The sequence below is a fragment of the Melopsittacus undulatus genome, chromosome 4 (genome assembly GCF_012275295.1).
Source record: "Melopsittacus undulatus isolate bMelUnd1 chromosome 4, bMelUnd1.mat.Z, whole genome shotgun sequence".
Classification (NCBI taxonomy): Eukaryota; Metazoa; Chordata; class Aves; order Psittaciformes; family Psittaculidae; genus Melopsittacus; species Melopsittacus undulatus.
This window is the reverse complement of record NC_047530.1, coordinates 14,054,154-14,198,332: the sequence shown is the minus strand read 5'-3', so window position 1 is coordinate 14,198,332 and position 144,179 is coordinate 14,054,154. Positions and strand designations below refer to the sequence as shown.

Sequence of the window (144,179 nt, the reverse complement as noted above, 5' to 3'; positions counted from 1 at the left end):
GCTCAGGAAAGGTTACAAAACTCAAGATGTGGTTATTGAAGTCTTTGAATGACCAAAGACTGTAATATAAAAATGTTCTTCCACTCAAAACTGCGGTAGCTGGGAAAGGCTGCACGGCATAGAAAATTGGTTGCAGAGGGCTTGGAATAGTTTTGCAAATTGGATAGGAAGGCGGATAAATGTGGAGTCTGTTTAATGATGGTGATGCTGCTGCTTTCACTGACCATAATACGTAGGTTGAAAACTGGTGACATGTAGGAAAATCATCTCCTGTGTGGACAGGCAAGATGCTTGATAAAGTGAATGCAGATTTAGCCTGCTTAAGGATGGAAGGAGCTGGAAAGCCCATAGGCATGTCTGGGCATCTCAGTCTGCTATAGCTCACTTCAGGGTATGTCCTACTCCTAGCTTGGGGTCAGTAACCAGTGTTGCATCCTTCTGCTCCCTGGGCCAAATCCTGGCTTTATTGAGGCCAAGGAGAATTTGTTTCTATTGGATGTAATAAACATGAGCCATATTGTGACCAGCAATAGGTATTAATGTCTGCAGTGAACACAAAAGGGTGTCCACCATTGCAAATATTTGGGCTCGGCACCTTGGAAATGTACCCCAGCTGTGGGTCTGCTCCCGGGAGTGCTTCCTCACCAGTGCTGATGTGAGGAAAGGGAAGAATTTGAGCTGGCCACTTAGGGAGGAAGACCCAATGTAAAATTTGCAGTACTGCCAATACCTGTGGTCATTTTTCACCTCTGAGTTCTACTGTAAAGTGTTAACTTAATTTCTGTGATATCCTAGGGACAGCGTAAAGCATCAGCAACCCGATGGACAAACTGATGAACAAGGCTGTTGAAGAATAGGTTAGTGTTGGAGGAAGAAAAGCAAGCTGAAAGTTTTAACTTGCATCCTACTTGGTACCATTGAGGATCAGATGTTGCAGTTCAAGAAAACCAAGTTGTGAGGTGCTGCTTGGCTCTTCTCCAGCCCACAGGAGTCTTCCTACCCCACCAGATGTGTATAATGCAGAAAGAGATACTGTGATGGGGACAAGTGCTCTCTTCTACTAGAGGTACCCATCTGAGGGTGAATCAAATCATGAGTGTTTTTCCTCAATATCCACCATTTCAGCCTCATGGAGGACATGACTCCAGCTTGTACTGGAGGGTGACTGGGGCAAGTATGGGTTATCTTCCACAGTGTCCGTACAACATGGATCATAGAATCACAGAATGGCTTGGACTGGAAGGGACTTTTAAGGTCATCTAGTCCAGACCCCCCACAATAAGCAGGAACATCTTCAACTAGATCAGGCTGCTCAAAGCCCCACACAACCCGACCTTGGATGTGTGCAGGGATGAGACACCTACCACCTCTCTGGGCAACCTGTGCTAGTGTTTCACCACTTTCATCGTAAACAAATTCTTCCTCATGTTTAGTCTGAAACTTAGCTCTTGGATTTTGAAACCATTACCCCTGTCTTACCGCTACAAGACCCTACAAAGGGGTCAGGGACCACAATTAGCACTCCAAGCTGCTTCTACAATATTAATATTATGAAATGATGATGACAATAGCAATAAAACCAGAGTGATGATAGCAGCACAAGATGCAGGACACATCTCCTGAGGGTATGTAGAAAGGTAGCAGACAGCTGGAGAAAACAGGAATGTACAAATGCTGACCTGGGAGCTCTGTCTTCAAAAGCACTGTTTCTCAGCTGATGGGCACAGAAGGCTTTAACAACATTAATTCATTAAGGCTGACTATGTCCTGGGGGTGTAAAAGCAATGGGACATCTTTCCATTTACATCTCTGGCTGTTTTTCTGAGCATTTCATGTGATGAAGACAGGGAGAGGTGTTTTGGAGCAGTGGCTTTGCTTCCTCCACGGTTTTCTCTTTTGCCAGACAGACTGCAGCCACTGCAGTTTTCTGTTGGTGCTGCATATTGTATGGCTGTAGCTTTTGTGCATGGGAGATAAAATGCCCAGTGTCTAGCAACTCATTAACTCTCCTTCAGCAGCATTAATGGTTAACAGCATAATTAGTTTCAGTGATAAAAGGAGATTTTGCAGACCCAGGAGAGAGATTGTTAATCTGGCATTTCAGATAACAGCAAAAACTAGTGAATTACTTGTTGGAAACAACAGCATAGATATTGCTTGCTGTTAAGCAACTTGTAAATAAAACACTGACATGAGGTGGCTTTGTTTTGTTTATGAGTTATGTTAAATAATTGTGCTTTTAATGTTGTGAGAGGTCTTGTAATGTCAATGAGCAGGCAGCAAAATGCCCACCTGGATCCCAGTGTTCATTACCACTTCTGGGTAGTTTGTTGCTCTGAAAATAAATGAAATACATGAAAAATACTGTGTTCAGGCTCAGCATCTGAGTCATCTTCCTGCTGTGGGAATGAGGCAGATTTTATAATGAGGATAAGGACTGGCCACTGTCCTTTGCACAGCATTTCACAGGCTGGGCCTTAAATCAGGGCAGGACACTGTAGGAATTGCAGAATAACAGTGTTACAGGTAATGGTGTGCATCTGTCATTTTCAAGCCTTCCTCCAACATCTGGGTGATGGGCATCCCTAACTTAAGGCTGGCACATCAGACCTCAGAGGAGGCAGCTTTTGCTTGGTGAGGAAACCTCTTTGATCAGTTTCAGGGTCCTGGGTCTCAAGGGTTATCTGAAGGCCACATTCACATCATTGAAGACCACCTGAAAGCTGTCCAGAGCATAGTCTGGCATTTGACCATGACCCAAAGCCCAACCCTCCTGGCCCCGGTCAGCAGCTGAAACCAAGGACCGAATACTCCAGGAAAAGCATTTCCTGCTGCTGATGCTACAGATTTTGCTAGATTCATGAGGTGTTGGTAATCTCGTGAGGAACACTGGCTGCCTCACATTTCCAGACTGAAGAAGGTCACCTGAAGTTCAGACAAGCTTTGGGAAAACATTTGAACTTCAGGATGTTTGTATGAACCCAACCTCTGACCCCTCAAGCGTCACATTCTACTAATTCATAAGTACTGAGGGACCAGCCCATCTATATATGTATGTGTGTGTTGTGGAAAGAAGACCGGATTGTTACAAGAACATGAGCTAGCAGGGATATGAGTGCATTGCTCTGGATTGTTGTGTCCCAACACTTGGCATCTAGACAATGCCTCCAGAAACACATCCATCCCTGAACAAAACGAGGTCTGTTACCACTAGGACACAAATACTTTAACCCCTTTGAGAAAATGGTCCTTACACCCTATTTATCATCTTGTGTCTGACTACCCCTTAGCTCCCCCAGAGCAATTTAGGCACTGTGCTTAACAATGTGCACTTATTCCTATAAGCACACAGAAGACTGGCTCCTTGTTTGAAGAAGGAAGGTGGATTTTGTTATTGTAGCAGTGAGCCATAGATCCAAGTGCCAGAATGAAGAGGTGGCCTCTGGGTCCTGCGTGGGCTCAGAGGATTGCTTCTGGCTTTTGAGAGGTTGTGACTCTCCTCTGGCTCTTTTTCCCAGGGCTCAATTCCTCAGAATCAGAAAGCAGAATTACTAATTATTTAAAAGGTATATCTATCTGTTGCATGCTGTGTGTATTTATAAGTGTGCGTGCGAATGTCAAAAGATTGATGGAAACAGGGAAAGGGAGGTACAATGGAGTGGGGTTTACATATGTGCTGGATCTTGGCAGGGCAGAGAGTGACACTGGTGCCCAGGACCTGGACACCCAAGGGCTGGGGACCAACCCCTCTGGCTGCAGCTCCTGCTCATTCTGGTATGCTGTTTCCCATTTGATTGCAGGGTCCTTGGCCACCATTGCTCACAGCTCTGCAGGAAAACTGTGCTGCATCTGGCCTTGCAATCTGGTGAACCATTGCTAGCACACAGCCAAATGTGCTTATCCCACCCAGAAAGTGGACTTGGGGATGAGGGAAGAAGAGATATTTAAGTATGAGAAATTAAATACACTTTTTGATAGGCCCTGTTTCCTGCTTTTCCACTCAAAAGCAGTGTGCGGGGAAGGGTGCAGCAGTCCTTCCCGACAGCTCCATTCTGGTAACTATAGAAACTTCAAACACAGCCAGAGTAACAAAAATACATCTCTTTTCTGGAGCTTCTTTTCCTTGCAGGCTGAGGCTTTTCCCTGACATGAGCCACCCCAATCCCGCAGGACCCCAGGGAGCCTCAGCCTCGGGTCTGAAATATCCTTATAAGCTAGAAGTGAGCAGTGTCATTTTATTAGCTGGAAATGGAGAGATGCAAATGCAAAGCACGAACCATCTGGGACCAAGAGAGATCTGATCCTAAACATTGCATTTGTGGTAACACCTACATCAGTATAGCTAGGAGTTTGCTACTGAGTAGATTTGTATATTGAAGCAGAAAGCAGAAAGGCTGTAGGAGGCCAGGGATGCTGGAGAGTGGTGGATGCCAGGAGTAGCTTGTTGGCAGAGTCCTGGTGGCACCCTCCTGCCTGCAGGTTTGAGAGTCTGGTCTCTGGCTCGGATCTGTGTGGCTTTATGCCACACTGTGAGCATCCAAATGGCTATCAGGCTTTGCTGCAAACCACAGGACTCAGTGACCTGCTGGGATAAGGAGGGGTTCCCTCCATCACACTTGATGGGCTGAGATATCTGTCAGGATGATTGGGAAGGACACAGGTGGAGGAGAAGGGATTCTGTCTTCGCTGTTCACTGGTCTTTTAGGGAAGGTGTGCAGGCAGGATGGTGAGTGGCAGAACCATCCAAGAGATCCATCCCAATTTCCTTGTTCAGATGTGCCCAGATGTATTCATTATCCCAGTTTTGTCCCAGGCTGAGAGGAACATGGGGCACAGACATGCCTGAAATGTGCAAGAGAACAACATATTTAATTGACACACCCCATGATAAATACATAAATAAGCAAAGCCTACTGGGCACTGGATCTGTGAGCCAGCTGTGTGCCAGAAGATTATTCTACTCTTGGTCTTGCCACTGCTATGTGCCAAACCACGGTGGCTCTTTTGCAATCCCCTTGTTGGGAATTACCTTTGGCTGCTTGGGGTGGGTCTGCAGCAACAGGCCCAATGGCAGGGCAGTGGGACCATCACAGCACGCTGTTTTCTTCCCTTGAATATTCAGTCAAAGGGAGCTTACAGCTCTTTGTGTTGGTTATTGCTTGCTTTGCTAGGGCTAGCAGAAGAGAAATGGAATTGGTTTTGCCCTTGTAAGGGCATAACAGGTGGCTTTTCCATTAGCATGGACCCCCTGCACGCAGGTGAGGCTAGAGTGGGCTCCAGAGCAGACCTTGCAAGCACGTTCTTCTGCTGCTGCCAGTAAAGAGGCAGTGCCAAAGGTGGAGGGGTTGAGAGGGTATCACCATATGGCTTCCCAAGCCACAGGGAAGGTGGAATACCCACCCTCACCCACATCCATCCTGCTGCCTTGTTCTGCCTTTCTCCCAGCCCTTTGGAAAGGTGCACAATCTTCTTAAGCTGTAGAGGGATGCTAAGTGTAGTGAGTCCCCAGGATCAGGGTGAGACCCTGGAGCATGGTGCTGTCAGAGGAGGAGGGATGTAGAGACCCCAGAACAGGTAATGTTATGGGAGGGGAAGAGAGGATAACCTTGTAAATCAGTCTGGGAGAGGATCAGGCATGGAGCACAGAGGATGAGGTGAAAATATTGCAGGAGCTGGTATATGGGAGAGTATCTCCCATAAGGCCATTTCTTAAAATTACAGCTGCTTCCGCAGGTGCCTGTGGTGTCTGTTCCCATGCATTGCTACACTATTGCCAGGAAGTTTTTCCTAATACTTTTCTTAATTGGTGTCTTTCTTTGCTTCAGATAAAGCTGATTTCCTCCTCTTGTAGCTGCACCGGATGCTGAGAACAATAGGTACCATGCCTGCTCTGCCCACCCTGTGTGGTGGGGACTGATATCCTGCTTCCTTAGCATCGATGCCCAGAACTCTACGGGGAATGGAGCAAATTCGGATAACCCACCCAAGGGAAAAGTGCTACTCCAAAGAAGTGATTTGGAAGATAACTTTGCAGAAAAAATGTAAATGGTGGAAAGCAGCAACTGAATGAAGAATAATGTCTATAACTGTTCCAAGATGGGTACAGCAAAATACACACAGGTATCCATAGCACAGCTTTCATAAAATTAATAGAAGAGAAATAAAAAAATATATATAAATAAAAAAATAAAATAAAAATTATATAGAAATAAAAAAATAGAAATAAAAGAATCTCAGCACTGGCATGTCTGCAAGCATAAGGAGTTTAAGAAGCAGCCAAGGGTGACCAGCATGACAGAGGAAGACTGTGACCAAGCTTCATGTGCTGTGTTCCATTGTTGCAAAGAGAAAGTGCTGCTCAGGGAAACCTCATCAAAATAGCCCTTCACAGGGCAGAGACCTGCTCTGGGGATCCAGCCACTGATGTGAAGCTGCTTATTGCAAAATACATAGATGAATGTACCCAGTTATCACTGTCTCTGGGTAAAACCTGAGCTTGTTGTTTTAAAAAATAACAGATGGTGAAAAAGTATGCAGCCCCCAATTGTTTAATCCTTTCTGCATTGGCCCTTGTTTCCAGATCTTGTCTGGTTGCTCTTTTCTGGACTGGCTCCAGCTCATCTGTTATCCCTAAGCTGTGTTTTATCACAGTGAATCAAAACACTGCACACAAACAAAGGTGTCACCTCCCGTGACTGTGCCCAAGGGTGGCTCTTGTGCCTGCCACTTCCCTCCTGAGCATCACCCCAAGCTGGTTCCCATCACAACCTCCTGAGCTGTTTTTTGCGGGTTATAGACCTCTCCAAAAGTTATCTCTCCATTGTGTTTCAAAACACAGCTCTTTACTTCTCTGTTCTTCCTGATTTGTGTCTAGATCACTCAGAATAAATGCTATGAATTTATTAAGATTGTCTCTGATTATTTGCCTCCCAAAAACCTTGTAGTCCTTGTAGCTCAGAGTTATCTACACACTTTGTATCACACTCTTCAGTCTATCAGCTGGGCTGCTAATGCAAATTTGGCATATATAGGAACTGGGTGCTCCTTCAGATCCTCTCTCATTCTGACAGGGAAAGCCTGATAACAGCTTGCTGAGCACAGGTTTTCTTCTCTCTGTTGTGCCCCCCTTTATAACCTCAACCTGGATCAGGTTTCCCTTATTTGTTTGCAAAGTTGTCAGCCAAGATGGTGCCAGGAGCCTTCCTGGAGTGAGGATCTGTCACAACTACAGCTTCCCTTCATCAGCCAGGCTGGCTTTCTTGTCAAAGAGTAGAAGGATTGACAGGAATTTGCTCTTGAAAAATCCCTGTTGGCAATTTCTTTTTCCCTGATTTCCTTCTGATCTAATACTTCTAAATTGTTTCACAATTTTTACTGGTAGCTTTCTGGATGCTGAGATCCAGGTCATGGTAGGGATGCCCTGAGCACTGCCTAAATACACTATCTACTTTGGATCTTGTGTTGCTGATCACAACCTGGGATCAGTTAGGCACATTTTATTCACCAGTTCTTTGGTGGAGAGGACAAGAGATCTGCTCCCCATGCAGGCTGCTGCAACACCAATGGATTTGTTCTGGCTGTGGAGGGCAACCTCCCCACCATGGAGGCAGTGCACTCTGAGGATATCTGGGAGAAGCTCCCAGCTCTTTGAGGATGTTGCAGAGCCTTTCAATGCAATGTCAGAGGTCACTTGTATTTAGGTTTTTGGTACTTGGCAATATTTATGAAGGGCAGAGAAAGCATAAGGGACAGGCGTATGTTCTCAAATGCTCCATGATGATGTCAGCTGAGGAAGGTTTATATAGGAGCTGGAGCATATGGCATGCTTTATCACTGCAATCTTCTTTCAGGACATGTGCCGTCATCTAACCACATACCCACATTTCGTCTTCTCTGCTTTGCATCTTGCCTTATTTCCTGCAGAGGCATCAGCCATGGGTTTTTTAGATGGAGCACTGAGTGATGCTGCATCAGAGAGGTGAGACATCCCAGACAAGGACAGCAGGAAGAGGTTCCCCTGCAGGCATCTTCTGGATTTGGTCTCATGCTGATTTGTGTCTGAGAGCTTGCTGAGGAGTTAATGCACCTCTTAGCTCCCATGTGGCTAAAATCCAGCTGGACTGACTCCTGGGGAGATAAAAAGAGGATAAGGGCAATCAGAGAAAGTAGATGTCTATTTAACACATCGCCTGTTCCAAGGTGACACTCTGCTCTGCATTGTTCCTATATGCTCACATAAGTTGTTCTTAAAGATTTCCAGTGATGCAGACTCCTTTGCTTCCCCGGCTAATCTATACCCCTGCTTAATTAACCTTGTCATTTGGAAGATTTCCTCAAGCCTCACCCGAATGTGCTAATTCACCCCTTGTTGTCCTTCCTGCAGTGGACATGGAGAACTCTCTGAAGGACTATTATACTTCTGAGGATTGTTGGGAGGTCTTCTCTCATTTGTCTTTCTCCCTTTCCTTCAGACCTTAAGTTAAGTTTTCTTGATGTATGGTTGTCTTCACTTCACCCCTTTGGGCTCTGCCCAGTTTGTTTGCATCCTCCAGCATTGGTACTCTCCAGCTAAGATGTTGCCAGCATTGGGCCATACCAAAGGAAGACCCCGTGTGCCTTAAATCCAACAGCTGTATTACCTCATCCCACTTTTAATGGCTTTTCAGGAAAGAAAATATCAAAGGCTCTCATGGTCCCATCCTATTGGTGAAGAGGGGGACAGACGCTGCGGAGTAGAAGACAAGAGGATCTGCCCATCATAGTGGGATTTCTGACTGCTGGCAATCAGGACCTTCCAGTTTGGGAGAAAGATTTTCCAAACTGGAAAGAAAAAACCCCAAATCTATCATGATCCAAATGTTTTGCATCTGAAGTTCAATTTCAGTGATATTTTCAGACCTGCTTTGGTTTTAGTGTGTCTCATTTTGAAAAGATTACAACATTTTGTGCCAATGAAGTTGTTTGGCTTAATTGCATGCTAGAAGCATGTTGATGTTTATATTATGTGAGTATTAATTTTAATCTCCAATATTAATCAGCAGCAATGTAAACAATGTATTGACTTTTATCTTTGCTAGGTTGTATTTGTATATTATTTAGTATTTACAACAGCTACTTAATATTTTATATTGTGTGAGAATGTTTCTCTGTTACTGTTCATCAAGGGTAGGAGAAGAAGTAAGGCTTTAAATCGTACCAAAGAAGTTTAGATTAAGCATCAGGAGCATTCATTCTTAGGGAAAGGGCAGTGAAGCCCTGAAGCACTTTGCCAAGATGGTGAAGAAACTGCTGTGACCACAGTGGTGCTGCACCAGGCCATCAGCCCTGTTCCCTTTCATCCTTATTATTCCCATGGGGAAAGGAACATTCAGAAGTGGCAGCCTGTGAAAGGAATTTCTCATATAATAGCCCTGAAAACTCACAGATTTGATTGCCCTAAGGGAACAATTTATTTATTTAACTATGTGATGAGCAGGTCAAAGGCAGAAGTTCTTCCGTGTGAGGGTGCTGAGGTCCTAGCACAGGGTGCCCAGAAAAGCTGTGGCTGCCCCATCCCTGGCAGTGTTCAAGGCCAGGTTGGACAGGGCTTGGAGCAACCTGCTCTAGTGGAAGATGTCCCTGCCCATGGCAGGAGGGTTGGAACTGGATGAGCTTTAAGCTTCCTTCCAACAAAAACTATTCCATGATTCTATGATTCTGCAAAAAAATGAAGAAGATTAAAGGCAAGGTCTGGACTGGTTAAATTCTGCTTTGATTGGGATGTTGGGGTCATTGACGTAGCTTAAAATGAACTGCCCAGAAAACCATGGTCTAATTTTCTTCAACTCCCAGAGACAGCTAAACTTGAGCCAGCACTTCCTGGCAGGACTGAAGACCATGTATCCGAAGCTGGATGATGACATGTGCCTGAAGATCAAGGCTCTCCATGAGAAATTATACTTTCTGCTTGTAAAGCTACACTCTGTCTGTGAGGTCTGCTGTGTGTCTGGAGTACCCAACTCCAGCACAACATGGGAGCTAAGGCCATTTTCACCCCAAATTTTAATAGCAGAAGAACTGGCTGCCATTCATGTTTTACATAATAACCAGGAGCTAGAAAGCTTAGTGGAGAAATCTGGTCTTCAACATACAAGATGCTTTGGATCCTGTATGAACTTTATTTTTATTTTCCAAAGGGTAATGGCCATTAGGTGGAGGTGGCAAGGGCAGGATGGGATAGTGACAGTGTCTGTGTTGTGTCACAAGCTATATGTTGTGAAAGCTATGGAAAGTGGAAAAGATGCACTTCTCAGTCCCTTTGTCTCAGGGAAGGTATCTAACATCTGTAGTGAGCACACAGAACATTTCAGAACATTAGGAAAGAGCACAACTTCAATTTAAGACACCTAAATTGCCAAGACAATTGAAGAAACAATGCCCTTTTTCAGTGTTTGAGCATGTCTAGAAGTTTTTCTCACTGTTTGCTTACCTGCTGTGTCTCTCCTTGCAAGGTGCCAGAGCTGAGGAAACCTCAGCTGTATTTCTGCCATGTCCTCAAACACTTGGATCTACAGCAGGACCATTTCCTTGGATCTGACTCTTGATTGCCAGCACTGAAAGAAGGGCAATCCACTCTATCTTCTTCAAAAATTACCTTGAGATCTCATGGAGTTTTGTAAGAGCTAAACATTATTTTTCAGAGCTCAACTGCACTTTTGACATTTTTTGACTTTGAAACTAGAAAGTTGGGGGTTTTTTATTATTATTTTTTTTCCAGGAAGCCATTTGGTTAAATTACATTTTAATGATGTTTCAAAAGACTTTAGTACAGGAAATAAAGTAGTCACAAGTTATGCACCTAAGCAGTGATTTGCATTATATTTCCTCACAAAAAATATATATTAGTTGTTGCTATGAAACCCGAAGTTTTGCTTAGATCAGATAATTTTGTTCTCATGTAATAGATGAAGGAACTGAATGAACAATGCATTGCTAATGGTTTTCACTTTAAATCTACTTAAAGAAACCTCTCTCCTCCCACACTTTCCAAACAAATAAGGTCTTTTAAAAATGCTTTTTGGTAAGTTTAGTGTTCCTGAAAGTGCCTTCTGCAGCAAGGTGGGAGAGGCAGCAAGGGTGGCCCTGAGGCTGTCTGTTGTCCTGGCAATTTGAGTTTTGCAATGGTTTATGCCTTTTTTTAAGTTGAGGGGTGTTTTTTTTGCTTATGCACCAGTTCCCCCCTTCACTAGAGGGGGGCCTCTGAGCGCCCACCTGCTCCTGTGTTCTGAGCCCAAGTGGAAGCCCAGTGTGGCATCAGGATGTTGATAGTGAGACACTGGTGAAATGATGAGAATCTTATTTTTGGCTGAATAGCTTTTTCTGGTTGCCTTTTTGAAGAAACCTGTGTGTATATATATATGTATATATATATACACACACTTCTGTTTTTTTATATCTATATATATGCACATACAAGCATATTCCTGAAAAAGGACTCAAAGAGAGAAAGTTTCTCTTGCTCCTATCACTATTTATTTCTAATAGTGGATGATGGATTGTATTTATATGGTTTCCTGTAATTGCTTTATTTAATACAAACATACCTCTGTAAGAATTCCTTGGAAGAACTGTAGGCAGAAAGCTAATTTAGCCTCAGTACTGATTCATATTCCTTCTGTGCTGCAGACATAACAGTAATGGGTTTGTAAAAGCTGGTGTTTGCAGAAAACCCCACCTGTTTCAGGGAGCAGCTCTGGGCGTCTCGTGAACCCCCATCTTTCCCCTGTTATCAGCAGGAGGGTGGCTGTGAGAACAGTGCCTGTGTAACAGCTCGTGAATGGGAAACGAGATGCAGCAGCCAAAACTGGAATGAAAGTCTCTTTTAGCTGCTGAACAGAAGATAGGAGTTAAAATATGCAAGTCCATGACAGAGCCAGAAAAATGTGCGCTTTGTTAAAATTAACCAGTGAGGGCTGTTCTCCATCCTTCCTCCTCAGCCGCCACAGTAAACACCACGGCTCCTCTCCAAACAGGAGCTTATTTTGGGGTTTACCTTGTGCAAGCTTTGACCCTGCCATCCTGATTCATGTGTTGGAGGCACTGGGTACTTCTGCTTGCAAAAATCTCCTCAGATATCTGGCCCGGTGCATACATACATGTGTGTATATACATACATACATACATACATATATATATATATATATTTACAAGTCTCTAGCTGCTTTGTTTGCAAAATAAACTTTCAGTCTGTGAATTAAAAAGAATGCAGAAAAATTGAGAGTGAGTGAACTTTGAGACATTTGGAGCAAAGGGATGCAGTCTGTAAAATCAAAATGTTTCTAGGGCTCCTTTTGCAGGTACAGATAAAAGTCCCATCTTGAACTCCCTGCTTTGTTAGTGCAGCACTTCTGGCAAGTTTATTCTCTCGAATTAAACCGAGTTTGCGGGGAGATCGAGAGAACAGTCCCTAATAGTAACCTAGTTCCTGCCACTGTTGCTTTAATTTAGCACTGAGCATCACTAATTTAACTACAACTTAGCTCATTAAATCAGGGATGAAAGGAGAGGGCATCTCAGAGTGAGAGGAATTAACCCAGCAGGGAGCAGGGTGATCAGACACTGGAACAGGCTTCCCAGGGAAGTAGTGGAATCATCTTCCCTGGAAGTATTCAAAACATGTGTAGATGAGGCCCTCAGTGACATGGTTTAGTGGTGAACTTGGCAGTCCTGGGGTAAAGGTTGGACCTGATGATCTTAAAAGTCTTTTCCAAACTGGCTGATTCTATGAATCTATGAAATGAAGATGTAATGTGCAACACATGAGGCTCCAGGAGCTGACTAGTATGGCAACCCTTTAAGATTTTCTACCCAGGCAGCAGGATCTTCCAAGGGGGAAGATTCGTGCGAGTAATCCAGGATATATCCCATGCCACACATAAGCCAAAAATCCCAGTGGACTTCTTTCAGTCCCTTAGCAGATTCTGGCATTAAACTTGCAGGAGTTGTACTGGTTGAAATGGTTGTCTTGTATAGATACAGAGAACACAGCTAAGGGAAAGCTGTCATGTTTTCTTTTTGCATTCTCAAAGACAAACCCCTGTAAGAACATGTCCTCAGCTGTTGGGGTAAGAAGGGAGGAAGACCCACGTCTCTCCCCTTGAAACCAGTGATAATTCCTGGATGGTTTGAATGGGAACAGGGGAGGAATTAGAGGATGCACAGAATGTAACTGTTGTGATCAAAGTGAAATTTTGGGCTTGTCGCACTGGGGTGTGATACATAGCATGGCTGTTTATACCTCCACTAAGTTAAATTAGCATCATTATCTATTTACGAATGAGTAAGTATTACCATGCTGCCTCTTAAAAAAAGTAATTACTGTATCTATTGGGCAGTACATTAGATGATACCATTTAATTATAACCTGATTTATCTCTGAATGAAATATAGATAAAACTGCTGTACAGTATATTATTCCGTTTAATTACTGCAATTCTCTGTCAGTTTGCTGCCACAGATGAGCTCAGTTGCCAAGCTGGCCACACAGACCAGCAAGTGCTTGGCTTTTTCTCTCCTGTGCCTGATGAGTCATCTCCACATTCAGCCCCAGCAGCCTGATTTCTGTCTTTGATGGCTTTTCCAAGCTTTAGTGGAGGCAAGATATTTTCCAGCCATCCCCAAATGACCAGGGCTGAATCCAGCACTGCTGCTGCTGAGCCCTCCTGAGAAGCTGTGTTTCTGCAGGTGCCACAGGCCTTTGGAAGGCTCATGCCAAATGGAATGCCATCCTTGGAAAAGCTCCCAAAATATTTCCCTAGTATGCACTACAGGAGGTCAGCTTTGGGGCTATCAGGGGAATCCCACATCAAACTGATTCAAGATTCAAGAAGAGGTTGGAATATCTTTAAGGGATGTGGGATGATACCCTAGCCCTACTGAGGTGAAAGGAGTTGATGACCATGTCCATGGGTTAGGGTTTCTACTGTGGCCTCTGGTGAGGTCTCCAAGGTTAAACTGCAGGGAAGCCAAGCTGAAATCCAGCAGTGGCTCATTCTTTTGGTCCTTTAGCAGAATTACATCACGCCCCAGAAGTTTACATTTCACAAAATTCCTTGTGTTTTCAGCCACAGAAGCTCAACAGATGAAATAATCATGGCAAGATTTGCCAGTCTGGCTTAAACTTGGGCAGAAAGCTGTTGCTGCTAGCCAAGGACAGATAATTTGCTGCCTGTTCTGCTAACCAGTCAAAAGAAGTGTGCTTGTTCTACGTGTGTGTGACTAACAGACCAGTAAAATAAGGCTTTAAAATAAATAAATAAAATAGCTATGCCTCTGGCCATATGCTCTGGTTTGCCATTATGTCATGTCCCATTTAGCCATGCCACATTTGAAGTCAGGGCAGGAGGGTGCACGAGGCACCGTGACAGTATACACGGTGCAGCATATTTATTGGGGAGTTTAAGAAAGCCCTTCTTCATTTGAAAAATAAGAGGAGAGAAGATTAAATTATTTAATTGAATTTATAATGTCGTTTCTGGCAAGGTTTACTGTCTGAAAGGGCAGATGTGGATGTAATTGTGTGCCACTGTCAATGATGCTGCCTATCTGAAGGCAGATATTCCCTGCTGCCACCTGGGCTGATGGCATACCCTCAGCTCTTGCCCTGCCTTATTCAGTCCTGTACAAGAGGAAAGTGCCTGTGAAGCACTTTTCCATCAGCTTTAGGAGCTGGCAGCAGTGCTAAGTACCCTAACGACATGATGTTTGTGACTGCCGTCCTGTTTGCACAGGGTTGTGAGAGAGGATTTCATGGCTTTAGGAATACAAAGGGCAAACACTGTTGAAAGAATAACACTTTTGTGCAGCAAACCAGAAGATACACAGCTGCCCACTAGAAGCCTTTTGTATATAACACACAGTCACAGCCTTGCAAAGTGCAGTGTAAGAGGGAGGTCATTTCTATTATCATTAGCTTGTGTGATATTACTATCTTCTGAGCAGACTGAAATTGGGCAAGAGGTTTAGGGACGGCTGGGAAACAGATGCAGACAGTGTTCCCACTGCTTTTGCCCTGAGCTGCAAATCTCCCTGTGCTAAAGGTGTTTTCCTCAAGCATAGGAGCCACCACTGCTTCTTCCCAGGACTACAGAATATTCAGGCATCACATTGTGAAGGGAAGGAAAAAAAAATCTTTTTCGAGGGACTCCTCCAGCCCCATGGCAGTGCAAGCCCTGGCTCTAGAGCATGGATGTGGGCATTTTCCTGCCTGAGATTGAGAGCTAACAGCACCTGGCAAAGGGCTTTTCTCACAGAGCTTTGCAGAAGGAGAATGGGCTTTTAGCAAAGGGTGAAGAAAAAAATAAAAAGGGGAAGGGAAATAAAAATTTTAAAAAGTAAAAGAAAAAAGAGAAAGAGAAAGATGAAAGAGAAAGAGAGAGAAAGAGAAAGAGAACAAGAAAGAGAAAGAAGAAGAGGAAGAGAAAGAGAAGGAGAAAGAGAAATGAAATAAAAAAGAAATGAAAATGAAAAAGAAAAAAGAAAAAAGAAAAAGAAAAAAGAAAAAAAAAGAAGAAAGAACAAGAAAGAGAGAAAGAGAAAAAGAAAGTAGAGAAAAGGAAGGCTGGTGGGAGATGATACCCTTTTGCATGATTCTGCTTTCATGGTTGCTTGGCAAATATGAATGATGTTGGTGATGGAAAGATCAGAGCTAAAGCTTTAGGGCTCATTTGCCCTTACAAATCAACTGGAAGCGTGGTCAGATGTGAATTAGTAGCCCAAAAGCTACTCACATCCCACTCAGAACTATCAAGAAACAGCCTGGAAATATTCTGGACCTAAACCCGTCCTCCAGCTGTGGAGATGTTGTACAGACCCATGTGGACTGAGCTTTAGTACCAGCAGCTCCAGGCTTGCAACCATCTCTGAACTACTCTCCCTGCAAACAAAAATCAGTTTTTTTTTCTCTAGATTAAGCAAAATTGCTCTTTTTTATTCAGCCTTGCAGTTTATTCTTCATTATGGCTGGGAAAAGGGAACAGAGATACAGACACAGGAGAAATTTGACAGTATTCAGCTTAGTAGGAAATTTGGGGTAGTATTTTGCTCTTAGATCTGCATCATAGCTCTCATTTTTATTAGAGAGGTTGACAACTGTATTTCTGCATGTGATAAATCTGTTGTAGTAAAAGGCTGTTCCCAGATGATAATAGCTGGAATATGGGAGTATACACATATATAAGGAAAACATCAGTACCCACAACAGAAACTGTCAGCAGGTCAAAAATTCTTCAGTTTTAATGGTGTGTGGAGCATCATATGAAGTGCACCCACTCAATAAAAATCACAGGGAATATTATTTTCAAGTGAACTCTTTAATTAAATTTTTTCTTCAGTTTTAAAGTTTTCCTTTGTTCTGAAATAGCAAAAAAACCCCAACACAGCTGATTTTAGCAAGATGAAGCAAGAGTATTGGAAAACTGGGGAGGGGGTGGTGTGGAAGAGATAATTTAGGTTGTAAAATGCTAATTTGTTTCTGGGATTGCAAAACCATTTGTGATTTTTATTTGGCTGCAAATACGTTTACCATGAAGAAGATGCACAACTGCATTCAACCTGGGGAAAAGCAGGCGGGAGGTGGGGTGGGGTAAGCTCTTTGCCCCCTGAGGCACAGACATGAATCTGTCACAGCTGTAACATATCTTTCAAAACAGGTTCAGTCTCCTGCTCTTCAGTACTGTGTGATCCACAGGAAAGCACCAGTTCTCTGACCATTTACTTCGTATTTAGATGGTGTTGCTCACATTTACACCCTTGAAGGGAGGTGAGTGGGGTTGGGAAGTTGGCCCTTCTTCCCTTCTGCCATGCCTTTCTTCTGCTTCTGGCTGCAAATCTAATAAAACACAAACCCCATGCATTTATCAAAGCCTTTGATTTGAAATACTCTCCACAAATCTGGTCAGCTTCATTTTGTCACAGGCAGTTTTTTAGCTATATTCACTGCTTTTGCATTTTCTTGGGGGTCTCAGTTCTGAATCTCCATAGATCCGTGGTCAGGATTTCTCTAGGGATCACATTTGCACTGTTATTCCCACCTTCATACTCTTTCCCTACACAAGTCCTTCCATGTGGCCACAGAAACGTGCTTATATATTTCCTGTGTGCTACATATTATTTGTCTGCTATATATGGTCTGTCTTCTATAAATGGTCTATATACTATATAGTATTCCAAATACATTTACATACAGTAATTGTGATATGAAATGATAGTTTTTTCCTAGAACCACCCAGATTTCATTTATTTCATGAAGGCAGCTCCCAAAGCATGTATTTAGGGACACACCAACTTCCAATCTGCAGAAGGGTGTGTTGCTTTTCAAGATAAACAATCTAATACCCACACTGATTCTGGCTCAGAACGTATTAGCGTATGGATTACATGTAATGCAAACCATTATGCAATGCAGCCTGGATTACAGCCTGATAAACTCCATGTGCGTGTGAAGCTTTGCAAAGCTGAAGCTGTCTTCAGCAGCCCTTGAATGGTAGTTACCGATGTGAGGCTTCTCACACATGGTGTTTCAAGGCTCAGACACCACAGTTTTTAGCTTTTCATTTCAGATACTCATGGGAGTTGAGCCTCCAGCCCTTCCCTCCCTGGGGACACAGGTCAGTATGGGATGCCCAAACTGCAGGGAGGCATTTGCGGTGTTATGGCTCCCAGGGGACATCCTGGTGGGGACGAAGGGGGGATGCATCCCTGTTGCAGAGCATGATGCCTTTTTGTAGCATCCTTGGGTCCTCAGCAACTCCTTCTGCTCAAATACTGTTTGAGTGATGGAGAATCACACAGCTGGGGCAAGGTCTGCCTTAAATTTATGATATCCGTGTGACCTTTTTTCTCTTTTTTCCCTCTAATCCAAATACACTATCTGCTTTTTATCCTGATCTATAACAACTCCATCCTTTGCCTTTTGGATCATGCTAATTGGGTTGGAACAGAGGCTTTCATTACCAACAGCAATAGCTCACAAAGATCGGCACCAATTATTTTCCTACCAAATGCTGGATTATTTAATCTGAGGCTGGATTTTGAAGTCAGAGGTACAGGGGATGGGGATGCCACACTGGCCTGGCTATAAGGGCATTAGGGATGAGAATGATTACTGCGAAACATACATAGGCAGGGCATCATCTGCTTTCCAGGCAGGATTTTGGGGGATGTGGAGGTGTCAGACATGATAAAAGGTGAGCAGCTGCAGGTACCATCCAATGTCAGGATTTCCTAAGGCCAAGGTCTAGCCTATTCTGTCATGGAATATGAGAGAGCCTGGAATCAGAATTGCAACTGATAACAAGAGAGATGGTGGGTTTATTAATCTTCCTGGTTTCAAGGTTAAGATTAATTAACCTCTTACTATGAGATGCCAGGATAAAGCCTCACAGGAGGGACAAAGCACCTCAGGGCTGTTGGTTTCCATCCCTTAGAAAAACCTGCCTGGTTAGCCCACAGCACTAGGAATCTCTGTCTCCCCTTCCTGACCTGGGACCAAAGGAAGCAAATGGAAAAAAAAAACAAAACAAAAAAAACAGAAAATAAGAAAAGCAAAATTTCCTGTTCAGGGGGAGGATTTAGCATGGCCACTGCACCTGCAGTGTCGGCACAGAGGAGTGGGAGCTGCAGAACAGATGCAGTAAAATATTCTTGGTCCAGGGAAAACACTGCTCTAAACTGTTGTAAGGCATTAGGACCGTACAAAAAGTGGCCTGTGCAATAGGGATAGAAACCTTCAGGCTGTGTGGCACCTGCAGAGCAAGACCTTTTCTAATCCCTGACCTCTGTGCAGCTAATGCAGGAGATTAAGGGAGTAAGGACAGCTGCTCCGCTCCTGTGGGAACACCCAGCCGGGCTGCTGCATCACACATTGGGTTTTGTTCTCTCAGGGAGCGGCTATTGAAGACAGGGGGAGAGGGAAAGCAGCAAGGAATCATCTCTGATTAATCATATAAGAGTACACACATCCATGGGGATCAGCTCAGCCCTGCACTGGAACGTGAACTCTGCTGTGCCTGATTAAACCCCTTCCGTCTCCTTCTTGCTCTGATGCTGGCCATCACCAGATGTTTCTGTGGAAGGTGTAAGAACCCCCACTCGATGTTTTCTCTCCTCTGCCTCTCTGCCCTATTTCTTCGCCATGCAAAGGGGACTGCAGTGGCTGCTTTGCTCTGGGCTGCAGAACTGGCTCTGCATGGTGGGGGGTTCCTTATCTATCTATCTATCATCTATCTCTGTCTAGCTATCTATCCATCTCTATCTATCTATCTATCTATCTAATCTCTATTTATCTACCTACCTACCTACTTACCTGCCTATGTATTTACCTATCTATCTGTCTATCTTTTTGGAGTTCTACTCATCACTGTGCCCAGGGCTGTGCTGCTCGCTCCTGGGGACCCCACAGAATCCCAGCCTCTTGCCCAGTAGAATGGACACAGATTTAGAAAGCCCAGCCAGCTCAGGGAGGGGAATGGGGCAGTGGCTGGATTTGCAGCATATCTCTTGTATTTGAGAAGCTCATACTGGGCAGATTAAATCACTTTGCCTCCTTCTCCCAGCACTAAGCCTGCTAAAAGCAGAGCTGCACCCCCTGCTCTGACCCCAGCCATGGTCCCAGAGGTCATGGAACATGGATTTTTCCAAGCTGTTCCCTCTAGCAAAGGCAAGTGGTGGGTGAAGCCCTGGAGTGGTCAGCTGGGGACAGGCACGGTGTCTGCAGTATGTGCCCCTGCCTTGGTGAACAACTTCAATACTTTCCCAGTCTTAGGGCAGGACCTTGTCTTCATCTGCCCCTCTGTCACTTTATTGCCCTCCTCAGCACCAGGATGCTGTTGCACTTTGCAGGGTGAAGAGCTGGTGCCTATCACACTGCTGCAAACATATCTTGTGCTGAGCCTCCACAAGTGCAGCTGTGCTGTGGAGATGCTGGTTTTTTTTTTTTTCCTCTAGAAATAAGACCCATCTTTTCTTAGACCTGCAAGGCTAATTGAGTGGAGGAATTGATTACCATGGGCATGAAACATTTCTTATCTCTTTAAATCCATAAATGACTCACACTGGCATCGTTATGAAATCTCTGTAAAGTCCCTGAGGTGTGTTCTGCCAGAGCAGAGATGCTTGTGGGGTCCCTTCCCTTGAGGAACACGAAACCCAGGCAGTGATGCCCCATTGCTTGGTGCCTCTTCAGAGGATAGCTGTGATTTTCTGTCTCTAGTGGCTCATGTTGCTCCAATCAGCAGGACTTTTCCCCAGCCACAGTGGTGGAAACCACAGAGGTAGCTTATATTTTTTCTGGGGATGAGGCTGATGCAGGCACATTTCAGCTCACCAGTGCCATTTGTCCTTGGCTTACCATTACTCACCGCCCTGAAATGCATGGGGCTTGTCAATCCCGAACATGCTGAAAGCAATGAGATAGACTTGGTAGTAGCAAACTTGTCACAGTGAAAGACTGTGTCGCTGGGTATCTAATAGAATGTATTTTAAATGACTATATGCACTTTAATGCATGTATTTAATATATTTTAAATGTATTTTAGACTGTGAAAGTTTTCTGAGCTCCGTGAGGAAATACAATGATTGGCACTGTCCCCTGATGTATTCCAACAGCTCTGATGTTTAAACCCTGCCTTTTGCTGCGAACCTCAGCATCCCTCACTGACATGTGTCTGTGCAGTCACATGGAGTATTACAGGCACCAAGTGTTACAGTTTCAAGCGAAGCTTTGGGAGACTTTATGTGTTTGTGATAAATCCCAGGCCATTAGTGATTGCTTCATAGTTTTTTCGACCAGGGTATTATCAACAGCCTAAGTGGATGCTTGTTACTTTATTTTTTTTCATGTATCCTTTGTGGGCAGAACCACATAGTGAGCAATCTGTGTGCTCCAAACAAGATAATGTGATGATACAGTGGACCTCCTGCTCAGCTGGAGATTGCTAAATAATATATGGTGTTCTGGTGAGATAATAACCCAAAATGGAGTGAATATTCCTCCCTGCAGCGTTTACATCGAATACTTTGTGGACAAAGAAGTCAGATATAGTATCATCAGAAAATACTTGAAAAGGGGGGAGAAAAGAGCTAGTAATTGAGATGATTTTACATTCTTGAGTTGCAAGGCTGGGAGGGTATGGGATGAAAGTGTACAGAGGGAATAATTTGAGTTATAAAGTGTGGGCAGCAAGCTTGCTGCTGGATGAGTTAATGAGCTATATGAAAATTAAATCCCCAGCCTAAGAGCCCCTATTGAAGATGCTCTTCCTTGCGTTTTTCTTGCTGGCTATCAGCAGGTACTAGAAAATGGGATGCATGGCAGCATGGGTTTTGCCATAGATGATGCCAGGCCAACCCGCTTACACCTAATTTCTTTCTTCTAAAGGGAGGAGACTTTCTAGGCGAGGAAAATAGAGTGGCTGTGGTACTCCTGCCTTCCCTAAAGCATCGTCTGTATGCCAAGAGGGTATTACAGTGTGAGTTTAAGGGTCGGTGTTGCTATTGTGGCCTGAGAAAGTGTTAGAGGTGATATAAAATAGGGCAGAATGCCATATTGCACAGGGTGAGTTCATGAATTTGGGAGATGAAGCAGATTTTCTGCTGAACTGAGGGCTCATGACCACAAATTACAAGGAGAAAGACCCTAGTGCATTCTATATGTGCAACTTACATGCAGTGTTGCTGGGGAAAAGCAAAACGTGATGCTAAAGTGTAGTAAGCAAAACAGAGATGAAGAAATATTGAAGTACCCTGTGGAACACTGGGAAGATCTCTTTAGGAATATGCCATGATGTACTGGTCTTTGCTCCAAAGAGGCTGAGTTTAAATGACAGCAGGTGCAGCAAAGGGTCACTGGGAAGGGCAGGGGAAAAGGGACCTATTTTAGGCAAGGAGATGAAAAATATAATCTGTGTTTGGCCAAGGAGGCTGAGGGAGGACGTGATGCCTGCCTATAAATATAGCAGGAATGTAAACACCAGGGAGGGAAGCCAACCGATTTAGCTCGAAGGGCGATGTCAGCAGAAAAACAAATCACTCTGAACTGGGCTGGAATAAATCTAAAAGGAGATCAGAGCGTGGTTATAGGATCCTGGGATGACTGGGGCTAATAGGATTGCTGAGGGTGAAAGACCTCAAAACTAGTTTTGAGGCAGAGCTTGTTAAATTGATGAAAGATCTGACAGGGCCATTCCTGCTGGCAGCAAACTGGGGGCTGAGCTGGGAAATCCCTCTGGGTGTGTATTACTGTGAGGTCCCTGGCTTGCACCCACAGCGCTTCAGTGACCCTAAGCTTATTGTAATATTAGTAGTGACTATTACAAGTTTTAAAACTTAAATATTCCCACATGTCTATCCAATGCCATTTGAAAAAGAAAAAATAACTGGAATATCTGAAAATGCCTCCTTATCTCTGGATGGATATACTGGAAAAAAATTCTTCTGTGTGAGAGTGCTGAGGCTCTGGCACAGGTTGCTCAGGGAAGCTGTGGCTGCCCCATCCCTGGCAGTGTTTGAGGCCAGCCTGGACAGGGCCTGGAGCAACCTGGTCTAGCAGAAGGTGTCCCTGCCCATGGCAGGGGGTTGGAACTGGATGGGTTTTAGGATTCCTTCCAACCCAAACCTGACTGTGATTTTATGCAGCAATGCAAAGCCACCCATAAAAGAGCTCACAAGGTCCTGTGCTGGTGGGCAGAGCAATAGCAGAAAGGTTATTAGTCCCTGAGTGCTCAGGGGAGTTAACGAGCCTGTGCATGGGTCAGGTGTGTGCCATGCCTGAGCCAGCTCCTTTCAACTGAGCCTTGTCCCAGTGATGCTCTTTTTAGGAGTACACAGAGAGTGATAGAACCAGCACAGCTTCAGCTGGTGAGGAAGACAGAGATGAGAGCATCTGGTAGGGTCTGGCTATTGCAGAACTGGGGCAAGCAGTGCTGCAGGCTGCATGGTTCTGTGGGACAAGGCAGGCAATGGGGGACTGGAGGGACTGGGATAAAGGATGCTCAGCTCTGTGTGAGGGAAAGATGCATGGGGGAGTGTGGGCACAGCAAAACCACTCTGAGCTGCTGCGTACTGCTCCTGTTATGGGAACCACAGTATTGCATCAGCGCTTTGTAAACAACAGCCCAGAAATTGTCAAAATTGACATTTTTCCCCAGTTAACCTGAATATTTCCTGCAAACTGAGAGCTTCCAGACAGATGAATTGTAAACTCCTCTTTGTGTTTTTTGCAACAGGCCTTTGCAAGGAGATTTGCAGGCTGCCAGCCACACATGGGATTTTGGAAAGGGTCATGCAAGGGAAGCGGGAGAGGCTACCCTGGGGCAAAAGGGTGTTTGTTCCACAGCAGGAACAAACCTAGGAATGATTTTCCTACCTTTTTCCCTAGGCGTTTTTTTTTTTGCTAATCAGATGAAGCTTGCAGATCTGCTAATTCGTTGGACTGGAATATGCTTAACCTCGTGATGAAGGTCTTGGGATAAAGCATTTGGGAAATTGTGCTGTTTGGACACAAACAGGTTTGCTAAAGCTTGCGTGGGGTTGCAGTGACCTAATTGCAACTTAAGCGAAACTCTGGCTTTTTAAGTGGGCTGGGTTTCAGATAAACGAAGAAGGTACCTGGTCTGTGCTGTCACTTGTAGGATACAACATTAAATGGGCTTGTAAATTAGATGGCTCTCATTATAAAATGGCAAGTCTGATGAACAGTTCCTGAGAGCTTTCCCCAGAATGATGCCTTTGACTTCTGCTGCTCATCTTATTACAGCAGGACAGGGAAGCTGGGTGGATAGGAGGGATAATGAACTGCTGATAATGCTGAGCCTTGGAAGAGCACGGCTTTGATGCTGGCAATAAAGAGCAATCATTTTGCTTCTGAGCCCAGCACCAGCAAATCTATGCATGATCACAAAGTTTAGCATGGCTGCTCAGGAGCACAGCAAAACCATTATTAGGCCCTGGGGGACTGAGATTCCTTTGAAAGTCACTGTCAGTGTTGGTAGAGGTTTTGGGCAGGGGTCCCCTAGTGTCCTATTGAGGCTGGCATGGGCATGTGAGTCACTCTTGCATGTATTTACAGTCAAACCCAAGGAAGTTTCTCACAGCATCTCCCCAAAGTCTGCCCAGAAGCAGGGAACCCCAGCACCCAGGGCTGGCACAAGCCATGATGGAGAGCAAGTCAAGAACACTAGGCTAAGTCCTCAGGATGAAGGAGTGCTGGTTTTTCCTGCCTCAAATGATCTTAACTATTAAACCTCAAGTCCTAGGTCTTATCACTCTGATGGTACCACTTCAGAGGCATAAGATGATTCCCCTTGAACTTTCTACTCTCTGGAACAACCTGTGTTTCAGCTCAGCCTATTCGTGATGGCTCTATGTTCCAGTCCAGTCAAGCGCAAAGGCTCTGGGGACGTAGGCAATATATTTTCTGAACACCAGCGGTTGGAGGATCAGAGATGTCCATCACATTGGTCATCAGGTTAGAGCAATTTTCACATGTAAGGGATAGATTTTGCTGAATAAGAAAGTTTTTGTTACCAATCCTGCAACTGGAGATGAAACACCTTGCTTCACATCAGCTGCATTCCTGACTCTGGTGGTCACTTTCTTTGGTTTATTGAAAATACACTAGCAGATATGGAGAGAGCCTTGGGGTTATAATGGAGAGGACCTGTCTTTGTGGGATCTGTACTGGATTCCCCAGGGGATGCTGCAAAAGGTTTCCTGAACTCCTCTGCTCTCCTGGAAGTGGTATTAGGCTCTGACACACATCTCCAGCCAAACAACCCCAGGCAATTTGAATGTTCATGGTTCACATGGTAGATGTTCACGGTTTTCTCTGGGACAAAGAGACTGATGCCCTGAGTGTCTGTGAGTGTATCAGACCCAAAGCACTTTCCTTTTGGACTAATATTCTTCTGTGACAGAGATTAAAAGCTGCCCCATGCACTCTCCATTTCTTTTCCTCATCTCTCCTGCACCCTTGATCTTTGCCCAGGGTTTTGTCAGGGCCAGGACTACCTTTCCCAATGTGCCTGTGCAGATTTAGGCAATGAGGTCCCAGCGCTAGTTACACCCCTCAGCAGGAACCGATATTCCCTTAAGCTGGAAACTGCATGAATAAACCCTTAATTTTTAGCACCCTGTGCTGCTTTCCTGACTCTGACTACAGCAGTTAGCAACCCTGTAATTGTCACTGTAATTACAGGGGACTTGGAAACCCTGAGCCCTGCCAGAAGCATAACTTAATCTTTCCTGAGATGTTCCTTTTGAGGGCTGAGCATGGGGATTTACTCTTCTCGTGGTGGCAGGGACCAACCCTGAGCCCAGCACCAGCAGGGAGGGTCTGGGTGGTAGCTGTAGCCTCCAGGCATGTAACAAAGTGCCCAGGTAAGGGCAGCACATAAGCTTGTTACAGGGGCTTATTCACCAGATGGATGAGCTGTTCCCAGGTAGATCTCATTTTTCATTAATATGCCATTAGCCTTATTTGTGTGCCTTGCTCACCTCTGGCTGTAGCATTGTCTGGCAGAGAGATTGTGTTTCCAGCTCAGCCTGTCCTTGGCATTGCATTACTATTGCTCCTCACCTCCCTAGATAAAAACAAGCCGTAAGGGATCTTGGACTACCTGGCTACAGCCATGCCAGCCATGCCAGCCTGCCTGGGGCTTGAGACTGGTCCCAGATGCGGCACTGGGTCATGGTCCCAGAGCAATGGGAAAGGCACTGCTCCCAGAAGCATGGTTCTGTTGTTCCTTCCCTGGGTGATGTGCCATGAGGTGAGAGGAACCCTGTACCAACCGGGATACAGTCTCCAGGGACAAACACCTCCTCCTCACTTCACCTGCAGCCAAAATCAGGCTTGTCAAAAATGGAATAACTGTGTTGCCCAGAGAGGTTGTAGATGCCTCATCCCTGGAAACATTCAAGGCCAGGTTTGATGGGGCTCTGAGCAATCTAGTCTACTTGAAGATGTCCCTGCCCATTGCAAGGGGTTTGGACTAGATGACCCTTAAAGGTCCCTCCCAACCCTAACCATTCTGTGATTCTATGATTTGACTTCAAGAGATGCCACAGGTTTCTGTATCTTCTTCAGGTGAATCCTCCCAGCACTGAAAAAAAACTCTGGGAGCTCAGAGCCCCTGGAGGGGTATCTGTGAGCTCTGCAGCATGTTGATGTGAGGACAGGTAGGTGACACAGAACCTACGGCACAGAGGAGAGTGATTTAGGACCAGGAACCTGCTGGGTTAATCTGTAGTATCTATCAAACTCCCCTGAAAAAGTAAAGCCTGTCAAAATCCCTCTTCCTGTGTCATTCTTTCTTAAATGTTTTCTGTCAGTACATTTGGTTCTCCACTTTCCTCAGTACGTACTGAAATGAGAGATTTTATAATGATTCACACTGTGTTCTGCTGAGCAGCTTCAAGCAGCAACCAGGGAGTCTGTTAAGTAGGCATCCAGCCCAGAATATTTTGTACACTATCTAAATGCAGTGCTGTAATTAAAATACATGCTTGAAATAAATGACAGAGGGCTTGGGGTTTGTTTTTTTTTCACTCCTTTAATTTCCAAGGGAGGATAAGGAAAGGCAGGTTGAAGTTTCACTGAAGTATTAACAGGCACAAGAAGCATATTTGAACAAACAGCATCTAACAATGCGGGCCGACGGAATTACTTTTGTTGCTAGATGTTCAGTTATCTCCCAGGGAACTTTCTGTCTGATTAAAAATAATTATTGCTGGCATTAAATCTGTTTAGAATTACTTGGCGCAATTCATTTCTTATTGCACGCTGCTACCATATGCCTGGTTTGTTGCGTGGAAAAATGTCTCTTTCTTTCAGATAAATAATGCTTTGTAAATATTTAGAGATGAATGTTCTGGATCAGCGAGCAGCTTTTTTTTTCTGACAATAAATATGTGCAAATGAGCTTGTTTTTGGTGGTGGCTTTGCTTGAGGCAGGCGCTATATGGGGCCAGATTAATCCCCGTGTAACTGTGCAGAGGCTGTGTCAAGATGACTTACCACAGGGACAGAAAAAGGGTAGTTTTTGCTGTTGAGCCAGTGGGGCAAAAGCAAATTTTTATGGATTTTAAATCTATTAAGAGCAGTATTTGCAATGCCTTTGCAGGTACCTTTGCAAATGCCATGGGTTTCCTTTTCTCCTGCCACAAAATTCCCAGGAGGACCTGTGGGACATGGAGAAGGGCACGTGAGCTGGATTGCACATTGTGTCTGGATCTGACCCTGCTCCCCAACACCTGGAAGGAAGGTTTGCTTGAGGAGAGGGACACAAAACCTCTTGGCATGCCTCAGAGTCCTGCCTGCCTGCCTGCTGCTGTCACAGGCTTGTGGGGCTGGACCAGACCATGGGTTAGTGCTCCTGAAGCTGTGTGACAGCAAGGGAGCTGATGCTTTGCTTCTTTCCCCTTTTGCACATCAAAAGCGCTGCAAGGAAACCGCTCATCTCAGTGCCAAGAAACATATTTGCTGAACACATGTAACCACCAGCACAGCTGCTCTGGCTGGGTCTTGGTGATTCACAGGAAGGGACCACAGAGAGGGCTGTCAGAGGGTGCACAGAATATTTAGGGAAACACAGTTTTCATATGCAGTGCTTTGTCCAGGGGCTTCAAACAAAATGAGGATTCTATGATTCTATGAAATCACCCCTACTAGTGAGATAAGGGGCTTTGCGAGGGGTGGGAGTTCAGCCAGACACATCCTTCCACTCCTGAGACACTTCCCAAGGAGCAGGACTGTCAGATAGCATGTCTCAGATGTTGAATTTCTTTCCCTTAGGATATGTACAGGAGGGGAGGTGCAAGTCCCAAGCCTCCAGCTGTCTTCACCAACATGCTGCCACCTCTTCGTCTCCGTCTTCTTTTTCTTCCAGGCAAATTAAAACTGGCAGGAGATCTCAGTCCTGCCTGGCTTGGGCTGACTGTCTCAGTGAAGACTCTTCGGATGTATTTGCTTTGCATTCGATTAGAGCACAAAGGCAAACAACGAGCATTAATGAATTCATTCGTTTATGATGACAATACGTTTTTGAGTCCTGCAATTGATTTGCCAAGCAAGCTGATAAAAAGAGCAAACCTTGCATTATTTACCGCCCCGAGTCTAAATGTAATGTCTGAATCAACAGACAGAGTTTGTTTGCTTTTTAAAATTCAAATAAGATAATAATAATCTCCTTTCCAGGAGGCTGGCAGTACAATGCATGAGGGGTTTTACCCACCTCTCTCAAAAAGATGTCATGGCTTAAGGCCAACCTGAATGACCTGGTAAAACTAACTTGTATTTGCCTGAGTTTCAAGGTCTGCACTAATGCATAGGGAGACAGAAGCAGGGTCATGTTATGAAAACTGGAAACCAGGGCAAAAAGGCTTTTGACAGTTGGCTGAGTCATCAAGCCCTCATGGTTAATTAGGCATAATTCCTAATTAATGTCACTATTTACCTTGGAAAGCAAACGACTGGGCTGCTCCTGCTCTTGCTGGGTGCAGGGCTTGTCTTTGATGTGTTTTCTGAGGACTCTGAGAGGAGGATGGGTAACTGGAGACAGACAAGAAACCAGAAACTAAGAAATAGGAGCCACTGAGAGGGTCAGAGCTGCTTCTGGCACTCTGGGTTTTCCTTTGCACTGTCCCATGTACAATGGCAGGATGTGATAGGATGGAGAGGGATGAGCATTGGGAGCCCAGCTGAACACAGGCTGGATCAAAACCACCTCTGTGCAGATTAATAAAACAAATAAACAAACAAAAAGCAGAGGAGTAAAGAAGTTCCTTTATCCCTCTGGAATATCAGGTACTGCAGGACACACCTCTGCCTCCATGTTCACCCCTAGAGCAGACTGAGCAAACCCATCCTCTGTTTGCCGCTCCAAACAGCATGTTCAAGCCTTGACCAAAGAGGCCATTACAAAAGCAAGCTAAAGCCTTGGTTTAAACCAGGTTTAAACCAGCTTGTTTAAATATTTTCACGCTCCATGTGGTTTGACTCCAGACTTTTACTCCCTGATTACTTTAGTCTGGAAAAAAAGGGACGTTGGAGGGCAAAAAGAAAGGCCTGATTCACTGATGAGGGCAAGGCACTGCTGAACATAGGGTGCTACAGTTTCCCCAGGAATGCTTTTGGGTCTAAGAATTCCCTGTATTAAATAAAAATGACCAAAGTTTGCCAAGGCACATAGGAGATAATTTTACTCGACCTAACAAGTTACAGGGTGCTGTTTGGGTGAGCAGCATGCAGGGGATGCTCCTGGCCACAATTAGCAACCACTTGTGGTCAGTAATGAACAGCCCATGCTTTCAGCACCATCAGATTATTTTTGTTCAGGATCCTGAAGTGACTTTGGGTTTACTGGTCATTCCCTTCCCTGCATGCCCATGATGAGAGGTTGGAAGGACCCTTCCCATCTTGCTTCTTCCTCTGAAGTGATGGCTGCAGAAGAGCACCAGTGCCTCTGGGGCTATGCTGAGTCCAGGATCAGCTCCAGCTTCACCCACAAATTACTTGTCGTTACTGGTTTTCTGCTGCCCTGGTGTCTTGGGGGCGTCTGGTGTCATGGAGATGCTCTGCAAGGAAAAACCTCCCGGCATGCTTGCCTTGATACCCAGAACCCTATTTTCTTGGTTTTCCTGCAGCCAGGAATGTGCTTGCAGGAACCCCTTCACAAGCCACAGACTTTGATGTCCATGGAAGAGACTGTGTAGATCTCCCCCATACCCTACATCTGAGGCGCTTCTTATGTCCTTCTCCCCTTTTACTGGCCTGGCTGAAAGCCTACCATGGTCACAGCCACCTCTCCATCGCCATGGACCAGGCACAGGATCAATGTATTTTTGCAGAAGATGATTTTTAGGAGAAAAGAGGCAGATGACAGTGGCATGCACTCTTTCCAAACAAAGATAAACAAGGGTGCCCTAGATAACTCTGTTGTTGCTGGCAAGGGGTATTTTTAACTAGCAACACAACACAAAAATAACACAGATGGCTGGATAAAAAAGGAACGTTTGCTTTTCTGGGAGATGGGTTTGCTGTGTTTCATGGGGAAAGCAAGAAGTTTCTTTTCTGCAGCCCTCTCCTGGCTCTCCATCAGCCACACCATTCCTAGGAGGTACTACCCATACTGTTTGCATGAACATGGTAGATGTTTTTAAATGGCTGCTATAAAGTAATCAATGTTGAAAGGTCAGGCTTGGTTAAAAGCAGCTCCCAGGAGCCTGCATTTACAGCCTGGCCATGCCTTAAACCAAGAAAGAAAGAATTGGTTAACTTTATGGGTTCACTCATCCAGAGATACCTTGGACATCTGGATGCTCTGGCTAATGCTGTCAGAAGGCACAAAATACATCTCCTCCTCAGTGCCACTCCAGGAAGTGACCTTTTTGCAACACTCCTGCCTGCAGCCTGCCTTCCCCATCGTGCAGCAGAGCCAAGGCTGCCCTAGACCATGTCAGGAGCAGGGCTGAGCCTGCCCATGGCAGGAAGAGAGCTCTGGTATGTCCTTTAGGGTGACTGGGGTTTTCTAGCTGTCAAAAGAGCCTTCATGGCTTTGGGGTAATTTATGTACATGCCTGTCAGCTGTCTTTTCCTTTCGAAAAAAGCAGGAAACAAGCTGGGGTAAAGATGGGATGTACAGCATGTGGGGAAGTTTTGGAGAGAGCCTTAGACCCCTAGGCTATGTGAGGCAGGCAGAAACTGCCAGGGATGTTATATATTCAGGTGGAAAAGCAGGCGTATCCCCGTGGCAGGTACATGCACACACATGCATAAGGGAAATTAAGCCTCACTGATGCTTGTCAGGGCTTCATTTGAGGAGAGCAGTCAGGAAAAAGAGTGGCTATGGAGGAAAAGCAAGGCTCATGCTCATAAAGCAACCTTGTGCTGGAGGAAAACCGGCTCCAGTCTCGCCAGCACCTCTCCTTGTTCTTGTGATGTGAGTCAGCTGCTTCCCTCCGCCTTTCCCTCCAGGATGAGTAATTCAGCTGTGATAACCTTTAACGAGTCCTGGGGACTGTCACAGTTTCGTATTTAAATGCAGCCTTCTGTTTTCTTATCAGAGCCCAGGACGGAGACAAAGTGCTGGTCTAGGAAATGTGGAGGGGTCTGCTGGAAGTTCAAAGGAGACGTCTTCAAGAAATGCATTCAGTTCCTATAGCAGCATCTGCATTCGGTGGCGAGGGATGCCCATAACTCAGCCCTGTTGAAATTGCAGCAACCTCTAGTAAATCTTATTTGTATTTTAATGCTTAAAAGCTCTAGCAGCTCCAAGAGCCCTTGCCGCAGTGTTGCAGCACCTGGAGCAAGCCTTTGCTGAGGTGATCCTTGCAGTGCTGAGGCTGTGCCTGAAAGGGGAGGTCTGGTTGCAGCTTTTCCCCTGATGCAGCCTGGCAGTGGCAGCAACTCAGTCAGACCGTGTGGACCAAAATGTACATTTCTGTACCAAACCTGGCCACTAGATTTTCTTAGGCTGTGGGCTTTTTGCAGGACAGGTTGCTTTTATAGAATTATGGAATCATTTAGGTTGGAAAAGAGCCTTAAGATCACCAAGTCCAACAATAAACTTAATACTTCCAGGACCACCACTAAACCATGTTCCTAAGTGTCATGTTTGTGGCTCCTTTTATTTGTACAACAGTTGGGGAGGTGAGCTGTGGCCCATGATTTGGACATTATTTGTATCTCATGAAAATAATGACCTAAAGCACCTTGGGCTGAGTCCAGTGGGTGCTGAGATTTCCCAGAACAGGTCCTGCACTGTGGGAGAGGGTAGCAAAACTCACATCAGTCTCTCTCTCTTTCAAACTCACAGAGAAAGTATATATACTGCATAACTGATGTGCCATAATTACACTTGGGTTGGTGAATCAGAGAGGCAAGTAATTTATGTCAAGATTTTCCCTTCACCCCTTGCAAATTATAATGTACTATATTATCATTATAGGATAATGATTATGTCTAATAAGTAGTTTTGGGTGCTGGCATCTCTTTAAACTTTACTGCAGTGATTTCTTTGCCTGTCCAGAGGTAAAGGCAGGCAGCAAGGTCATATGGACAGGGAGGGCTATGTGGCTGGGCAAAAGGAGATAGCTTTTGAAGGTCAGAATGAAAGGAGCCATTGTGTGTGCATGTCTGCTGCCTGGCATGGGAAGGGCTTGGTGGTCAGCTGGGGTCATCATGTGTCAGATTTGAGCACAGTTGCTGCCCTTTGATTTTGGGATTGACGGGGTTGTTTGATCCCCTGGCATAATGCTTAGCCGTTGCATGAACAAGGGATGCTTCCAGCTTTGAAGTCACGGGGTTTTGCAGAAGCACACGGTCACTCAAGGCAATGCAAGGCCTCAGTTGTGGTCTTCCCTCTGCACAAAGGGCCTAGAAAGATGCTGGAGGTGATACAGATGGTGAAAAAGATGATACAAACAGAGCAGGATAAAACAATAGCCATAGGTGAGCCATTTTAAAACCAGTCCTGTTCCTAGCGACTTGCAAGTGCTGGTTGTGTTGTGCCTCTCTCATATCATAGAATGCCAGATTGGAGGGAACCTCAAGGATCATCTCATCCAACCTTTCTAGGCAAGGCATGACCAAGGCTACATGGCCCGGCACTCTGTTCAGCTGAATCTTGAAAGCTTCCAGTGCTGGAGAATCCATCACTTCCCTGGGGAGATTATTCCAATGGCTGATTGTTTTTATTGTGAAAAATTTTCCTCTTGTGTCCAGTTGGAATCTCTTCAGGAGTAACTTGTGCCCATCACCCCTTGTCTTTTCCATGGGGCATCTTGTAAAAAGGGAGTCTCCATCTTCTTTGCAGACACCCTTTAAATACTGGAACATGGTGATCAGGTCTCCCTGAGCCTTCTTTTCTCTAGGCTGAACAAGCCCGGTTCTGTCAGCCTTTCCTCACATGGCTTCCCAGTCCTTGAATCATCTTTGTGGCCCTTCTCTGGGCCCTCTCCAGCCTGTCCACATCTTTTTTGCAGAGGAGGGACCAAAACTGAACACAGGATTCCAGCTGTGGCCTGACAAGTGCTGAGTAGATGGGACAATGACAATTGTCACCTGCATTCTCTGCTGATGATGTCCTTGTTGATTTAACCCAGCATCCTGTTGGTCTTTGCTGTTGCCGCAGCTGCACACTGTTCACTCCTATTGAGCTGCTTGTTCACCAGGACCCCCAGGTCCCTTTCCATAGAGCTGCTCCCCAGCCAGGTAGATCCCAGCCTGTGCTGCAGTCTTGGACTCTGTTTACCCAGGTACAAGACCTTACACTTGTACTTCTAAATATTACAGGTCCTACACTGCAAGGAACTGTCCCCAGAGATGAAGGGCACACATAAGCCGTGTTACCTGGCCAGTGGCTGGGTGACTTCTTGTCAGCTCTGAGTGCCCGTGAGCAGTCCTAATTAGGGTGAATAATACAGTTGCCATCTAATACATTAAAATACAAAAATCCTTTTTGTTGCCCGGATCTTCTTACCAAACTCAGTTCCTCCACTACTTGCAAAGCAGACCTGCATGGGTTATTTAAGTATAAAGTTAATTTTCCAGGGCTACTGAGCAGTTTCAAAATACAACAACTCAAAAATCCCAATGTCAAACTAAAAGCTTAAAAAAGGAGTGCTTTCTGTAACCTGCTGATTTTTTCAAGTGTCACCCTCAAGATCTTAGGAGGCTTGGTCTATACTTGAACAATTGCAGTTGGTGAGACTAGATTTGAAGGACTATTATCTGTATATTAAGTCTCTGGTATTCAGTTATGTGTCACTTGTATGAAAATTGAAGCCACCTTCTCCCTCAGATCTCCTGCTAATAGTGTTGCTTTAATTTGGGCTTGCTAATGGGCTGTGTAATTTAAGGACAATCCCCTGTGCCTGAAGCATTCCCAATCACATCAAGTCACTCATCAGTGCTAAGTACTGTCCTGCCTTTGCACATGGTTGTAGCTGGAAAAAGCACGCTTCTCCAGAGCCAAACTACAGGTGGATGTCTCCATCTCAAAAAGGAGTTTACACATACGTATATTTGAGTGGCCAAAAAATCAGGGTCTATGCATGCTTATGAAGATGCAACATGCCTTTGGGAAAGTCTGTGTCCTTGCTGGAACAGCCCTCAAAACCCATGGTATCAGAGTAAAGAACTGGGACAAGGGATCAAATTAGTGATGCCCAGTTTGGCAGCTGATACTCCAGCTAAGATTTCTTCTCTAGAGATGCTGTCTCTGGGGTTTCTCTCCTGCTTCCTCCCTGATGGTCTGCTGGGTCCTTGGGCAGCAGAAGGAGGAGGAGGAAGAGGAGGGCTGTCAGACAGTGCTTGCTCTTCTGAGCATATTACAGCACGTGTGCCTGCTCCCTGAGCTTCTTACCACATCCTTCTCTCCAGAAGGATCCCACTCTCCGTGTTATCTGGTCTCATTCTTCCCCCGTAGCTTCTACCTCACTCCCAGAAGAGCAGTCCTACATGTCCTTACAGCTTTAAATTCATCCACCTCTCACTGTGCAAGACACAAGAGCAATGTTAAGCATATGCACACATCTCTGCTAATTTACAATCCAGCTTGGGAATTCCACAGCTCCTGGATGTTGCTGAGTCGTTTTGCCAAGCAAAATAAACATCATCCTTTCAGGATTCCAGCTGATAGTTTTATTTTAGTCATTTTTCCCAAGTGGGAAATATAGAATCTACCCTTTAATTCTTTGCTAATACCTGTTTCTTTATGAAATACGTTGCTTAACTGAGTCATGGGAGAGAAGAAGTACATCCAGCTGCAGAGTCAGTTCCCACTGCTTGGGATTTAAGTCATGGACAACGTCATTTCATCAGGACATGGTTGCTGTGGACATCTCACCAGCAAGACAGGAAGTTGCACTTACCTTGTAGTGTGCATGCAGAACAGGTATCTTCATGATAAATCCAGTGCCAGTGCCTCACTGGAGGATTTAGTTTCTGTGGTAGGAGGAATCTCATTAACACAAACTTCAGAGGAATCCTGCACTGCCAGCCAGAAGACAAATGCAGCAATGCTGTCATCATTTGTCAAATGGAGAATGACCTTTGCTATCCATTAGGATGAAATGAAAAGCTTTGGGCTTTAACTTTGTCAAAGACATGGCTGTCTTTATAGATCTTGGAGACAGTGTGTTGCTGAGATTAATCAAATTGTGCATTTTGCTAGTGCTTTAACAGTATTGTTATTTAATTCAATCTCTGTGTGATTTAAAGACAGCAGGCAGAAGAATTGCACTAAGCCTGGATGCAAAATCATCCTGCTGTGGTCAATGGCTGAGGAGGCAGAAGGGGTTTGGAACCAAGTGCCAACCTGATGTTTTTAAATCACACCCCTTGGATTCAAGTTACTTTTGGTCAGAATTAACTTTGAGTGTCTGTAGAACTGTGTATGAATGCTTGGAAGAGAGCATCTTCAGGAAATGGGTGCACCTCACTCTGGTCTGCTATAAATCTCCCCATGGGAAGAGGGCGTAGAGATGATTGGATTTGTATTGCATTTCACTTCGAAAAATGTTGATGTCCCAAGGAAAGATGGCCATGCTGAAAAGAGGAGAAGAAGGCACTGATCTGCTGGCATTGGCCATCAGAGAGGGGCCCCACAGAGGGAAGTGGGGCAGGGGATGCGTGTCCTTTGCCTCTCAGTGGTGGCTGGGACAGGGACTAGCAACCTGACCTAGGGAAAGACATCTCTGGCCATGGCAGGGACATTGGAATTAGATGATTTTTAAAAGTCTTTCCCAACCCAAACCTTTCTATGATTCTGAAACCCCAGAAATCCTCCTGAGCTCCTTGGCCAACATCACACATGACCTGAACCCAATGACTCCTAGCGTGTCTGTCAGCACTTCCCTCTGTTCCCACAAGCTCTTTCCTGCTTTTTTCTTGGTCACAGTGAAGCCTGCCTCCACTGTGGTGGTTGTGTGGGTTGATAATTTGGGATCATCTGTGTCCTGGACAGCTCTTGGTGTTCTCACATCAAAAAGGAATCTATTTTTCTGCATAACCCTCCCCCAGTATTTCTGTTTTTCTGGCAATTCATAAGGTGAGGACACTTCTGCTGAGCCATGCAGGCAAGGCAATAAGATGGAGGCTGAAACCTTCTTGTCTTCACCCAGGAACTACACCTAACTCTGCATTCCTAAGTTTCCAGCCATTGCTGCTCTCTGGGAAGCTGGTTGCTGCCATACAGGCAAGTCCCATTCATAACTGACTTGAGCAAAGGCAGAATAGGCCTGGAGCAAAGAAAACAAACCCCCCAAATCCATGCAGCTGTGTGAATCAGTTTGAGGTCTCACCTTACAGGCTTCTCCATGTGGTAGAACTGAAAAACTATGATTGGGCCTCTGGTGAGAAAAATTACTGTGTTTATAGATTGTAACCCAACCTGTATTTATTTCAGTGTAGGTCTGTGCAGATGCTTAATGTAAACCTAAAAAGATCTTTTTCTTCTGCTTAATGTATCTGCTTATTTACAACAATAAATAAAATCTAGCTTAGCCTGTATCATGTAGCAGGGTCTTGTTTTGAAATAACAGCAAGCATTGTGTTCCATCTTGCAGATTAGACCATAATACTTTTGCATCTAAACAACCATAATACTTTTGAATCTAAACAAGCCATACATATATATACTTGTAGTTTTAATGCAAAAAAGAAAAAGCAATGATCATGAGTGCTGGAGCCTTGTAAATCAACTGAGCACCATCAGCTGGTCTGACAAAGAGTAGCTGACACTTCAGTGGAAATCAATCCATTAATGGACAGATTTCCTTGTCTATTCCTAGAGTTAATGCAAGTCTCTGTAGAGGATCTAAAACGATTATCTGGAACTACATCCTTGTTTGAGAAGGGTCTTTGGGAAGCGTCTATCTAAAGTTATGTGAACTTTCAGTCAGCCAATGACATTGATGCAAATCACCTCTGGCATGGACTTGATCCTGGACTTTTGCTATGCCAAATACCATGGATATATGCCATTTATTTCTGCTTACTTGTAATAAGAAAGCTTACATTACTCAATTACGAATGCATATGTAAAAGCCATTCCCAGTGTGGACTGTGAATCTGCGTGGAGCTGCGAGTCACCGGATCCACATCTTGTTCTGGCCTGGCTCTCCCCTGGGAATGTCTCTGCTCTGAGAAACTGAGCTAGGAAGCTTGAACTAGGAAGGAGTGACTAAACATTGACTCAGAAAACACAAAGATCCTATTTAGATGTAAATGTAAAGGAGTGGGGGGAGGGTGGGGGGCAGGGGAGGGAAGGGAATGTTGAGAAGAAGGAAGGAAACAGAAATACATAAAATAAGAGTCTACAAGGAGAATTATGTTGTCGCAGAATCCACTTTCCAGGTTTTCCTTGGTGAGTTATCGGCAACACTCCACATATTCGTGCAGCCGGATAGCTGCGAGGCACAAGTACATTCTCTAGTAGCAAATAATTCCCTTTCCTGATAACATCTTCAGCAGGGCTTGGCTGCAACTGTGCAAGCCGCACAGATTTTGCTCTGAAGGTACTGGGGACAGTGTGTCAGGCTGCTCAAATTCAAAGCAAAAGCAATATATGCACCCAGGAGAGGAGGCTTTCAAAGGCACTGTGGTTGTCCTGTGGGAGACAGGCACATCAGTGGCTGGGGAACCTTTAAGAAGCTGCCTTCACCCTTTCTACGCTGTCTACGTTCAGACAGCAAAGATGATAACCAAGAGCTGATGGGAGCATTTCAGTTCTTAACAGGATGGTGCCTGGGCACCAGCCCCAGACACAGTCAAGTTTTGGGTGTGGAGAGGACTGTGGAAGAGACACAGGGCAGGAAAATGTATTTTTTTCATCTTGCTTCCTGGCTGTGCTGTGTATCTGGGCTGCTCATAGGGTCCTCTAACAGTATCAGCATTTGAATTGCAGACATGTCAGGTGTTGGTGCTGCCAGAGCCAGGTCCAGACACTGGCCTTTCCCATGTCCCACCAAGTCCAGCCTCACTCAGCTCAACTCAGCCAGCCCTGTCCACCCTTTCCATTGATTATTTGCAAGCACACTGTAGTCATATTGACAATTAAATGAATGTGCTCTATCACAGATAGTGAGTATGGACATCAGCGCTGGGCTGCTTCTGAGATAGAGCCATGTGAAGGTCTACCCAGGAAACCCTGTAGATTTAAGAGAGTAGTTTTTTTCTTTGCCAAAAATACAAGATGCACTTCAATGTGAAGTATCAACACTTCAGCATTTGCAAAACAGTGTCTGTCAGACCCCTCTGCATGAACACTAATTGCTTATAGGTGGGGAGGCTGCACAGCCTAACAGACAACTCTGGCCTTGGCCCAGCTGCTCTGTGACCATCCCATCTTTCAAATTGTCCATCTATGCCACCTATTCAACTTACTTTGACTGAGGATTTATTATTCCTGGGTCTTAGAGCATGTGGCTCCAGGAAGTTGGAGTAGATCAGGTTTGGGAAGGTAGACTTCACCCATCTCCCTGGTGAGCAGAATGAGTGTTAAGGATGTGTGAAATTAGGTTAAAACAATGTAATATTTATTGGTTCAACTTTTTATTTCTCTTTTGTTGTTGTCACTAACAATAACTGATCAAGACAAAGTGGAGTATTTGGAGAGAAGGGAAACTGTGCTTTCAAGGTCAATAGTTTTTCTGAGTTCCAGCAGGATAATAAAACATGAAAGAGCAAAAGTCAAATCTCTGCTACAAAGCTCTGAGCATATGTCACAAAATCATGCCACTAGCATGGGTTCCTCCACTGATGCTCACACCAGTCCAAGTATTCACATCAAGGAGTCAAACCTTGCAGGGTCCTGATTGCCCACACTGGCTTGGCTGCAGCTCTCATCAAGCAGAAACACCTTTTTCTTTCTCTTTTTTTTTTTTTTTTGCCACTTGCTGGGAAAAGTGGGGCAAATGCATAGTTCTGTCATCCAGGTATATGTGATTCAGCTGCTGCTCTGCACTGGAAGCACCAACACAAGGAAAATGGGTGCAAGAGCTCAGCCAAGGGGTCCTGCTGTGTCAGGACTCTCAGCAAGCACTGTTTATTCCTGACTTGGATTTTCCTGTGGATGAAGAGCAAGTTATCCTCGGAGACACAACCCAGAGCTGTGCTCACAGACTGAAATCTTGGGCCCTGTACGCTTGCTGGGGAATGGTGCATTGGCAGTAACCCCTCGCAGCACACTGTGCTTAGCAGCACACATCTGCAGGGGCCTCGCTGCTTGCAAGGGTCTCCTGCTCCACAGTGGGCGAAAATGTGATTTTCCTGTGTGTTTTCTTTATTTTTGGAAGGCCTTGCAGGCTGGGATTTGGAAGCTTTCCCAGTTTTTGCAAATAAAACCGTGAGTCTGTCTGTGGAGCATTGGAAGAGGAATCTCAGGAACGTGGGAGCGTTCTCCCCAGAGCCGCTCTGGAGTTTCTCCTCTTGCTGCCTTGAAATACTCCTAAGGCAGTGGTTGTTCTGCACGTCTCCATGTGCTGGAAACAAAAGCAAAGTGGAACCTAACAACAATTTTATTAAAATAGGCAAATTTCCCCACCCAAAGCAACAGGATTGGGCCCTGCATTTACAGAACGAAAAAAAAGAAGGACATTATCAAGCTCATGTGAATACATGGTGAATGCAGGACAAAATAAATACCAGCACCAGTCCCAGCTTCAGTCACTGCAATTTATAACAGACCTCAGTGAATCTTTGCATCCCGCTCTTCATGTCACCACACAACGGAGGCTGTTTATCAGGGCAGTTAACCAGCTTCCTAACTCTAATGGGACTCAAGCAAGCCAAGAGATGTTTAACGACCTGAGATAAATGGCTGTAGATGTCTCCCAGGCTGTATATATTAAAACCTGGGATATTCCTTTCTTGTTCTCCATCTACATGAAAGATATGATGACTAATCATAAAATTTTATGGAACAAAAGCTTATAGGCATGGTATTCCCTATTTTGTGAGTTAGGAGTTGCAGCCAGTCCAGGAATGTGATGAACCCTGAAAAGAATAAGTTTTTATTCTTAACCAAAGACTGGAGCTGTGCAGTACTACTGGCAGGATAATCTATTTCCTCCAGGCTGCTGTCTCTAAAATGTCAAGAAGTTAAAGGGATTTGAGTAAAAATAGAAAACAACATCCTGGATGGCAGGGGAAGGCTTTGCATCCGGTGGGGAACTGGGGAAGTCAGGAAGGCACCAGGCAAAGCCCAGCACCAGCAGGGAGCCTGGCTCACATGGGGACCTGTGGGCTGCGTTGGGAGACAGTGAAGAAAACCTGTGAAAAATCAAAAATCCAATCTGTCCACTTTTCTAGGGGAAAGATGGGCTTGTTTCTGCTTGTTGGTGCTACTCTGGCATGCACATGGGACCAAAATAAGATGGGTGCCAGGGCTCAGGCTGGATCTTGGGGGCAGTGGGGTGGATGTAGGGGGCAAAGCACCTTATCCTATCCACAGCAGCACCAGTGAGCATGGTAAACCCCTTGGCTTCTTGCACATGGGCCACCTCAACAAACAGGAGCTCTTTTTCCTTTTTGTACCAGTGAAGAGGTAACACCAGTGACCCTGGGCAGGAGATGTGAAGGCATGGAGAGCTAAGCAGTGGCATTTTTCCAGGGCTTGGTGCTGAAATATCGTCTTGGGATAATTGAGTGAAGAAGACTCAGTCTGTCCTCTAGCAGCAAATTAAACACAACTTTGTGGGTTTGGTGGTTTGCTGCCAAGTGCCAATACAGCTCCTTATTAATAGCTTATGACAGGATTATTCTCCCTGTTTTTGGCAGGAAGGAGCTCTTTGGCCTTAATCCTGCCTGTGGCTAAGGCAAGAAACCCAGCACATCCCCTTAACAACATCCTAACTCTCACTACCAAATATTGCTTAAATCCCAGATTTTCAGAGATTAGCACAGTAGAATGGCCCTGCATCAGTCCAAAACTGCTTCAGGATCATAGGGAGTGGTGAGAACCCTTCCAACACATCCCAGATGCTGAGGTTTTGAACATGGATTCCCCTGTGTGACTATGGGCACCTGTCCTCCCCTCAAAAATATAAACTGTCAGGTTGTTAAATGGAGGGCTCTTTAAAAATCTGTTTATACCTGTAGCAAGCTCAGCATTTAAGTGCCTGAAAGGAGAAAACTGAAGAAACAGTGTTGGAAACAGAAAAGCAAAAGGGATTTGAAGTGGTAGGTTTAGGAGGGCAAAGCACTCAGCACACAGCTAGGTCAAAACCCCCTTCGGGGGCATCTGGATAAAGGCTCCCACAGCATTAATCTTTTGTAAAAATCACGGAGTCCAGCCAAGGACCTCAGTGTTCATGGAGAATATACTTAAGTGCAAATCTCCAAATTATGCATGTAAACTAGTTTCCAGGGAAATCCAGCATCCCACCCTTCCCTATACTTGCAGCAATGAGGAACTGGCCAGAGAAGCTTCAAGGGCTTCAAGGAAAAGATGAGTTGCCAGCACTAGCAACTGATCTTCCCTGAATTGTACTGGCAGCATCACTGAAAATAAAAGCAGGAGTTTTCTCCAAGAGGGAATTTTCAAAATTTGTCCCTAATTATCAAAGTTTTGACTGGATATGTCAGAATTTACTGGTTTCTATGTGGACAGCAGGGCTGGGCTGGCACTGGAGGCTTTGGGACTGGCTCTTATTAGGCAGGGGGGAGGCAGGGATGGACAACAAAGATACGTGTGTGCAAACCACTGAAACCTCCAGGAAAAATGAGGACAGCCTTGAATTTTTATAAGGAGGTCAGCACAGCCATGGCTTTGTGCTTCCCACAGACCTGTGGACAATGTCCCTTCTCACTGTTACACATTTGCAAAGAGAAGGAGGGGAAAAAAAGTCAGACTTTGTCTCCTTCACCCTGATGGTGCCAGCCATGTCCTGTGGGCACAGAGGAGGTGATGGGGTGGCTGGGGTGGAGGTGGCACCCTGCAGCACCGAGCTGCTGTTGCTGCATTGTCAGTGCTGCACAGATCCAGTGCAAATTTGGGGAGGTAGAAATGTTTATGTCAGTATCACACTGGAAACTGTGTGTGGAGTAACCAGGAGTCAAAGCATGAATAACTTGGTGGGGGGGGGGAAGAAACCCAAAGCTTCCTTGATTCTTGAGTCTGCTTTAAAGTTCTCACATGGCATGAAAGGGAAACATCTGCACTTTTTCTGTGTTCCTTTATCGTACCAAAAACACAGAGGAGTGTTTACCCATGCACACACAAACGTTTCTGAGAGGATGCCAGCAAAGAAACACTAAAATATTTAAATGTAGTACCACAGTCAGTCAATGACCTTTGCATAATTAGAAACTCTTTCTGATCATGGAAATGGCCTGTGGTTTCTGCCTTTGTTTTGCTTGCTATAGTCTCCATATGCTCCATTTGCATTCTGAAATTATCGATGGTCTGCGCTTCTCAAATGTAAAGATTTATAAGCATCAATGGCAGGGTTAGGGGTCCAGGTGGTGGGTTTGCAGGTCACTGAGGTTTTGGCTGCTGCAGATGGGACAGGCAGAGGGTGTAGCTGTGTAGGGCCTTGCTAATGACTTGTAAGTTGGGCCAGTTCTTGAATGAGAAAGCTTTCTATGGTCCTGTTCCCATCTGCTCCCAAAACTCAGGCTAATAAAACACAAAACAACTCCCTGATCTCACACAGGGCTGCCACAGCCTCATTTTCCTTGTAAAGATGTCAGCGTGTCCCCACTACTAGCTCCATCATGTGCCTGGAAATCAGTGCGTTTAACAGCTCACAGAGGAGAAAATGGTATGTGTCTCTTTGGGTTGTTTGTCCTATAATCAGGGGATTATGGCCACAGGACCACCTTGCATTGCTTTCACCTTTTAGAGAGCCAGATTCATAAGACCCTGTCCCTCACCTATTAAGTCAATGAGAATTCTCCACCAGCTCCACAGTTCCTTACTATCCAGACATGAATTTATAAGGTTGCTTTTGCTCTCCTGAATGCACTCAGACTAAAACATCTGAACCAAGGAGTCCTTAACTCCAGAAGGCAGATGGCAATATTTATTAACAAGTGGTTTCCTGTTCTTTCCATTCCTTCAGTAATGCATTTTCTGGTGCTGTAGTTAGATGTATGCTATATATATATGATCAATATCACTTAGCAATGAATTCATGTTGATTTTCTTTCAGCTCACAGGCCTTTTTCATTCATTTTCTGGCTCTTAATGGCAACAGCAGGTATATGTGTGCACTTTTGTAGAAAAAAAATGTCTTGCAATCTTTTCATAGCTTCTTCTAGTGTTTCCATAGAAAATCTTCCCTAATTTAACATAGCTAGTAAACGTCATCAACACATAACAGTGCTTTTTCCCTGTCCGAAAGGCAAGGAGCTCTCAACTTCTTCCAAGGTAATTCAGCTCCTTTGTAAAGGAAAGACATTTTCTGATGAGGTATGAGGCACCTTCATCTCCTAACAATTCCAGCGAAAGCCAGTAGCAATCAGGGGTCTACCAGAATTGTATTTCTCAGCCATTACCTTATTGCTGTGCAATATAGTTTCAGCCGTCCATCTGCTAAAGAACCCATAATAATGACAACTCCAGCAGTGTCTCTGCCAATCCTGACAATAGTGAGCCTTTCAGCTTACAAAGCTAACGGCTTACTAATTACCCATCAGGTGTAGGAGAAGTGATCATCTATAACCATTTATATAGTGTAACCTCCCACAGCAAGGAGGAAGGTAGCACTTGCAGTTTCAGGAGCTGCAGTTGCACATTGACTTAACAGGATGTTGCAGGGTATTGTTCCTTCTGCTGTATCTTCCTGACATCTGTGCCTGAATGGTTGTTGGGGTTTTTTGGTGGGGTGTGTGGGTTTTTTCTTTTATTTCCCCCCCCCCCTTTGTTTTTTATTTGTTTGTTTTTTTTTTTTTTTTTTCTAATGCTCAGATTTCAAGGTTTTGGGGACAGCAACAGACTTTGTTCTGAGTTTATCCATTGCCTGGCTGAAGGCAGCCTGGAAGCCTGCCAGGAGCACCTGGCAATGCACTTAGAAAATTATAGTAATGAAAAGAATGTCAAATGCTAGGAGGTAGTTATGAGTCTTTACTGATGTATATACTCCGAAGGCCAAATGCTGCTTTTAACATATTCAGGTATGACCTGACACCTCTTTACCCTAATAAGATGCAGAGGAGCAAACTGATGAACTGTTAGGTCTTACTGCTGGTGAAGTCTGAGTTCCCAAGCAGTTATCAGCTGCAGAACCCATTGCCCTTAGCAAAATGGTGCTTCTCTTCTAAAATTATATGCACATATCAGTGCTGCAAAGACTGAAAAAGACAGTGCTGAGGAGTTTGGGGAGATGAGGTGATAGGCCCTCACTGGCTCAGTACTTTTGGCTGTGGAGCTGAATCCTGTTTGGGAACAGCACAGGTTGGATCACGTTAGAGATGTGGAGGATGTTTCTGTAACCCACTGAATTCTGGCTGAATAGGAACTGAAATCACTGCTGGCTGAACGGGCGCCAGGGGACCGTCTCTCATTTTTAATATGCAATAATTTCTAAACTGCATTTCATTTCTGTGGTGGAAATATGTGAAAATGATGTTTAATTTTAAGTGGCTTTGTGGGTATTCATGCTTTGCTGGTGGGTGAAATACTTCAGCGCCTGGAAATTGGGAAAGTTTTGGGTGTGAGGTTCACGGTGCTGACATAGCAGGGCTCCTTTTGTCCACATGCTCCTCAAGCATCCCCTGAAAAGCAGATTCCTTGGTTAATAAAAAATAGTTGTGTGATACCAGCAGCTAGATGAGGTTTTCAGCACGTGCAGAGATCAGTGCAATTAGCTGACAAGCCCTCGCAACAGGAGCCTTTCCTACGCAGACTGATGTAGGGTAAACCAGAGAAACCAGAGCCAGGCTGAGACAATGAATCCAGACTTTGCCAGAGCTCCAGCACTTGAAAAGCAGAGCTCCTCTCCCACCTTATATCCTCCAATGATTTGTGTGTTTTCATTCTCTTCAATGGGGGAAGTCTATTTGACCTGTGGGAGTGCTGAATATCTCTTTGTGGATGAGGACCCAGCCATCTGCTCTAGAAGCTGCTCTCTTGGGGGATCAGGAGCACCATTGGCAGGGATGGCTCCTGTAGCAGGACAATGCTGTCCAAGACTGAGAAAAAAGTCTCACCAGCTTTGTCTGTTGGGACAAAGGCCAGAGCAGCAGAATTTCCCCTAAATTAGGTATAAGTAAATTTTATGTTAACTGTCCCCATCCTCTACCTCCCACCTCTATGTTAACATTAACTTTCAAATTGAGACAAAATTTAAAAGGAAAAAGGGGCAACATCTTGGAAAAAGAAAATCCATTCCCAGATGAGCAACTGGGGCAGGAGAGACCATCCTGCAAAGAAGGATATGGTGATTTGAGAAGTGACTTGGCTGTGGGCTGCGGGCCCTCATCTGTGGATGGACCTAGATCCTCCTGGGGAGAGAGCAAGAAAGGCAACACTAAGATTTGGGTTGCCAGTGCTTCTGATTTTGACAGATACATGCAAAAGGTGTTTATATCCCCTCAGCTATCACAAGTCCTTTAGGAATGAAGCTGTAAAAAGAGTGCACAGTGCCAGCACTCCAGGGAAGACAGGTAAGTGATGTGGCACAGGGCAGTGGGCTGGTGCTCCTGGGCCATAAGAAAAGGGATACAGACCACCTACCAGAATAACCCGTGTCACTGGAAAAGACCTACAGAAGCTTCTTGTCTCACTTTATTTGTCTTTTAGACTCAGGTTGATCTCTGAGCTGATCTTTCAAGAGAAGAACCTGTAGTGACTGTAAAACCTCAAGATGTCTTTCCTGAATGATAATAGCTCAATTAGAGCCTGTCATTACACAGATATGGCTAAGGTCATCTTCTCTTATGTACTTTACTTGGACATTTTCTTGCTTGGTCCTTCTATTCAAGGACCTTGGTCCTTGGTCCTTTGCAGTCAGCTTAAAATTTTTGGCCTCTCAGCAAACTTTTCCATTACAAGTTAGCTGCCTGGCCAAGGTCCCACAGTACCACAAAATCCTGGCAATAGGCTCTCCCAAGTGTGAAAATAAGAACCTGTTTCTAGCCTTTGGTTTCTCTTGTAGTTAGCTGCTAATCCATGAAACCTTTCCTTTATTTCATGCTACTTTTATTGCTTTTTACAGCTCTTATGGTGGCAAAGCCTTTATGAACCCCAGGTATGTGATACCCTATCATCTTCTTCATCATATTCATTGACTGCTTCAAAGGATGTGAATGTGTTATAAACTTTGACTTCTTTCTCCAATAAAAACCCATTGTCCTTTCCCCATTTTATCAGATCTGCCATCCTTAGGTTTCCATTGTACCTATACTTGACTGTGTTTTCTATGCATTTGCCTAGCACAGGTTGGATCAATTGGACCTTGATTCTTAAACTTGCCTCTTTAGAACCAGTTTCAAGTTTGTTATTTCTCGTTCGCTGTGGACAAACAGTGTTAATTGCTCATATAATTATATTTGAATCTCTTGACAAGTCTTTGGCCAGTGACATCTCACCTTGGTAATTTGCTCCTTTCTCAGTTTACCTCTTTATTCCAAAATCTCTGTGGTAACACTTGCATTTAAGAAGCTCCTCATGGGGAAGACCCATTCCAGAGAAAGATGGTTTTGCTGTGTGTGTCTCCAGCCCTGTCTCCCCATGCAGACACATGGGGGGCTCATTTACCCGATCCATTATGGTTTTATTTCACTCAGAACTTCTTTCAAGCTTCCACCACTTGCTCACAGCCCCCATGAGTCCTTTGTAGATTTTCTGTCTCTACTATGTTTTTACAGGCATTTTTATGCCTCTGGCAAACTGCTCTGCAATATCTTTTTCACTTGCTTTATTGTGGTTTTATATTTACCAGTGTTTCTGCTATATTCTATTTCCCTCATTTGGATGTAGAATTTTGATGGCTATCTTTCTTGTTCCTAATAGCCTTCTTCACTCTGCTACTTAACTCCTCTGCTTTTAGAAAATCTTCTAGGGACTTTACTAAGGAGTGTTATGTGTTAAGCTGAAGCCTTTAATATACCTTTAAGCTCTGCCATGATACTTGAAAGTATTTTATCCTTTTAGCTCTTCCATTTATTTTTAATGTAACTTGTTACTGTGAATCAAGACCACTACATAGCTTGGTGGAAAATTAAGACAATAGCAGGTTCAAAGCATTTAGACACCTTCCCAAATGTTGTAAAGAAAAGCAAATCTATTTTAGCCCAATCTATGATGGGCACTGAACCCCTGAAACACAGGACTGAAAGGGCTCCCAAAACATGCTAAACTCAGTACTGCATCATTATCATAGAATCACAGAATTACAGAATCATTGAATGGTTTGGTTGGACAGGACCTTAGAGCTCATCCAATTCCAACCCCCTGCCATGGGCAGGGACACCTTCCACCCGACCAGGCTGCTCCAAGCCCCGTCCAACCTGGCCTTGAACACTGCCAGGGATGGGGCAGCCACACCTTCTCTGGGCAACCTGTGTCAGGGCCTCACCACCCTTAGAGGGAAGAACTTTTTCCCAATATCTCACCTAAATCTACCCCTTGTCAGAAGTCCCTCTCCATTATGAGAAATCATATAATATTTTTTCCTGTAGTATATTCATTAAACCTAATTTAAAAGCATCTACAGCTCTTTCTTCTGCTGCTTCCACTTGGTGGCTGCTCAAAAGCCTTAGTCCCCTGCTAGCTGGGGACTTTCCAGCCTGAGGGGTTTTGAGGGGTTTGCACCCACCCAGGCAATACATGGTTGATCCTTACCTTGGAGCTGAGACAGTTTTTCATCTTTCCTGGGGTTTATTACCTGCCCTGGAGCACAAAAGCCAGGCTGCTGCAACCCAGAGATCAACTTTCCTCATCCAAAGTATCCTGCACCCATGGCTGAACGTAAAAGAGATCCTGCCCCTGGAAACCTTTGTAATAACAACAACAACAACTTACAGCTTGGAATTCAAACCTTTATCCCTATTTATGAACCGATCCTGTGTACCGCGAGTTTCACGTGAAAGCTGCAGGTATGATATGAGGGCTATTTACATCTTTCAATAGTTTCTCTACATTTCAAGCCCCGTCCCTAAGCCCTGATTCATAGAAGTGCTGAAGTACTTACTCAGAGTCCAGCACATCTGTAAGTACTTTGCTGAATTAGATCCTTATTAATCTTCCTGCATTTAAAATAACTTTTTATTACATTTTAAAAATAAATGGGCATGTACTATTTCTTCATGTTTGGGATTTTTTCAAACGTCTATTTTAATGCTCTTCTGGCTTGGCTGGATACCCTTCTATCCAACCAAGCAGCTGCTTGTGCTAAACCTGGGAGCAAACTCCCTCTTATAGCGCCAATGCTGCTGGGAAAGAGCTCCATGTTATCTGTGATTACCACTTCCAGGGTGAAAACAATCAAATCTCCCTTCACCTCCCTGAAAGGTGATGCTGAATCTGAGATGGCAAGGCATTTTGAATTGAAAAAATGCAGAATGCAGCTGTGGGTACATTTCTCAATTATTTCAATGGATTTGGGTGGAAAGGCCAGTGAAGTGTTGCCTGCACCAGTTGCAAAAGGAATTTTTGGAGCTGGAGGAAATAGTGGTACTGGGGTTTAGGGCTGTGATGTGTGGGGGACAGGGACCTGTGCGATGTACAGCAAAGCTGCTTCATCCTCCTGGCTCTGCTTCATTAGTCAAAAATCTAAAATTTCAAAAATGAAAAGCATGTTTCCAGGCTGGGAGCAATAGGTCCTTGGAAACCGCAATGAGAAAACCTATGATTTTGGGAGAAATGACCCAGCAGCCCTTAAAACACCTCATGGGGCTGGGGCTGAGCTTCCCTCTTCTCCCACCAGCCTAAAGTACCCTGTGGGGAGAAGCAGATTGTTCATGTACAAATGAAACACATTTCCAAGGAAAAACCTTATGCACTACCACAAGCAGCAGGGCTTATCTTGCTGTCTCCCAAATGTGAGCATCCCAAATCTCTACAGCAAATGCATTGGTTTGCATGCTGAACAAAAAAGGTGCAGCCTTGAGAGAAGTGTGCAGAACCTTGCTGCTATGAACCTTGTGTGCAAGGCTCTGAGCAACTTTTCCGTGTTCTCTAAAAAGTGTAGTGTTAGAAAACAAGAAAGTGTTAAAAAGGACAATATCAGGTATTCAAAGTCCTTCCTTATCCACTCCATCCCCATGTAGATGCTATAAATCCAGCCATGTTAATGGAAGGTTTGACTTATGGAAAGCCCAGCTGAGCTTGGGAGTGTTTTTTGGAAGAGTATTGAAGTTTGTTTATGCCATGTGAAAGCCAACGTACTGCTAAAGTCTTGCTTTCGGGGGGAGAAATGGGAGAAGTTGAAGTGGATGCAGCCAGGAGGTTTGTTTTTCACACTGTTTTGGGGGTTGTATTTATTTTCTTTGACAGTGACTTACAGCCCAGCTTTCTTTTCTATTTAGTTAGGGCAATAAAGAAGATAAATCTGTAATAATTCAGCTCTCTGTCTTTAATAAAATCTTGTCTTCTTCACACAGCCCCTGGGAAGATCTCCATTTCACAGCCCTGTGAGATTGGCTGGGTTTTTCCATTTCACCTCTTCACCAGAAACAACTGAAAGATAACATTACCGGGAAAATTAATAGCTAAATAGGATTTCAGGCAGAAGGAAAGCTTTTGTCAGGAGGAGAAGGGCTTGATCCTGATTCTGACCATGCTGGCTCATGGGAGGATTTTCAGAGAAGGCCTGCAATTACTTTTGTCTTTGTTAACAGGCTCCTAGGTTGGAGACCTCAAATAACTGCTAATGAGAATTTCTGCCCTTGACGCAGATGGATGTGGAGCTGGTATTTATTGGTTTTGTGCTTGTGCTGGGTATGAAGGAAAAGGGAAACTGAGCTCCCAGTGTAGGGGCCATGGGGCAGACATCATGGCAGCAGTGGGTCGGGGAAAAGTCCTTGGAAGTCACTGTGGAAAGTTTGGAGTTTGGGTTCTTTTCTGAATCCTGATGCCTTTTTAAGCCTGATTCTTCACTGCACAAAGCTTTGGTTTCTGGGCACGTGCCCACCAGTTTTTTGACATGATGACTTATCTCACCCAAATTTGTCAGAAATAAAAGTGAAAATCACAGAACCACAGAAAGTGATTTATGTGTTTATGCTCAAGTGCTGCAAGAGGTGGGCTTTCAGGGACAGCCTATTCTTTCCTTTTTATGGAAAGTGTTTGGAAGGAATAAAAAAGCCACAACCCAGCTTTGGGGCAGACTGTGAATCTGGGGATGGTGGTCGCACCTGGAGGGGTGTGTTGGAACACTGAAAAGTGCTGGGTTTGCAATGGAGACGACCCAGAACCCTGATGTGATCTGGAACCTTGGCCCAGATAGGAGCTGACCCAGACTCCCAGGTGATCTAGAGCCTCGGGCCTCTGGCCAGGAGTGTGTCTAAAGACACCCGCTAGATGTTGACATCCCCAGGAGCTGAGGTGATCTGGAACCCTACGTAGTGATCCAGTCTCACAGGTGATCTGGAACCCAGCACCGCCCCCCTGCCCCCGCCAGAGCGCGGTCTCTTTAAGAGCAGCCCAGTCCCCTTTACTCTATGTTTACATAACACACCGAGGCTGTACCACTTGCTGGCGCCAAGGGGGGGGGGAGGGTGCCAGGAAGGGGGCGGAGAGCAGCGGCGTGGAGCCCCGCCCCCTCAGGCGCTCCCACTTCGCAGGCGGTGAATGGGAGCTGGAGGGGTGGGACTATGCGTGGCCTGGCGGCGGAGCTGCAGAGGAGGGGAGGGCGCCTCTTTGCTGCTCCCGCCTCCTGCCGCTGCCAGTTGGTACGTCCCCCCGGTGTAGTGGCCGGTGTTGGGCGACCGCCGTCTCAGAGCGGGGAGCAGTGCGAAGCCCCCGCGGCGGTGGGACGGCGGCGGAGAGTGACTTCACGACGGCCCCATGTTTTCCCCCAGCCAGGAGGAGCACTGCGCGCCCAACAAGGAGCCCGTCAAGTACGGGGAGCTGGTGGTGCTGGGGTGAGCGCTGCGGAGGGGAGCCGGGGGGGACCACGGTGGTGGGGGCCAGTCCTGGGGCCGGGGGAGCGGCGGGAGCGCCTCGGCCCCTCAGCATTGAGATAGCGCTCGGAGGTGCGAGACCCCCGGCGGTGACGAGGCGGGAGGGGGCTGAGGGGTGAGGGGCGCCGCTTCCCGCCTTCCCACCTCCAGAGCGCGCAGGGCGGCCGTGGGGTCCCGCTGTCGCCCGGCCCTGCTGCCCGGGGGCCGGCGGCGGCCGCTTGTCCATGCGGGGAGCAGAGCGGCTCGGCCCGGCGCCCGCGAGGGGCCCCGGACAAACTTTGTGCGGGGTGCGGAGCTGCGGAGGGGGCGGCGGGACCCCTCAGGCCCCCTTGTTCTGTCGGTGTCGCTCGCAGGTGCTGGCGAGCGGCGGTCCTTGGCTGCAGCCGCTTGCGGAGCGATCCCTGGCGGTTCCTCTCATCGCTCCGAGAGACGGCGTTCTCCTTGCAAATTGCAGGGGAGATGACTTTGGAATTAGGAGGAGAGGCGGGGGGGAGGGTGAAGCACTTATATTCGGATCCGTAGTGGAAATGTTTATTTTCTCAGCTTGATATGGATCTTAAAGTAATCCGCTTGGTATTACGTACTTGCCCTGCTGTTACAGCTTGAAGCCTTTCTGCTGAACGCTGGAGAAGCAGATGAGGGAGAAATGTGTAAGACGTGCTTGCTGAGAGCCCTTGTGAACCTTAAAGGAGATGCTTAATTTTAATAGTTTAATATGTAGAAACATACGGTTAATGGAGTAATTTTTAGGAATCAATATAACAGAAAGGTTTCAAACCAGCCGTGAAACAGAACAGTTGCAGCCTTGCAACGCTGTTTAGCCTCCCCCAGAATCTGTTACGTATTTGCTGCAAGGTTGTAGAAAAACCTTTTTATTGTGGTTTGTTATGGAGTTTTTAATTTTGCTTTTGTCACACCATTTCATAAAGAGCTATGTTCACATCTGCAGAAACAGTGTTTGAATCTCTGGGAGCAGATAAAAAGAGCAGTGGTGACTGGGTACTCTTGTGTCCAATGCTGTTCCTTTTTTCCTGAAGGGATGCTAAGTGTTTCTTATCACGAGACTAGGTCAAGCTGCAGTTACCATGGAATAAAATACAGCTATTGCCATGAACGTGGCACAGCTGTGACTGGAAAAACTTGAAGTTGAGTAACTTGATTTGGGAGAAATACCCATATCAAACTAAATTTAATAAAGAAATGATCTTGCTGTTTCAAATGTGGAAATGGAGGGTAACCTCAGCTGTGCAACACTATCTCTGATAATAAAGTCATAGTATAATGTTGAATCTTTAATTAAATTAGAGTGCATAAATTGATGTTATGTTGCAGAGGCTTTTTGTGCACAGCTGGAAGCATTTTTCTTTCCGTTGCTTACTATTTTTAGCAGCAGTTGAAAGTACAGAAGTATGAAATGTTTTGTGTTTTGGCTCAGATCTTAACCTAGCAGTCTGGTGTGCTTTTCCTTTAATATGGGAACACATTGATCTCAGCTTATCAGTTTTGCCAGAGGTCTTGATCCTCGCTGCTGAGTTTTGAAACATGCTAATAACATTTAAATAAATTTCGTATGTCTTTATTTTCATTTGAATATCAGCCGTTCCCTAAAACTACTGAGGTTGTATCTCTGGATGTTAGGTATGCTAAAAAAGCAAATAAATCCTCTTGTTGTTGTAGTACAATTACGAGCAAGAAATCTGCAAGCAGGCAGCCAGATCGCTCTGGTCAGTGCGTCTCTGTGGGCTATACTGAAACAATGGGACATTGGCTGTAACAGCTTCCAGACGCCATGTGCCTGGTAGACGTAGAAACAGGTAGACATGATGGAAGCAGTCTGCGTGATGATATTTTCCATGCTTGGCCTGAAGACTGGGGGATTTTAAGATCCATTTGACACTTTAGGAGTTGAATACTGCATTTGCTATCAGAGATGTCTTAAATGTTGCATGTAGTGCTGTAAATAATACAAACGTCTCTCTCTGGGTGACTCAACATTTGTGACTAGGAACTCTTGGAACAGCTTAAGCATCTGTTCAGCATTCTAAAAAAAAATAAAATTCTTAATACCTTTTTTTGCATTAAAATGTTGTAATCTGGAGTTCCATTTAAATAAGGCAGTGCAAGTCTGCTCTCCTGCTTATAGTGAAACAGACTTGTGGACTAGCAGAAGTGTAGCATTGCAGCTCTTGTTAGAACTGCTTGATTAAAGTTGATAGAGTGATCTCACAGCTAGATTTAGAAAAGTTATTTTGTGAGACTGTGTGGTTTTGTGTGGTTTTTTCTTTTTTAAAGAAAAGCTTTGATTGTGATGTTGATTAATAACTTCTCTCTTGATCTGTGGGACTTTCAAATTATGTGGTGAAAAGGATGAACAAAGAAACTGGCATACCTCATAAACTGCTCATAGTCCTTTTTTTAAGATGACAAAGCTTTATCTTTCAGTCCTTCTCTGTCTTCACAGTATTAAAGTATGGTTGTTGTATACTTGACCTTTAAATCAAGGGGAAGGTGTTCTTTTGGCAGTAGGTAGTTCTTCCACCGGAACACATTCTTGTGCTGCCTCACAATAGTTGTGATTGCTTGTCTGTGCATTAATGTGATCAGAGGTAAAGCCTAAGGCATTTCCAGTCAGTCATTGCAGCAAACACATTTCTAATAACCTTCTCTCAGTAGTATGTTACATATCATCTGTCAGTGATGTGGCAGCATATGTTTGGTTAAGATTTTGTTTGAGGTTTACATAATCAATGTTGTAGTGAATAAAAACAGTTAATGTAACTCAAGCCAGACAGGTCAAGATGGCTGGTAAAGAAGAAATCATCTGCTTGATTGTGAATCTGCTCATGTACATCTGCTCATGGCGTCATCTGTTCACAGAAGGCTGTGGATTTCTTGATGAAGTAGAAACATTGATATTTTATTTTTTTGGGGGGAAGAGAGATACAAATCTTTATTTGAAGTCCTGTCAAAATGATAGTTCATTATGTATTTCTTGAAGCATGGGACTGGAGAGAGTTTCAAAGGAGATACTGAATTACAGTACCAATGTCTCACAACAGTCACCACAGTGTCACAATGTTAGTAGGTTGTATATCAGTAGCCTTCATCTGACTTCTGTGATATCTGCTTAGCGCTAGAGGTGCATGTCCCATCCCCTTCCTCCCAGTACCCCTTTTTCCTCTGACTTTGAATTGCACTCTGAAGAAATTGTTCTGTGAGAATGGCATTCAGGCCAACAATGCTTTTTGTGTGCACTGTGTGCTGGTCCCTGGCTGTGTAGGGTAGCTTTCAAGGAAGGCAGGTGTCAGTGGCCTGGTGCTGTTAAATCTCCCTTTCTCTGGGACTGTGTGATGCTGATGGGCAGTTTTAACTTCTCAGGAAAGCCACTTGACTAAAATGATGTAAGTTGAAGGAGGAGTGTCAGTGAGATGTAAGTTTTAGTTAATGGCTGAGTTCTCTAGCAGTGACAGGATTTCATACCTGATGTTAAATATTTTCAGTGTGATGTATTGCAGCTGATCCCGAGGAGTTTTGGATGGAGTTTCTTACAGGTGTGTGCATGTAAATGTAATATTTCTTAGTAACTAAAGATTGCCGTTAGCTATTCATTAGTAAGGAGGTGCAGGCTGGTGTGTCCTCAGCTGGGGAAGAGTTTTTCTTACCGATTTAATTCGTTTTGCAGTATCTAATATATTTTTTAATTGAACTAGACCAAACTCTTAAGGGCTGTCACTCAGTGTTTTTACAGTGGTCACTTTGAAATTGCTATCAGTGCTTGATCTATAATTTTTCCATAGTCAACCATTAAAATAAATGAATTTGTTAACATACAGGCTGGAGCACTCGAAGAAGCCACTGTGGATTGTTGTGACCTTTGTTTAACATGGATAAACAGGCTGTAGTTCTGCTTAAATTTAACCCTTTGAAAAATACAGAATAAAATTCTCATCTGTGTTTGCAGTGATAAATTCCATAGTCACTTAGGGGAAGTTTTTCTAGTTTATGGTCCATTTTATATGTGCAACAAACTTAGATTTGAAACATGTCTTTTTGTGTTAATCTGAAGGGGCCTTCTGTTTTCTCATACAGGCTTTTTCTGACTGATCAAAGTTGCTCCTTAACCTTTACCTCCTTGACAGGCTAAATAAAGTTCCCAAAGTGTTTTGTACTTTTAAGCACATTTTCAGTTTTTAACTTGCCTGTTTGGCTTTTCATGGAACCCTTTTGTTAATCACCTGCTGTGCAATTTGGCAAGAAGCTGATGCAGCTTTCCAGTAGCGTTGTCAAATGCAGATGCAATGTGGTGTCTCTGCTTGTCCCTGGTAGCTGCTTGCTTCTGTTTATGAACCAAAGGCAGAGGGAGGATCATCCTGGCTACAGCATTAAACTGGGGACTTCTATGGCTTTGCTGTTTTGATACCAAGCTGAAGCACTTTTTAATGATTCTGTGTTTTCCCATACTATGTGGTACTGCTTAGATGACTCAGGTTCTGCTGTTGAGCCTTATTTAAAAATATACTTTAAGCTTCATTTAAAGGAGCATCTGTAGCAAGTAATGATAGCCACCCGTTAAGTACATTCAAGGTCATGATTCCATCTGAGAATCCTTTGCTGTAACAGTCATAGCTGGGAAGCTGCTGTTCTTGAGAAAATGATGTATTATTTTATTTGATATTGACAGTGGCTTCTCGGAGACCTTTATGTCTTGTGCTTAGTTTAGGGTGAATCTTTATTGCTGCATATTGAGAATGTGGGATCAGTGCCAGTTCAGAGCTTGCAAGTAGATTAATCAAACACCAGAACTATTGTGTCTGACTAGGACACTAACTGCAACATAGAAAAAATAGTAGAAAGGATTATATTTGAGGAAATCTTCTGTGGATTTATTTTCAGTGAAAGCTTGTGTATGGCTGGATAGAGCAAAGGTTTTGCTTCATTTAAGCTAAGAAAGAAAACATACTTGCATTGGTTCTCTGTGACTATGTTATTCCATGGAGTACTTTTGACTTTGTCTCAGAGTATGGATTTGTAGCCAGCTGTAAGCTTTATTCACAGCATCTCAATACTGATGTAAAATCAGAAAGCAGAAACGTCAAACTCTAGAAACCAAAATCTGTCTTTGTTAAAACAAACATCAAACATCATGTTTAATGCCTGTTATAAAAACCAAACAGTGCATTCTGCAAGTTAAATTGTAATCCCTTTGGTGAGTACAGGCAGTAGGTCACTCATGTTCAAGGGGAAGACTTTTTTTTTTTTCCTAAAAAAGATGGAAACAGACTGTTTGAATAAACAAGTCTGAGAAATGTAAGGCACTGTTGCACTTCTCTTGTAGAACCAAAGAGCTGTGCCTTTCCTATCTTGGCAGAGTCAGGGATGCATAGTTTTCCATTTTCAGCTGAAATTTATTAATAACTTGTAAGTGAGCAAATATTGTGAAAGTCCAATTTTTTCTACTTTAAAATATGGATATAAACCTAGAAATTACTTGCTAAGCTATTAAGATTTGGGGTTTGTTGCTGAAAGCAGCATCTTGCTTAAGCTGTTTCATGCTGTCTTAACAGCAGGCTGTTTTTCAACTGTGAAACAAGGTTGCTTGAGAGCAGATTTTTTTTTTCCTAAGAAGTCAGGAACTTCTTATTATCCAGTTTAAATTATGGCTGTTTAATGCTCATTTACTATGGAGCTAAGGCTGCTCCCTAACTTAGTCCTTATTCCTCACTAGTGAGAGCATGTATCAAGTTGGTACTTTGAGAAGATGCAACTTTCTTTTCCTAGGTAATCTAAGGTAATGAGAAGCTATGTGAGTGTAGTATGGCACTGAGCCTGAGCTGAAGGTAAGGTTTATTAGTTCAGAGTGCCAGCAGAGAAGTTTTACAACTCTTTGCAAAATACTATTGACATGCCTCTAGGCAGCAGCTGTTCAAGTAGGCTGAACCAGCCATTGTCTTCTGTTGTTCTTCTTGCTGGTATTATCTGCACATGCCTTGGTTCTGAATTTGTCTTGAGTATCTGTGACTAATACGGGTATGAAACCTTCCAAAGGTGACTTCTGTAGCATGCTGTACAGTTGTAGTCTGACTTCATGTTTAGTAGAAGTGCTTCTCATGATGTCTCGTGATGTCTCGAGTTGTGTTTGGTTATTCTGCACTGTTGTACTTGTTTATTTGTCCCATGGTCAGCAAGGAAAGTGACATAGAGGACCATTCAGTTTGAGCTCCCAGCTTGAAACAAAAACTAGTTGGTTTCTAGATGTAATTTGTGCTGTCAAATCCTGTTCCACTATTACTACCTGATACCCTAAATCTCATTTGTGTTGAAGATGCTTTTCCTTTAATCAACAAATATCCTTATGTTTATTCTCACTCTATCCCAAGGGCACCACTGAAAAGCTTGCATGTGACCTGTCACAAGCTTAAACCTTGAGAGCCAGGAATGGGAATGCTGGTGCAGAGAGCATGTTTACTTCCAGAGACTTGTAAGGCAAAGCGTCTCATTTTGTTTGGTTTATAAATACATCACTAAATAGTGTCCTCACATTTTTATTTTTATTCACTTCTATCACCTGCATATGCTAATATTGTTTTGAAGGGATCCCACTTCTCTTTTAGATGACTTGTTTTCCTCTTGACAAGGTGCAGTTCAGAATTTTATGCCTCCCTTAGACTTGCCTCATATTTTTGTTTTAGGCACCTACTGGTGTAGCTTTATGCAGGTTAGTACTAAGTTTTGAGATTATAGTGTTATTTGCGTTCTTGGGTGGGTAGTTCAATACTACTTTGACAAGCTAAGTAACATCTGAGATTCAACTGTTTTCATCCTATTACTCGGTAGCCTAGAACAGGTTTTGGACCTTGTATTAAGCAAATATTACAGTTAAGAGCAGCAGGGACTTCCGTAGTAGATCAGTGTGCTTTGAGGGTAGAGGTGCAGCTTGGAGTAGTGCTGTTGGAGGTCCTCAGAGGTGGTATGCTACTGTGCATGTTCTCTGGATGACCAGATGTGCCCCTTCTTGTGATGACTCCTACATTTAACCTTGCATAGAAAGTCACAAACTCAATAGCTGGGTCTCTGTGCTGTTGGTGACTATATAATGGTTGCACTTCTGGCTATGAGATTTAAAACCCAACAGAGACCTGGGGGAGGGAAAGGGTGGCAGGCAATTAGCTCTTTGGGGGTTTTTCTTAAAGTCGAAGTAGGTACTGTGGTGCTGGGAGTTCAGCAGTAAGAGTAACCTGTCTTCAGGTTTGACTGACTGTACAAAATCTTTCTACTGCCCTTCCCACAAACAGCACTTGGCTGGAGTTAGAGCTTAAGATACAAGAATACAGACCTTGTAGGGCTTGCAATAATCAGCAAAGCTTAAACAGTTGTAATATAAACACTCAGTCTTTGAAAACTTGTTTCCAAGGGGCTGTGTGGTAGGACACAGCATTTTAGTGTGGTTGGGTTATGGACGATACATGAACAACGTGACACAGGGCTTACATTGTCTAGGTGTAGCTTTTACTTGCTTTGATTAGTATGACTTCTGTTCCTAAAATCAGCAAGTATCAGCTCTGTTTAGCACTGAGGTTTTGTTTAGTTCTTCCAGGGCTGGAATATGAAGTCCCACTAGGTTGGTCAGAAGTGTGCATGTGCATGTGCTTCATAGTAGCAACAGTTACTAGCTCATGGTGAAGAAATAGTAATTCAGCTAAAAGCTCTCCTCTGTTTCACAACAGAAATGTCATATAGATGAAAGATTGCAAACAGCAATTGTGAAAGCGGATACAGACAACATCTACAATGCTAGATTGTCTGTTGTATTAAAAGCGGAGTGGTTCTGAGATGAGCTCAATTTGATCAGGCATGATATGAGGGTGCATATTGCCAAAGGGCCTATTAGGTATGCTTCTATCAATAGCAATTCATTTTTCCTGTAGGGAAGGAAAGTAAGCAAGCCTTGGTTTATGCTTCTGAAAGTGTTTTGCATTGGGGGGGTTTCCCTCTCATTTAATAATATCATCTTTAATAGTGAACTTAGGCATACTGCACATCTCAACCTCCCTGTGGATAAAACTAGTCTACTTCAAGAAGGTGAACTAGATGTTCTTAATCTAATGTAGCAGAAGGCTTCCTATGCTGGGGAATGGCACGAATGCCACACAAGCCCTTATGAAACATTTGGCAATAAAGGCCTAATGCTAATTTGTCATATTTATTGCTTATACTGTGATACAGCTACATTACTGTGTAGTGACTACTTGTATTAAACAGAGACAAAGGCAACCAGTTGTACAGCGAGATAAACACCGACTCAAAATGTCAGTCTACTGTGCTGCATCTCCAGGGGAATGGGAACAGGCAAAAAAAGTTAGAGGTATCTGGTGCATAGTAAGTTTAAAAAGGAGAAGGCCAAGAAGCATTTATGGTCTTATCCTTGAGTGTTGTAGTGTTAACTGATCTCTGTTGTTGCAAAATTCCCTTTTTCCTCTTTGCATTGAAGGAACTGATGAAAAGGAGGTGTTTGTGTCATCTTTCTTACTGATAGACACTTTTGGAAGGCAATCTTCATGTTACTGTAGTGATGCACTTGGGTTTTCAAATTACCATTCACCCTCAAATATGTATGCTATCTTTATTTTAGAATCCAGTAAATTCATGAACTGTCATTGAATGATTTTATTCTTCAGACTGGATGGTTTTAGTAATGCCTAAAGAAACAGGTAATCTCCAAACTGATGAGGTGTATCCTCTTAAGGCACGTGAATGTCATGGATGAAGAAAAAATGGTTCTGACTGTGAAGACAATTAGTCACTGTGTGAAACTGAACTAAATGAATTGAAGCATATACAAGCTTAAATCTCCTCTTGTGTATTACAAATAAACTGGAGACCAAATGTGCAAACTCTCTAGCACTTGCCTTTAGGAAGAGTGAAAGAGCTGTTTAGTCTAGATGCAGAAGTTAATGGGCTGAAACTTTGATATAAGCACAGCTGTATTTCTTCATGTGCAACAGCATGACCTTATTTTGATTGTTGATGTCTGATTTAGTAATGGTGGAGTCTTTGAAACAGGAGTAGTGTGTGTATGTCCTTCTTTCACAAGGGAGACCAAGCTGTTGAAAGATACTAAGAAATGTGTGGTTCTTGCTTCCCTGCACATCCTTTGGCAGGGTTCTCTACCTCACAGATGACTGGTTTCTTTTTTATGGAACATTGACTAATAATAATAAGAAGAAATGTTGTTCTACTTCCAACTTGCCTTCCTCCTAGTCCATGCTTGACCTCTGAGAGCAAACAGCTGTGAAACTCAGTACTTGGATTCAAAATTCATTTTGGCATTGGAGAAGAATCTTTCAGTTGAGATAGGATTCTTCACCTTATAGCTGTTCTAACCTTTTTGCTAACAGATGTGTAAGACCTACTATGCATTACTTTTTGAATCTTAAAATTTGCTGGATAGTTTCCCAGTGCATCTGGGAACCAAGTTTCGAACTTGTGAGTTTAGCATGTGGCGTTTTGTTGTATGATGGGAGAGGTCACAGAGCTTTTCTGTGGGTCTGTACTCCGTCTAGCAGAACAGCAGTGAAGGTAGAGGATTTCTTCTTAAAAGTGTTCCCTCATATGATTTTGCCAGAAGATTTTATTGAAATGTGCTGTCAGTACCTCAGTGGGTTTGGCCAAAAAAACTACCAGCAAATGAGGCAGGTGGAATAAATTGGTCTTAGGTCAGATCTATGAGGAGTCCAGCTTTGCTTAGCATGAGCAACTGAGTAAATTCTTCCATTGAAGCTGAACCTAGAGAAGGAAATTTGGCAATAGGCAAATGGGTCAGTCTAGTGTGGATTTTTACTCCTTTTTTTTTTTTTTTTTTTAAAGCTGGTCTTTGCTGGGCCAATGAAAAGTCTGAAACACAAGAAACGCTTCTAAACACCACCGACAAGCAGATGCCCTTGGGATGGTACTGGTGTTCCTCAAAGTTATAGGAGTGTACCATCATGGGTAGTGACTCTGGAAGCTGCAATGGCTTTTGTATTGATGATGTGAAGATGTTTTCCTTAGGTAAGATGTATTGCTGAAGGTGCCAGGGTAGAGGCTGCAAACTGCTCATTTGTTTTTACAAATGTGCAGTGCCGTTTCTTTCCACAATTCCAAAAGCATTTCTGAACTCTTTTTGATAGTGAGCCTCTGTGCCCATTAAAAGCCTTTGACAGAGCTTTCCCAAAAGCTCTAAATATGTTCCTTCTTTTGCCTTTGAGTGATAAAGAAGCCCCTTTTTTTTTCCTTCCTGATATTTTCAGTCCTGCTTACTGTCAGAGCAAAAGAGCCTTAACTTTTGACTGTTTTGTGCCTTACTTTCAATCTTTGAACACAAAATACTGCTGTTACACTGCTGGCTCAGCTGTGCCTTATCTGTTTGGTTGCACAGTCATACTTCCAACTGTACTACTTGAGTGCTATCTAGTTTTACTGCAGATTTTGAGTTTCTGGCATTCAGAGGCTGGTGTAATACAACAAATACCTTTCCATGTAAGGATGCAGGGAGACTACAAACTCTGAAGTACAGTTCCCTCTGTAAGCAAAGCTAGGGTTTTCGTAATTAGCAAGGTCTAAGTCAAGCTCAGACTACCCTCCTAGTTTATTATGTGCAATGTGACTTTAAATTCACTTCAGGAATTGGCTTCTTATCATGTATTGCTAGTTTGCACCTTAAACTCCTTGGAGGAGGCTGGTTTATATTAAGGCTTTAACTGCTGTAAATCTTTCAGCACAGAGAGAATAATTGTAAAGTAATACTTTGTTAAAGATCTTTTTGTGGCAAAAGCGATTTGCTCTTTCTCCTCTGGGCATTTTGTAGCCAATGCAGGCAGGAAGGGACTGGATTTGGGTTTGGCTAGATTCCAATTGCAGACTATTCAGAACCAAGCCAGGAAGAGTATAGGCTGATTTGTAAGTTTTGGGTAGAGATGGCAGTTGAGAAAAAACAGCTGTCATAGTTTGTGGACTGATAAAATTTGTTATGGGTATGTCAGGCAGTAGAAATGTGATGCTTTGTGCTATGTAGAGTTAGAGAAATGCATTAAAGATCAGTTTGTCATGTGTAAGTTAAGAGAGCAAAACAGTTGAGATAAATTAAATATATTGGTAGATAAACATGTATGATATTCTTTACTATGCAGAAAGTGTGTAATAATTTGTAAAACTAGCTACTCTTTCATTAAAACCAGTTGTGCAAAGCGATGTTCTCCCTCTACTTGCCACTGTTCCTACTTGTCTGTGAACTAAGTGAAGCCTGTGAAAGTGATGTTAAGCAGTCTATCATTTACTTAAATGAAGGTAACTTCCCACCTATGTTCATTACTAAGTCTAAAGAGTGGTGTGGTTGAGGATAATACAAACTTCCCATTTTCTTCCTTCCTCTACTTGTAGGTTTTATGTATGCTATTCATTCTCTGTTTTTAGAGAGAGGAGTTTTATGTACAGACCTATGTAGAGCATGACAGCTGGTTTAATGTTTAAAAAAACTATAAATATATATATATTGATATAGCAAGTAGTATTTGGCACACCTTTTAGCTTCCTGTTATGTTTGGTTTTTTTTGTTCTCTGAAACAACAAAAGTCTAGATAATGACTGTTCATATGTACAGTTTGTCTTGGCATTAATTAAGCTTACTTAAAATTTAGAGAAGTTCTGGTGGGGTGCTGTTTCAAACTGATCATGGTAACTGCTCGTAGCTTCTACAACTGCTTGTGTTTAAGTGGTGTGGGATAAACTTTTTGAGGATCTGATGCTTCTTTGAGACTGTAAAATCTAGAAGCTAGATGGTAGTTGTTTCAGGGTGATGACTCAAATGGATGGAGTGAAGTAGATATCTGAGGTAGTTACTGTTCCTGGCTGTCTAGGCAGTCATCTTGTGGGAGGACACCACATCCTCAGCTCCACTAGCAATATTAGCTCTCTGTTCCAGTCATTTTCCCATCTGCTTCTGATGAATATGCTGTGATTTACTGAAAGATGTAGTGACAGGAGAGGTGGTAGTCTCTGGCTGGAAATTAAGTATGTCACTGAACAGATTGTATTCCAAAGTCACCCAATGCTGTGTGAGCTTGACTGAGGAGAGTTTATAAGATGAATGAGCCCCACCCACTGCCTCATTAGACATCAAGGAATCTATGTGATTCTTACCTTTGAGGAAAAGCTTCAACTGGACCTGTCACCTTAGTAGACAAAGAAGGAATCCAACTGCAAGACATGTACTCAGAGGAAGTCTTAACTTTGCTGGTTCTCTGACTCATGCAACAGCTTGGTTTCTGATTATTCCTTTTGTCACTACTAATGCTTCCCCTCTATTGCTTGCAGTGATGGTGGGATGTCAACTTTGAATGGGAATGGACACAAATGTTCTGGCAGTGCAAGTAATTATGGGGAAGGGATTTGAACGTAGAAGTGTTTCAATCCCTAGTGGCAGCCTGGTCCGCACCATAAGGTCGGTTTGTTAAGAAAACACAGTGCTTGTGGAGAATCCTACAGTAAATGTTCATCATCTTCTATGTGTAAGTCAGTACAGTGCCTTTGGGTGGATAATTTCCTGGTGGTTATTGGGGTACTAGAAAATCCTTAATGTGCTTCCTGGAGCACTCCGTGTAGAACACAAGTCTTGTGGTGATACTTAACTTTTGCTTTGAATCAGTTCATCTCTGCATTTTTAGTGGAAAAATGATGTCCCTGAAGAGCAACTCAGAGTGTCTGTGTTTTTTGGAAAACAGGCTTTTTGGAGACATTTTAAACGCAACCTGAAACTTTGGAATTGTAGATAATATATTTTAGCAGCCTCATTCTTGGGCCTCTCGTGTGAGGTCAGTTCAGAACTAAGGCTAGTACGCTGTGTTATTCAGCATAAACATTGAGTTTTCTGGGTATGAAAAGCCTTCCTTTCCAAGTGGTTGTAAAATAGCCCAGTTAAGGATTTTTGTCCTTGGCCAAAACTCTGAAAGGAGAAGTTTGTTTGGGATTAGTCCAGTTGTGAATGCCTCTGTAGTGAGCTGCAGGCTTGTTATAATGGGCTAATTTTTTACGAAGATACTGAAGCAGATTGATGGGTGTGTTTCTGTACCTCATTCTTGCCTTCTGTTACCCCTCAAGGTGGAAGAGTGATGGCATCTCTCGCCTGAGAGATTTCTTAGATTAACAGAATCAAAGTTGTAGGTGCCCCCATCCCTGGTAGTGTTCAAGGTCAGGTTAGATGGGGGTTTGAGCAGCCTGGTCTAGTGGAAGATATAGCAGGGGGGGTTTGGAACGGGATAATCGTTAAGGTCTTTTCCAACCCAAACCATTCTATGGTTCTATAAAATGCCATAGCACTTTTCTCTGCTTTTGGAGGAGGAAAGTAAACAGTTGTGGGAAACCCTTACAAATACTCTTATGGGTATAATGCCAAAGTATTGACAGAGTAGCAATGGAACATGCTCTTTATTTTCTAAAATGCGTATGTAATATCTTTCAGTGGGTAAGGAGGAGTGTGTAAGGAGGAATGGGTAAGAATCTGGTTTTCTGGAAAACCCACATGAAAAGGAAGTAGACTGTCTGTTCTAGCGTATTGTCATGCACTTGCAGGGGAGTGGGATGCAAAATTCCTTGGGGTTGCAGTGCTTCTCTATTCAGTGGAAAACAGTGTATTATGTCCAAGGTGCCCTTATGGGGAATGATGTTGGGTACAAAAACTGGAGGGCAAAAGGGAATCTCTGGAGCCAGCCAGCTGTAACCAATTATTTTTGTGGCTCTGAACTAGCTCTCTTTCAGACATGCTTTACTGGGGAATCCACTTCCAATTTCAGACTTGGGCTCATGAGCTTTATTTCTACAGCTGAATTTCCATTTGGCTTACAAATGCTACTTCTAGGTCCTGTAATACTGTTTGGAATTACAGCCTGTACTTTGGGAAGCTGTTTCAAACAGATCCTCCCATTTTATTTTTTTTTTCCTCTGGTTTGCCCTGTAGGTCATCCGTGTATTTACAACTAAAGAAATCTAGATAGAAAAATATGGGGTGGCTTGTTTTTTTGGAAGTTGGTGAGCAAAAATAGTATAGTAATAGTATGCTGACTGTGGGTTTTGGCTAAGAAAAAGAGATGGATTTCCAAACGAAAAAAAATGAGGGAGAGCTATATGTGGTCTTAAACTTGTTTTCTGTTTTACAAACAAACCATTGTGGCACTTGTGTGCATTACTTAATATCTATTGGAATGTATTTTTATGAAATTTTTTGTGAAACTTCAGTTTGTTGACTATGTAACCAGAAGCAGGCAGTCTGAAATACCACTGCAAACAAGTGAAGTGAAAATTTTGATCTTCTAAGAAACTTCACTGGTGTAGAGCCTTCAGTGTGGCTTGAGGGTTTCAGTGGTTGCATCTGTATATAAACACCATCTTGCATAGCTATTTTGCATAAACTCATATATTGCTGCATCACTTAAAAGGATGTGCCTTCCCATCTGGAGATGTCAGTACTGCAAAATCTCTTGTTTGAGCAGTTGTTGCAAGAGGTTCTATAGTGAGATTCTTCTAAGGAACAGAATTCCTGAGCATTTGGAAATGAACAACGGTAGGAATACACCAGTTCTGTGACTTAGAATCATAGAATAGTTAGGGTTGGAAAAGACCTTAAGATCATCAAGTTCCAACCCTGTCTTCATATGGGAGGTGCTCCAGTCCTCTGATCATCCTCGTGGCCCTCTTCTGGGCTTGTTCCAACAGTTTCATGCCTTTCTTATGGTGAGGACACCAGAACTGTACACAATACTCTAAGTGAGGTCTGACGAGAGCAGAGTAGAGGGGCAGGATCACCTCCTTCGACTTGCTGGTCATGCTTCTTTTGATGCAGCCCAGAATAAGGTTGGCTTTCTTAAGAAGTGCACGCAGATACCTCATAATTCTCTGACCATGTCATATGTACTTGATATAGCATTTTGGGAAGCCCTCTGAAGGGAAGAAAAATCTCAAAATGCTGTGGGTAAAGGTGTGAAACTGAAACACTTTGCTGTCATAAAGCTGTTTAGATGAGAGCTGGTTTTGCTGATCAGCAGTAAACATTTAGCAGCCTTGCGGAATCTTTTCCTGGCTAGAGGTGTCTGATTAACTTTGTTATAGATAATGATAAAAGCAAATACCTAAGTTTGCTGTGAATTAGTAAGTTGTCAGAATGTTTTAAGTCTGACAAAGATATATTGAAGTCTAGTTCTCTGCATTGCTGCACCATTAATTTCTGGTTTATTGAGACTTTAAAAAAAATCCCAACCAACCAAACAGCCAAAACTCACAGGTTCAGCATCTACTATGATGCTTGTGTACGTGTTTGGTACATGAACTGATCTGGTAGGTTTCGGATAGTTCTATAAAACTGGGTATGAATAATTATTTCTCCTGTCTGGCTTTTAGTGCACATAGCGCACTTGTTACCAAAGAATAGCTAGTGCTTAGGTTCCTTGCTAGCTGTTCTAGGAGTAATGCTGCATTGATCTTTATGGTGCTCTCTGGGCCTCTGGAGCTGCAGTTCTTCCAGGCTTGTGTACCTTCCTGCTATCTCACTGGTTTTATTTTTACATCTACCTCATAGAGTGCCCGTTATTTTCTCATTTACATAGTTTGGAGGGTAGGAATTAAGAGCAGGAACCTCTGGCAGTAACACCGAGTAATACCAATGTAACCACAGAACAATTCTCAGCTAGGTCAGTACATCTGGTCCAGTACATCTGTCTGGTAGTGCAGCAGTCCTCTAAAATAACCTCCATCATGAAGCTTTCAACCTCTAGATCTTGCTGGCTGTCAGAAGGTGAAAATATAGTTCTTTGGTTTTTCTGTTAACTTGCTTGCCCTAAATCTGCTTGGAGCAGGCTGTATGGTAGATAATCTTGCCTTTGACTGCTTGTGTCACTGTAGCAGTTGATGATAATGCAGTACTAGTGATATTTAAGGAAGCTGCAGTGCTCAGAGCAGTAATGCTTACAAGTGCTACAAAGAAGGAAACCTTATTCTTTTTGTTTTTAGATGCAGACATTTGAGATAGTTAAGAAGTTGGGATTGAACAGGGAGCTGTGTGTTTGTAAGGGTGTGTTTTCCCAGGGAAACTAAAAGGAATGTTAAAGTTGGTAGGATTTGACACATGTTGCAGGTCAGGGTATGGTAGTTGAGTGCTTCACTTTATGTTCAGTACATTGCTTGTGAGATTACTTACAAAATAGATACAGATTTTATCTCTTCCTCAATGCTAAATGATACTGGAATGAAACTAAGAAGATTCTTGTCATGCTTGAGTGTTTGAAAAAGCTGTAAGTAACAGACATCCTGGAACTGCTTGTCTGTGGAATCGCAGAAATGGTAGTACCCCTGCTTGTATTTGGAGGATAACTGAAATTATAAGAAAGCTATCACTTTTTCTTATGAAAATGTGAGCCGTCAAATAGTTCTTAATAGTGTTTTACGAAAGTGTTTGATTGTTTAGGAAATCAGTTGTCTGGATTGTGACTTTTCTTTGTTTTAATGGCCCAAATGCCCTTTGAATCAGATGTAGTTTCTCTATAATGTTTAATTTAGTGAAGTTTCAGACAGAAAATCGTATTCATTCCTCAGACTAAAATTTGAACAGCTTGCTTATGCACCTTCAAGAATGTAGGAAGAACAAACAGGTTGGGAGTGTGCTTAGAGTGTCAGGGCAGGTGTGTTTTGAGGTCTCTTTTCCCCTTGTGTTACATAATGTCTATTTTTTCTTAATTTTGAAACTTACAGTTGTTTTTTTCTCTGGTATTTGAGAAAAGATTGTAAACTATTTCCCATCAAAAGTGTGTGGATCCTAAGCCTCTGGTGTTTTGGATAAACAGTCTTCCTCTTTCACTAGTTTCTCTCTTGCATTGAAACCCAGCTGCACATAGTGTTTTCCTTTGAAAGGGATTTTGTGTTTATCTGACTTGTTTTGAATGCAGTAAAAGCTAGGTCTCACTTTCCATCATGTGTATCTGTATTTAGTTTAACAAAATGCCGTATCAAACCGTTTCAGTGGCATTTGGCTAGATTATAGATAGTTCTCAGATTAATAGCATTTCTGTAGTATGAGAGGGTTAGGGTTGGAAAGAGTATTCTCTAAACATGGTTCTTTGTCCACCTGTTATGTTCTTTTAGCTAGAATAAAAAACATGCTTTGAAATGAACTTGATTAGTTTATACCCTGTATTTTGCTGTGCACTAAACATTGTTGGTTTTATGCAGTTGTTAGCTGACAGCTTTGGAAATGGGCTTAAAGCACTGAATAAAACTGCCTCCTTGTTAAATGAATGCTGGGGGGAGCTGTAAAATGTTGGAAATAAGGATTGTTAGAGAAGTCATTATATGAAAGAACAGATTCCCTTACCCTTTGCTTTCTAAAAGGAAATCCTCTTGCATTCTAATGCTCTTCTGGGATATTACTTACTGGAATTGGCATAGTAGTATCTTAAATGGGGGGTTTTGGTGGGGTTTTTCCTGTTAAAGCTGACTGCTCTTTTCTGCTACTAGTATTGTGTTTAGTGATACTTTTAAGACATGTATGTTGCGAGACTATAATCTTTCCTTTCTCTGGCTGTAGTGCTTAACTGGGCTGCCTATATAGGTTTCAACTTCTAAGTTATTTGGAGCTATCAGGTTACTTGACTGCGTTAATTGAAGGTTATCCTGATGTTCTACAGACTACTGTCTGTATTGGTATGCCCCTTTGGGCATCCTAGAGCATTTCCTTTTAATCAAACTCTTGTGCTTCTTAAATAGTTGTCTTACACTAGCCTCTGCAGCAGATATCCTCCCTTACTGCCTCGAAATACCTATTTCTATCTTGTCATTAACACATGCAATTGAAGATCTTTAATTTCTTTAGATGAATTAAAGTTGCAATGCCAACTGAAACTTCAACAGAAACTTGCATCATCACAATCTTTCAAAAGTGGTGGCATGGCAAGGGTCTGCTGTCTTTGATTTCACAAGTTACTTTCTAGAAAAAATAATCGAGGGCAAATAACAAACCACTTGCTAAGAAAAAATATGGTTAAAGAGTGAGAAGTTTCTGTAGTAAGTTCCTCCTGCCTAGAAAAAATATCAGTTGGTTTACATGAGTGTCAGAACTATGCTCCTGATGAGATCTCCATCATCTTATGTTAAAAGTAGTTAGAGTAGTACAGCCCTGACTCCTGTATGGGTCAGGTGGTGACTAGCTGCTTTTGCTACTTTGTGTCTGTATTTTCATGCTTGGAGGAAACTGGATGTGTAGTGTAAATAAAGGTGATTAAAAGCGGTTCTTACACAGTCGATTTGGTATTTGCCAGCCGACAGCATCCTTTAACTTTTTGTATGGGATGGCTTGAGATGAGGTGTGAATTGTTTTGAATTGCCTATATCACGTTAGCTAAACATGCATGAGGGTTAGGCATGAGGATTAGGCAGCTGTATTTTCTAAAATTCTTCCTGAACCAAACTTGTTTTTTTTTTTTTTATTTTTTTCCCCCATATTGGTTAGCCCTGCTGATTGGTGTGGGTTGGGGGGAACATGTGGAGTAGGGCAGTTCAAAAAAGCAGACTGTGAGCTGATCTGAACTGTAGGGTACCAGATAAGGGGAAGGTGAATGACAGTGGGGAGGGACATGTGGACAGGGGGGATCCCATAGCAGCCATAAATAGGCTTTTTCACCTCTGAAATAGGCTTTTGTCTGGTTGGTTGTTTTTTTTTTTTTTGTTTGGGTTTTTGTTTGGTTTTGTTTTTTTTTTTCCCCCTGCAAACCAGAGAAGGAAACAGTTCTCCTCCAGAGCACTAAGAGAAGTAAGGTCACCCTGGAGAACCCCAGCTATTTTACGTGTGATTTCTTGTGGTGCTACTACCTGGGAATAAAGGGTTAACATTGTGCCTGCTTGCTTAAGCAGTCATTGTGCTTGGTGAAGCAGGACCCTAGGAGTCAAAGTGGCTAGAATGGTGAAGCAGAATTGTAGGAGTTACAGCTGCTAGGCAGAACTGTAGTAGGTGAGATTCATAACTTAACATTTAAGACATTCTTGTTTAAATAGTATCCATAGAAAGAACAGGAACAAAAGATAACCAGAGTAACAAAATTGTCAAACTTGACAAGTTTCTGCTTTAAGATACATAAAACTGGCTTGTACCAAACCTGAAGTTTGGATAGGAGCTGAAACCCTTTTGAGTCAGTGTGAAAGCAAGAGGTTGCTTGTGGTGATGAAGAGGAACTACAGGCCCTCATCCTCATGAGCCCCTAACGACCACCACCAGGAAGCACTGAGCAAGCGCATCAATGGGACTAATGCCAGAAAACCAATTATAATACTAGATGGGAATAGGTTTTGCATATGTATTAGGCGTGAAGCAATCTCGTGTTTATGTAATCATTATATGTAATATAAACAAACTGAGTGGCAAAGGAAAGATGTGCATGCCTTTGGAGGAACGATCCCCCATGCCCCTCAGCGCTGAATAGAACATACCTACTTTACAATGAGTTGCGGAGTCTACCCGCATATCAGTGTTTTCAGTAGATAAGGTTCTTCTTAATTTTTATACTTTGTAGTGGAAGGAAGTAGTTTCTAGGTTATCTGATCTGTTGTAGGTGCCTCTGAAGATATTTTTTTCTTTTTTCATTACAATGTGTTCTTTTTGTTTTGTTTTCTTGTTTTGTTTCTTTTTTATGGTATGCATAACATTTTAGCCATGTGTTCAGCTAATCCACACTTCTGGTTCTGATCAGAAAGAGCCTAGCTGTATATAAATATAAACGTACCATAAATGTAGCATACAGCTTTTGGTCAAGCTGACTGGTAGGTTCCTAATGGTAGCAGGAGCAATTAGGAGCAACTTTTGAAGGGTAGCTAAAAAAATAAAATTAAAAATAACCCCTAATCAGTAGCCAGAGATGTAAATCGGCAGTCTCTGAAAGTACTACTTAATAGCCATAGGAGTTATCAGGTCAGACTGCATTTCACTGAGCTACTGCAACCTCTTTGAAGGCACTAGGAGTGGCAGGTAGCAGTAAATGCTAAAATTTGGTGCCAGGGAATAGGAGGCATATGGTAAATACACAGGAGTGATCACTACACAAACAAGTACTCCAAAAGTGCCAGATGAAGGGAATACCTCCTGAAGTGTCTTGTGATAGTAAAATACTTCACAGATGCAAATTGTAAGAGCAAACACTTGTCTCCAAATAAAAATAATTTAAAAAAAAAGGAAAGGTTATTATAGCCAGAGTTAATTGCTCCAACATACCTTTCTCAGGGATGACAGAGTTCACAGATGCAATAACACTGCTCTTAATTGGGAAAAGAGATGAGATTATTTGGGACTTTGGAAGTTGCTAGTTCAGATTTTCTTGCTCTCCAGGAAAACTACTTTATTAAGCTGTACTACTGGTAGTGATTAGGAGGCATTTTTGCCTATAGAGATGTCTTAGCCATCAGAGTCTGAGGTAGGACTCTGTCTTTAGTTCAGGACTTCTTCCAAGGTTGCATAAACCAAAGGTTTGGATCAGTGGCTCTTGTTACTCAAAGGATGGAAGCCCAGAAATGAGTTGCTCATTTCTGTAGTTACCGTAACAAACCTCTACTTACAGCTGCAAACTAAACTAGTCTTAATTTCTTAAAATGTTTTCCTTCGGAAAGAAAAAAAAATCAGATGGGATTTTAGCACATAAGCCTGCTGAGAAAAGGATTAGAGAACAGGTTGTTTAGGTTCTTCGGTGTATTTGGCAGGAAGTGTAGGAGACTTGCTTTGACCTGAATCTCTCTTGCTGTGTGCAAGAGGAGAGTTTTAACTGTAAATATATTGAAACAAGGTGGGGTGGCCTGGATTTTCCAGAGTAACTGAAACGGAAATGTCATGGGTGGTCTGGATCAAGCCTTTGTGTTGGGGATAGTCTAGGTGCTGCCTTGAAGTTCCATCTAGTTTATCTGTCATTCTGTGATCAGGAAGCAACTGTACATTTTGCCAAAGGTACGTGTATTGTAATGGGGAAGGGACATCTTTGGAAGAGAGAAGGAAGCCTTGTGGTCACCCTAGGCTTGCTGAGCTGCTTGTTGAATGCTAGGGTATGACGATAGTGAGGACAGCAGTATCCTTCTCCCAGCCTCCAAGATACCTCGAGATTTAACGTTTTCATGGTAATCCATTGTAGTTAGCTGTGAAGCACTACACTGTTCAAGGAGCAGTCTTGTGTTCACTGCCAAAGCTTCACTGCAGGAATAGGCTGATGATAGCGATATCTCTGTTGTTGGAGGGTGCTTCCAAGACAAATTGATTGATTTAAGAATCACTTGAAGACAAGCTAAAACTTAGATTCATATTGAGTTAATATCTATGGTACTGCTACACAGTACCACAGAGTAGAGTTCAAAGCAGAAAATAAACCAGTACTATCCTGTTGGTACAGAAGTACTACTTTTCTTTTCCTATTTGGCAACATATGTCAATGAGATTGAGAATAACTTCACTGTTCTGTTTCACTGAAATTCTCAGATAATTGGCAGACAGCAGCTACTTGTTTTATGAGGGTCTGATACAGATAAACATACCTGGAATAAGTAGTCATTTTTATTGAAATAGTACATCAGTTCTTCTACATACAAAATAAATTGGTAGGATACAAGGGAGGGTGGTGTGAAAAGTATGAAATACTGGCAGTGATATTACATAAAAGGAAACCCAACTTATTTTGTGGTAGTGTTGCATACGTTGAAGCTTTCTGTTTGCATTTTAATACAAACCAGCATGTCTCTTTTTCTTCCTTTTAGTCTGTTTTCAAGGGGGTAAATGTTGAATCCTTCAGCTAAAGAGGGCTTTTGAGTTAGGGTTTGAGAGTACAGTCCTGAAAATCTCTGGGGCTGGATATGGTGAAGGTGAATCTTTAGACTTCTACTGCTGTAGGTGACTTCTACTGCTGAAGGTGAATCTTTAGACTTCTGTGATAACTGTATCACAGTGATGATAACTGTAGACATAGGGTACTTCCAAAGGGAATCTCTTCTGCCCTCTCTACTGTTTTTCCATTGTTGCTAATATAAGTGCTTCTGTGGCTTTGCAGTAAACTGGAGAGCAAGGAACTGGTGGGGTTTAAAACTAAAGCATACATCTGGTTTTGTTTCCCCTTCATGTGAACCAGGGAGAGAAGCAGCAGGAGCAAACTAGCAAATGGAAGGTGGGAATGCTGCTTTTGGTAGCAGCGTTGGCCCACACTAGTTTGCTGATAGTAAAAATACAGTGTAAGCACAAACGGAATTTTTGATGTGTGGAGTATATACTACTGGATGATACCAAACATGGAATGAGAATGTACGTAAAAGGAAATACTCACTCAAGCCTGGCTTCACTTCTGCAGCTTTATTGTTTAGTGCAGCAGAGATGTTTTCTCTCACTCATTAAAGCTATGGAAACAACGGAACTGTAATGTCATTGTTCATAGTGAAGCCTGTGAAATGGGATGGTTTGCATCTAAAAATGATGAGGTACGCAGTAGAACTGTTAGTACTAGGTGAAGAAGGCAAAGTGAAATATTCCTTTTTGTCCCGGAGCAATACTGCCTGTGAAAATTATGATTTGTTCAGTTTGTAGTCTTTTAGGAGCTAGGTTGTGTAGGTTAAAAAAACAAACAAACCCAAACAAACCAACGTAAGCTACATTCAGCAGCTTCTGTGTCTGGTAAGTAGTAGATATTCTCTGTAATTTTGAGGATGACTTCCCTGGGTTGAAGTTTAACTTTTCAAGGTACAGGTCAAGATTTCTACAGCTCTTGTCCTAAATAAAGACCTCGTTTACTCTTTGCCACTGGCTAAGCTTGATCCTTTGGAAGAAGAACTAAACAAACAAAGAAAAAGCCTGTGTTACAGGCGTTGTTGATTATCTCTGAAGTAGTCAACTAAGTTCCTACAAGTCTTGTAGAAAACAGGAACTTGCCAGAGTGCTCAGAGCATGGGAGCATGTGTGGTCTTGCTCTCCAGACAGCCATGAATGCATGCAGGGGAGAGGCTTTCATTACATATGCCAACCATGGGAAAAACTTAATTGAAGTTTGCAGTTCTTATATACCAATGTCCTCAATTGTTTGATGTAAATCTGTAGGAAACTGGCTTTGATAATTATGGTGCCCATAACCTATGCCAGCACCACTCCCTTATTTGCAAGGAGTAGTGCTATCAACAGAGATAATTATCCCACAAGGTTTCATAATGCTAGTTGTCCCAGCATTGCTGTCACTGGGAAGCATTTGGGAAGAGCGTAGGACTGCTTTTACTACATGCATTGGTCTGATGTTTTGAAACATCTGAAGGACTTTAAGTGTCCCATAGATCTGCATGTGAAGAGGTTCATCTCAGAAGTGGTCATTGGGTCTCTGAAATTTGATTATTTTTTCCTAGTTTTGTGTGTTGTTTTGGTTTTTTTTATTTATTGGTAGGAAAGAACATTTTGTTCTAGGCTTTTTGGTGGGGTGTGGGAGAGTTCCAGCTGCAGGCTGTCTTTTGGAATTGCTGGCCATCTTGTGAAGCAACACATTGGCATAAAAATGTGCTGGTCCCTAAGATGTAATGGGCTTTTGGAGCTATTGTAAGGGTGCGGAGGGAAGAGAAATGGGATGATCCTTTTGGAGAGGGGTTGTGAGAGGATTCAACAAGGAGCTTCTGTTTATGGAGCTCCAGTTGGTTGTGGGTAAGCTTGGGGTCTCACAGTGTTCAGTAGCAGAGAGTTTGTGCCTTTAGTCCTTGTCCCTCTTCTTCCTGTGCTGTTCCATCCAGTTGTTGCTCACCAATGTGCTGCTCAGTAGGAGAGTTGAGAAAAATGAAGGCTAGGAGAGGGCTGCTTCTGTTGTTGGAGCACCTTGTGCTGGTGCTTAGAAAAGCTGGCTTGGCAAGGTGTGGGTGGACATGCCTGCATTCCTCCTCCCCCACTGTGTCCTGCAGGACAGCTTAGCTTAGAAAGGCAGGGACTTTCCAAGAACTGCTGCCTCAAGAGCAGAGTTGCGCACTTGCCAGCACAGGATGGTGGGTGGGTGAAGGTCCTGTTGGGGCTGACAAGATCCCATGACGTTACCACTGGTTCATTTGATATGTAGATGGTTTGGGTAGTGGCAAGGAAATGTGTGGCTCAAGTGCTGTGGGGAGGGTTTCTTTGTGGTGAATAAGTTGAGTCCTGGCCTAGAAAAAAATGAAGGCGTTTGCTGGCTGTAGAGAGGAAAGAGGCAAGTTTTGACACTCTTTTTTTCCTGTGAAACACATACGTATGCCTAGTAATTGATCTGCCTCTTTTCACCAGTGTCAGATCAAAATAAAACTTGCAGGTCTGTAATTAGAACATAAATAGTAAAACTACTACTCATACTCAACTGCCCTTTTGTGCAAATGAAACTCTAGAAATTGGCACAAGGAAAACTTCATGAAAACTTGTCATTGCTGATCAGGATGAATGAACTTTCACTTTGGTTGCATATCCTTCCTATTTAAAGTTTCGAAAAGGCCTTTTAACCTTGAACAGCTTCTTTCTTTCTCTTTCAAGATAATTAAATCCCAAAGACCTGAAATGAAATCAAGTAGCCTTTCTCAGTTACTTTTTTTTTGTGAAGATGAGGAAAAAACAAATAAAATAATCCTACTAGTCTGGTTTTAACTTTCAGTGGAACTACTTAGGTTCAGTCCTGCTTAACAGTTACACAAATACAAAAAGTGAAATTACAGAATACAAAGCTAGTGATGATTTTGTCAGGTTCTCAGATAAAAATACTTATAGAAAGAATGTCTTCAGGCAACCTAAAACTTGCTGGCATATTCAGGGTAACATAATGTCTTTGAAAGAAAGCATGTGTATATAATTTGTCAGATTCAAGCTGGAGAATCAAATCATTCCTATTTTAAGGCTTGGTGTTTAAGTTGCCTGGGGATCATACTGATACCATATGTCTTTCCAGGAATTGGTCTCTTGTGATGAGGATCTGCTGTGTTAACTGAGTGCTACTCTCTTGTGTAGGGTTAATAATAAGTTTCAGGATACTAGTAGGCCTAGCATGAAATAACAGTGATTTACTCATGTTGTTTTTCTGCTGTGCTGGGGAATTTCTTTATATTTCAGAGATACAGTAGCCTTCCCTGTGGAAATAGGGGTGGGAAGAACAAGTTCTTCATTTGTAGTCCAGCTGTAAAGCTCTTTATTGTGTGTCTAGCATTAAGTGTTAAATGTATATTGAAAAAAAAGTCTGGTTTTATAGAATCATAGAATATGCTCTAGAGTACTTAAATTGGAGATTATCTCAGTCTTAAATCTGTTCTTCTTTGTGCTCACAGATATTTATCAGTCCTGTAACTCGGACACTGTGCATGTGAGATTTTAAACTATCTTCCTGTGTGACACCAGGTCATCCTTACCCAAAGGAAACAGTATGTCTTCTTCAGGGCAGTGCTCCAGAGCCATAACAAGGAGACTACTTGCTTTCATCCATGACCCATTTCTCATTTATTTGCAAAAAGATACAGGGCTCTCCAACTGCATTCTCTTGTTACACAAACTAGTGAGTTACATACATAGAATGTAATGGCAGGGAACATTATCCTTTAATGTTATTTTCTGTCCTTCTTTTCCTAGTCAGTGATGGTCATAGAAGTGCTCTTACAGCCCTAGCAGTGAGTGGCTGTTGGCCTTCTGCAGGTCTACCAACAAATGATTTTGATCTGCAGATAGTTTGGATGTAGAGGCAAATCACTTTGAGGTGTATCTCTAAGCAGATAATGAGTTCTTCTGTTTTTTTTTGTTTTGGTTTTGTTTTTTTTTTTTTAGTCTCCCCTGCTTGGCAGGAAGTTAGCCACCTTTAAATTTTCCCCTTGCTTTTCCTTTTCATAATCTTTTCCTGACTGTGATATTAACTTTTAATCATAAAGGCTGTAGGAGAGGGTATATGTGATCAGTATAGAATTGACCTCACCGGTAAGACAAATGAGACTTCGAAGTGGAATAGCTTCTGTAGTTCTTCAGATAAAAGTGTGAAATCTGAGGATCAGGCATGGAGGAGACATCTGTGCAGTGAAGTAAAAGTTCCTGAGCTGAGAGTTAGCAAGAACGCTACAGGTGACAGTGCTATGATGAAAAGCATCTACCTGTTCTAAATCTTTGGGCTGGGTGGCAGTGAATTCCCTGCTCGTGCAATGCAAAGATTTTCAGTTTATCCTTTCCCTGGGGAAGGAGTTATGTCCCCCTGAGGCTGAAGACTTCTCTGAATAATTAATCTGTTGGGTCTCTGTCCTCAGAGAGAGATGAAAGAACTGTTGAAGGCTACTGTGTTACACCTGATGAAGGAAGTCAGTGAGTTTGCAGATAGTCACATAAATTAAAAACACTTGCATCCTCTTTCCTTAATAGATGAAGCCTTTGGTATTAGAGTTTAAAAACAACAAAAGTGGAAAAAACCCTAAAAAGTTGTATGTGAGTAGAATAAAATTCCCTTTCATCTAGTTTTACTTTCCCTAAATTACTTTGTTTTTCAAAATCATGCCTGTTCTTTGTTGTCTTCTCCATTCCTGCATGAGATGTAAGAAGGCCATCATAGGGTAAAAAACCCACCATTTTTAAAAAATTCCCCAATTTTTTTTGAAATTGCAGAGAAGATTTAGGGATTATTCTCCAAAGTTCCTTTGATTCTACAAGTAAAGTAGTATTTAATCAGCTTAACTACTCAGTATTTCATTAGTAGTTTATTATTTTATTAAGGATGAATAAGATATCGATCATTGGCAGGTAAAGAATATTTGAATACTCATAATTTAGGAAACAAAACTTACCATAGTGGTTCTTGCTTTTGCTCTGTGTATTTGATGACAACAGGATATTGTGACCAGATTGCTTCTCTCCTTTTCTGCATTCCAAATTGTTGGTGGTTTATGCCAAACTTTTTTTGTTTATTTCTAGGTATAATGGATCCCTCCCTAATGGTGACAGAGGGCGCAGGAAAAGCAGATTTGCCCTTTATAAGCGACCGAAGGCAAACGGAGTTAAGCCCAGCACTGTTCATGTGATTTCTACTCCTCAAGCATCAAAGGTATGGAGCAGTGGGGCATATCCTGTTTTTTCTGATGATCCTGGGTGGTGAACATCTCCTGTATTACTGCTGATTTACCTTGCTGCTTGTCCATTCTTTGGTAGTCAGATATATTTGTTTTAATGAAAAGACTGCAGTGCATTTTCTTTCTGGGAGTGTAATCTTCAATTTTAATCCAGTTACCTGTTTAAAATAGTCTTTAACTTGAGGTATGAGGGAACCTTTCTGCCACTGTTCCAAAAGTTGAGTTTGTCAGTGCTGAGCCATGGGGTAGTCAGGTGATGCAAATACAAGCAGTGTGTTAATTTCTTTCTTACTGGTTTGGTATGCCTCTTTCACCTTCAGGAAGGTAACATAGTATAAATAAAGTAGTGAATGCCTCTGTGCCTTTTTTTTTTTTGTTGCTAATAATGGCATTGTATATGTTACCTGAAGTTTAGTGTAGATGAAGGTGAAAAAGCAGTAAATATATTAACATGATTTATGGAGGAAAACCAGTAAATATGTCAGTATAGTAATATCTTAATATATAAAACTGTCCGGTTAGAGTTCTGGTTATGGAGCACATTTTAAGCTGCAAAAAGTCATGCAATGTCTCCTCTCAGAGTCTTTCTCCTAGGAGCGAAAAGTGACTAGAGTCACTGAAGGGTGAGTTCTGTGGTGATGACACACAAACGGATGGGTTGTAAGAGATGTACGTCACTTTTACGGAAACACATATCAGGGGAGGAAGAGAACCTACACCATTCTCAGATATGTGCTGTCTAACTTAGACCAAGAGAGGAATACCATTTAATACAGAGCATAGGCTTATATTTTCATTTACAATACATACCATACACAGGAAGCACCTAAACTTATCAAAGTCTACAATATTGGAGCTTGTTATTTTTGAAGATTGTATAGGGTATGCCTAGAGCAGCTAAATATGTGGTTTCTGTAAGTATTTTTCAGTGTCTGTATCCTCAAAATGAAAGCATTTGGAAGTTTCATCTTTCGGACTTAATAAACTTTCACAATAGGCCTGTAGTATATGTTTGTATGTTGGTAACTCTGGTCCGTTGCTTAAAATTTAACAAATTAAAAAAGTGTTCTATAATATACTAGCTGATGGGAATATACATGAGTGCTTGGTGGATAATCTTAATCATTTGGACTGCAGATAGTATTCCAGCCTTTGAGTTGCAGAATATTTAAATAGCTGGCAGACACTGCAAGGTATCTGGTTAATGTTCGTTTATGGTGTTACTGTAGTGAAGATAAATTGTGTGCTGTACAAATTAGTGCCCTTATAAGATAGCACAGGGCTGAGACATTAAAGCCCCTCCTTTGAGGATTTCGATTCAGTTAGATATATCAGGTTGAATGTATTCTTTTGCACTTTCTCTGAACCCTTATAAAAGCCCTTTTGTGTATTTATACTGTTGTCTGGCACAAGGCTGGTGGACTTGTGCTGGAACAGTGATGCAGTGGATTCCCGTTAGTGCTCTTTCGATGCACAGAAAGAAATCTTACATTTTAAAACTCTTTGGTAGACTTTTCTGACATCTTAGACACCAGAGCCTAAATCTGTTTCACGAGGGATGGCTTCTGCATACAGCTGCTGTGACTGGCTGCAGAAACATAGACCAATAAAAAAAAAGTGAGCTGCTTTGTTCTTGAAAAATAATGTGCAGCTTGACCTCAGGAGTTTTATTCTGCTCTCAGTCTTTAAGCCTAATTCTTTTAGGAAGATAAAACAGGGCTGCATAGGATATTAAAAAGTTTTCTTCCTCTACATCCTTCCTTCTAACTTTCCAGATACCAGTTCTCTGTTTTCCTTTGCTTGACTGTCACTGTGTAAACTGAGGCTTTGAGTAGAGAGAAATTTTTAGAGTACTGATGCTTTTTGTGTGTTGGATTTAGAAGTGGGTAGAGCAGTGATTGTCTCCATTTGTTTTGCCTTTGCTGTAGCGTGGATGCTTGAGTAAGGTGCATGGCTGGGTTTGTGCTAATTACATTAATGTAGCAGCTCAAGAACTGTAACTGCCACCAGTTTCGAGTGTCAGCCTGAAAACTGCAATAGATCATAAGAGGATGCTCGTCATGTTCCATTGTCTCTGCTATGCAGGTGTCAAGGACAGCTGGAGTAGCAATTTTTTCTGTAGTAAATTTAGCTGAGTTAATTGCGTATGAATCAGTGCCTTTTGTGTTTTCCACTGGAATGCTTGTGGTTTTGCCACTCTGCCTTCTGGAGTTGCAAAAGAAAGCTTAGAATTGTTTGGCCTTCTGAGGAAACGGGAGAACTGGCTACCCTTGATTTGGAGAAGGCTGAGGTCTTTGCGTCAGTCTTCACTGACAAGTGCTCTGAGCAGACTGCTCAAGCCTTTGAAGGCAGATTCAGGGACTGTGAGAATGAAGACCTTAAGCCCATTGTAGGAGAGGATCAGGTTTGAGTTCATCCTATGAATCTGAATGTGGACAGGTCTATGGGATGTGAGACATCCATCCGCGGGTCCTAAAGGAGCTGGTGAATGGAGTTGCTAAGCCACTGTCCATCGTATTTGAAAAGTCATGGCAGTCGGGAGAAGATCCCTTCATCCAGGGGGACCTTGACACGCTTGACAGGTTGGCCAGTGCCAACCTCATGAAATTTAATAATGCAAAGTACAGGGTCATACACCTGGTCAGGGCAATCCCAGGCACAGCTAAAGGTTGGGTGGAGAAGAGATTCAGAGCAGCCCTGTGGAGAAGGACTTGGGGGTGTTGATTGATGAGAAACTGAACATGAGCTGGCTTCAGTGTGTGCTTGCAGCCCAGAAAGCCAACCGTATCCTGGGCTGCATCAAAAGGAGCGTGACGAGCAGGTCGAAGGAGGTGATCCTGCCCCTCTACTCTGCTCTCGTGAGACCCCAGTTGGAGTACTGTATGCAGTTCTGGTGTCCTCAGAATAAGAAGGACATGGGACTGTTGGCACAGGTCCAGAGGAGGGCCATGAGGATGATCAGGGGACTGGAGCACCTCCTGTATGAAGACAGGCTGAGAAAGTTGGAGCTGTTTAACCTGGAGAAGAGAAGGCTGCATGGAGACCTCATAACAGCCTTCCAGTATCTGAAGAGGGCATATAGGGATGCTGGGGTTGTGAGATAATGTGTGTGGCAATATACACTATGAACTGTAGTGACTGAGCAAGGGGTAATGGGTTGAAACTTAAAACAGGGGAAATACAGATTGGATATAAGGAAGAAATTCTTTACTGTAAGGGTGGTGAGGTACTGGAATGAGTTGCCCAGGGAGGTAGTGAATGCTCCATCCCTGGCAATGTTCCAGGCCAGGTTGGACAGAGCCTTGGGTGACATGGTTTAGTGTGAGGTGTCCCTGCCTGTGGCAGGGGGGTTGGAACTAGATGATCTTAAGGTCCTTTCCAACCTTAACTATTCTATGATTCTGTGATTTTAAACATGACATTGGTATATACAAAAATATTCCTGAGTTTTCTAGCCTTTCATGGTGGTATGTCTTGGTATTTATTATGTCTGTCTTGGGATCAAAAGTTTCCTTTGGTAACCTGTAGTAGATAAAGACAACCTATTTTCTCCCCTGTGAAATTACTATTTCAAGCTGACTGGGGAAGATCTTTCCCACTTCAAGTCCAATTACCTGCCGAGTTGGCTTCTGCTTTGTGCTATCACAACAGCAGCTTGCATAGTCACTGGCTGCGTTCCTGCAGCTCAAATCAAGCTTCATGTTGCTACTGGAGAACAAAATGCAGCCAGACAAGTAATTACTAGGTGGGGAAGAGAGCTGCAATTTGTGCTTTGAGTGATGAGATAAAATGAAAGTATAGGATTCTTGTGATTAGTTATCTACTGTAGATATTGCATCTGCTTTGACATACTTCATGAATTTTGAGTAAAAAGACCAGAAATCCTTTTGGCACTGACAGCTTTTTGATGTTTGTTCTGGATGAGAGCTGTAAAGCTCAGCTGCTGTCAGGAGGATGCTGTGCCTGTCAGTGGTTTCTGTCTTTCCTATTGGGCTTATTTATGGTGTAATCAGTTCACGGAGCACTAATTTGTTCTGAAGTAACTTAATCACATAGGTATCTTGAGAGACTTGAGATGTGCAGAGGCAGCTTTTTTTTGGCTCATCAGACGGAGTCTGTCTGATAGTTTCCTTGGTGTAATGTCCTTATATTCTATTAAATGAGCATCACAATAACATGCTAAGTCCCTGTCCCCTTGCCCTTGCAGATAGTAGGGAATGGTTAGAAGAAAATAGTTAGACCAATTTCATTAGTAGGGCTTAATAAATAACAACTGTAACTTGGTTTGAAGCTCTCCTTCCTCAGCTTTTGGGACCTATTAAGCAGAATGCATGTCAAAGGTTTTGGAAAATCATTTTATAGTGTTTTCTAACAAAAACCAGATGTTTAGTGAAGGAAAGCGATTAAAAATTGCTGACTACAACAATTTTTTTTAATGACTTAAAGTTGCTTTTTGTTTTCATGCTCTCCCTTCAGAGGGTAGACAAAAGATTAAAAAATGCTTTCCTTGTAAACTGTTTAAACTACATCTGTTCTAAATCAACATTTAGAGTAGGTCCTACTTTAATTTGGGTGCCCTTCGAAAGCAGAGGAAGATGCAGTGATCACCAGAGCTAGTGTTAAGAAACTCATTAGTGTTACATTTCCCCATATGCTTCCACTTCACTTCCTGCAGGGAAGTGTAACCCACTGCTGTGCAGTATCTGTCAATTTGCACCTTCCTTTATCATGTCAGAAATAACCTGGGGGAATTTGGTCTTATAGTAATGGAGAGCTAAGTAGAGACTGTATCCCAGCTGAGTTTAACATGCTGTAGTGTAAGGTCAGATGCTGCAAACCTTTGCTGTCCATCAGGGAATATCCTCAATTGCTTGTGCCACTGGAAAGAGCTTCAAGTCGTATTTGTACTGCAGGCAGCAGAGCCACTCATTTCACTGGCAGATAACAATTTAACTACTCTAGCTTTATGTAGGACTTGTTTAAAACTGTCTTGTTCCAATGTGACTGGGTTCAGCATGCTTCCCTACCATTCCTAGGATTTAGAGTGGAAACTTTAGACCACCTACTGTAGTGGTGAAGGTCTGTCCTGTTCTGCATTTAGTCTACTTGGACTTTTATTGGCTGGAGTGGATCTGGTATTAGAAATGCATGTCTCCTGAGAGCTGGGCTGGTTGGAGCCTCTGGAAAGTTAAGAGAAAACACAAAACTGGTTTCAGATCAAATGAAGCTGTGTGGACTGAGTGTAATGTTCCTGCTTGTGTGGTGTTAATGCCTTTTGAACTTGCTCTTGGGGATAATGCATCATTGCAAGTTGGCATTACTAACTGAGAACCTTCCTAGAATATTAAAAAGTGAGGGCAATGTACTGTTGTGTTCCAGGTGTTTGGGTGGGCTGTGCTGCAGCACAGTTCTGAACAGCCTGATGACTGCAGGGGTTTGTACACAGTTGTTGCAAGAGTCTCAGACTGTTAGGAATAATAATGGAGGTGTTCCTAGCTACTGCTTTGGAAATATGCTTCATCGCCTCTGTCGTGGGGGGACTTTACACAAGTCTGAAGTGCAATTTTCACATTAGCTTTGAACTTCAAAGCCACTGTAGAGACAGACATTTGGATTCTAGACTGTATAGAATTAGCACATGAGACAGAGCCTGTCCTTGACTGAGACTTGTACCACAGAACTGAAGACAGATACCCTGGCATTTTAAAGAGGCAGCATGCACATTTTTCTTGTCTTATTCTCTTTCAGTGAAATGAAAGGTTACTGGAGTATTTATGAATGTTGCACATGTAGGTCTTCTCATGCTCAAAAGAAAATGTGGAAACATGCAGCTAATGACATATATGCTTTTCCTGTTATCTCAAACTTTAATGTCCAAATTAAATTGTTCTAAATGGCTGGAATGTTGTGTTTTGGAAAAAATCAGGTAGCATATACTCAGTCACAGCAGTATGGAACAGCTCCCCTGGAACAAAGGAGTTGGAACTGCGTCAGAGAGTAGAGACTCCTATGCTCCAAGGCTTTGTTGAGAGGAGCAATTATTTTGAAAACACAGAAAGCAATTCAAGCTTCATGGGCCAACAGTAACTTTTCAAAGAAACAAACAGCTGCTATTCCTGTTTTACAAATTAGAGAATACTTATTTTCCAGACTGCTTTGAGATTTTGTTGATGGAAAGAACAAAATCTAAATATTTCTCCTTTTTGGAGTCTTTTATGACTGCGTCAGTAAAATAAGTGATTTTATCTGTTCACTAAGTGAAGTACTAGAGGGGTGACTCTCCTGTGAGACAAGAAGATTCCTCATTCCACTGTTTGTAGGGCTCTTGTCTGAGATGTGTTTTATGCTTTCTTTTAGATGAAGGACTACTTTATTTCATGATCTTGCTCCTATTCAACACCAAAGACCTCACAAAGATTTTTGGAGAAAACAGGGAGTACCTTATCCTGATAATCTCTTGAAGGGATGGATCCCCAGCAAAGTTGTTATGGTGATGCTTCATTTGCTGAATGCTCCAAGCTCTTTAGTGTCTTTGACAGTCATAAAAGCAATTCAGAATTCTTTAGCGCTATGGGTTTGCTTCTACAAGATCATTATCTTTTTTTTTTTTTTGATCATCTCATGAGCTGTCCTTTCGTGGCAACAAGCTTGTCTAGCCATTGGGTCTACATCAGAGCTTGTACTTACATGACCTCCATGCAAGACTGTGGTGTGTACAGACTTGTCGTTAAATTCTGCATATGCCTGTTGTCCGTAGTGCTTCTGTCAGTATTTCAGGAAGTTCTGGACTCTGCAGATGCCTGTTGTGAGATAATGTGTGTGGCAATATATACCTTGGCCTTCTAATTTCAGTAACAGCAGATGCCTATCGCTTTGACTCGGAGAAGCTCATTAAAGGCCCAGCACTGCCAACCTTCTTGGTTATATAGTACTCTTGTTTTCCTCCAGCTCCATATCAGAGTGAGCTCAGAAAGATCTCTCCTACACTGACTTCTCAGGGAATGATGGATGCTTTCTCCTCTGCTTTTTGATACTGGCAAGAAAGGAGGGGTATTGGCCCCTATCAAGCTGAGAAACTGGATTTGGTGTGCCGAGGTCAGATTTGCATATTCCTCAACACTCTCACTCAGGTGACTACTGGCCTGGCATTTGTCTGGTTGCTCATGAGAATGAGACCAGTGTTCCAGCAGTTATCTGCCTTGGACTGGGGTCATCCAGAAGTGTTGTGTGCTTGGCCTTGGGTATTGACAACTACCACTTTAGTGGTTGCAGAGATTTCCTTCAGAACCATTCCTGTTTTATCTTAACACCTGTTTTGGTATAAGGTAAAAGGGAAGCAAACATTTTGTTTGTGGTTTTCTTTAGGTTGTTTTTTTTTTCCATGGCTCCTATGTAGCCAAAGAAACTTCAGATCCAGGGCCTCTTGTGTAGCTACCTGTAGTTGCACAGTTCTGTTTCTCCTTCCAGACTTCTCAACTGAGTGAAGACTTAGGTGACAGAGCATTCCAGTTTGCAGCTTTGATAGCTCTTGTGTCTAAAACCATACTGTTTCAGCTTCAGTGAGGGATGAAGCAAAGGAACTGGGAAAGAACCTGGAACTTTCCTGTTGATATAAACCACACTATTATATGCTTACTTTGCAGCAAGATAAACTTCTGGTTTTTTTATTGCTAGCTGATCTCAAACTTCAGTTAAGTTTAACTGAAGAGATACTTTCCTTTGTAGGATCAGATTTCTTTGGGGAATCAGGACTTTGTGGAATTCTCTGTGGAAGCTGTTTTTTGGGTAGGGATTACTGCTTCTGATTTGAGGTTCTGTTCCTTCCCCAGACAGTGCTCTTCCTAAGCAGCTGCTGTTGCTGAAGCTTAATTGCAGCTGAGAGAGGTTATTCCAGCTTTTCCCTTCCTAACCATAAGGTGTGTGCATTTTTGAATGAGTTGTGCTGTCTTCTACTGACATGAGCAGCAATGCCCCATCTCTACCACAGATAGCTAAAGGTTTGGTCATCTTACAGCTGTGTTAAAACCTGCTGTGGACTCTCTTGCATTGAAACAACTGAACCATTCCTAAAGAATAGTTCAGCTCCTGAGATCTGCCCTAGTTACATGTCACTATAATTAACACAAATGCTGAAGTGTCTAGATGCTGTACTTGGAAAAAGTTGTCATTCAGTCCTTGGCTTAAGTGTGAACTCCAGGACACTGCTATGCAGCTGGATCTTTGGGGTTGCAGTTCTTCTTGGAGTCCCTCACTGTAGGGGTGGACCTAAGCTGATCGCACAGATAACCAACCAGCCTCTCTTTTGAAGCTTCTTCCTTCACAGTATTTTGAGTATGCATCTGTTTGACATGCAGTCTCCTTCTGAGTCCAGAATTCCAGATGTGGTAATTAAGGACATTAAGATGTGGTTGAGAGATGGTGAGGGAGAGGTGTGTATTTTTTATGCTTGAGGTTTTAGAGTGATTGGTGAGTGTAATTAAAGAAAAACTCTGTACTGTGTGAATGCAAAGAGAGTGCGTGAATGGTCAAAAAAATCTTCAACAAATATTCTGTAGTTTGCACATCTGATGGCACTGTACTTCATATATCCAAACCTTACTAGTTTTGCATTTTCTACAAAGCAGGTTTGGAGGAAATGTGGAACAGGTCAGTGACTGCAAACCCACAGAAACTGGAAGGAGGACTGAAAGGAACTTTGCAGAGGCTTTGTGGCTTGGTTATGACTGGTAGCCTTAACGTAATGGCATTTACTATTGTAAACTTCAGACAATAGACTACTGTGTAAGACACTGAAATTTGTTCTCCTCCCTGTTTCCTTATGCTAGCATTTGGATTTCCATGCTGTTTTCTCTGTGCTTCAGCCCACCAAAGAATCTTACACTGTTGAAGGTCAGCAATAAGGCAGTGCCTTGGTGGTCTAGGTGGGAGGCAGGCAGGAACAAAGCTGACCTTGCTTCAGCATGGGCAGCTGCTCTTTATTTTGTTCCAAATGAGAAGCTGGCCTTGGAAAGCTGGATTGTGAAACTTCTAATAGCTCATAAAGCATTCTTCTGAACTCATCCCTCCCCCTCAAAGCTTTCTGAAATCTTGCTGTTTGGTGTTTTGTCACAAAAATTGACTCTTGCTGTTTGAGTGTAATAAATAAACTGTAAGTCAAAACAAAATGCTTGCAATTTGCTAGAGACAATCCATGTTAAATAGCTTAAAATATCACTGTGTTATGATCTTGACTGTTGCTGGGAAGGTCTAACTCTAGTTTCCTTGGTTAAAAATATCTTGGTATCTGTATACTATAGTAGCAGATAGTGCTGGAGTAGAAAGTATCACTGTGTCATTACATGATGCATGTAAAAAAGCCAGGACTCTTCTTGAGGAACTTTTTTTTAATTCTGGAAATAATAGAAAAGATTTCATAAAAGCATGAGGTTGCATATCTATTAAGTTCCTTTGATTATGTGAATTTACTCAAGGTCTCAGTTAGATTATGGAAGGATTCAGGCTATCAAGTTAAAGTAGCCCTATTCATTACTAATTCACAACTTTTCCAGAAATGTTTTTGTCAAATACCTATGTAATGTGCGTATTTAGATGATGCAGCATGTATTTTACGGATATTTTTCTGAACTGCTTTTATGGCTTTTGCCATGGAAATAGGTTAGGAACTGGAGAAAAAAAAAAAGAACACATTCCAATTCTTATTTAAAGAATACTGTAATTTTTTGAGAGAGAATTTGTAGCTTTAGTTCAGTGGCTATAAAACTTGTTACAGTAAAATTTGGGTACAGAGTTCATTCAGTAAGTCTAAATAGGAGCATATGATCTGTACCTTGTACTTTGTTCAGATATTGGACAACTACTATTTATTTACCATCAGTTACTTTGGCAGAATGCTTTTCTTCCTATTTGCTGTGAGGTTTAAATCCAGACCTTCAAGTTCAGGATGCTTTTTCCTGGTAAGTAGGTGTGAGGACCATCCGCAGATCTTGACTGATTGGCCTGTACCTCCCCTGCAAACCTCTGACATCCAACTTTATTTCTAATCCCTAGTGCTTTAATCTCCCGCTATACCAGTATCTGCATACTTCCTGCTGTCCTGTCTGCAATTACTTTTGTTCCATTTTTCCTCACATTGTAAACTCTTGATGTGGAACACTGTCTAATGCTTTGGGAAATTGACAGTTGTGTGGTGGCAGTGATAAGGTGGCATTGCATTGCTGGATTCCATTACCTTAAAGAGGTATTTCCCTTCCTGCATTCTCTTTCTCTCTCTAGATGAAGATGTAATTGCTAAGATAAGAAAGTAGGGCTTTTGGCAGAAACTGATAGATACTTTGCTGGGGCAGGTTGTCTTCAAGTATGCAGTTTGGTTGTATGTGTAAGCAGCGTAAAGACTTGCTCTCTGATGCGGTGTTTTGGGTGAATTGCTGCAAAGTTATTAGGCTGCGAGTTAGTTCCTAACTTTGCCAAGGTTTGGGGTTGAGGGGGTTGCATTAAACTCTTAAATAATAAACAAACATGATCTGGCTGTGACATAGTTTTGAAAGGGTGCATTCTAAACTTATTATGAGAAGATGACATACTATGTGGAAATAAGCTGAAACAGAAGCTAGTGGTTAGTCTTTTTTCCCCTTACACAATCTTCCTTGTATCTTATGAAAATACATATAATGCATAACTTAGGGGACCTTTGATATGATCAATTTCTCCCATCCCCTGCCAGTTACCCATTTTGTGCTTCTCTACTTCATGCTTTTCTTGTCACTGGGAGGTAAGGGACACCAAGAGTACTGAGGTTGTAGGGGGTGGTTCGGTTTTGGTTTTGTTTTTTTTTTGGTGGGTTTTTTTGGTGTTTTGTTTTTTTTAGTGTTTTTCCTTTGTTGGCCAATATAGGTATAGGTGAGATGCCTTTGGTGAGCTTCTTAGAAAGTATTCTGCAATGTTCTTTTTGGAAAGATAATGTTAAAGCTGCACTCATGTTTTTTTTAAAAGAGAATTTGCCTGCTCATTTTGCATGTAATATATAAAACATGCACTGTGCTTAGCACTCACTACGTTTGTAGTGCCTTGTTCCTACTGGAATACATAAAGTAAAAATAGTCCAGTATGCTCAGGAATTGAGATTTGATGTGTCCCAGTTTTCATTTGTACTACTAATGCTTGCACCATGTTGAACCATCACTCTGTTGGTAGGAGCTGATTCTTTTTTATTTTCCTCTAAGCTGTCAAATGAGAAATTGGGTTTTACCATAGCAAGTTTCTTGTCTCTGAACAGAAATCACAGCAGTGTAGCAATAGAAAGGGAGGGGATGTGTTGTCAGAATGTTGACATACACCGTCAGATCTGGGAAAGATATTTTAATTTAAAATGTAGAATTACAGATTGTTAATAATTTGTTTTTAATGCCTGTGTTCATGAAGATAGTTCAGAATACCATTGGTTCTGGCTTAAATCCTAAATTCTTCATTGAGTTCTAGTTCTGAATCTTTGTAAAGAAATAGGTCTTAGCTTTGTTAAGGCAGGAAATTGTAGTATTTATTGCACTGCTGTTTGTTCCTGTTTTGTGAAGGGGTATCTTGGGATAATAAACATGCTTCTATAATTAGAATATTAGTTACAGTAAATTATCTCTTAATTTTACTATTTCATACTGAAAATCAGTACTTCATATGCTTTGCTAAGTAAAATGCACAAAAATAAGCATTAAAAATTACATGTTACAGACTTCAAACTCTTCTGCTGCCTTTGTATTTTACTTGGTATTTGAGACCTTCTGCTACTGAAGGCAAAAATGCTGTTCTTTCATAGTTGTCATTTCCTCAAAACTATTATTTTCCTTAGAAGCTAGTCTGAACAGAAAGTGTCTGTCATCTGTGTGCATGTCTACCAGCAGAACACTGATTTTTTTTCTTTTTTTTTTTTTTTTTTTGAGCTCCTAGTGTCACAAATAAAAGGAGTCTTTCTGGATCTGGACAGAATTTCAGATCGTTTTTCCTGCAGCATTTGCACTGGAGAAGCTTCATAGTAACAACTCAGCTTTTTTCTTCCAGAAGGAATGTCTTGTCTTTTGTTCTTACAACTTAAGCGCATTGTTCTTTTATGAATGCCTTTTCCAGATGCTGTGGGGTTTTTGTTTGTTCTTAACTAAAATTGAAAATAAAAATCTTGAATTCATTTGTGAAATTGCGTCTGAATTTCCTAACAGAAGTTAGTCAGGTTGATGTGCAGAGATACAAAGCTGCAATTATCTCTAGCTTCGTTACTCCCGTGGGGCTTCATTAAAGTGGCTCCTCTTTAGCTGCTTCTGTTGCCCAGCACCATGAAGTTTGGCATTCAGCAGACACAACAAATATTTCTTGTGTGTAGCGTTCCATACCTGCAGATGGAACGTTTAACTGCCCTTTTTCACTGCTGTTGTAGCAGTAGGAAGATCTGTGTGAAGCCTGAGAGACATAGTATTTAAACCTACTTGTGTGACGGTGATGTAGCAAAAGTATAGACTGTTTTGTTGCATCAGTTAATTCATTGCTCTCGGCTACAGACAGGGGCAATTGTATCTCTGAAATAGCATTAAACTGGTATATTTCTAATATTGTTTAATGCAGCTTGACAGGCACTCAATACTTTAAAACCTTATGCTTACCTTTGAGCAGTGAGTATTAAATGTTCTGGTGTTGTGCATTATTTTGTTTCATTGTAGTGGAAGACAGGACTATATGAAGGATGACCCTGCTTTTTTTTTTGTAAGTGGTGTTGTCATCAATTACTGAAGATAATTTGGAGCACCCTGTCAAACTCTGTTATGTATGTTAAATAGCATATATGAGAAACTCGTTCAGGAGGTTCTAGTCCAAAAAAAATCCTTGCTTGCCTACATAATAATTCAAGGAATCTCCTAAGTCATCACTAGTGACAAAACTTTCTCTGGCATTTCTGCAGCTTCCTGAGGATTTTTGCTGGTATAATAAAGGACACTTTCAGAAAGCTTATGAGGAAGTAGGAAGAGGGAATGTATACTGAACTACTTACCCTCCTGTTCTTGTTGAGGAAGGGGCAAGAGAATAGCATGAATACCAGAATCTAGTTTCTCATACATTTCAGTTATTTGAGCCCATTACAGTATCTTTTGTACAGCTGGAGTAATGAGGCATTCTTTAAGTTTGTTAGGAACATGAGAAAGCCTTGGCTGTCTTTCACTTCCTGAGGGAGGTGAGCATGATAAAGCTTGCACAGCATGTCTGTTCACTGGAGAGTTATGAGGCAAGTCCTGGTTTATTGATATGTGCTAGAAGAATCATAGAATAGTTAGGGTTGGAAAAGACCTTAAGATCATCAAGTTCCAACCCCCCTGCCATGGGCAGGGACACCTCACACTAAACCATGCCACCCAGGACTCCGTCCAGCCTAACCTTGAGCACTGTCAGGGGTGGAGAATTCACAGTATCCTTGGGCAACCCATTCAAGTGCCTGACCACCCTCACAGTAAAGAACTTCTTACTTATAGCTAACCTAAACTTCCCCTGTTTAAGTTTAAACCTGTTCCTCCTTGTCCTGTTGCTACAGTCCCTAATGAAGAGTCCCTCTATTGCATCCTTGTAGGCCCCCTTCAGATACTGGAAGGCTCCTATGAGGTCTCCACACAGCTTCTTTTCTCCCGGCTGAACAGCCCCAACCTTCTCAGCCTGTCTACACAGGGGAGGTGCTCAAGCCCCCTTACCACCCTCTTGACATCCTCTGGACTTGCTCTAACAGCTCTATGTCCTCCTCATGGTGAAGATACTTTTAAAATGACTTTCCAAGAATCCTAAGTGGCCAAAGCCAGAGCAAGAGCACTTGCTGGCTTGGTGATTCATTATTGGTATTATCAGTAGGGGAATTCCTGAAGAGTTTTAATGGTCTGCTAAGGGTGTGAAAAGGTAAACTGGGCAATAAAGGGACTGGGATTGAATTTCTTAGGACTCCATCTGCAGGGTGGGAACTCTGTGGATGGGTGTGCTCTTGTTGATAATGTGCTGATGTATAGAGAACCTGGGCATGCAGATGGTCTGATTAACTGTATCAATACCCTGTTGTGTGTAATCCTAAACAAGTTACTGTGGTTCAGCTGCCTGGTCATAACAGTTGAACTGTGCTATTAATATGGTAAGTGTGAGGAAGCTTACTTGGTTTTGGCCAAGAGGAGTAAAATCACTGCTAGTGTCCCACAGTATTGTGTAACACTAAAGTGAGAATTGTGCACAAGGGTGGTAGAACAGCTCACTGATCGTAACTGGTACATTGTATTTTCCTTATTCTCTAAAATATTATGTTTTTTTAGCTAATGATACTCTGATATGAAAAGTCAAGAAACAGACATGGGAAAGAGCTTTTATGTGATTTTTATAATCTTAACCACTACCAGCTGGCTATTAACTAAAATCCCAATAAATTATTTGTGGAATTTAGCTGATCACTAATAGAATTGCACAGCAGAAATTTACAGCACTAAACACATCATTTAAAAATTTTTCATTAAAAAAAATCAAACAAACCCAAAACAAAACAAAAAAAAAACAAAGAACCTCACATAGCAAATCCCACAAACTTCATTTGACAATATTATTAGCAGTTTAGCTGTCAGAAGGGTAAATAAAATAAGGGTGGCTCTATAGAGTGGAATAAATGGTTTGGTGATACAGTTCTTTTTTTTTAAAGAGGCATAGAACTTTAACCAAAATCCCAGCAATGCTGAATACTTGGAGGGTTTCAGCAGGGTCTATAGCTGTTGCAGCAGGGTCTATAGCTGTTGCAGCAGGGTCTATAGCTGTTGCAGCAGGGACAGTATCTTGGAAGCAAGAGATTTCTACACTTGGTGAAAAGGCGTGCTATAATTCTTGGCTTGGATTAAGAGGGAAGCAGTAGGAGTAAGGGAATGGCAGCACTGTATAGTCTGTGATGATGAGGCTGCTTAATGAAATACTGTATGCAGTTCTGCTGCCAGGTTTTCAGAGGGATTTTGAAATACTGGAGAGGATGCAAACAGCAATTGCAAAACTCAGTTGAAGGAGGGAATAGACTGACATGAAATGAAAACTGACAGCTTAAAGTAGCTATTCTTCAAGTTACTTACCGCAGCTACTTGAGAAACTGCCATTGCCATGGCAGAAAGTGGCTCACAAATTTGCTTACCAACTGCAGAAACTGGCTGGCAATTTAAACTGGCTGCTGTATGAAAGCTGAAACTCCTTGAAGAGCAGCCTGTTTTACTTCTCAAAGACTACGGAGCTCTGTTAGTGTGCATTCTGTGGCCATGAAAATATAGGATGCTAAAAGGCATTCTGTTCTAGGAGGATCAATAATTAGAGCTAGAAGCTGAAGCCGTACCAACTTGAGCGAGAAGCTTTTTAGGAGAATAGTTTACTATTGGAGCAAGTTAGTAAGAAATGACTTAAAATCTTGGTGTCTTTTAGTATCTTGAAATCAAATTAGCATGGAGCAGACTGAAAGATGTCAGGCATGGTCTACTTAAAAACTAATATTGGGACAGGTGGATGAAACTGGAAGATACATGGTATGGGGAAAATTTGAGGTGGTACAGAAATTAAGATTTTTAAACTCTTTAATTATAATTAAAGTGCTCTTTTGGAGAAAATAGTGCCCAAGGGTCATTCTGAAGCTGTTGCTTACTCTTTTCTTTAAAGATGGGGTGGGGGGTGAGGTAAAGTTGTGTTGCTTTAGCTGTGACGGACTGAGAATGATGGAAAATATTCTTGGTTACAGTAGCCACTGTTTGCAGTGCATGAAACTGGATTGGAGGGAACTGGATGCTATAAAAACAGGGCTGTTTGCGAGTAAATGCCAAACTTGAGGCTTTTATGTGAAGAAAATTACAATGTTTATAGAGAGACAGTAGTATCTATGTATACAATGTGGGTGGAAAACCTGGGAAGCGTTAGTACTGAAAGATTAAAGGAAGTTACTATCTTTATTGCCCAAATTTGATTTGTAGCTTCAGCTCTGTCTGCAGAGGCATTGTATTGTGGGGAGGAGGTGGTCCTGGTTAAATCATGGCAGAGGTAAAAGCCCATGCCTTCATGGATGTGAAGAAAAGCCTCTCAGCTGTCAGGGCTTTTTGCTTTCAAAGCAGATGCCATCCACAACTAACAAAGTAGAGATTTAAGAGTTTATTTGCTACTCTGTTATAGAGGCTCAATAAGAAAATCAAATACCAAAAAGATCCTCAAACTGAAGCTTGTATTTAATCTGCAGAATTGTAAATTTGGAATGATAATGTATATAGTGTAAAGAAGTGGTTTAGAATCAACCATGAATTTTAATTTATAGCTTCTGTCATCCCTTCAAATCCCTGTGTTACCTGTATTCACTGACGTAACTTAATAGTCAGAGGATGAATCTCTTGTGTGAAACCAGTTTTACATCAGTTGCCATGTACAGGAGCTAAATGGCCACAATGAGATACTTTCATAAAGGGTATTTATAAATTACTTGTTATAGCTATTTTATTTAGTAAGGGGCTAATACAGTGGGATAGATTAATGTAGCTGAAAAACCCTTTTAGTTCTGAAATGTTTTCTACATATTACTTCGCTTACTGGGCTTGCTATTAATAAGTTATTATTAATAACTGCCGTTATCCCAGAGAATCAATAAAGCATGGGAGAGGCAATGTAAACATTAATGTTTTAGTAGGACTAGGCATGCTGACACAGTAAATTGTTCTAAGTCATTTGCAGGTGGGCAGTGCATTCATTTAGAGATGCTCAAACGTTTCCTTACATACTTATAGAAGAACTGACTAGGGGTTCCACTACATTTTTCTAAAAGTACTTAATTAAAGCTGTTTGTGTACAATCTGCACGTGAAGATAGTATTTCTTTGACATTGCACTCTGTGTGGTCTATGTTTCTCCAACAATACTGTTACTTAATACTTGTTTTTAAGAATCACTGTATCTGTACTAGCTTGTTGGGTTTGTTATGAAAACTGATAAGCTTTTTTCAGTTATAATTAAATGTGAATTTTAATACATTCATCAGTTACTGCTTTTGGAGAGATTATATTTTACTTTGGATTTCAATTTATTATATTCTAAAAATATATAAGTTCTTAATATTTTTTTTTAACTTGGCATTTGATCTGGACTGCCATTTTCATGTTGTCAGTAATCAGGCTTCCTGCTAGTTTTTGTAACTTTGCAGTTGATAACTCGTGAAAGAATCAATTGATTGCAGTGCAGATATCCACACTGACCTCTTTGGCTTAGCATAGTGGTGGCTGATCAGTTTTTGCAATTTTATCTTTGCAGTCACTGTTGCCTATTTTATATTATTAAAAGGCTATTTGTAATTTTTCTACTGCTGCCTGTGTTAGATAATCCGATCATTTATTTGTAGACAGCAGTTGTTCGAAGGAGTATCTATAGCTCCTTCCAGGTTCACTTGTATACAGTTGACTTCATTTGCTGTTTGTACATTCAGCATCCTGAGAATTCTTTTGGATACCATCCACATATTAAAGAAGTGTACTGGAATTTGACTAATATTTCACTTAAAGCCATGTGATTTAAATGTTTTTAATTATATAATCTATGTAACATATATTTTCCAAATCATGCAACAACTGTCATTAGATATTTGGTCAAGAGACAATAAAGGGTTGATATGTCTGAGGTGAAGGTGAGTGCAGAAAAAAGGGACAGGATAGTGCAAATGATTTAGACAATTCTGGGAATGCTTTTATGCATCAAAGTCGTAATGGGACATTCTGGCAGAGGACTTTCAGAAGGAAATCTTCTGTTCTTATGTGCAGCATAATTTTTATGCTGGAGTCATCAAACCTTAGAAACTAATGTTTGTCTGTAATACACGCAGTTTTTGGCACATGAAATGCATACACGCTAAGCTAAAAACCTGTGTAACAGTCAACAGGCTAAACTTCAGATCTGGTTGTGGATGAAAGATGTTGTCCTTCAAACTGCTAAGTTGGTCAAAACCACATTAAATGGAGGGTATCTATCTCAGCTCATGGTTCCAGACATGTCTGGGGACTTATGCACAAGCTGTTCCTTTGGGAACAATTGTGTTCATGGATTGAAAAGAGTGAGTAAGCAATTATCTCTTCAGCTGAATACAGTGTGTAGGTGTCTGTACTAGCACACTTCAACTAGCAATCTCCAGTTCATATGCTGCCTGCAAGGCAAAGCGGTGAATGTCTCGCCAGCAGTCAAAAACATGAAACTTGGGGCAAAGTCTTTTAGATGTGCAGAGCTGTAACTTGACAAAGTTACAGCTGGTGGTGTTGTACAGGGGAGTTCTGCAAGCTCCTGACGCAGCATGTGTGTTATGCTACGGTGTAAAAGGTTAAGAAATTGAATATTGGGGGGGAGGAGAGTGCATGGCTTTGGGTTTTTTTTTTACTTGCTTTTCAGTAAACTTGTAAAATTGTAGATGGTGAGGTGATATGACTGTGAAATGTCACATATTGCCATTAAAACTCTCAGAGACATGTATCTAAATTTGTAAGTTCTTAAATTTAAGCAATAGTCTTGAACTCATTTATCTTTATTATGGGTAGCCTAACAGTGCTGCTAATTACTCTTAACTGTCCCAAGACTGAGAGCTGAAGCTCTACCAGAAGAGTTCAGTGCAGCAAAGCTTCCCCCCCCCCCGTGTTAAAACCTGATTTAAACAACTAATTTAAGAAATGAGGTAGTTTAAGACACTACATTAAAAACATGGTTTAAATCATCAGTTAACACTGTTAAATGTTAATTTCTATGTAAAGAACTTGTACCCAGTCATGCTGGGGGCAAAAGGTACTTCATGTGCTTTTTGCTGCATGTAATTCCATAAGCCGCCTGTATTTTCCATATAAATGTAGGCTGCTTTATCCCCAGAAGCACTCAGTATTCTATAGCCCTAATTAAAACCATGCCTCATTTACACTGTGGGCCTGCTAAGTGCACTGTATCATTATTTAATATTGTTTGTCAGTGTTTGTCTCATTCAGTATAAAACCCCAAATTCCATGCATCACTGGGTTCTAGTCTGCATTTTTCATAGCTATAGTGACATATCCCATAATTTTGCTATTACAACTCTAGTCTTGTGCTGAACATTGAAAAAAATTATACCTTTCTGATCATATATTCAGATAACTTGGTCCTTATTACTAAAGAAACGTGGGGAAAAAATGTATTAATACAGGATGGAATTCTGCCTTGCTCATTTCTGTGAGAGCCTGTATGTGTGTGTTGGGGGAGGAGGGATATGTATCGATGGTAAAATCATGTTGTGTTAAGTGCATAGCTTCTGATGAGTTGTTCTCTTATCTAGCGTTACATATGAATATAAAACAAGTTGCCTGGAAAGCTTGCTTTAAATTTGAATAAACCACAGAAGAGATAAGTGGTGACTTCTGGATCTGAGTGCATCTAGTACAGCCTGCTAAAACCGAATTCCACTATTATAAATTTCAAAACAAAGCTTTGTGCATGGGATTTGTAAGCTGGCATTATAGATTTAAATTTTAGGGATATACGTTTTCCTTCCTCCCTTCTGTCTGAATCAGTCTTCCTGAAAAATGAGAGGAGATTGAATTCAAGAAAATAACAGAAACTGAGACCAATAGAGACGACTAATCCTCTCGTTACTTCCTCTGAACACTGGGAATTGTGCTGCAGAATATCCTTCATTACAATCTAGAGTAAGCTAAATTTATTCCATACCAAAGCTACAGGTGGAGGGATTTTGCTGCTGAGTTATAATAGTAATGGGCTGTGTTGGTCTTTGTTTGATATAACAAAACAGATGTGTACTGTGTCAAGTGTCTATAGCCGTGTATTTTTATGGGTGTTATTTGCCCTTTGCTCACCCTCGACACCCTGGATTTTGGAATTTGTCTAAATGGTAGGTAGAGCACTCCCCTCTGCGGGGCAAGGGCTGAGAATGTGGCATATCTGCAGCAGTAACTGTTTGGGTTGGACTGACTTATGAAAGTTAAGTTTGGCTTCACTCAGATATCAAAGCTATTTAGTGGCAGATGTGACACATATTTTGGCTTAAGTGCTCTCAGACAGTTCTTGTGTACTCTTACTCAAGTTGATATTGAAATTTTCCTCAATATGGTATTCCACGCTGGAGTTAAAAAATAGACAAAGGTGCTGAATACTTGGATTTCAGCTGAACCTTCCTGTCCTAGTATTGAATGTATTTTGTGAACCTAGCTGTTAGCTTGGACTGTAAAATGGCGTGAGAGCCAGGGACAAAGCATTCTGATAAATGAATCCTGCATGTGGTTGTTAACACTTTGTTATAGCTCATCCAGGTGGGTGACCGAGAATGGGTTATGTACGTGTTGCTTTCTCTCTCTTCTTTCTTCTCTGTTTGCAAGATGGAGAGGCAATGTTGGTTACTGCAAACTGCCAGAGCTGTGCTGTCTCCTCTGTGAAGAGATAGTTTGTCTTTTTTCCCCTGGATAATTTAAAAAAGTCTGGGAATTGGGGCCAGACTTGTTTTCAGTTCTGTATGGATTCAGAGACAGCATTCGAGGACCTTACAGTCAGTTATGTTTTGAAATGAGCTTGGCAACTGCACATATAGTGAAGAAACCTCCTTTCTTGTTGCTTGTTAGCAAGTTGATATTTTTCAGCTTACATGCATCAGCATAAATCAGGATTGCATTTTGTATGCTGTATAGTGTGTCATGTTGTTGACTTAAATCACTTAAGTAGCTCAGTTAAACAGAGGTAAAAGAGGATGCTTAGTGATATGTGTAAGTGGCAAGTAGAAAGATTAGAAATGCTTTTGTATACTCTATATTCATAGGACTTAAATCAAAAGTTATTGTTTCCCACATGCAAGATGTGTGCTATTAACTTGCATGCTATTTCTTCTACTTGAGTATTTGTGTACCAAGAGCCTGCTGATCAGACTCACCACCTTCGTCCATATACAAGACTGATCTTACAAATGCACCTCCTGTTACTGCCACCCCCAAGAATGTCTTTGCAGTAGGATGCTCTTTTTGGAAGGTGGGCTGAACTTGCTTTCCTTTTGGGCTGCTGTCAATAATATTTGTTCAACTTGGTTCAAGTACCAGTTGAACTGTTGTGCAGGAATTGTTTTTGTTGGTAGTCTCCACAAAGGAAAATTTTAGAAAGTCTGCTTTGTTGCAGTGACTTGTTGCAATTTCTGTAGGAATCTCAGACTGCTAGAAAAGAATCTGATTGCTTTCGAGTTTGATCTGTCAAAGAGTGTCCTTTCTATCAGGACAATATTCCGGCTATAGTATGAAGTCTAGAAGGCAGCTTTTATCCCTTGTTGGGCTATGTAAAACATAACTGCTTTCTATAAGCACTTTATGGCTCTTTCGAAAGAGGAAGTTCAATTTATTTTATTTTTTGTTTTTTCCTCATGAGAGATTTTTGTGCAGCTGCTTAACAGGTCTGTTAAGGTAACTGTCTGGAGAGCTTTTGGCTGTCTTAATGTAAAATTGATTTGTGTCAGATTGAATTTATGGTTTCTGGAAGCTACAGGATGATATGCATCTTCTCTTATTGTGTGCTGTCCTTTGGCAGGCAGGCTTAGATTGGTGCTCATGGGTGCTTTGATTCACAGAAGCACTCACTGCTGATGCACCAAGTGTACAAATCTTTCACTCCCTGTATTGAGAAAAGCCCTCAAGGGGACTTTGTCACTGTGGGTTGTTTGGTTTTTTTTTTTGTCTGGTTTTTAGTTGAGGATTCTAATCTGTGGGGTTTTTTGTGCACTTGGCATATCCAATTATGTAAGTGTAGCAGGCATCTGCTGCTTTTGTTTCTGATGTATATAAATGAATTGTAGACTGTTGGCACCAATGTTCAGCTACAAACACTGTTGCATCCTTCTCTAATTACTGATATTTTCGTGGGTGTATCAAGAGTTTTGGGGGTTGTGCTCCAGCTGCAGTTGCAAAATCATGTTTATGCCTTCATGTTTAAATTTATAGGCTTATTGTCTTCCAGAAGAAATCCTACACTTAGTTCACTAATGCCAGGAGTTTTGGGGTCAGAAGTTTTGTTTTCAGGAAGCCACGCATAAGGGAATGTCTTACTGGTCTTCAGTGTGTGATCTTAATAGAGTAGGCATCATGTTCAACACAACTCTCTATATAGTAGGCTTTTTTCAGTCAACCATTTAGTCTTTTTATCCCTAAAGAGGTTGTAGCTGAACTGACTCTTGTAGAAAGTCTCTCTCAGTAGACTGCTAGTTTCTTCTGCTCCCCTTGTTTTCAAGCGAGAAGGTTTCTTAGGCTTCTCTCCTGTGGAGATTAGAACCAGCTCTGTTGTATAAAGGTAGTAAGCCTTAGGACTACCAAACTCCCAGCAGCATGACCAGAAACAGGAGCTCTCAGCAGAGCTTGGCTGCTTGTCTCTTCCCTGTTTGTTGCAGATAGAAAACCTTAAACACTCATTATATTGTTAAAAGGTCTCGTTCCAAAGCAGCATCCTGGCAGGAATATGTGTCTTCTAAAAAGTTAAGAAAGTATCTTAATCATGTGGTTATAGTCTGTATTGACAGGTATATGGAAATCTAACCTGTAACACAGTGGGTGCATCTCTATATGCTCCATAGTGATCAGCTGAGATAATACCTGATGAAAAGAGAATACCTGGTGGAGTAAATGAGAAGTTGTAGTACAAGTTGTATGTAATACATGTAATTAAGTACAGGATGGTGATAAACGTATGTCTTCTGGTTTCCAAAGCAGATGAAATGTGTCCGCAACACAGGATTAAAGCAGGCAGTTTCAGAGCAGTTGCAATAGAATTACACCTTCTAGTAACAGCAGTGTGCAGGCAGTGATTTGCTCAGAGGAGCATTCTGGAGTTTGGGGTAAATGATTTATGCTGTGGGTAGCTGGTGTATCTGACACTGCTGCAGCTCTGTGTTGTGCCTCTGAGCTATCTCTAGTCTGCTTGGGGGAGGAAATTTGCTAACCTGACTAAAGGTAGAAAACTACAGACTTAATTTCAAAGATGGATGAAAGATCACTTGCGATATAATGCTCCTGAATGCAGATGGAAAAAGATAGAATGGGTATAGAAACATTTTAAGGACTGAAAAGGCTAAAAGGTGGCATGGGGAGGAAAATGATTCACAGGTTGATTAGGTAAGGTGTTGATTCACAACCACCAAAAGTTTGTGATTGACAGAACAATTCCTGAGCTACTGTACCATGTAGCTGTGCCTGTTAGTATAAAATGGCACCTATTTTGAACTGCTTTTTATACTTTGAATTATTAAGTGGAACACCGTGGGTTACTTTACCAGAGCTGGTCAGGAGTCATAGGTACAAGGTAGGACTTGAGTCTGGTAAGTGGCTGCAACAGTGATGATTTTGGCCACCTAACTTTAGTCTGTGCACTGTGGTTAACACCCACTGTGCATTTTGAAGATGTGTTTTGAATATTCACAGCCTACCCTGTTATTCCCTGGAATAACAACACACTGTTAAGTGTCTGTCAGTCCTGACCTAGCTTATCTAGAAAAACTTTCATATCATTGCCCCCCACCCAAAATGGAGAATTAGGGAACAGCATATTTTGACACCTCTTTTGAAGAAAGAGTGATATACACGGTGCAGGCTGATTGTCTAAAACTGCACACCAACACAAATTCAGAAAATGGAGAAAATCATTTAACATCTGCCTATTGAGTTGATAAATGGTAAATTGCTTGAGTGGCAGCACACAACCTCACACGTGCACTTGTAGCAGATGGCTTTGATGTATGCCAGATACAAATGTGATGTCCTCTCTCTCTCCCTCCCCTTCAGTCTCCAAGCTCAGCCTGAAAGGGTCCATAGAACTTGTGAATGCTTTGAAAGCTGTAAAAGCCTGAAGTGTAAATACACTAGTCTATTTGGTGAAATTGTTTCTGCATAGGCACAGAACCTTGTACCATGAGTTTTGGGGGGCGATTCACATTCACATTGAGGAGGGGTGGCCTTGCAGGCTATGTGCGTTAGCTTGATTGCTGTGACTGGGGTTGTGGACCTTGCTACACATAAATAAGCTGTTTCTTCATAAGTCAAGCACTTGTTGTCCAATTGGTTGCTACATGTGCATTTTTAACTCCCCCCTGGTCTGTTAGTGCTTAAATCATGTAATTAACAAAGCCATCTGAAACCAGTAAAGAATTTGTAATGTTTTTGCAGTTAATGGGCGTTTTTCAGAAGACAAGCATTGTCCTATTCAGTTTGCCATGCAAGAAAAAGAAACAATTTGCCTGTAGGTAGCTGCAACATCAGTATATGCATTAGTGCATATTTCTGACAAATATTTAAGTGCTGTGTACAAAATTTAATTTTTTTATGGTGGCATGTTTTTACTTGTATTTGCTAACTCTTAGTCTTTTTTGACCATTTCCTAACATACACTTAGTTGTCAAGAGAATGTTAACAGCTGAAATACTAGACACAGACAAAATTTACAAAAATGTGTGCATAGATGTTGCAGTTTTAATGTAGACACTTCTTTTTTGAGAAACGGAAGAACATTGAACATAGGCTTGTTCAGAGCTGTGCAGGAAGCAGATGCAGACTTGTTGAACAGCTGGACTTATGGTTCTGGTTGTTTCGGTTGTTTCAGCCATTCCTGGAGGCACATGAAACCTATAAGGTTTCCATGATAATGTCTAGTTTCTTTGTGAAATGCTAAAGGAAAATTATGTATAATGGCTGTATCAGTAGCCAGAGGTCAGTGTAAATTTTCAGTGTTATTGCAATCTAGTGTTACAGAAGCAGCAATTCTGTACAATTACTGTTGAGTTTAAGATGAGACAGAGTAAAATTGCAGTCTTTAGTTATATGAATTGACATTTGTCACAATTTGCTGGGAAACTTCCAAAGTGGACATGCTTTTCTGATGTAGGCAAAACATCAGTATGTCACGTTCATGAGCTTTTGTTGTGTTTTCTTAGGGTAACCTAATGTCTGCTGGCTCTGGAAGTCAGTCATCAGTCCAAAAATCCAGTGGAAATGTGATGTGTTCTTTGCTTCCTTCCTTGCTAGCTAAAGCTTCCTTTTAAGTTGCAAGATCTTTTGTCTGATGACCCTGAGTGTTTCTTGTGTTCTCTTTTCATAAAAGAAATTGAAGGCCGGCAGCCAAGTAAGAAAGCATTTAACTCATGGAGGCATTGCTGTCATTAATTTTAAACACGTCAGTGTGGTGTTGGTCAGCTTGACTACCAACAAAGAAAACTGAAGTGTTCCCATAAATCATTTTATTGTCCTAATCCAACCTAATTAACTAAACTAAAACTCCTATTCTAATAGAGCAGCCCTTCCTGTGAGACATCTGCTTCTTTCTTAATGGATTTTAGCCCTCACTTTCTGCTATAGTGCAGAAGACTTGGTGACCATAATAATGTTACGTCTCTCTCATGATCTGTGGGGAGCTTGCTAGGCACAAGTGAACTGGGAAGTTTAATTACAGTTTCAGTGTTCAGAGTTTTGTTGGTGTGTGTGTGGGGTTTATTAATTTTGTTTTGTTTTGTTTGGTTTGGTTGTTTTGTTTGTTTTTTCTTGGAAGCATTGTAGACCAGAATAAAGCAAAATCTCCATTTCTAGAAGTGGGTTAGACTTGTTTTTTACAAGCCTTGCAAGCAGCAGCTTAAAGGCTGTGAGAATTTTGGGATCTGCCATCGATGTGCTCCTTACATTGAAGGTTTGACCTAATAGTTTTAAGTTAATGTAGTCGTGCTGTGAGCTCCTGACCTGTTCTTGACCTCTTGGGCTGAAGATTACTAAGGGAAATGAGCAACTTTGTCCGTGTGTGGGGAGAGCTGTGGCACACCAGAAGATGGTCCTAGATAGGCAACATCTGGCTCAGGGTAGTTGTGACATCTGCAAAGAGATAAATATAGAATATCTTAGTAAAGAAACTTACTAAATAAACAACCAAAAACCCAACTGTACTTCAGGTTTTGAGCCTCAAGCTAGAATCTTTGCTATACCATTATGTCTGTCATAGGTCAATACAGGGACATGCTTATTACAGAAGACAGATTTTAAGAATACACACTAGTTCATCACTGTGTGCAAAGCAGGAACTTGCAGAGATCTCAAAGAACAGCCCATTAAAAATAAGGACTTTAAGAAAAATGTGGGTTTTCTTGTTGCACTTGGAGAAATCCAACACTGGTATAATTAACCTCTTGGAAAAAGAATTCCGTCTTACATCAGATTATTTTACAGGCTTTTTGTATGCTCTGCAGAAGGAGTGGCCTGCTCCTGTTTAACCTTGTGGTTTGTCAGTTGATAAAGGCATTTCTGGAGATGTGTTTGACACTAATCTGTCGTTGTGCAACAGGAAACAGTTAACATTTTTACTGACCTTCTGCTCATTTCCAGGGCAGTAGCTGCCTATGCTGTCAGTGCTTAGGGGAGAGGTGGTACTCTGGAGTGGTGTCACTCAGTGTAGTGCTCGCTCCTGGGTAATGCTGGATGTTTGCAAATGTGGTGTTGTGCATCGCTGCCAGTTGGCTAGGCCTGTGCCCAGTCTACTGAAGACTTACTACTTTTTAGCTGTGTTCTCTCCTTTTTCTGTATCTCTGCTAAAAAGGCAGAGGATTAAAAAATGCTGGTTTTGTGTATTCTTATTCCCCTTATCTGCAAGGATTTTTATATGTGGGATTTAGGGAACTGTTTTCTCAGTTCTTGAAACGATGGTAAAACTGATAGTGGCTGCCTTTCCAGGGGTATGAGTGGAGAGCAAAGAATTCAGGTAGGCTGGGATGTTCCAATTGCAGTATTGCTGTTGGGAAAGCAGCGTCTATTTGATCTTAGCTCCTCTGAGACCTGGCAGATTTGTAAGCCATAGCCTTTAACTAATGCTTTGATTGTGAGTGCAGAGTGCTGGAATGTGGTTTTGTTCTCAAAAGGGAGAGGTAAGAGCAAGAATGAAAAGTGTGTGTAAGAAGGCAGGGGAGAAACCAAGGCCAAGTGTAATGCCAGCCAGCAGAAAGAATATAGCTGAGAACTGGGCTACTAGGAAAGCTTAAAAAAAAAACCAAAAGCCACAAATATTTGCTTAGTCCGTATTAGTGTGGGGGAGAGAGAACATGCCTTCTTAGATGCAGCTTCTCTATCTCTGGTAACATATGGCAGTTTTGATGACCCAGAATCACTGGACAGACATCTCAAGGGGGGGGGAGTGCCACAGTGGAGGTAGCTGCAGGGTTTGCTTTTGAGTGACGGGAGGGGAGGAGTCTTGCTGCTGGGATAAACCCACTTCTCAACATACAGTGAGGCTTGGAGCTGCTGCACACTCTTCCAGGTTAAAGCCCTGTGGAGAAGGATGGATTACTGTGCAAACACAAGCTCTGCTTTGGAAAGATGCTGGGATGTCTGTCCCTTCATGCCAAGTAGAATATGGCACCTCAATATTCCCTTGTTGCTTTCATTTGGCATTTGGACTTTCTCAAACCCCTCAGCCCTAATGGAAATATAAAGTCACTGGCAGTGGAATCATGCTGGAAAAGTCCCTTATGGCTATTATCTGTTTTATCAGTCCACAGGGGTTTTGTCAGTCTCCACTTCGCTGTTTCCTCCAAAGGGAATTACTTGAATTCAGCAGCTTGAGACAGTTAACCATATAAAACAGACTGTTGTGTGGGCGACTGAAGTAATCTAGCCTGTGTCTCCCCACCAGAATTCTTGCTGGACAAGAGGTGGCATATGCTATGGCCAGTCTGGAGCCACATGTTTCAGATTGGTTTGGCAGGCTCAGGCTATATACATTAGTGAGGGTTTTCCAGTATTTGCCTCTGCCAGGAACTAATGTAGCTTTTTTTCTGTGCTCAATTGATGACATTCATTAAACTTTTAAGACCCTTAAAGATAGGAGACAGCTGCTCTCAAATTAAGCTGATAGTGGCCCATACATTCAAAAGCTTGGTGGACACTGTGTGCAAGCTTCGAAAATACTCATTATTGCTCTGATGGATCTTGGCAGCCTTGAGGTGGAGTTGAAAGGATAGAGGTAAAGTTTAGTGCCTGCTTTTTGTTCTTTCATGTTTTAGCTCCTGCCTGGGAGGTGGACATGGTGGCATCCAGCATGAAACTCTTAAGTCATCTGCTACAACTTGTGCTGTTTTATGTCTTGCAAGAGTCAGGTCTTTTCTCACTTCAGCTGCCGCAGCAGTACAATTATGTGACAACATCAAGGTTTGGGGTAGGGGGGATGATATCCTACTGGTGGGGGGAAAAAAAGAAGTCTGGAAATTTGAATGCTAAAAGCAGTGAAAAGGCAACCTCACTACTTTGGTTGCCACAAACCAATTTCACTGTACTGTTTTGGGGTCTTACAGAGTGATTCTATATTTCTCAAGCAGAAAAAATCCTTCATGATCCTTCATTCAGCATTCCACTTACAATATTGTTTCATTAAGATAGTTACATTTCACTGGTCAGTTGTTGTGAATAGCTCATAGTTCTTTTTTTGTGTACTTCCTGAAATACTGCTGTTTGATTTTTATTTTTTTTACTTGGAAGCAGCCAATTGCTTTGAGACCAGCAATTAATGTGCCTGTAAAAGGTATGAATTGCAGCAACTGTTGGTACTGAGCAGACTGTGAAAGCACGAGCTGAAACACTTCTCATAATGTTCTTTTATTTGAAAAATGCTTACACAATTCTAGGAAATTATTGTGGCATTTCACACTGAAAATAACTGGATTTAAATAGTGGAAAACAAAGAGATGGGGAAATAAGATGAGGAAGAGAAGTTGGGAAGGGAAAGGAACACCTGGGAAAAAAAGATTGTGGCCTACTCCAATATTTTAGAGGAGATACCCTGGTCAACCTAACGGGCATTATTAACATATCCTTGCCCAGGAATTTTACCAGGTTGCTGGTGGTCAGTGCTCCACAGACTGGCTGGAGCTGAAGCCAAGGACCATCATGTTCACAGTTGGTGATAGGCCTGTCCATCATTGTATCTGCAGCTGTCACAGTTTTGTGGTAATAAACGAAAATTTTGTTTGTGAAAGCTATTACTATCTGGTGTTTGAAATTGATATCTGATAATAGGAATGTAAATTCATTATTGAAGTATTATGCTTAAAATGCAAGGTGTGAGAATCTCCTGTTCATCACTTTGTTTCATTGATATTCTAGAAATACCAGAGACCTCCTCAGGACTTGAGATCCCCTTGTTAGTTGTCAGACATGCATAGAAAAAAAGGTCTTCATGTGTGTTTCAGACCTACAGTTCAGTGTCTTAGGGATGTTCCAAAGTGTTAGTGATTTCATTTGACTTGTATCTCAAGCTGATGTTTGTTCTTGCAATGTGCTCTCTGTCTGTGTAATGGTTATTACAAAACATTATAAATTTAAGCTGGTAAATTTAGAATCTGTGTACTGATGACTATCAAATAATGTTTACCTCACTTTTCAGCTCTTGCTACAGTAATTGAAACAAAAAAACAATGGCTTGAAATTTTGTCAAAAGCTTCATTGCAGAAAAAACTACTGGAAAAGATTGGGAAAGGTTATCTTGCTTAATCAAAGAATCATATCATTGAATGGTTGATGTTGGAATTGTGCCTTAAAGCTCATCCAGTTCCAATCTCACACCATGGGCAGGGATACCTTCCACTAGCCCTGGTTGCTCAAAGCCCTGTCCAACCTGGCCTTGAACACTGCCAGGCATGGGGCAGCCACAGCTTCTCTGAAGAAAAGCTGTGCCTTCTCTTCTGTGGCAGAAGAAGCCACTGGCTGCTTCTGTGCCAGTGCTTCACCACCCTCATGAGGAAGAACTTCTTCCTTACATCTAACTTGAACATTCTCTGCTTAAGTTTAGACACATTAAGTCATGGACACAAGTCCATGGGACCTGATGAAATCCATCCGCAGGTCCTGAAGAAGCTGGCAAATGAAGTTGCTAAGTCACTGTCCATCATATTTGAAAAATCATGGCAGTCAGGTGAAGTTCCCAGTGACTGGAAAAAGGGAAATATAACCCCCATTTTCAAGAAGGGGAAAGTGGGTGACCCAGGGAATTACAGACCAGTCAGTCTCACCTGTGTGCCTGGCAAAATCTGGGAGCAGATTCTCCTGGAAGGCATGCCAGGGCACATGAAAAAAAACAGGGTGCTTGGTGACAGCCAGGATGGCTTCACTAAGGGGAAATTCTGCCTGACCAATTTAGTGGCCTTCTATGATGGGGCTATGGAACTGATGGACGGGGGTAGAGGAGCTGATGTCATCTACCTGGACTTGTGCAGAGTGTTCGACACTGTCCCACATGACATCCTTGTCTCTAAATTGGAAAGACATCAATTTGATAAGTGATCCACTTGATAATTTGATAAGATATCCACTTGGTGGATAAAGAACTGGCTGGATGGCCACATGCAAAGAGTTGTGGTCAACGGTTCAATGTCCATCTGGAGATCAGTAACGAGTGGTGTCCCTCAGGGATCAGTGTTGGCACCGGTCTTGTTCAACATCTTTGTCGCTGACATGGATAGTGGGATTGAGTGCGCCCTCAGCAAGTTTGCCGATGACACCAAGCTGTATGGTTCGGTTGATACGCTGGAGGGAAGGAATGCCATCCAGAGGGACCTTGACACGCTTGTGAGGTGATGCCAACCTCATGAAGTTTAACCATGCCAAGTGCAAGGTCCTACACCTGAGTCGGAGCAATCCCAGGCACAGCTGTAGATGGGGCAGAGAAGAGATTCAGAGCAGCCCTGTGGGGAAGGACTTGGGGGTGTTGGTCAATGAGAAACTGAACATGAGCTGGCTTCAGTGTGCGCTTACAGCCCAGAAAGCCAACCGTATTCTGGGCTGCATCAAAAGGAGTGTGACCAGCAGGTCAAAGGAGGTGATCCTGCCCCTCTACTCTGCTCTCGTGAGACCTCACTTGGAGTATTGTGTACAGTTCTGGTGTCCTCAACATAAGAAGGACATGGAACTGTTGGAACAAGTCCAGAGGAGGGCCACGAGGATGATCAGGGGACTGGAGCATCTCCCATATGAAGACAGGCTGAGGAAGTTGGGGCTATTTACCCTGGAGAAGAGAAGGGTGTGTGGAGACCTCATAGCAGCCTTCCAGTATCTGAAGGGGGGGCTATAGGGATGCTGGTGAGGGACTATTCATCAGTGACTGTTGTGATAGGACAAGGGGTAACGGGTTGAAACTGAAACAGGGGAAGTTTAGATTGGATATAAGGAAGAAGTTCTTTACTGTGAGGGTGGTGAGGCACTGGAATAGGTTGCCCAGGGAGATTGTGAATGCTCCATCCTTTGGTGGTGTTCAAGGCCAGGCTGGACGAAGCCTTGGGTGACATGGTTTAGTGTGAGGTGTCCCTGCCCATGGCAGGGGGTTTGGAACTTGATGATCTTAAGGTCCTTTCCAACCCTAACTATTCTATAATTCTATAAATACTTCTGCTGTTAGTAGGCTTTTAATATGTGTGTAGGTGGTGTTACTGCCTCCAACATTCAGTAAGACTTTTAATGATTTATTTAATAATTGATGTATAGCTTTGGGATCATTTAGATTTTTGTGAGAGATAACAGAAGAGTAGAATATATTTAGCTGCTTAGTTTAATCATCTCTGTGGATTTTGTAGGTGAAGGGCAGCATGAAGGAATAGAGCTAGTGTGAGAACCTCTTCTAGAAAATTACCCCCCCTTAGCAGAAATCTAGAGAAAGCTTTAATTAACTTGTTAATTCAATACGTAAGTGTCTGCAAAGCATTTCCTGAGCAGTAACAGTCATTACTTTTCATAATCGTGTGCAGTTATATGGGCCTTATATTTACATGTATTTCACTATTTGCCAATAGATTTATTTCTCGGCTTGTTTCCCTCTGTCCTGAAGCTTTTACTGGCGCATTTATGGTGTACAGTTAGTGCAATTACACCTTGACACCATTTAATCATTTGAAGTGAGTGTTGGTCTTTAAGCTTGAAAAAATGGTCGTTGGTGCCACAGAGATTTTTGTATGCTGAGTCTCAGATTTTGAAAGGATCTCTAGGTTCTGCCCCCATTATGCCTCTCTGCTGTGGCAGCTATGCTCTGTATTTATTAATCAAGGAAAACTGTTTCTTTCAATCAAGGTTGCTGTTTCTTTCCAAGTTGAGACTGCTTCTGCGTTGGGGTGATGTCTCTCTTCTGTTCTCTGAAGGACTTGCTGGACTAATAAAAAGGCAACTTAGAGATGTAAACCTGGGAAGTCTTAACAAATAAGGAATTAAATCTTAGTGAGGTACAATAGAATAGCAGTTGTTCTTTTCTAGTCTTGTTTCAAATGCTAGAATACTATTTTGTCTTTGCTATATCCATATCTATAGGGACCAGTTTCCTTTGACAGGTAGTATGAAGTACCCTTTTAATGAGGAAAAACAGGCTGAAAGCATTCACTTGCCATCACATATAAAATTGTTAGGCTCTTTCTGATGTAACTAGAAATCTATTTAACTGTAATGATATCTCTGAAATCCTGGCGCTTTTAACTGTAAATCAAATGTATTGCTCATTTGCTTGAAAAAATAGAGAAACCAAAGAATCCTAAACACAAAGTCTTCACTAGGATGCAAGTTCCTATGAGGTTTAGGAGCTTAATATAAATTCAGAGAAAATCTTGTGTTTGGAGTCTAAACTGTGAAAATAAATGGTAGGTACTGGGTACTTCTGAACTGGAAACAAACTAGTGCCACCTGGGGTTTTCATTGAAAACAAAACAAAAAATCTTAGTGTATGTGTTTACCTAGCCTTGTAATAACATGTTACGAAACACTGCTTTTCCTGATCATAGTAAAGGTGTTTATATAGTGAAATGAATTTGATTATACTATTTTTGTGGAAGCTGTATACAACAGACATATTCTTTTCTTCAACAGGCAATCAGCTGTAAAGGTCAGCACAGTATCTCTTACACGTTATCCAGAAACCAGACTGTTGTAGTGGAGTATACTCATGATAAAGATACAGACATGTTTCAGGTAAGACTCTATGCAATATATGCATTATTTTTTAAAAGCAACATATGGAACCACAATTCTGCATTACATTATTCTATGTGTCTTCTGTGATCTGTGGAATTTCCATGGTTGAACCCAGTTGCATTAATATGGGAGCACTTTGCAGTCTCGCATTCTCTGCTCTTCTCAAACCAGCACTAGCATGTTAATATCCTTACTGCTCTCACTGTATTCTGTTTTTTCTGCAAGGACACCATAGCAGTTTTACAGATATCACCAGAAATAAATGTGTGCTCTGTTTGAATTTGTGAATAAGCACAAGAATACACCCCTCACCCTGAGTTCATCAAGTAGCTGGAGTAAAAAAGAAGTGGATAGGAGCAGGACATGGAATGGGGAAGGAGGAAGGTAAAAGCAAAGGTAGGGAGGGGAATGTGGGAGCAGTGCACTAAAGGAGACAAACTAGTGATAGAATGATAAAGAAAGCTATTCCTGGATGGTGTGCAAATATACCAAATGGTGTAGGGGACTGTGCCGAGTTTCTCTAGGCACACATTTTTCTAATGTGTTTTCTCTCCCCTGTGTGCATTTGTGTTTTTCAGAATCTAATGTTCAGAAAACCCAACTTTTTTTTTTGTGTGCAGTGCTTTATTTTATATATGAGAGACCAGAAATTCTGCACAAACTTAGACCTCCAGCTTGGAAAAAAACACTCACAACCTTTTCCAGCCTAGACTAATCAGGTTTGTCTTGTCAGTGACCTCCGTGATTAGACCATCTTATCATGAATTATCCCTCCTCATTCAGTCTTTCCTATTTAGAAGGGTGTGTAGTTGATTTGTTGACAGACACTCTGTCAAGATGTCTGTGCTTTATGTGGCTTCTGGGTTTTTTTGCTCTATTTAAAATCTAGTGTGACTTTGGAATGGTTAGGTCCAAGTAGGGTTTGATTAAAAAAATAATAAAAAAAAAAAGTCTTGTTTGCTGCTTCACGAAGGATTGCACAGCCAGAGTGAACTGAAGTAGGTTTTCTTATGTTAACTGATAAAAGAAAAATCATAGAATCATAGAATAGTTAGGGTTAGCTAGGACCTTAAGATCATCAAGTTCCAATTCAACCCATCCTTTTGGTTACTGTGTGATACTCGTTTGTCTTTACAATATTCTTTTGTGCCTTTATTGGCTTCAGTGAAACTTTCCTATATGTGAATTCATAGAATCATCAAATGGTTTGGGTTGGAAGGGACCTTAAAAATTACCCATTTCCAATCCCCTGCCACAGGCAGGGACACCTTTCAGTAGAGCGGGTTGTGCCAAGCATCATCCAACGTGGCCTTGAACACTGCCAGGGATGGGGCAGCCACATTTTCTCTGGGCAATCTGTTCCAGTGTCTCACCATCCCCATAGTGAAGACTTTCTTCCTAATATCTAATCTAAATCCTCCCCTCTGTCAGCTTAAAGCCATTCCCCCTTGTCCTGTCCTTACAGGCCCTTGTCAAAGTCCCTCTAAAGCTTTCTTGAAGACCCCCTTAGGTAGTGGAGGGAAGCCTTTCCAAAGAAATGGTCAATGGGACAGGTTGTTTTCCCAAACCAATGAGTATCTCATGTGTTTTTGGATGCTAAAGGGTTTCACAGGCAGAAGCGCTCTGTGCACTCCAGCCAGTAATTGACATGGAGAGCAATACCCCCTCCTTGTCTCCCCAAGCCTGTTCTTCCTGAAGAGCCTGTATTCTTCCATTCCAGTACTGCAGTTGTAGGAGGCATCCCCCCACCTCTTCATGACTCCGGTAAGGTCATAGGCCTTTAGGCATGTGCGTGCCTCTAACTCCTCTTGCTTTTCACTCATCCTTTGTGCATTGGCATAGAGGCATTTAATTTGGGCCCATCAATTAAGCTGTCTTATTGTCAGAAATGGCTGGAAGTCCTTTCTGTTGCACTTTAGCTGCTCCCTTGCTGTCCTACAATCCCTTTTCAGGCTCTGGGCATCTCCTGCTGGCATCAGGATGGAACTAGCAGGAGCAAGATGGATTGAAGTTCCCTGGCAACTCTCGTTTAAAGCCCCCTTTGCCAGCTTGGCAAGCCTGTATCTGAAGATGCTCTTCTGCTTCTTTGACAGGTGGTCGCCAGCAGACCAGGTTACTCAAAGTGAATCCCATGGTCTAAGTAGCTGGATCCCTCCCTGGCTGTAGCACCAGTCCTGTAATGATTTGTTGATTTGCCAGATTCAACTGGCCCTTTCAAACCCTTTCCATTCAACTGGGAGAATTGATTTGAAAACTACCTCAAAACAAAAAAAAAACAAACCAACATTTTGAAAAGCTGGTTTTGAGAGCTGGAATTAAAGAGTTGCATTACAGCTGCTTTTTTTGTCATATCTTATAGACAGCTCTTTTCTTGATTGTGCAATATCCTAGTGGTGCTTACATCTTTTACATAGGGGGTACTGGTGAAGAAATAGGTTGGCTGGGGTGCTGAGCTGTCATTCTAATAAAATCTAGCAGTCCGAGGCAAGGAGATGCATAATAGGCAAAGCAGTGCTCCACAGGTCCAAGTGACCCTTGTCTAAGGCAGTAGGTTAAGGCAGCTAATTAAGGATGTTTTGGATCTACAGTAGAAGTTTGACTTAGCAAGGAATGGACTGGTTAATTATAGAGTAGCCTAGCTAACTGAGTATCTTCCTCTGCTCCCCTGTGAGACCCATTGGTGCTTGGTAGTGGAGGAATTTGCACAGGGTCATACACTGAGATGGCTTGGGCTGGCTGCCGAACCCAGAGACCTACTGTACTTCCACAGCTGGCACTGGAGTGTGAAGTTTCCCAGCTGCACCCTCACAAGCACAGCTCGTGCTTTCTCCTTCCAGCAGCTTTTGGGTGCCCAGGGAAACTTCACAAAAGCCCTAATTTTGGTCAGTGTACTAATTCACCCGTGTGACTGCCTATGGTTCAGGCAGTTATCTGCCATACATTTATAGTTAGATGACTAGTTTAGCTTGTAATGGGTAAAACTATCCCATCTTAAAAATAAAACTTTTTTGAGCTGAATCTTGTGTTGATAAAGTGTCTCAGTCCTCTGGTCCCCTCTCAAATAGCTACTGTGTCAGAGTTAAGGCTTACGTATTGCTTAAAATTTCTCCTTCCAGTGCAGTCTGTTTCTTCTGTCTTGATGTGTAGACTGTCTTGCTGTGACTCGATCCCAGCTTGACCTCTAGCAATATGTCCTGGTTCATGTTTCCACTCTCTGTCAGGATTGTGCTCCGCACATCAGCCTAGAGGGGCTGATAGCTGTGAGACTTGGAAAAGGAATAGTCTGGTAGACTGAGACAGTATTTTGCTGCTCAAGCAATGCTAGAGAGCAGCTGAAGAGGTTTCCAGTATTTAGAGAAGCCATTAGATTTTAATTATACTCAGTAACCTGAATGTGAACAGTCAGGTTATTTGAGGACTCATTTGTGCAGCCCCGTGGTACATGATGACAAATTACATGTCCTCTGTTGATCCAGGCAATAATGTCTTACTGTTGATCTAGCATCACTTGAATAGGCAATCCTTGGATTTTGCTGTTTTCTTGTGAAATGTATATGCTTCTGTAGAACACTAGCAAGGTTGAGGAAACTGAAAAAGAAAAGATAATGCCTGGACCACAGAATTGAAGCTTCAGGCCCCTCCTTGACTGCTGTTGACACAAATTATCTTGAGCAAATAACTTAATGTTGTTTTGGTTTTTTTTTATCTTCTCTGTGAAATAAGATAGTAGAACTGCTTGACTTCACTAAGGTAACCATAGTAAGAAATGTGAGAAGCTTAGAATGGTGGTTGTTAGTAACACCTTAGTCAGTGGGACCTGAAATAGGGAAAAGTGACAGCAGAAGTCTTTGTTTCCTTGGTCAGGGTACTATTTCTAACCTGTGAATAACATGAAAACAGGAGAAGTGATGTGTTGGTGACTTGTGTTCTGCAGTTTTTCCAGAAACAAATGGGAAAACTGTAAAGATTACAGCCCCAGAATAGTTTATTTTATGTTTTCCAATTTTGTAACCAAGAAGAAGCATAAGTAGATGGTTTATTGGAAGCGAGGCATATATGGAAAATGTGGGGAGACTATATTAACTGTTGGTATATATAAATACCATGCAGCTGCTCACGCCCTCATTCCCCCCAGTGGTATGGGGAGAACTGGAGAAAGGTAAAACCCATGGGTTGAGATGGTAGCACTTTAATAATTAAAATAAAAATATAAGGAAAAAGAAGAGTAAAAGCCAAGAAAAGACAAGTGATGCACAATACAACTGCTCACCACCTGCTGACCAATACCCAGACTGACCTGAGATCAGTCCCTTCCAGGTGACTCCCCCCGGTTTCTATACTGGGCATGATGTGCTGTGATATGGAATACCCCTTTGGCTAGTTTCGGTCAGGTGTCCTGTCCCTGCTCTATCCTGGCTTCCTGTGCCCCTCCTCACTGGCAGAGCATGAGACTGAAAAGTCCTTGGTCAGAGTAAGTGCTACTGAGCAACAACTAAAAACATTGGTGTGTTATCAAGGTAATTCTCAGACTAAAGTTGAAAACACAGCTCTACCAGCTGCAAGGAATTAAAGAACTGTTAATGCTGAAACCAGAGCAACAAGGGACAGTAAGGAAGCTCAGAAGGCATTGAGGAGCAGTGTTCAGGCTCTCTAAATGCCAATTTTATTGACATTTTCTGTAATAAAATGAAAATGACCATATTCTCATGCATAAACTTAGCAGTTAATGAAGTGTTTAAATCACCATGCATCACCAGGCGTTCTGGACATCTCTGTGATTCTCTCTTATGTGCTGAACTGTTGTTGTTCTGCTGTGTTGTGTGTGGTTAGAGTTAGGGCTTTTTTAAGTGTCATTCTATAGTGAAATTTGTGTACAAATGCTACTGTATCTCTTTGTCTTGGTAACATCTAGATCAGATTTCTTCATGAAATAACAAAAAGAGAATGTACTAATGTGTTCCATCTGGCGTCTCCTAGAGTCTACACACTGCAACATCTATATGCTGCTAATAATGATCTTTTTTCATTAGGGTTCAATAACCATTCTGTTCATCATGCATCAGTTAGAGCAGAACCTGCTCCTTCATGGCTTGATTGGATGAGAATGGGTTGATTATACCTGTTTGTATCATTATAAAAGAAAACAAAATGCATAGCCTGTACCCTTAATAACTACAAGTTTATACAAGAAGCAGGTACAGCCAATATGTAAAATTGATTATTTTTTTTTTCCTGAAGAATAGCCTTTCAGAAGATGCATGGTCCAATTCTCCCTATCATCAAAGTGAAATTCTGTTGAAGTCCAAGAATCTGTAGCTGTTAAATTATCTGCTGGCAGGTTGCCTGGGTTTGCTTTGTCTCAGAAGTGAGTGTTTTTAATAGCACTTTGGTTGACGGTAGATACTAGCAAATTGAGTGCCTGGCTTTTACACAGCTTTGAACAATAACCTGTAGCGTAGACAACAGAAGTGGTCTTACGCATTGGCAGACAGGTTTATGGTTTATTATTGTGTTGTGGTTTGAGCCCAGGTTGTATACCAGAACCATGCAGCCTTCTCGCTCACTCCCCTTACCTTTCTTCCCCCCACCCCTGCTCCCAGAGGGATGGGGAGGAGAATCGAAAGAATGTGACTCCCATGGGTTGAGATAAGAACACTCCAGTAACTAAGGTATAACACAAACCACTGCTGCTACCACTGATAATAATAATGATAAGGGAAATAACAAGGGAAGAGAATACAATACCACCCATCAGTATGCAGCCTGATCGAGCAGTGAGTCAGCCCTTCCGGGTAATTCTCAGTTACATCCTGGGCATGACGTACTGTGGTATGGAATACCTCTTTGGTCAATTTGAGTCAGGTGTCCTTTCTCTGCTTCCTCCTGGCTTCCCCTCCTCCCTGGCAGAGCATGAAGCTCAGAAAGTCCTTGGTTGGACTAAACATTTGAGCAGTAACTAAAAACATCGCTGTTTCCAGCACTGTTCTCAGGCAGAAAGTCAAAACCACAGCACTGCACCAGCTTCTAAGAAGGAGAAAAAATGACTGCTACTGCTGAACCCAAGGACATATTGGAAGTGGCTTAGTGAAATAATATACATGACACAGTTAACAAGAAAAGTCCCAAAATACAGACTAAAACTACTGGAAAGAAGACAGTTTTCTGTGCTATAGAGGAAAATGGAAGAAAAATGGGTAATAAAGTCTGCAAAGTGTAGCTTTGAATAGTGGAACCAAGTCTGCAGTGACTGTAATCTGACTGCAAAGACAGATGAGTTAAACTTCTTGGTAGGTAAATGCTGATAGCATCAAGTTCTTCATTTGTTCCTGAGGGACGTTTTTTTTCAGGTGATCTCAACCTCAGAATTTTTATTTGATACACAGAATGAGGAAATTGCCATGAGAAGGCCACTTCTTAAAATAGTTTCTAGTATTAAATTGTAGCACAATACATTGTAATACAGATCCTGTAGAAGACTTTTTCGGTAAGAAGGGTGCGGGGGAAAAAATAAAACCCCAAGCAAACAAAAGCAAACCCAATATTTAAAAGATCTTAAGGTCCTTTCTAGCCCTAACTACACTATGATTCTATGAATGAGGTACATACAGTATTTTAAGGAACAAAGTAATTATATAGATTTTAATGCTTACATATGAAGTGAAGCATCCAGATTTAATGTTGACTGATTAATATGGTATGAGGAAGACTGGGAGCACACACTAGTGTGTTTGTCATCATTTAAGGGAAAATAAGGCAGGTTTTTCTCTTAATCACATTTAAAAGCTGAGTCATCTATTTGAGAGACTGCAATAGGCAGAAACTTACAAACAAATGCATTTCATGTTCATTTCTGATTATCCTTTAAGAGACTTCACATACAGATACAGTCAGAAGTTATGAATAAGCTTCCTGCTGCTAGTCAGTGCTGACTCTTAGCAGGAATTGGATGGGAAATAGAAGTGTGTTGGAAATAATACTGTATTATAGAGTAATACTGTATTATAGAATATAGCTTCAAGTTTTAGCTTCAACTTGTCAAGTTACATAAATCAGAAATGTTCCATATTAAACCATTTTTAAACTCTGTCTCTTGGGTATTCTAGTAGTCACTGTGTGAAAAATTGGAGTGCATACTTTTGATTAGGCCTTTTTTAGTATTTCCTCAGCACTTTTATCTGCAGCAAGCTGATCACATCTTATACTTGGGTGAGACCCATGATGTGGAGAAAGTAACTGGATGTGTCACTTCAGACATGAATTTCAACATGTCTTTAACACTGCAAAGTAGAACTGAGAAGTACAGGAGTGATCCCTGTATTGTTGCTCTCAGTTCAGTTGTGACAAGGGTTAAGTATTAATGATGTCACTTCCCTTGATGCTTGAATAATGTTTCTTTACCGTAAATCTAGTTTGCAGAGATGTATGTTAATGGTGAAACCATACATCTCTTTCCATAGCTGGCTTTGAAGAGCAAGAAGCCAAGTGGAATGTAACTTCTTAGGGGACAATGAGATAGTGTTTGTTCTGGAGGTTATTTTATATAAATGTTAGATGCCTGATATTGCAGGTGGTTTCATGTGAAAAATCTTAATTTCTTCTGTTTGATCACAAGGTGTGTATAAAATGAATATTCTTTTCCACTCCTTGTTCCTCTGCTCCACTCCTTGTTATGCTCAAAGTTGGTATAATGCTAATTTTCCTGTAGAAGTATTGATGTGTCTTCCTGTACATTTGGTTGGCATTCAGATCCCTCTGTCCATTTTTAATCAAGTTTTCTGCTCTAGCTGCCTCGATATTTTCAGGTTTGGAATTAAAATTTGTAGATGGTAAGATAGAAAAATATTCTTGTCTGCTGATCAGCTGTGTTGTCTTTCTGCTGAAAGAAGTTGTTTAACTTCTTCAGATATGCATGTGCATAATTAGGAATAAATTTAATCATACAGTGGGTTTTTCTTGAAAACTCTTCTATTCTGGAGCTACAAATTCTGAAAACATGAGGGTGGGTATTTTTGTTATGTATTTAAATAATTGGGTTTTGGGTCTAAAAAAAAGTGCTTTATTTTCATGCAAGCTAAGTTGGAACTAGAAATGTGAATAAAACTTGTCATTTCAAGCTAATGTTTTGGGTTTTTTTAATTTATAGAAAGTAGTGGTAAGTAGCTTGCTGTGGTTGGATTATGAAAGAGCAAGTTGATAATACATCCGTGTTGTTGACAATGCTCTAGCAAACAATTAATTGCAGCTATGTTGGGCAAGCATGTACATCAGTCATAGTAAGTGAAAATTTATCATGCCATGTCAGTGATGCCTGCCTAGGACAAATGTGAAAATACAGATTAGTCTCCGTTTGGATCTTGCTGTCCAAAAATTTAGTAGGCAGTAGTTTAGCAATGTCATCAGCATTAACTTGGCAAATTTGTGTCCTTAATGCTTGATATTTCTATGACTATTCCTAATTTTACTGTTATGTTAATTTTTTTTTCAGGTTGGGAGATCAACAGAAAGCCCCATAGACTTTGTAGTAACAGATACTATTTCTGGAAGTCAAAATAACGATGAAACCCAGATTACCCAAAGCACCATATCCCGTTTTGCATGCAGGATTGTCTGTGACAGGAGCCCACCATATACAGCAAGGATTTTTGCAGCTGGATTCGACTCATCTAAAAATATATTTCTTGGTGTAAGTAATAACAGTTATGGTATGTATGAACAAACTCTGTTTTTTTTTTCTCTTATTTTCAAGTCCCACAATTTCCTTGTACTAGTTGATAACTTATCCTGTCATGAGACTTCAATGATTTCAGTATACCAGCTGCAGTGTTAAGTAGAAATGGCAGTTTTATGTGCCTGATTTATTACCAGTGTGGACTCATGGTCGTAATAGTCTTCAACAAGTAAACTCTATTTTAGTAATTGTTAGTGGATTTTCTTTAGGTTTATTTGATATATTCTTGTTAGCCATTACAAATAAGCTGCTACTGCAGTTGTGAGCAGTGCAGGAGCAGATCAACTGCATTATGGAAAAGGATGTGCCTTTACAATAGTATTCCACTAACTAGGAATATCCTACTGACTTTAAGCCCTTAAGTCTTACCTGACCTGCAGTCAGGGGCACTCAGCTGAGTTAAAAACAATATTTTAAGAGAGAATAGTAATTGAAGATGCATAAGCAAAAGATGTTACCAGTCTGGATGAAGGTATTCAAAGTGGGGTTTTCTTTTCTTTGTAAATCTGTCATAAGTATTGCCAGCTGGTGAGGAAGTGTGCGTTAGACACCACTAGTAAGACATTCAGCATGTAAAACTTCTTCAGTCCATTCAGTTTTAGACAAACTTTTTCTGTGCTGGGGTCATTGTCACATGCAGGAAAAAGCGGCAAAGTGGAAAAATCCTGATGGCCATATGGATGGATTGACAACTAATGGGGTGCTGGTTATGCATCCAAAAGGAGGGTTCACGGAGGAGTCTAAACCTGGAGTTTGGCGGGAAATCTCAGTCTGTGGTGATGTGTACACTCTCCGGGAAACCAGATCTGCTCAACAAAGGGGGAAACTGGTAAGTCAAAAGTAACTGGTAATTAAAACAATATAAGGGATACTTGTTTTCCTGGTTTTGAATGGAGGCAGTCATAAGGTGATTGCTGAGAGTGCTAGTGTCGTGGGCAGTGCTGGGTGGTGGGCACTGAAATAATCTATGTAGATGTGTGTTACAATAGATTCTGTACTGATCTTCTGTTTATTATTATACAGGAGAACACTAAATTTTCTCCTTTCACTTTTCCAACTGAAATAGCACAGAGTGTAAAAGCTAAATAAACTTTGCACCTGAACCTCCATCTCTGAAATGTTCTACTGAGACATGGGGACAGCTGGAAATTACTGCATGGGAAGCTGTCTTTTGCAGTACTGTCTTAAAAGGAAGAGTCCACTTGCATGCAAAACAAGTTTGCATAACACAGCTGCTGTTTGATTTACCTGGCACTAGGAAGATAAGAGAAGCCTTGCTAAGTATATTCCTGTTTTATTCTTTGAAGCAGGATGCGCTTTGCTGCCACAGGGACTTGTGACATGCATAACTGAGAAATGGGTTCCTATGAAAAAGCATGTGTCTGCTTTTCTTAGAATCATAGAATGTTTAAGGTCAGAAAGGACCTTAAGATCATAACCTTAAGATCACCTTAAGAAGCCCCCCTGCCATGGGCAGGGACACCTCACACTAAACCATGTCACCCAAGGCTGTGTCAAACCTGTCCTTGAACACTGCCACGGATGGAACATTTCACCATCTAGGCAACCTGTTCCAGTGCTTCACCACCCTCACAGTAAAGAACTTCTTCCTTATATCTAACTTGTACCTCCCCTGTTTAACTTTAAACCCATTACCCCTTGTCCTATCACTACAATCACTCCTGAAGAATCCTTCTCTGGCATCTCTGTAGGCCCCCTTCAGATATTAGAAGGCCCCACTATGTCTTTCCATAGAAGATGGGAAGGAATTCCCATAGCTCTCATTGTTAACCACTGCCATATAGAAGAAGCTCAGCAAAATACATAGGTAGCCATATTTCCAGTGAGGCAGATGACCTTCCCTAGAATTCCTCTTTGGCTTCTAGGTAGGTTAGAATGCTGTCCTGCCTGCAGACCTGAAAAAGCCTGTTCTGCTCTGTTAGGGTTTAAGGATCATGTTCACAGCAGCTGAAGATGCCCCTTTTGTAGCTTTATAATCTAGCTAGTAGACTTTAAGATGTTCCCCACCACGAGGCACACTATCTTCTCTTTCGTGCCAAAGTTCCTTTTGCCTTGATACCTTAAGTTCCTGTTAGCTTGATGGTGTTAGAGATATCCCACATACTTGCAGAAAACTGGCTTTCCAGCTTTGACATTGGCTTTGCAGAAAACTGACTGCTCAGAGGAGTTAGGAAAATGGAGTTTGACTGTTTTGTTCTGCTTTCAGTAGACAACCTTCTGTACATAAATTGCTTTGTCAATTTAATGATGGCAGGCAAACATTGCCCTGGGGACTGGGACAGATGATGTTGCGATTGCACCCTTTGTATCTGGTTAACAGAACACCTTTTTAGTGCTGCTGAAGAAAGGCATATTAAAACAAATAAATTCCCTTTCCTGCATCCAGAATGACTTGAATTCTCATTTAAATAAAATTACATGGCACACTGGTATTCATGTGATCAGTGTTTGTTGATTGGGTTCATAAAACCAAATGCACTCTATATAATGAATTGAGCACATTGCATATGAGAGAGCTTTTTGCTTTGCTGTTTGTGCAGGAATTATCTGAAAAGTGCAGAAAATCAAGGCTTCTCTCATTTCTACTTCTACTGCTGAATTTTTCTCCTGGAAATGCTTTACACTGGTAACCTCTTATCTGTAGTCTGTATTGTACCATCTAGGTGTTTTGTGCAAGGATGATGCACAGTTAATCTCTAAATTTAAACTGGATTTAAATGTAAATGCAGAATTGGTTGTCATGCGCAGTGTTCTTAAGTAGAGATGATGATTTCATGTGACCTACTTTGTGTATTTGGCTATTTGTTTTGCCTTAGTGGTATTTTCTATGTATTTTCTATGCATAAAGCCATCATATGTCTGTTTTCCCCTTGAATTTCATAAAGAATCTTATTTATTGTTACTGAACTAGTAGCAATAGTAGAAGATGCTTATATGCTTGTGACATTAAAATAAATTAAAGAATATTTCAGCAAAATACAATGTGTGTTTGGCATAATCCCTTGAAAATATTTTAAGTACCTGTATTTGGTCAAATGAGAGAAACCTTTAGGCAGTGCACACTGTGGCTATATTTGTATGCAATAGTTCATTAAATAAAAGGCCTAACTAGTTGGGATGGTTAATTGTTCAGAAGTTGAGCCTGTGTGGCTTCAGTTGCAGAACTTGTTACTTGAGAAATTCAACTGGTAACTCACTCTGCTGTAATGATAATCTGTGCAAGTACCTGTGCACGTAGCTTGCAATGCATTTGTCATTTATCCCTAATGTTTCTCTAGAAGAGTTTTACTGTTGATGAGGTACACTGTGGGAGTTCATGCTCCTGCAAAATGCTTTACGCTTACCGCAAGCCAAAAGAAAAAAGAGGTGTGTGAATGGCAGCTGGTCTATTCTGGGTGGCAGTTTTTAGTCCAAAAAGGATCTTTTGCTGCGTGAGCAGCCTCTACCAGTCTAATGGGCAAAGAATTCCAGGGGAGCAATCTACTAATACAGCCCTTAGGGAATGGCAAATTTCCTCTTCAGTCGATCAGGACTTACCTTAACCATGACAAAGGCACACAGAGAATCAGTATTAGAGAGGAAAAGTAGCACGTTGAGAGGTAGAGGATATTTGTGGATAAGTTAGTGATTACTAGTATAATACCTTTCCCAAACTGCAGGCAGGAAGACTCTGTATAATTCTTAGTATAGATATAGCATATAACAGTTGCAAAATTAAGACCAGTACCAGCACAGAATGAGACACCAATGCTTGTTATAATCTTAAATATAGAATAAGACATAAGAGGTGGATTCAGGCAAATGAAGGGGTCACAATGAAACAATAGAAAAAAATTATCTAATGTGCTAGGGATGGTAAGAACTTGGTGCCAAAGACAATACGTTTACAGAACTCAGCTGTTTGTAAAAGCTCTCAGGCTTAACTACTTGTCCTTGTGTTCTGCCTTTAGGTAGAGAACGAGACCAATGTCCTACAAGATGGCTCACTCATTGACCTGTGTGGAGCCACCCTTCTGTGGAGAACAGCAGATGGACTGTTTCACACTCCAACTCAGAAACACATTGAAGCTCTGCGACAGGAGATAAATGCTGCCAGACCACAATGTCCTGTTGGGTTAAACACTTTAGCATTTCCCAGCATCAACCGTAAAGATGTGGTAGAAGAGAAACAGCCATGGGCATACCTCAGCTGTGGTCATGTTCATGGCTATCACAACTGGGGACATCGCAGTGACACAGAAGCGAATGAGCGGGAATGTCCTATGTGCAGAACCATTGGCCCCTATGTGCCTCTCTGGCTTGGTTGTGAAGCAGGCTTTTATGTGGATGCTGGTCCTCCAACTCATGCTTTTACCCCATGTGGACATGTGTGCTCTGAGAAGTCTGCAAAATACTGGTCTCAAATTCCCCTGCCTCATGGTACTCATGCATTTCATGCTGCGTGCCCTTTTTGTGCAACACAACTGTCTGGGGAGCACAACTGCATCAAGCTAATTTTTCAGGGTCCAGTTGACTGATACCACTTTACAATGACCACAATAACATTTTCTTTAACAATTTACTGTGAAGATTTTGCCACTAACTCTAAATTTTACCTTTTTTTATAATGTTATTAATAGGGTGGTAGGGTGGGGATGGGGAGCTGACAAAGGAAATTGTGAGGGACTGTGGTGGAATTGGGATACATTGATACCTGGAACTTGACAGATATCAGTGGTGCTGCATGCTCAAAAGCAGCATATTCATGAAGTCTTCTTGGTCCAATTGTAGTATATTTGTAATCTTTTTATTAGTACCCTGGATCAGAAAAAGGTGTCTTAATGATTTTTTTAAGCTAAGATTTTTTAATGGAAAGGTTTTTTCTTCTAAACTTCGACAAGCCTTTAAAGCCTATTTTTCAAATCTAGAAGGAACATACAGAATGTAACTGTCTTTAATTTGCAATATAATTTATCTGGAATAGTTTCTCAAGGAGCTAATACAGAATGTGTGGACAGCCATAGGTGAATGTTCACTAGAGATAATTGGATATGTAAGAGAAAAATCAGCTGTCTAAATTGTAGAGTATAAAAGCTATTAAAATATCTATTATGGTATAACACAGCTGGCCAAAAAGGCATCAAAGATTACTTGAAACTGAGGAAATCCTGTTTGCACCGATTTCCTTTCAGTGTAAGATATCCACTGTTCATTATGTATGGTATATGTCTGATTTTTATTTTTCCTCTGCTTTCCCCCACTTTAACCTGCATCTGGTGAAACTGCTTTACTTTTTTTACATACTTAATTCTGGGTTTTAAGCCAGTTTTCTGTATATGTGTAGTCCAGCCTTTTTATTTCTGCTTAACTTAGCTTGCCCTAACTGCTCCTTGCATGCCCAGGACCATTGGGTTCATTGAGATGTAGCAGGCCTTTAAAAACTGCATTAATGAAGAGGTAGTGCTGCAGCAAAACAGAAGGTTTAGGTGCAACTTACACAGATCTACGTAGACCTAAATTCAGGAAAGCACTTAATTTGTGTTTAGATCTAAACCCATTGATGGGACTACTTAGATTATCAAGTGCTTCAGTGGATTGTGGTTATATGCTGTTATGCTTTGACATAAAAAAGCAATTAGGAGTCGGGTTTTTTTTTAATCTCACTTACTAGCCAAAACGCTGTAAGGAGAGTGTCAATTCTAGTTCATCTGAGTATTTTTGTTCAGTTTTCAACCTGCTCCCATCTGTTACCTTTTTTTGCAGATCGAGCTGTGTTTGTATCCATTATTTTTTTTCAAATGTGTGCAAATCAAACAACATTCAAATGTAATCAAATATATGCACCAGGGTGGTACATCTGAAGTGGATCACTTGAAATTCCTCACTTTTTGAGAGCTGATAAAAATGTTTACTGTGGAAAAAATTAAATCAGAATTTCATGAGATGTTCCCTGCCCACTGTTAGTTTCATTTCATACAGGATGGTAACACTTTGATTTGTGATTTAATTTGTTTTTTTTTCTTTTGCTTTCTGTACTTTTGGTATCTGAGGTATCAATCTATCCAGGTTAAAAAAAAAAAAAGTAAAGAATTTGAGAGAAAACTGTAACATCTTTAGATGAAATTGATCATTCAAGCTCAGTTCTGTTTAATCAACTATAGCTCTTTGCTATATTTGTGCCCTTTGTATAAATACATAATTTATATGATTTTAATATATTCTGTATATATATACTTGAATTGGCCTGTTCATATTTTGGTTGTAAAGTTGTTTTATAGTTAACCTTATAAACATTTTACGTGTCCCTTGCCAGTGGTGCAGGGACATACTTTGTCTGCTGCTGTTTTTAGTATGATTGTGCTGTATAAATGTTCAGCATTTTAATAATTTGGGAATAGCTTTTCTTTTTATGCTTTTGCTGTTCAAAAAAAAAAGAAAATCTGCAGCATTTTCTCTAAATATCCCAAACTGTTCAGTTTTTGTCCCACTCAGTGATTGGAAATAGGGTGAATCTTGTTAATCTAAAACTATATGCTTCTTCCTAGTGCCTTTTCAATGAGATCATCTTGTGATTCTGTATTCTGAGTCCTTACTCCCACAAGACAGCCTTGTGGCTAATCACGAAGAGCAGCAGCCCAGACAAATTGGGAAGAAATGCCTTTGGCCTTCAGTTCCTTGTTGTGGTTTCTGTCATAAATGTAAAGGTGCCTCTTCCTTGTTTATATTCAGTACAAGTTCCTCAGGTCCCATATGCATACGGCAGCATTATTTCTATTTAGCATATACCTCATCTGGGAGAGGCAGTCTCACCTCCACCAAGTCCTTACTGGACTTTGTGAAACACTCTGTTCCTCACAAGATATGCTATGAAATACACTTTCAGGAAATGTTCTTTGTTGAATTAAGGCCATGAGCTATGTGTTAAGGCTGGTGGCCAGAGGTCTCAAGCTCCATGTATGACAGCTTCCCAGGTCTGGGATGGTAACTGTAGTACTGAGCGGAGCTGATCAACACTTGCATGTGTGGTCTCCTTAACATAAATGTATTGTAAACATGCAGGTTCCCAGGTATCTCCGTTACTGAGCTGCTTTACTTTCTTCTTCCGCTGTTGTAGTTTAATTGCTGCTTCAGGGCTCCATATAGCTATACCTTGTGCAAAGTGAATGTACAGTGTAAGAAGAATCCTCAGTGCAAACACCTAGCACACCATCTGGTTGTGTTATGTTTGCCTTGCATATGAAGTGGAAGATCGACTACTGGTTTGTATCCAAGTGAAGCATCTATTTTAAAAGGCTTTTAAGCAAGACTGTTGTTTTCTTTTGTGGAACACAAGGAATACTGCAGGGAGGAAAACTCTCCTGTTGGCTGGGAAGTAAACTTCCATAGTTCCTTTGCATGAATCCAGGTACTTTGCCATTAACCAGCATTCAGATCTAGGGTGAGCCCCACAGAGCTGGATTTCTTGGTAAAGCAGAAGAGTTTGTAGCATTATTTTTCTCAGACACTCCTACCGCACTTACTGCTCTACTGAGATGATGGACTGTTGGGATGATAGCTCTTTTTTCCTTCCCTCATCTCAGTAAACACACACCTTCTGGTCTGGTAACTCAATAGTGAAAGTATTTACTGGGTAAATGAAACTAGTTCTGTTTGGAGTGAGTAAACTTGAGAACCACTCTCAAACTTTGTTTTGAAAGCTTATTTCATGATTTCAGCATTAACTATGTTTCTCGTGTACCATTTCAAATGCTGATAAAGTGTTCTGTAAGGAGTTTTTTCACTTGTTACTGTTGATTCTATTTGAATGCTTCAAAACCAGCTTTGGCTGCGTAACTTAAAGGTAATAGTATTTTCTAGTCTGATCTTTAAAAATAAGTGTCATACCCATACATGCTGGAGCTATTACACTTCCCTTCTTCCTGGCAGCTTTTTGATACAAGTGCTGGACTTTAAATAGATGTCTGAGTGGTAAGCATTGTTCTTATTTTGGGTTCTGGTCCAAGTAGTATGAAAGAGTTAGCATGATACTGCATTTTAATCACATTTTTCTTTTCAAGCGTGGTCACTTTGTGTGTCAGGGTACAGTAGTAGTGCTGTATTGGCAGAGTAATTGTAGAAGGATTTGTTTTTGTCCTTTGTGAGGCTGGGAATGGGGCTCAGAAAAGACTAAAGCCACTATTGGGCCAGTTCCAGTAGGGACAGATCCACCCTGAAGCAAAAGCATGCCAGGAACCCATCAGAAACATGATCTGAAAGCTGGTTTGTGCTCTAAAAAGGATTCTCCTCCAGTTCTTTGGGAAGCTCTGGATGGCATGGAAAGGCTGTTATCTTCCCAGCAAAACACTGTGACGTTTTAGTGGGATTTCCTGGAATTAGTGTTCTGCTTCAGAGTGTGAGTGTGGAGCAGAGCTGCGAGTGATCACAGTGACAAATTGCAGTAGTCTCTGAATATAACCTATTTTTTTTTGTACTTCATGCACCAGCCAAAGGAAGCTTGGTTTCACCTGTGGTAACTCTCCTTTTAGTGCTGTTGCAGTAGTTGGTCACTTTGCTCACCATGTTTTTTTCCTTCTGGAAGTGGAAAGAAGCTTCTCCAAAACTGTCATGTTTCTGTTCATCGAGCTCATAGTCTCAACACAGCTGTGGGCTCAGAGAGCTGTTGGTAGCGATCTGGCTATCATGAGAACCAAGAGGGGTGTTTAAATGCATTTTTTTTTAGTGTGGTAGGAAAACTGACCTGGCTTGATTCCTCCTCTTGCTTAAAGCTGAGCTGCAGATATGCTCTTGAAAAGAGCTGTGCTTGTCTGTCCATTGTAAAGGAAGGGTCTGTCACAGGTGGTGCAGTCTTGTTTTCCCTAAGACTTGCTAACATGCCACATGGAATGTTAAATGGAATTGACAAGTTAGAGCTGTTGATGGTCGCAGGTAGGAACAGGAGAGTCTGTTGGGTATGTGATTTGAGTTGGTGTGGACAGCCCAGCATTTCTTCAGTATTCTGGCCAGGGATTCCACCTCACTTGCTCGGTTCTCAGCTTCTCATGAGTTCTTGGCTCCTCTCTATTTATCCATGTAGTTGCAGGTAAATAAACAGAGCTTGGGAAAAAGGAAGAGGAACAAAAAAAAAAGAACCTTTCAGGCTTGCTTATCTCTTCAAAGGAAATATAAATTGGGGTTACAAATGTATCTTACAGATTTTCTTCATTATTCTAATTTTTATGAAGGTTCTTCACAAGCCTTCACACCTCATGTGAATTAAAAGAAAAATGTAGGAGGTAAGGCTGGTTTTCGGAGGGGTTGAGGGAATGGAGAGGGGATAGTTTTTAGGATGAAGTGGCAGTAGTTCTGCAGGCTCTGTGCAAGCCACATGCCACTGGCTAAAGCAGACACACACTGTTCTTGAAAAATCATTTGTCAGCCTCGGCAGGTCGCAAAGATATTTACCTTTTGTGGTGATAAGAGTTTTCATTTTTTGGCAGTAGAACAAAAATACAAGTTGCTTGAACAATCAGACTACAGGCGAAACTGGTGGCTGTCAAGATTTCCTTTTAACAGGGCATGTTTATACTTTTCTCGTGGGCGATTCAGTTTTCAAGTTCCCTGGAAGTCTGTTCTGTTCATGTCATGGTAATTAGGGATAGGTGTTGCTTTCCTCTTGGATTAAATACACGGTGGAGAGCCCCTGGAAGGCACCTTCTTGGGAGCCAACCATAGTAAAAGTCTCATGCAGGAAAGTCCAGCATGATGGAGATGTTTACCTTTCAACAGTGTTAGCAGCTGCTACAGTTCTGGGTATATTTGTAAAATTGGTCTTTTATATACCATATGAAAGGGACTGAAAGAATTTCTTTGCTGTTGTACCTGTGGGAGTACAAGCCATTTTACAGGAAAAAAGTCTCAGTATTGTCACTGACTCCTTCAGTGTTTTCTCCCTGCTGGTTGGCTGTCAGGGTTTAACTTTGATTTGCAAAGTACATAAATAACTTAAACAGTTTCTCCTACCCTTTTATCCCCTTTCTGCTCAGAAACAAAAACCTGTGCTTTTGAGGATTCTTACGTATTCAAGGTGTAGTGGAGTGTACTCAGGTGTGAGCACCCTGAAATTTCAGTTCATTCACTTCCCTGATTTTTAAATTGAACTGCTTTCAATGCCAACTGCCTTACTGCGGTGTTAACATAATTGCTAAATAAAAGCAATTTCCAGGAATAATATGCTTTGTGACTCTTAAAATTAATTTCCATAATGGTAATTCAGTGTTCTGTTTGTGTCTGTGTATTCATCCCTTTTTTGTATGCAGCCCCTGTGACTACACAAGCTTCTGTTTTGGTTTTTTTTTTTTTGAGCTAAAATGAATTGTTAGCCTTTCTTGGTAAGCAGGAAAAAAATAAATGTTGGTGTGAGAATAGGAAAGGGAAATAAGGATATCCTGCAACTTCTTTTAGATGTGGTTGTCAGCCAGCTGACTATCAGGCGTCCTTGTAATTGACTTCCAGGGAGGATACTCCCACGCGAATGTGAGGAGGAAGCTTTGGGTTTGTGTGTAACTGCATGTCCGCCTCTCCATAGAAGAGCAAACTCTTTCCTCTGGGACTGTTGCTGTGGGTGCAGGGACTGGCTTCACTCAGGGCATCCTGAATGGTGCTGGACACACAGTGTACAGACATGGTCAGACCGGTCTCTGCCCCAGTGGGTTTCTGAAGAGCTAATCTGTACTTGAAGTGCAGTGCATGGGTGGAGAACAGCAGTTCACACCTGGCAAAGGTAGACATGATCTGATTCTGTTTAAAACAGTTAGAAGGAACTGAAGAGAAAGTAGTTCGACTGGGGATGTTGGTGAGAGGGAGGTTTCTGCTACTCCTGTGAGGGGGAGACAAGCCTGGAGGCAGGAACAAGGACTGAGCGGGAAGCATGGCGAGCTCTGGTGGCTGAGGTGGTTGCTGATAACCCAGAGGCAATACTATAGTACCCCTTGGTAGTAATCTGTGAACTTTTTGTGCAGATTCCATCGATTTTTGTATCCGTTCCATCAGATAACAGGAGTTTGGCTTTTAATTCCAACCTACATCTTTCAGTCTGTGCTCAGTTCACTTTCTGCAAGACAACAGGACTAAATGTCATCCTAATGATCCCATCCCCTTCCTGCCTTTCTCATTCTTCTAACTACCTGATGAAAGATGCTGTGGTCTCTTTTCACTCCCCACTGAAGAGAGTATGTATTCCTGCCCTTGTTACCTTGCTGTAAAAATTCACTTAGTTACTGCAGCTGGTGCTGCTCAGCAGTGATTTTTATGAGAGGTTTCCAGAGCATCTGTGATTACTTCTCTTTCCCTTTCAAGGTGCTGCTGTATGGATGCATATTTTTAGGAGGAACTTAGGAAATCTCTTTCCTAAAGCTAAGGCAGACAGAAATTTGACATAGGAGTCTGAGCCTGTTATTTCTTTTTAACTCACTGAAAAGTCGTGTCTGAAGATGGGCTCAAGATGAGCAAATATATAACAGCACAAAAGAACTTAGTAGAAACCCAGCTACATCAGTGCTTAAAATTATCCAGAATCATAAAATGGTTTGTGTTAGAAGGGGCCTTAAAGCTCATCCAGTTCCATCCCCTGCCATGGGCAGGGACACCTTTCGCTAGAGCAGGTTGTTCCAAGCCCTGTCCAACCTGGCCTTGAACACTGCCAGGGATGGGGCAGCCACAGCTTCTCTGGGCAACCTTGCCAGGGCCTCAGCACCCTCCCAGGGAAGAATCTGACTCCTCTGTCAGCTTAAAGCCATTCCTTGTTGTCCCATCACTTACATATGTGAAGAAATACATTTTGTGAAGTATTTGCCTTCATGCTGTTTTGCTAGAGATAGCTAAAGCAGGCTGTAGGGGCTGTCACCTTTGAAATAAGTGGGAATGTGCTACTTCTGGTAAAAGCTGACTTCTGCAAGAGAGCAGCAGGGTGAAGAAGGCCATACTGAAGTCTAAAACTAGACTCCCTTGCTGTATGCTGAGGTGCTGAGGACTCTTGCTGCCCCTTCCAGAGAAGCGTCTCAGACTCTCCTCATTGGTCTGGGGTTAAACAGCAGAGTGCAGCTGGAGCTGTTCCCACAGACCACCAAAGGATGCTGGTGGGTCTCCTCATGGATGGTTTCTCTGTGGCATTTCTGCGTAAAGCCTTGTGGAGGCGAGGGAGGTGTGTGTGCCATGGGTAGCTCCCAGGTGGCTGGAATCCAGTTGTGGCTCCATGGAGAGTTGCGCAGCCAGGTTTGTCAGGAAGGAAGGGAGCCAGGCTTGGCCTCAGCCTCAAGGGACATGTGGGATTTGGGCCAAATTGCCTCTCAGGCTGAGGCCACAAATCCAGCTCAGCCAGCTGGGGTGAGCAGTGAGTAACATCTGGCTCATCTCAGGTCTGTGGTGCATCCCCTCCCCTCTTTATTTCTCTACAATTAAATCGAAGTGAGGAGCCAGGGATGGGATGGAGAATGGGCTGCAGTGGTTCTACTGGTGAGCGGTTCCACACAAGGACTGGGCTAAGCTTTCTCCAAGCTGTAAAAAGTGGATTTAGTTCTCATGGTAGATGTGATTCAGCCTGCACACACCCTGCCTGTGTGTATACCAGTGGCCCTGGGCTCACCTCTGTCCTCCATACTCCTGGGAAAGCTGCTTTGCTTTTTCCTCTCCTGTGTACACACAGATTGTCCTGTCCTGTTTGCAAATCTTGATTTCCACTGAAATCTTCAGGTTGATGCAGAAAGGAGCTTACAAGAGCTGCCATAGCCACCATGTGCTATGGAGGCTGTATGGGCACCTAAAGCCAACAAAATAACTGATGCCAGGGGAAGGCAGCACATTAACGGGGAGGGCAGGTCTGAATGCTGTTTTTCCCTGCTCAACTGTTGGGTTGGATGTTATTCATTTCCCGCTTGCTTTCTAAAGAATAGGAACTACAGGGCTACCCAGCCCTGCTTGGAGGTTTGAAACGATTTGAGGGTTTTCTGAAAGAAATATAGCTTTAGCCTGAAGGCTTTTATCCCTGCTCCCTGCAGGATAATAATATTTATTATCCCTGAGGGAAAATAAATATTTCTCTTCTTTTAATGGGAACGTTCCCTACAGAAAACAGTGTTTCCCTGTGTGTGCTTGTTCTTCACTCTCCCTGGACTCCTAGGGGTGCCATCCCTTTGGTAAGATCTATTTTCTCCTTCCCCTCCCTTCCAGTCAAGAGACACCGCCCCAGTCACAAAGTCCTTTGGCCAGGCCCTACATATCAATATCCTCCTGCCTTTCCCTTGGCTGGAGAGAGCCATGCTGACAAGGAAAGTCAGTCCCTCCTCAGGAGGAGAGCCAGGAGAGTCACTTCAAGCCAGATCAGGAGCATCTGGGGATTTGAGTGCATGTAACCGAACATGTCTAGGCAGCCAGGAGCCTCCAGTGGAGAGAACAGCGAGTTTTACAGCGGTCCTTGATGTGCAAGGAGAGATCATTCCTCCCCAGCACACGTGTGGGCCAGATGTTCCTCCTTGCCATTGCTGCAGTGATCTGTGGGCTCCTGAGCTGCGTGGACAGCAAACAGTGAAGGTGGGCTCTTGTCCTCCTACCCAAGCTGATGTCTGTCTGACAGGGACAGGCACGTGTGCAGCAGATGCAGAAAGGACTCAAGAAGCAAGTGAAGCAGCAGGGACCTGCTGCCTGGGCTGGCACACAACGAAAAGCAGGCAATTAGGGAAGACTCAGGTTCAGTCTATTCATATAGGTTTCAACTCAGCAGCAGCAGATTTGGTGTGTCCCAGCTACGGTGGACTTGTCACAAGCCATTAGGTCAGAAAACACATGCCTAGTGGCTGTCTGCGCAGGACTTCCAGCCTGGCGAAGCACACAAATATCCAAAGCTTTTTATTTTTCTTTTTCACTTCGATAGAATTTGCAGGTGGAAGAGAAGATTTATAGTAAAATTTAAAGAATTAATAGCCCTACAGTTAAGGAAGTATGTGTAGCCTCAGTGGAAGGATGCTGAATTTAAGGCAAAGGAACAACTTGCTTGTCTTCATCCTGAGCATTATCTCTTCGGTTTTCAAGGAAGGTAATGTTTTTGTTGTTCTTTGCTCACAAATGCAATGCTCCACTGCTGTAGACTGCTCCAAATAGAAAAACATCTGATCTGGATAAAGTTTCCCCCACCTTTAAAACTTCAGCCAGTTTGGTCTGAATAAACCCCCTGTAGTGTGAGCATCATCACTTCTTCATCAACTTGCCAACAGGAGTGTTGGGAGTGGATTGTTCTGCAGCAGTTCTCAGCATTTTAAAGCTTTATCTTGAACAATTAAATCAATTAAAATACTGAAAACATCTTCTAACATTTCCAGAAAGGTTCAGAGGTTCAAGCTAATGCCTCCACAGTGGTTCTGGTTACTGCACACATCATGTGTGCCAGCACATACAGCAGAAATCTCCTGGAAACCCCAAAGTCTCTACAAGTGCTTCACGATGCCAGACTGGCCAGGAAGAGAACCCAGCCCCTGTCTGCAGATTGAAGGACTTGCTGTATTTTGTATTCAAGGTCTGCAATTAATAAACACAGAGCCTGCTAGGAGATAGGGCCCTGGCTCCTCATCTCAGGAAATGTAAGTCAATGCCCTTCTGCAGGGGCTGATGAAACTACTGTGCTACACTTCTCTGGATCTGGCTGCTGTTCAAGGGAAGCTTTTGGAAACAGATCTAGGGTGTTTGGCAAGAGTTCTCCGAAGCAGGGCTGGGTTTAGCTTGGGAGGATAAAGTACTGTTAATGTCACTGCCCTGTGTTCCTGCATCTCCTGTGCCCTGCAAGCAGGGATCAAAGCAGCCAGGTCCTGCCCTTCTGAACTGAAGACATGCTTGCACTGATGGCTTTCTCTAGGGAAAATATAAAAATAAATAAATCTTGGTTTTGAAACAAGAATAAATTCACAGTGGGAAACTAAAGCATCTACTGGATGCCATAGCACAGGGTTTGCTTTGGCAGCCCTTCCCAGTACCCGGGTTTCCTTCAGGACCCTGATTTGCAGAGCATCAAGCAGCACTAACTTACAGCTTCCAGCCTCAGGGCTTGTATAAGCTCTTCTTTCAAGAGGGATGTGACAAGGGTTAAACCCTCAGTATTTACCTGCTGGTGAAGCTGGCCAGAGTGTAACTGGGGGCTTATGTGTGTCAAACATTGTGGTTTCAGAGTTGTTTGGGGGGGGTTGTTGGTTGGTTTGTTGGTTTTTACTAGAATCAGCAGTTTCTGGCTTAGTTTTGTTCCTGTTGACAGTATCACTACAGGATTATGCGTTGATGTTGAGTTGCCTCCTGCTGTCCTCGTGAGCTTGTCCAGAGGCTCTCCATGGTAAAAACCCAAAGCACCATCACCCTCAAGCAATTGCTCTGCTGTTTCTGGTGAGCTACTGGTTTCCCAAAGCACCAGCCTGTGGGCTGTGTTGAAGGGTTGTATGGAAAGGAAAGAGCAGTAGCTGTCCCAGGGATGGTGGCTGAGCACAGTGGGATGCTGCAGGAAGGAGGAATGAGGGGGGACAGACACATGGATGGGAACCTAGCTGGGATGAGCCACTGTCATCAGGCTTTTGCTTGGGGTTTGATGGCTCTAGAGGCTTGTGGGGCTGAGTACACTTAGACAGTGTCTTGCTAGTAGTCTTAATAAGTTACCCTGGGTAACTGAGTGCATGAATTAATGCGTGGAAGGAAAACGAAGGATCAGAAGTTAATGGCTGCTGAGTGTTTCGGCACCTACACTCTGAAAGCAGATGGATGAGGAGATGGCTGCTGAGAGCCAGTGCCAGCAAGAGTGGTGCCTGCTCCCACTGCAGTGGTGCTCCCCAAAACCTCCCTCCTCAGGGTATCGCTTGGGGCCACCTTCAATCCACCGGTCTGAGACATGAGGGATCAAAAAACAGCCCAGGCTGCTGGATGCCAGTCTGGTTTGAACTTGTGTCCAACCAATGCATCTCTCCCAAGATGCATTCCCACTTTTGAGCCATTTGGAGAGGAATATACCCACCTTCCCTTGGAGGCTGTCCTGCTGTTACCTTCCTCATGAATGAGGTATGCCTCTTTATTTCAGTAGAGTCTGGACCTGCTTTTCAACCATCCTCTTTCAAAACAGGCTATAAACCCTTCAGTTCTCAGGTTTTTCTTCCTGTTCAGGCTCACGGATGTAGTCAAGCCAGCATCAACCTTCTTTCCCATAAGCTTAAGCAGGATGAGATCCTTACAAGCCTTTCTATATGGTATTTTTTTTCTGCCCTTAAAACCGTTTTTGTGCTCGTTCAAGTTTCTCCACTAGCTCTCTGCCTGTGCTTCCCTGCTGAGCTCCCCAGTGGGATATGGACATGTAAGTTCACATCCTGCCTTTGCAACCGCCTTTGCAACCACCCTGGTCATACCCGCAAGGCTCTGGATGTCTGGTAAGTAGGGGATATTGCTGGTTTTGCTGACATGAACTGGGTGGGATTGGGGCTTCCCTGGCTGCAGACCCCCACCTGAAGCCCCCTCTCCTCACTGCCATAAGCCCCAATCCAGGGCTGTGCCAGAAGAGCATGTTTGCTCTAATAAATGTCCTCCCTTCCTCATTACTTGTCACTCTGCACACATTCAGCAGAGATTCCAGCTCATTAATAACAAGGTCCCCAGGCAGTGGCTCAGCATTGATCCCCACTGCGCTCTGGGGAGCTCCCCCAAGCCAGAGTCTGGTATTGACCACTCCATAAGCCACTTAGCCTGTGTTTATTGATATTTTGCTGTCCTGCTTTCAGGCGTCAGGGTGCTCAAAGTCAAAAGCCTCCTGGATGTCTCTTTGCATTCCCTACAGTGTGCTGGGCTGTTAGTAAACCTGAGCATTAGCTCATTAAGAATAAGAGCACGTGTGTTTTGCTTATTTCCTACACAGCCACCCAGTGGAATCAGTTATTTTTGCATTTCATTATTCTTTGGGTTGAATTCTGCACAAACCCATGTGGTTTTACACCTGGGACAGACATCCGGTGGAAGCAGTCTGGGTTACCCCCCTTGCCTTGTTTGATCCTAGATCCACACTAAACTATCTTTCTGTTTTTGGAGATCTCCCATGCTGCCCATAATTAATCAGATATTATTAGCAGTGCTGTGTTGGCTGCCACTTGGCTCTGGGACGTTTCTTGCCTCTGGTTTTCATGGGAGTGGAGCCATGGCGTGCAGAGATGACTGACTGCTGCTTGCACTAGAAATGCACTTCTTCACCCTGTCTGCGCATGCCTGAGCACTCTGCACCTAAGCAGTTACTTTCTACTTCCCCATTTTTTCTCTTTCTAACCCCCGTCCCCCCAGTGACAACGTCAAACTGTGTACTCCAGGATTTACAAGGTAAAGCTGCTCCTCAGAGAATGCTACAGCAGTGATCAAAGTCCCAGTAGCTTGTATTCCCTGGTGATTAGCTGGGTGCTCCCACCAGCCCCATGCCACATCAAGCAACACATCCATTTTATTTAATCGGATTATGCAAAGCATTTTTCTGTGCAATGGTGGGATGAGGCAGGCCCCTGGCACGGCGGCTGGCATTATCTCTGGCATTGCTTAGATTTAGGGAATACTGCATGGGGATGGAGGAGCCCATGGGCGGAGCTAGGGATGCTCTTCAGGGATGCTCACTGGGCTGCTGAATGGGGGTTTCCTTTAATTCCCTCAGGAGGAGCAGGAATTGGAATGGAATCTTTCTTCCTGCCTGGTGCTGGGTGTAGGATGCAGCCAGGGGAAATGGGGATTGGTCCTGTCCCTGTATCCAGCTCCTGGGAGCAGCTCTGACTCATTTAGGACCTATAAGGGTTGAGCTGCCTTTTTTTTTTTTTTTTCCCCTAGGATTTTATCTGCCAATTTATGGCCATCTCCCATTTTTCTAGCAAATCCAAATCCAGGAGAGCAATAAGGTACCGAGCACACCCCCATCTTGGTCCATGCCACTGATCTTGGACATATGATGTGGACCTCTGAGATGCCCTGAGTACCACATGGGATTTCAGGTGTGTATGCAGTTCTCAGACATCTCCACCAGCTATTGTAGCTTCATCCAGTATTTTCCCCTCTCTATCTGCTTTATTTTCAGGATTAACATCTGGAGCTGTGTGAATGTATCAGAATTGCAGCTATCTTTTTGTCTTCTTTTTTAAAGCCCATATGGTTGCAGGGAAAAACAGAATCCCGAAGAGAAAATACATCAAAAGAAAACCAAATATAGAACATTAAAAAAAAAGACAATTTTGAATAATAGCAATGTATGAGTGAGTGTCTAAAAAAATTCTGCCGACTTTGAAGCCGGTCTCATGACTTATGAATATTTAGAGCTGACAGTCCTGGATACAGGCTTTCTCTTGAGCTTATTTGGGAAAGCTGGGCTAAACTCAAGTATGAAGCTGAGAATGTGATGAGCTCAAAGTAACTGTCGTGGTTTAAGCCCTGTTGGCAAGTCAGCCATGCAGTTTCTACTCCCCTTACCTTTCTTCCCTTCCCCCTTCCCTCCTCCCCCCAACTCATGGAGGGATGGGGAGGAGAATCAAAAGAATGTGACTCCCATGGGTTGAGATAAGAGCAGTCCAGTAACTAAGGTATAACACAAATCACTGCTGCTACCACCAATAATAATAATCATAAGAGAAATAACAAGGGAAGAGAATACGATACCAGCCACCAAAACGAGCCCAACTGCACAGAGAATGTCTTTCTGGGTAACTCCCAGTTACATCTTGGGCATGACGTGCTGTGGTATGGAATACCTCTTTGCCTAGTTTGGGTCAGGTGTCCTGTCTCTGCTTCCCTCTGGCTTCCTCTCCTCCCTGGCAGAGCATGAGACTCACAAAGTCCTTGGTCAGAGTAAACATTACTGAGCAACAACTAAAACCATCGGTGTTATCAGCACTGTTCCTAGGCTGAAAGTCAAAACCACAGCACTGCACCAGCTACTAAGAAGGAGAAAAAATGACTCCTACTGCTGAACCCAGGACAGTGACCCAGCCTGGTGGGGCATGTTGGGGTTATGTGAACGTGACTTCTTCAGTTTGGGGGTTTGGCTGAAGGGTGGCGTTTCCCTGAGATGTGCTGGGCTTTTGGGAAGGAGTCAGTCTTAGTAAACCTGCTCCATTAGTCCTGTGAACATATCTGGGTGACAGTCTTGAGCTTAGAAAGGGGATGTTTGGGCCTGTTTATTCTTGGCTGCATCCTTACCTGATCCAGGAGACCCACGTAGTCCTCCTAAAATGCTGTGAGATGTGAGAAGAGCAATCATTGGGTTTATTTCCCCTTGGATCATGAGGGAAAGATGCTGCTGCTTTCAAAGAGGTGATGCCTTAGAGAAGGCTGGAGGCGATCGCTGATGAGCAAGTTGTCTTTTCCCGTTTCCTTGCATATCTCCAGTTTTGGAGTCTGGCACTTGTCCTCTGGCTTGTATGGGATGCAGCTGTGGGCATCATCCATGCATGTGATGTTTGCTATGTAAACTCCATTAGAATTAAGCTGTCTGTAGGAATTCAGCTAAAACCATCACTGGTGAACTCTCAAAGGTATTTTTCCTCTTTAAGGCTGAGCATCCAACATGAGTGTATGAACACACAGTGAGCACAGAGGCCAGATGTTGAGGCCATGGGTGGCTGCAAGGGTGCAGGAGGGCTTGTGGCTGTTTGAGTCCACGGGGAACCATTGGCTCGTGCACAGAATGCGCAGGGATTCTGTGCTGTTATGAAACGCCCTTGCATCCACCTAGAGAGAACCTGGGCTCTGAGGCAGCCCCAGACCCCTCTTCCCCCCCTGTGGTGTATGAGATGCTGTGGGACCATCAGAGCATCATTTCTCAACCAGAGCCACTGCACCACTCACAAGCAAAACTCAGCTGCAGCATTCAAGCATCCCCAGCTCTGCAGGTTCCAATCAGCCTGGGCAGAAGAGGAGATGCATCCAGTTATTTTCATCAGAGATTTACTGTTTTTCTCCTCTTGCCAAAGCCACTTTGCTTTTACAGTGAGGGCTGTGAGGGCTTTGTCACAGCTGTGCTGTAACTCACAGGAAAGCATCAGCACAATGAAGTGGCCAAAACCACTGAGCTTTCAGCAGATGTTCAGCTCCTGCAATACATCTCACTGTGTGAGTTCAGGTGATGCTCTTGCTGTCAAACACTATCCAATGCAGTGGAAAATAGACCTCCTCACTCGCCCCCTCAAACAAATCTGGAGGGTTTTTCCTGGTGGCTTTGGCAGGAGGAAAAGTGGAGCTCAACAAATGGTGAAACAAAAGCACAGCTTGAGGTCTTGCTGGAGGCTGTTGGGATAAAGGTCCTGGAGTGCTGCGAGAGGGCTGTACATGCAAGGAAATACTTGTTGTAATAAATAAAGTGATTATGTGTTTTTCCAGATGTATTTAGGGCTTGGAGGATAAGAGGAAATTCCTAACTGAATTCCTGCCTGTGGGATAACGCTGTTTCCATGGCCTTTCCCTGCCAAGAATCACTTAATTATGAGTAATTAAAAAAATCCAAACCAGTGCTTTGATTTGGCTTAAAAATGCTGAGGGCTTTGGGGACAGGAAAATGGAATAGGAGAAAAAACAACAATAGAAAAGAACTGAATGACCTGTGCGGGTGGCACTCGGCAAAGGGGGGATGCTGGTGGAAGGGGATGCTTCTTATCAGGGAAGGGATTTTGGCCACAGACAAGCAGTGTCTGGTACAGTAAGATCCCACACAAATGGTGGAGCCAGGGATGCTTTTCAGTTCCTTGAATAAGCACAGCTCCTTTGCACTAGAAGAGCCGTTAATTGTGTCATCTCCCTCTTTATTCCCCCTGGCAGGCAAAATCTTTTCCTGGAGGGATTTGAGGTTGCTGTGAAGGACCAGGAGCTGTTGGCTTGCCAGTGCATGGAAAGATGTGTCTTTCCCAGTATGCCTTAATGAAGTATTAAGCCCAGGAGAGATTTTTGTGTGGTCCACCCATGTTATCTCTGTTCCTATAACCTGGAGATGGGAAGGTTTACATTTGTACTTTTAACTGTGCTGGGGCTATGGGCTTTAGGTCCTGGCACTAATTGTTCTTGGTTTTCCCATTGAAGTCAGTGCCCTGAGGCCCGGACATGGGTGGATTTGCACTCGCAGGGGACACACATGTTGCAGTGAGATACTGATGCCAAGCATGTCAAAGCTGGCTGATTACAACCTCCCAGGCTAATGGCTTTAGAAACAGTCCTCGTTTTGTGGGATAAGGGGTGGGAGCTGGAAGTGATGGAGAGAAAACGTGATATTGAGGGAAATGGGTGGGAGAGGGATGGAAAGGGAGGGACAGGCTGATCCTTTTGTGTGTTTAGGTTATGAAGGCAATATAACAAGTGTGAGATTGGGATAGAGCCTATGTCTGCAATCTCTTTCTCCAGGGGTTGGTCCACCCATTTGAGTGTGTGGGCTGGCTCCCACAGCCAAGGGGAAAGGTGGGGACGAGCAATGACAAATGCTTGCGCTGATTGTATCTCTCCAAACCCAGAGTCATGGATGTATAAATGACCTCCAGCTCCCAGAACAATGTTGCTGTTCTGGTTCAACTGTCAAGGCCACAAAAGGACCGCCAGGGATGTTGAGCAAAGCTGTTCCCCTGCCTCTGTTCATCTACTGGACGTGGTAAAGGCAAGGTGATGGGTGTTACCCACCGTCCAGGTGGGTGATTGGGTGTCTTGTGCAGCAGGCATGTGACGACATTTATCAAATGAGAAGATGCAGCACAATACTACCGTGGGTTCCTCAGTAGATGTGCAGTTGCAGCCTTCAGGCTGGAGAGGAGCCAGTGACAGTGGGGAGCTGCACAGCAAGGGCTGGTTGCTGCTCCAAAGCAAGTTTTATAGCAGGTACCAAGCTTTGCATTACCTGATTGTGCTAAAGCTGCAATCTTTCTCAAAAGAGGCTGAAATCTGCTATAACCAGGATTGTTGCGGTTGATGTGAGGTACTTAATGTTCCTAATGCAGTAAAATTCATTTAGAGGTAGGATTGCAAGTGGCTGGACTGGGCTTACTAAGTGGGAGGAGGTGTGCCCATCTGCCAGGCATGGGGTGGGGGTCAGGAAGCCCAGGCACCCCCATGCACCCCCAAACTGCTTCTTTAGCAAAGGCACTGTGGGGAATTGGTGTCCCTACTTATGGCAGGAGGATTGTAACTTTAAGCTTGAAGGCCCCTTCCAGCCCAAACCATTCTGATTCTATGACTTGCATAAATGCTCAAATCCAGGTCAAGATGGGGAAGGCAAGCGCCTCCTCTTTGTTCAAACCAGACGTCGAGGCCAAGAAATTTGGGGAAAGCCACATGTTTGGTGGTCTGATGAGAGACAATGATTGAAGTTTGCAGTCCTGCTTTTGTTCAAACAGCTATGAGCGTCATCTCAGACACTGATTCAGTATCTGCCTTAGGACGACTGAGAGTAACAGCTTATATCTTCACTTCCCAGCTATAAAATTCTTATACACGTTTGCAAAAAGCCTGTAGGTTTCAACCTCATACTGCTGACGAAAAAAGTCACAGCAACTGTCTGTGATCTTTAGCTGCCTGCGAGAGAGCCATTGGCACAGATGCAGGCTGAATAATAAGGACTCCCATGGCTGCGGAGGACAGGACAATATATTTTTGCAGGGCAGTAAAACCCACTCAAGCGCCAGGCTCTGCAGGAGCTGGGGCTCTGATCTGCTCCTTCCTCATCTCCAGGTATGGCATTTTATGGTTTCAGCTGCGTGCCGTGGCTCGGTGTGGCACATTCCCACTATCCTTTCCTCACAGCGGTTTTTGAGGTGAGAGTGATGCAGAGCAGGGGCTCACCTGGACCCCGCAGTTTTTGGGCAGCTGTTGAAAGAGCCTCTGTTGCAGAGAGCTCAGTTTATGTTTAATCTTCTCCCCTTCATCTAAATCATGGGGGAAGGTTTTATATACAGCTCTGAAGGTGCCGAATGCTCTACCAGAGAGGGATGTGGGTAATTTATAGTGCACAGACTGATGCTGGTTAATATGCAGGCAAAGCTCTCAGCGGTGAAGGATTTCTGGATTTATCGGAAGGGGAGCATAAATGTAAGGCAGGAGCCGGCTGGGGATCTTCCCAGATGAGGTGATTTAACCTGCAGGACTGAAGGCTTTTAGGGCTGATGTGAGGGTATCTGTATTGTTGTGAGGGATGCCCTGGCACCCCATCCTCTCCTGGGGACCAGGTAGGGCATGTCCAGAGGGGTACACAGTTTTCTGATGCCAGGCAGATGCACTTGGGAAGGAGGTGAGAGATGGTTTGGGTTTTGGGGTTGGGATTTGATGTCCAGCACCCCAAGATCTGCATCCCAGCCCTAAGCAAGGCTGCATGAAGGTGCAGAACAGGAGTGGAGGGCACCTGCATTTCCCTCTTTTCATCCCAGTCCCTTTATATCAGCAGTGCCCTGAGTCCTTTGATCCATCACTTTAAACCAAAAAAGCAGCTTGTTTTTGAGCCCAGCTGTTTTTTTGCAGGTGGAAGCAAAGGTTGATCTTGTCCTGAGCCCAATGGAGACTGTTCCTTCCCAGGATCAACCCTTCCCCAACCACACAGAAATACTGGCATGCTGCTTTAGTTAATGCTGGTGGGGACTGCTCTGCAGCACCCCCTGTTCCGCCTTGCCCCCTAACTCTGCCCACGAGTCCTACACCTAGATACTGCCTTCATTCTGCTTTTCCATTTCAGTCTCTTGTGCTGTCAGCCTGAGTCCTCACTGGCCTGGAGACAGTTTTTATTCTGTTCTCTCTTACCCTTCACGCTACCATCAGCTTTCTGACACAGGAGCATTACTGGAATAAAGGCAGATTTTTATCTCTCAAGCCTGTTTATTAAACTCTCTCCCTTCTTTCACAGCAAGCTACCACCCACCCTCCCAGACGTTTGTCGATTCAAATCAGATTTAATCACCTCACAGCATTGGACACATTAAAATTGGATTTCTGAAAGCCCAATAAAGTTGTGCCACTGCACTGTACCGTAGCTCGAGGAACTCCGATTTCATCACATCATGTCAGCAGCTGCAAGAAACAGCCCATGAGAAACTCATCTGCTGTGCTCCAGCAGGCTGCTAAAAATGGATGAAGCCTCTCCTGAAGAAATATTGACTATTAGTATTCTTATTAACATTCTGCTGTCAGAAATGACCAGTGGTAATAAATACAGCTGTATCTTTTCATCAGCCTGCCCGTTCATCACTGTCTGGCTGAGCTTCCCTCGGTGCCAGGCACGCTCA

At 42.5% G+C, this 144,179-nt stretch overlaps 1 protein-coding gene across 2 annotated transcripts; it reads left to right on the top strand.

Moving 5' to 3' along the window:
- Window positions 1-50,870: 50,870 nt before the first annotated feature.
- Window positions 50,871-130,130, top strand: PELI2 (pellino E3 ubiquitin protein ligase family member 2). Of its 2 annotated transcripts, none has more exons than XM_031051809.2 (6): window positions 50,871-51,040; window positions 78,048-78,177; window positions 111,096-111,197; window positions 119,686-119,883; window positions 120,569-120,757; window positions 123,900-130,130. In XM_031051809.2, exons 1-6 carry the CDS (start codon window positions 50,988-50,990, stop codon window positions 124,464-124,466), a joined length of 1,239 nt encoding a protein of 412 aa, XP_030907669.1. In that variant the 5' UTR covers window positions 50,871-50,987; the 3' UTR covers window positions 124,467-130,130. The 2 variants fall into 2 exon arrangements, with proteins under 2 accessions (XP_030907669.1, XP_005152405.1); XM_005152348.3 differs by having other exon boundaries at window positions 50,871-51,064.
- The last annotated feature ends 14,049 nt before the right edge of the window (window positions 130,131-144,179 follow it).

Bases quoted from the DNA above. Each gene is read 5' to 3' on its own strand.
- PELI2 (XM_005152348.3), top strand. From the start codon at position 50,988: ATGTTTTCCCCCAGCCAGGAGGAGCACTGCGCGCCCAACAAGGAGCCC. The intron at 51,065-78,047 runs GTGAGCGCTGCG...GTTTATTTCTAG, and splicing joins GGGGAGCTGGTGGTGCTGGG to GTATAATGGATCCCTCCCTA. The intron at 78,178-111,095 runs GTATGGAGCAGT...TTTCTTCAACAG, and splicing joins CTACTCCTCAAGCATCAAAG to GCAATCAGCTGTAAAGGTCA.